General features: G+C 38.4%; 2 protein-coding genes and 1 pseudogene across 3 annotated transcripts; 2 read left to right on the forward strand and 1 right to left on the reverse strand.

Annotated features, from left to right (window-relative positions):
* The first annotated feature begins 19,719 nt into the window (after positions 1-19,719).
* UBXN7 (UBX domain protein 7) lies at positions 19,720-86,739 on the forward strand. 2 transcript variants are annotated; one of them, XM_063100999.1, is made up of 11 exons: positions 19,720-19,832; positions 42,702-42,849; positions 53,276-53,343; positions 62,175-62,240; positions 63,469-63,581; positions 72,966-73,112; positions 74,425-74,515; positions 75,181-75,308; positions 82,829-83,222; positions 83,392-83,471; positions 84,830-86,739. In XM_063100999.1, exons 1-11 carry the CDS (start codon positions 19,760-19,762, stop codon positions 84,989-84,991), a joined length of 1,470 nt encoding a protein of 489 aa, XP_062957069.1. In that variant the 5' UTR covers positions 19,720-19,759; the 3' UTR covers positions 84,992-86,739. The 2 variants fall into 2 exon arrangements, with proteins under 2 accessions (XP_062957069.1, XP_062957070.1); XM_063101000.1 differs by lacking the exon at positions 62,175-62,240.
* Positions 65,689-66,691, reverse strand: LOC134370040 (methylsterol monooxygenase 1-like; annotated as a pseudogene).
* A 12,054-nt stretch (positions 86,740-98,793) lies between the features above and the next one.
* On the forward strand, positions 98,794-111,075 carry TM4SF19 (transmembrane 4 L six family member 19). The gene is made up of 5 exons (XM_063108067.1): positions 98,794-98,876; positions 108,041-108,242; positions 108,637-108,714; positions 110,463-110,632; positions 110,895-111,075. Exons 1-5 carry the CDS (start codon positions 98,794-98,796, stop codon positions 111,073-111,075), a joined length of 714 nt encoding a protein of 237 aa, XP_062964137.1.
* Positions 111,076-113,926: the final 2,851 nt, after the last annotated feature.

Raw genomic sequence — 113,926 nt, forward strand, 5'->3', positions numbered from 1 at the left:
AATCTTTGTTTCCTAGACCAGTTACCTAAAAGGTAAAAATAAAACTCTCAGTATTTTCTATTAGGAGCAGATTAGTGCTCCAAAAAAAAACCTGTTTTAACACAGGAGACCAAACTCTAGCCTGGCATCAGTGTACTTTCGGTATTAATGTTCACTTTTTAGAAAAACTAGTGGGGCTAGCCAGTTAGCTTAGTTGATTAGAGTGCAGTGTTTATAACACCAAGGTCAAGGGTTCGGATCCCTGTACTGGCCAGCCATACACATGCATACACAAAAAACCCAGAAAGAAGAACTTATGAATAATTTCCTTCTAATTTTAGCCAACTTAATGACACAAAAAATTTCTTTCGTGAGATTTATCTTCCACATACCATCTATAGCTTGCACAAACATTCAGTTTTTGTCTTGTACTTTCTTTTTTTAACATTCTACCTTAGGATAAAAGTCTACTTTCCTTTTTCCCTTATCATTTTGATCACACAAAATTCTCCCTCATGCAAAAGAAAAAATTACTCTCTACTTTCAACTTTCTGTACCAAAAATATATCCTCATACTTATAAAATTATTATTTTTTTGCATCTCTCCTACATACTGGTTCCTTTCTGCCTTATTTCTATTTTCTTCCTAAATCTATATTTTGAAATAAGCTTTTAATAACCTCTGAATTAGACAAAATTACTCCTTTTTAACAACAAAAAAATCATGTCATTTTACAAGTTTTCTCACCAAAAACACATCTTTCTTTCCTTGTACGCTTTGCATACAGAATTGTTTCCCTTTTTGCTAGTAATTACATATATTAATTAGAACTTTTAACTCTCAGTAACTTTAATTTTTTGTGAAAACCTAGAAAGCAATTTTGATCTTGATAAACCAGAAATCTGTTCTGACTAAGGTCAGCTAAATTCCTAACGCCCTGGGGTAGGGGGTCTGGAATGAGCTGGCAGCCCCATCACCACATCCTGAAAACGTTTACTGTGAGACCATTTTAACTTAGAAGCTAAACTTTGAGGATTTGCTCCAAGCACCAGGAGTGAACGTGATGCTGAGCAAGATAGCTGTGGCTGCAGCATCCAAGCCAGCAGTGAAGATCAAACAGGAGGGAGAGACATTCTACATCAAAACCTCTACCACTGTGCGCACCACAGTGATTAACATTAACTTCAAGGTCAGGGAAGAATTTGAGGACAGACTGTGGACGGGAAACCCTGTAAGAGCCTGGTGAAATGGGAGAGTAAAAACAAAATGGTCTGCGAACAGAGGCTTCTGAAGGCAGAGGGCCCCAAGACTTCCTGGGCCAGAGAAGTGACCAGGGATGGAGAGCTGATTCTGATCATGACAACAGATGACTTTGTATGTACCAGGGTCTACAGCTGAGAGTGAGAGGCCATGAGTCCAAGAGCTGCCCAAGCCCACACTCACCACATAGCTTCACTGTCCCATGGCCACCACCTGCCTCCCATTCTCTCCTTCTAGGCTAACTTCCTCTACCCTGGTCACTTCTGGGGTTGCTGGGATGCCTCTTGCAAGGTCTTGCTTTCTTGACCCCATTTCCCCTCCCCTACACCAACAAAGAGGGATGGATTGTAAGAGCCCAGATCACGCATTCTGGAATCACTGTCCTCTTCCCCAAATCAGCAGTCCCAGCCCCAAACCAGCCCAGAACAGGGTCTCTCTTTCTGTGAGGGGACCTGAGGGCCTGAGCAGGAAAGACTGGCCCTCTGGCATCCACTTTTTTTCCCCATAGCCTATATCTTTTAGAGTATTTGTTAATTTTATTAAAATGTAAAAGAACAACACAAAACAAAACTTAGAAGCTAGACATGTTGTCATCAAAGGAAACGATCAATTAACTTAGGAATGCTCAAAACATCTTGTGACCATTGCTTATCAATAGGATGTAACCCAAGAATCAATCATTAGCCTACATGATATTTGTACCCAATGGAAAACCTGATGTATTGATTAAGGGTCTGTCACCTCTCTCCCCTTTGTCCTCTCTTTCTCTGTGCTCACGAAAATACTGAAACCTGGCTTGCAAATTGGAGTAAACAGTTCAAGGCCTCTTGAATCTATGTCTTTCTGAGCTTTGGTCACACATATTGGCTCAAATAAACTCTTTGATATTGTTATGGCCAATGTCCGACGGGTAAAAGAAATTTGCTCATGAGAACCGGGTGATAGGAAAAGGAAAAGAGTTTATTTCTGGCAGCCAGGGCTACGCAGGCCAATCGAAGTGCGCAGCCCCGAGTTGAAACCTCTCGCAGCTTTTATTTTTAGCTAGGCGGGAATTTTTCACACCTGACACAATCTAGCCAATGCAAGCAAGCCAGCAGTACATAAGCTAATTTTGTGATTAGCCCTGTAGCCCCTCCCCACCCTGGATTCCCCATAGGGACTTTTCAGGCTAAAATGGCAGAGCTGCCTAAAATGGCGTTGGCCATGCTACTCTGTTTATTCCCCCATTTATTTTAGCAAGTGACTTGTACAGAACCAGAATGCATTTGTTAAGGTCAGTAGGGGTTGGGGCGTCCCTTAACAATATTTTATCAGTGCCTCTGGATCTTTTTCTAGGTCAAAAAACTGTCACATACCAACATTTTATGAATACACATTTTATAATTTTTAGAAACATGTACTTCCCCATAGAAAAATTTTTTCATGTTTACTAACAGATCCAAATATTTATGAGTATAGCTTCTCTATGCCATATAAAAACAAGAGGTTAAAGTATGTAAACTTTCAACTTATGCTTAACAATTAATGTTTTAGTATTTTAACTCATTTAGAAATGACCCAGACACTTATGAGTATCTATCACTTAATTTCACCTTATCATTTTGAGTTACCAAAAAGATTTTTTTAAACTATGAAGAGTTCATTTATACATTTATACATAATTAACTTATTTTTACAACCATTCTTAAATTGTTTATGAAAATTCTATGAGACATTGGACAGAACTGATGGATCTTGGATGTGCCCAGTGCCATCTTGGACGTGAGTGGTGCCATTTTACACACACTGAGCACAAAATGGCCACCAGCCTTTCCCTTAGGAGAAACCTCGTGGTTTCTGAGACATATAAATTCCTCTACTTCTGCATGGGTGCAACCTTCCACCTGATTGCATCAGCCAGCCTTATCTTCCACACCAGCACCAAACCCCTCCCTGATTACGGCACCCTTCCCTACAGCCTAGATAAGCCCTCCTATCCTGACACTGGCTGCCGCTCTCCATTTTGAGTGCAGCCGGGTGGATTCTTTTCCTTTAATAAAGCTTGATCGGTACGCGGCGTTTCTGCTCACTTTCTTTCAAAAACTAGCCATCATCTCAAGTTATTTCCCTGTTAACCATTTTTACAGCATTTGAATGTTAGTGACCACCTAAGAAAGGATCTGAAAGTTAAATACATGGATGTTTTGCTGTTCAGAAGACACAGCTGTTTTCATTAACCCAACAATATTAAACTAATTTTATTTACCTAAGATTTACCCAAGTCATGTGAACTAAAAGGCATTTGAGTTAGGTTCTTTTTTTTTCTTGGTAAAATATTTAATTTAAGCAATTACTTTTTCTTTAAGCCAATTAATTAGAGCTCTTTCTTATATTTTGGTAGAGAAATATCATACGCACCTAACACATTATAGACATATAGGTGTACAGACACACAGAAGCAGCTCTTATAACTTTCATTTAAGATTCTTCATTTGCCAGTTTTCAGATAGATTCTCTCCCCTTTAGACTATCAATCCTTCGATTACCCATTCCATTGCCCCCAGCAATTGCTAACCAGAAAAGTCTAAATTTGCACTTTCAAAGGGATGACTCCCAGCTGAAACAAGGTAGACAATTTACAGAACTAAAGACTATTATTTGCTGAAACAAAGGTATAGATAAAGGTCTAGTTAAGACAAGATGCCCTTGCTGGGCAGCACAAAAAAAGGCAAGATGGCCAGCATCGTTAACAAAGATAAGGTTTGTTATGTTACCAGGCATAAGTCTAGCTGCGAGCCCCTTTTCAAAAAATAAACCACTCAAAAGTCAAATGTTGGTGAAAATGGAAGTCAGCTTTTATTCAGGAACACTGGTGACCTGAGAAGAGATGTTAGGTTAACCCATCTCTCTGGTAAACCCAAGGGAGAATGGCCAAACTAAAGCCATCTCAAAGACTCAGATTTACTGAGGGGGGTTATTTATTTATTTATTTATTTACTTACTTACTTACTTACTTACTTACTTACTTAATGTGAGAAGTGCCCTCACCCATCCAATGTCAAAGGATGGACGGTACCGTGAAGGGACACTTTAATGGTGGTCTTTCAAGATCAGGTGTCTGATAGACAGGCACAACCAAAACAATTACATTGAGCAATTTATTTACTAGTGTGCAAGTCCCTCCCCAAGTTCCTCACTGGCTGAGTACTATGGGGTGTATAATCTTCCCGAACATCATCTAAGTTTCATTATTTCCTTATAAGGTATTTATTTTTCACTTTCTGCTGATGGAAAGGGAAGGACTCAAGACAAGCCTGCAAAAAGGCCCACCAAAAAGTCTTGAGCAGGGACAAGAACCAGGAAATGAAAAGAACAAAGGGCTGGTGACCAGCCACCATCTTGAGAAGTTATTTCTCAAAGGTGATGTACTGTTCCAGTGACTTTCCGGGGACATGCCTTCTCTGGGGTTGTCATACCTATAAGCTGGTTCAGCAGCCTTTGTTAGGCTATTCTTGAAAACGAATCACCTAAGCTATTTTCTTACACTTGACTCAGGGGTTTTTAAAGGGGGGATTGAGGGAATGGAGCATGGGAAATGGAAGGCAGGAAGGAGGGAGACCTGAGCTGAGGGGGCTCTGTACAAAGAGCCAGGTGTAAGGTCTTGCCAAGACTCCTTCTGGTTTCTGCTCCCATCCTTGCTGTTATCTCAGAGTCCTGCTGGAGGGGTGGAATCAGCACAGCTTTATTGATGTCTTCCTGGTTTCTCAGGGTCCCAATAGTACGTGTCTGCAACTTCAGGCTGGCTGGAAAGCAATGTTACATTTATGTAAATAATGTCATCTTGCCCCATAACCAAAGTTTACAATATCAAACAACCACGGGAAAACAGGGAACTCAGAGAAATGCATGTTGAGAAAAAAACTGTGTCTTTTAAAAATGTGCCTACAACCTATGCGGTTTTAAGTCCCAACATGGCTTCAGTTCTGCTCACTCCAACACCAGAAAGCAGAGTATTCAAATCTTTAGAAATTTAGGATCCTATTTTTATGTTGGAATTTGGTTCTCTCAGAGCCAAGATAGCTTTGGCTCCCAGATCTCCTTGACCAAGGTAGCCAATAATTTCCCAGCCTCTGTCTGATGCAGTTCCACACCTGAGGTTTCTCTTACCTAAGCACACACAAAAAAGAACCCACATACCTGTGTTAACAAATTTAACTTTGAAAAGAATTTGGAGATAAAGGAGACTATTTGGCAAACAGTTTGCATATTGGGGAGATGCAGCCTTTGGTACAAAACAAAAGTACATTCTTCCAGAGCAAAGAGAAGGACTGTCGTATATAGCAAAAGTTTCTGCCCAGTTTCCCACTCTGGTCCTCCTATGCAAATGAGGAAATCGAGCTTGCTCAGTCCTAACTGGTTCAGCCTATTATGCAAAAGAGGGATTCTGGCTGGCTGAATTCTGGCCAGTTGATACTTGACAGGTTACAGTTTGTTGATTAAGTTCAGATGATGAAATGGAAGTTCCAAACAGGGTATGTGTGTAACCTCTAGTTAGCAAGGGACTACTCAGCTCCGTTTGGAATTTGGACCCAGTTAGCCACTCAGGACCCATCTCAAAGGATTGGCTCTTTCAAGGTTCATACTGGCAAATTTCGAAAGCCAGACTTCACACCCCCTGCAGTAATAACTGCTTACTGCAACTGCCATCAGTTACCTTTACAACTGAAGTCCTTTTTGCCAGTGATCTGTCAGCCACAAATCCAAAGGTCACATGCTCTGCCACAGCACAAACTCTTCGTACCCCAGAAAGCCAAAGAGATGCAAAAGAAAACTGAATTCGGGGCCAGCCGGTGGCTCACTTGGGAGAGTGGTGCTAATAACACCAAGGCCACAAGTTCAGATCCCTATGTAGGGATGGCTGGTTAGCTCACTTGGGAGAGCCTGGTGCTGACAACACAAAGTCAAGGGTTAAGATCCCCTTACTGGTCATCTTTAAAAAAAAAAAGGTGGGGGGAGTGGGAGAGGAAGGGGGATAGGGTGGGATTGGACAAGGAGCATAAAGAATAATTACAATTTGTAACAATATATATACTAGTAATATTGATTTGATCAACATATCTCAATGTAGAACCCCCAAAATATGTATAATCAATTTTGATTCAATAAAAATTTTTTAAAAAATTTTTAAAAAAGGAAAACTGAGTTCAGACCTGAGAGCGACTTATGACTCTTGAGGCTCCATGACGAAGAAGGTGATTCCATCCACCCCCAAAAAGGGGGTTAGTGGTGCCTTGTCTGCATTCCTCAAGGGGCCTTGGGGTCATCAGCATTCTCTTTCAGGTCCCTTCATGGTCACCAGATCTGTCAAAGGACAAAATTACAGCAAATTTAGTTATAGATATCAATTGACTTCATTGCAATTCTAGAACTGGGGAACATGTCATGCCATAAAATAGAACAAGTGTTCCAATGAGCCGAGAAAAAGGTATTGGCTTTACAGACAGAAAAATGCCTAAAAAGGCAGAAACAAAGAACAAAAAGCAGATTGGTCATTTCAAAGTTACTTTCCTTACAAGGTGGAGGTGACTAGATGGAACAATGGAAAAATAAGTGATTGGTGAACATCAGGTTACTTCTTTTGTGTAAGAATTAAAGCAGAGGGAACTTTATTATCATGTCCACTGAAGACTTCAACTGGCCTGTTTGGGAAACTGGCTGTTATCTGTCTGATTTCTCAGAAGGTCAGACAACAATTTAGTTTGGGTTTGGTGAGGTAGAACTTTAGCAGGGGTGACTCCATTTTTATTTTTAGTCTGGTCTGTTGGGGCCTAGTGCAGGAGCTTAGTCCAAAAAAGTGGCCTCCTATCATTTTTCTTTAACATTGGAAACAATGCCCTTCAATTGGTGAATAGATAAGCAGACTGTGATACACCCTTACAATGGAATCTTATTCAGCAATAAAAAGGAACAAAATACTGACACAAGCAGCAAAATAATGAATTTTAAATTTGTTATGCTAAGTGCAAGAAGCCTGACTCAAAAGGCTACATTCTGATTGATTCAATTTATATAACGTTCAAGAAATAGCAAAAACCATAGAAACTGAAAATCCTAACCCTAAAAACCAAAATACCGATTTTTAAATTTCATATTGGGAGATAGATATTTTTAATGACCAATATACTCACTCACTACTTTACTGGTAGTAAGCAACTTAGAAAGGTTGAGTAGTACTCAGAAGGATTCTAGGTAAAAGCAGAATCAGAACAAAGGGAAGTGGAGAAGTATTTATTTTATCACGCTCATAACGAAGCTTTTTGAATGGAGCGGCTTCTGTTGACTGCCTAATTAACATACATTCATTCCCTCCTTCTTTCTCCTTTTTCTTTTTCTTTTTCTTTTCTTTTTTTTCTTTTTTTTGGCGGCTGGCCTGTATGTTCCTTCTCCATCCTTAAATGCACCAAACTTTGGGGAAATATTCACCTTCCTCCACAAAGCCATATGCTTTACTAGATCAGTTATGTTTATCTCACATCCCTTGGCAGTGACTGGTTTAGGAACAGAATTGTGACTAAATTCAGACTGATAAATCTTGAAGGAAAGTCTCCCAGGAGACTTCAAGGAAATATTTGCATTCTCAGCAGAGTAGATGAAATGGTGCTTCTTCCTTTACATTTTATTGTACCTCAATATGATACTTGGAACTGCTTCAGTTATCTTGCTACCAGGCTAGGACAAAGTTCAACAGATGAGGGAAAGTCAAGAGGATCAGAGAGACGATCTTGAGCCCTGGGATAGGAGGCATAGGCCCTGCCCTAACTTTCCTTGCTATTTAAACCAGCTGAGTCAGTTTTCCCATTATAATAAATAATACCTTAAGCAACTTAATACCTATTCCACAATATAATATACCTTTTTGATTGTAGTAATACTGGGTCAACCTGAAAAATGCTGAAAAATATAAATATTTTTATTCTTTTGGACTTTCTTTTTATAGTTGCTATGTATACCATTGCACGACTTTTTGTCAGCTCATTTATTTTTTAAAATTTAATTAATTAATTATTTTTTGGCAGCTGGACAATATGGGGATCCAAATCCATGACCTTGGGGTTACAAGGCTGTCAGCCTATTTTTGTCTGGGTTCAAATCCCAGTTTCACCCCTTACATTACAGACATTTCTAATTTTAATGATATCAAATTTTTTAGATTTTGCTTTTATGGTTTGTGATTCTATGCCTTCTTTATAACATCTTTCTCTTTCTTTTTTTAAAAAGATGACCGGTAAGGAGATCTTAACCCTTGACTTGGTGTTGTCAGCACCACGTTCTCCCAAGTGAGCTATGGGCCAACCCAGATCTTCCCCCCCTTTCTTGATCTGGAGTTTTGTGATCCACAACTTCAGGACTGTCCAATAACATTGAGTTCTATATAAGCGGTGCCCCCTGGAGCACAAAGATGGCATTCCCCTTAAGTTGAGTGAAGCAGTTCTATTTGAAGTCATTATGACAAGCCCCTGTATTTTCTTCTGAAAGTTGTAAAGCTTTGCTTTTCACATTTAAATTTTTAAGAAACATAATTTATTTTCATACCTGATATGGGATTGGGATTCAATTTTATTTGGTCCCAGGTCATTAACTGATTAGTCCATCCTTTCCTCCACTGATTGGTATTGTCACTTCTGTCACAGTGTCCAAGTATGTTTGTGTCTGTTTTTAAGTTCTCTATTCTGTACTCTGCTTATCTATCCCCACTTATACCACACAGCCTTCATTGCTATACCTTTAAAATAATTCTTGTTATCTGGCAGGGCGAGACTTCCCCCTGTTCTTTTATTTCAAAAGTGTCTTGATTATTCTTGATCCTTTTTTCTTGAATTTTAAAATCACGTTATTAAAATACCTGAGGAACTCTGTGGGATTTTGATTGAAATTACATTGAATTTTTTGATTAATATATAGAAAACTGACCTTGTTACAATATTGAAGCTTCCCATACATGAATATAGATTTCCTTATTTAACGTCTATCAAAAAAAAAAAAAAAGGTTTTGTCATTTTCTTCATATGAGAAATGCCCTCACTCATCCAGTGCCAAAGGATAACATGGAGACACAAAGTACGGCAAAGAGAGACTCTAATGGTGGTCTTGCAAGATCGGGTGTCTGTGGGGCAGGCACACCAGAAACAGTTACATCAAGCAATTTATTACTGAGTGTGCAAGTCCCTCCCCCAGTTTCTCATTGGCTGAGTACTATCAGGTGTACAGTCTTCCCAAACATCATCTGAGTTTCATTATTTCCTTATAACGTATTTATTGCTCATTGCTTGCTGATGGAAAGGGATGGACTGAAGACAAGTCCTTGAAAAAGGCCTGCCAGAAAGTCCTGAGTCGGGAGAAGGACCAGGAAGTAAAAAGAACAAGGTGACCAGCCACCATCTGGGGAAGTCACCCTTGGGAAAGTGTACTTTCAGGGGCTGTCACACCACAAGTTAGTCAAGCAACCCTTGCTCAGCTATTCTTGAAAATGAATCACTCCGGCTATTTCTCCACACTTCATAAGACCGAGTACATTTTGTTAAATCTATGCTTAAAGTTTTAGTTCCTATTGTGGATGGGATATTGTGAGTGGGATATTTTTATTTGCAGCTCATGTTTATGAATTCAGTTTTTAAATATGTATATTGGTCATACAAGGGTGCTTCAAAAAGTTCATGGAAAGATTCATATTATCTTTCAATTCTATTTTTCCATGAACTTTTTGAAGTACCCTCAGTATATCCAGAAATATACCTGAACTCTTGTATTGTTCCTAAAATTTGTCTGCTGGTTCTCTTAGATTTTCTATGTAAATAATCACACAGTCTATAATAATGTTTTTTTCCTTGTTTCAAAATTCTTATATATATATTTTCTTATCTTACTGCTTTGGCTATGGTTCCCCTTCATATTTCTAGTATAATATTGAATAGAAATAATGATAGAGTGCATGCTTATCTTGTTCTTGACTTTAGATGTTTTATTATTAAATATGATGCTGTTTACTCTGTGTTTTGGTAGATATATTTTAATAGGTTAATGAAGTTTGTCTATCTAGTTTGTTGTGTTCTGTTTTTTTTTTTAAATGACTGGTAAGGAGATCTTAGCCCTTGACTTGGTGTTGGCACCACGCTCTCCCAAGTGAGCCACGGGCTGGCCCTTGTTGTGTTCTTTTTTAAATTTTATAAATTAATATTGACTTACATCAATGTTTTTTCCTCTATCTGATCAAATAGATCAAATGCTTTCTCTCATTTAATTTTTGCTATAGTGAATTACATTGAAAAGTTTTTTGCTGGAAAATTATGCTTGCATTTCTGAAATAAAACCAATTAAAAATAAGGATGTACATGTATTTATATGTGTGTGTAACTAATTTCTAAATTTTGGTTCAGTTTAGGATTTTTGCTTCAATAACCTTCAGTGAGAATGAACTCTCATTTACTGTTTTTTTTGGTTTTGATATTAAGTTTATGCTAGCCTCATAGAATGAGCTGTATGTCCCCTTTGGAAGAATTTGTATGAATCTGGGATCATCTGTTTCTTAAACTTGTTTTGATAGAAATCACCAAATCACAGGGCCGGCCCATGGCTCACTTGGGAGAGTGTGGTGCTGAAAACACCAAGTCAAGGGTTAAGATTCCCTTACCGGTCATCTTTAAAAAAAAGAAAGAAAAAGAAATCACCAAATCACTGGGGTCTGGTTGTTTATTTGTATGGCAGATTTAATTTTGTTAATGGTTGTATTAGTCAGGGTTCTCAAGAAAGACAGAAATAATAGGATATGTGTATAGGTATGTGAGAGGGAATTTATTAGGGAAATTGCTCACGTGACTATGAAGGCTAAGAAGTCTCATGATAGGCCATCGGCAGACTCGAAACCCTGATATGCCAGTAGTGTGCCTCAGTCCAAGTCCAAAAGCCTCAGAACCAGAGAAGCCAATGGTGTAATTCTTAGTATGAGGCCAAAGGCATGGGAACTTGGGGGTGCTTCTGGTATAAGTCCTGGAATCCGAATGCTGGGGATTCTAGAGTTCTGATGTCCAAGGATGGGAGAGAAGACTGTACGCCAGTTCTGGCAGATAGGGATATACATTCACCATTTCCTCTGTTTTTCTTTTCCCAGGGACTCCAGCATATTGAATGGTGCCCACTCATACTGAAGTTGGATCTCCCCCACTTCATCCACTTAGGCTCACATGCTAATCTCCTCTGGAAACACCCTCACAGACACACCCAAAATAATGCTTTACCAGGTTTCTAGGTATTCCTTAATTTAGTCAAGTGGATACTTAGTATTAACTATCACAACAGTCATAAGTCTACTTATAGTTGGGTCACTTTTGGTAAATTATTTTTTTCCAGGAAACTGCCATTTATGTATTTTCTAATTAATTCACTTAAAATTGTTTATAATATTCTCTTATTTTTAAATCACTGCTTTATCTACTCTGCCTCTTTTTTTGTAATATTATTGTGTCTTTCTCTTTTGTTTTTACTCTAATTTGTCAAAGGTCTTAAATTTTCTTACTTCAGGGAACCAGCTTTTGGTTTCATGAATCCTCTCTTTTGTATTTTTTCTTCTAGTTTATTGATTTCTGCTCTGTGTCATTCACCCCTCCATATTTCCCTAGGTCCACTCTGTTGTTCCTTTATTAACTTCCTGATGAGATGTTGAGCTACTCCTTTTCTAGTCATCTTCTGTAATATAACCATTTGTCAAGTTACATATTTTCCTTTAGGTCTGTTAAAACTGCATTTCACAAGTTTTGATATGGATTTCCATGACCACTGAGTTTTAAATTTGTGTCTATCAACTTCCTTTTTCCCCTCCAGATGCACTTCCTCCCTTCTCCACCCCACTCTGCCCCACCAGCTGCCTGTATGCATGACATCAATGGGATGTTGTGCCTCGGTCTTCCGGTTAGGTTCTGCCATTGCAGATTCTTGGCAGGAGATGGAGGAGAAGGAGAGTGAGGCCAGAAAATTTATTTCCCTGGTCTTTTCTCTGTGAGATTGCCTCAGGCTGATTATGGCCCTTGACAGAAAGTCATTGCTTCTTGCAAGGTGGCTTACTCTGCAAACAAGATTGGAAACCGTCTCTCTCCCCCTTGGGATTCAGAGTTTGTGACAGTTCTACTGTTGCTAACCTGAGATCCTGAACTGTCCCTTTGTGATTCCCATATACCCCACCCACACTTTCAAAGCTTGTTCCCTTAGGGCTGGCCCGTGGCTCACTCGGGAGAGTGCAGTGCTGATAACATCAAGGCCACGGTTTGGATCCTATATAGGGATGGCTGGTTAGCTCACTGGGTGAGCGTGGTGCTGACAAGCGAAGGGTTGAGATCCCCTTAGCGGTCATCTTTCAAAAAAAAAAAAAAATTGTTCCTTTATAAATCATTTCAGTGACCTTCTCTTTTCTGTTGAGACCCTGAATAATACATTATTTTTTATTTTGTCTTTGGTCCATGATCTGTTAAGAAGTATATTTTAAACTTTCCAAGTATATGAGATTTTTTAAAAGTTATTCTTTTAAAACTAATTTCTAATTTATCTGATCTGTATTTAGAGAATATGTTCTATATAATAATGATTCTTTGACATTTGTTGAGATTTGCTTTGTAGTATTTACACATGTCAACATAAAATGAGTAACAGAGATGGACTCTTCAAAGTAAAGAGTTTATTTGAGAATAGCAGGGGGTTACAAATCAGGGTGCTACGGAAGACCATAGGCACATCCAAGGGGATGGTGGCAAAGGGGAAGCTTTTAAAGACAAAATAGAGGCTGGCCAGTTGGCTCAGTTGGTTAGCGCACCACCTGGTAGCGCTAAGGTCAAGTGTTTGGATCCCAGTCAAGGATACCGGCCAGCCACAATAAGTAAATAAAGACAAAAAAGAGAAGTCCTCCCCAAAAGAGAAAAGTCCATGTAAGCACTCTTGAAACAAAGATCATTGGTTTCAGGGGTTTGTTGCAGGAGTTGGTGTTAGCTCATTGGTGGAGATGGCCCTTGTTAGGCAAATATACTTTTGCAAGCTGCTCATCTGAAATACTGCTGTTTTGAGGAATTCCTTGCATAGTTTCTGTTATAGGCAAACATCTCTGCTCCATTTTTTTAGGGTTTCACATTAGGGACTTCATTTTGACGCTGATAACTATCATACCTGGTCAATTTTTATTATGTTTCATTATGTTTTACTATGTTTATTATGTTTTATGTTTCATGTGTGCTTGAATAGAATGGATATATATATATTTTGTTTTTGTTTTATTTTTAGGGTTAATATATTCTATATCTTTATTGCTTTTGTCTGAGATAGCGGGTTGTATAATTATATATTTGTCAAGTTTCTTCTTTAAACATTCATTTTTTTCTTTACATACATTTGAGACCATGTTATTAGGTGCATACAGGTTTAGAATTATTTTATCTTCCTGGTGATTAATTAATTAATTAATTTATTTATTTATTGGTGGCTGGCTAGTACAGGGATCTGAACCCTTGACCTTGGTGTTATCAGCACCACACTCTCCCAAGTGAGTAACTGGCCAGCCCTGATTTGTTCTTTTTATCATTATATAGTGACCCTCTTTATCCTTAATGATGCGTTTTGCTTTAAAGTTTATCTTGTCTGAAATTAATATAGCTATTCCAGCTTTCATTTCCTTAATATGTACCTCTGTATATCTTTTTACTTCTCCCTTCAACTTTCCTTTATCCTTATGTTTCATGTATTTTCCCTGTCAAAAGCATATAGTTAGATTTATACATGAGGTAATTATCCATTTTTAAAAATTTATTTATTTTATTGAATCGTAATTGGTTATACATATTTTTGGGACTCAATGTTGAAATATATTGATCAAATCAATATTATTAGTATGTATATTGTTACAAATCATACTTATTCTTTATGCCCCTTGTCCAATCTCTTCCCTACCCCCTTCCACCACTGATAAACCTAGATTTCTTCTCTCCCTCTGAAAGAGTAGTTACTCTGTTGATTTGTTACCTAGATGATCTGTCCAATGCAGAAGGTGTGTTCACATCCCCCGATATAATCATAGAGCAGATGCTTCTTCTGTCACTCTGGAATGGGCTTTGTGGAGAGAGACATCCTATTCTTTTCTTTGGTCTCTACTGGTGACTCTCCTTGTGTCACTGCACTCCAGTGTCTGGTGGACCATCTGCATGGTGGTTGTGATGTCTAGCCACTTTTGCAGCAGTCGTGGTTACTGTGGTGACTGTGGTGGGCCACCCACATGGAAGTGATGCTTTTGGCATGCTCCTTGGTACTGATGGTGTACCCAGTTGTGGTGCAGGTTCCGGTCCCTGGCTCCAAGCCATGGGCCCCCGGGCAGGGCCCTGAGGCGCTGGCGGTGTGTCTGGATGTGGGAGTGGGGTCCGATCCCCTGCTCCAAGCCTCAGGTCCCCTTGCAAGCTCAGAGGCGCTGGTGGCGTGCCTGGGCCGGAATTAATTTTTTGTCCTTTGTTTACTTCTAAAACAGGGGAACTTCCTGTGGGAACCAGTACTTGAGCTGTGTTGTTGAGCTAAATTGCTGCTTTGCTGCTGTTTACTTAGGGAAGGCTTTTTCTGCAGCTCAGGGTTTAATGGTTGACCTTCTAGGTACTTCCGGCTCTCCAGAGACCTGGTGCACCTGGGTTGCATAGAAACTCTGATCTGGGCCTGAAACTTTTCATCAAACTGCACCCCATGCAATTCTGCATTCCTGACCAGTCTTCTTTGAGTGGTCTTGTGCTGATTGGGGGTGGATCGGCTGTCCTTGCTGTGTCCCAGTGTACTCATGGTGGGCCTGTCTCCCCCACCACCCGTGCTCCAAACACTTCCCATGGGACAGGCCCTGTACTGGTCCCTTGCAATGACTCACCGGCTTCTGGGTGGCTCCCTTTTTTTAGCTGTTCTGGCTCCTCGCTCCTGCGTGGGTCCACGGGAACCCTATTAGTGGTCTTGCTGTCCTGGGGGCCACCAAGGCCCTCTTCTCCCCTGCTGCCTCCAAGCAACTCCATCCGAAGGGCACAGCTGAGGCTTCTGCTGGCTCTTGCTCCATGAGCTCAGCAGTTCCAGCCGAACACTCCGAGCAGTTTTTTCTTTCTCTCATCGAGGCTTCTCACCCTTCATGAACTCCGCAGGTCTCTCTTCCTCTTCCCCTGAGCTCCAGTAGCCCCAGCTTGGCTGTTGTTACATTTTTATAGTTGTAAATTTGTTGATTTGTGGGAGAGAGTGACGCTGGGGACCGTCTTTTCTGCCATCTTGACTGGAACTCTAATTACCCATCTTTTTTTTTCTTTTTCTTTTTTTTTTTTTTTTGTCATTTTTGTGACTGGCCGCACCGCGCTCAGCCAGTGAGCGCACCGGCCATCTTTATACAGGATCCGAACCCGCAGCGGGAGCACTGCTGCGCTCTCAGCGCCGCACTCTCCCGAGTGCGCCACGGGGTCGGCCCTAATTACCCATTTTTTAAACAAAAGAAATATTGCCATTTTAATCTACAAAGTATAGCACGTTTATCTAGGATTCAACGGATTTAGGTTCCAGGCTCTACCCGGCCATTGTGTGACCTTGAACAACTCTTAAATTCTTTCAGTCTGAGGAGACTCATGATAAAATACAAGTGTTGAATCAGGTTGTCTTGAATATCCCTTATATAGCACATTTACTCCGTCACTCCATTAAATTACAGTAACATGCTAAAAATTGTTTTGAGACAATTTGGGAGTTTTAAAACCAGATCTAAAATGTTTTGCTTTTGGAAGCTGGCTGATACAGAGCTCTCTGAACCCTTGACCTTGGTGTTTCTAGCACCATGCTCTAACCAAGCAAGTTAACTCACCAGCCTCCTAGATCTAAAATTAAAAACAAAATCCTAGTGTAATTTGGTGTAATAATTCAAATAGTAACTGATGTTTAGCTTTGCCCTTTGTCATCTAAAACTTCAATTTTTCATTGTTCAATGTATAGTATTTTTGCAGTTTAATTTCTTTCCTGAGGACAATGCATGATTAAAAAAACAAAAACAAAAACACATTTTCTATAGTTTTAGGGATGCATTTAATTATATTTTCTTGTGATTCTAAAAGACATCTCATAATCTTTAACAACTCAAGAAAAGCTTTTCAAGGTTGTAGTATTAAGTTCCTGCTTCATTTTCTTTTACCTTATTTTTTAATTTCTACAAAATTTCTTCTGGAGTTGTGAATGCCAGTCTTTCCCACTTCTTTGCAAGGGTAATCTAAAATCACAACACTAAATCTAAATTATAACACCTTGGAAATAAACTTGAAGATCTCATTGTTGGTCTGTCCATCTGATGAAGGTACACTAATAACTTTAGTTTTTTGTAGTCGGTGGTGTTACACCATTTTATTTGGGGCCTGATTTTGCATGGTTGGCTACAGTGCAACAGCCTTTAGAATTAAAGCCTTTCATAAGGAAGAGGTCTCACTGGTCCTTGCTCTGCTTTTTCTTTTCTTTTTTTTTTTTGCACCTCTGTGTCAAATGTGAACCAAGCAGCTTCCCAAATCCGTGACTGGTCTCTGGGCTTCCTCAGCTCACCCAGAGAACTGCAGCAACCTGGAAGGTAGTGTCAGAACCAATCTGTCAGTTAACTGACAATACTCTTGATCAAGAGTATGCTTTCTTTTATACCAATCATATCTTCCTAAAACCACAACCCTATAGTTAAATTGATTTGACTTGGTTACTTCTTAATTCTCCCAACAGCACACTTACTCTCAGGACAGGTCAATTCTCCAGATGACTTATCCCATCTTTTTTCTTTTTATTTGTTGTTTTATTTATTTATTTATTTTAAATTTTATTTTGTCGATATACATTGTGGCTGATTATTGCTCCCCATCACCAAAACCTCCCTCCCTTCTCCCTCCCCCTCTCCCCCCCAACAATGTCCTTTCTGTTTGCTTGTCGTATCAACTTCAAGTAATTGTGGTTGTTATATCTTCTCCCCCCCGTTTTCTTTGTGTGTGTGTGTGTGTGTGTGTGTGTGTGTGTGTGTGTGTGTGTGTGTGTGAATTTATATATTAATTTTTAGCTGCCACCAATAAGTGAGAACATGTGGTATTTCTCTTTCTGTGCCTGACTTGTTTCACTTAATAATTAATTCTCTCAAGGTCCATCCATGTTGTTGCAAATGGCAGTATTTCATTCGTTTTTATAGCTGAGTAGTATTCCATTGTGTAGATGTACCACATTTTCCGTATCCACTCATCTGATGATGGACATTTGGGCTGGTTCCAACTCTTGGCTATTGTAAAGAGTGCTGCGATGAACATTGGGGAACAGGTATACCTTCGACTTGATGATTTCCATTCCTCTGGGTATATTCCCAGCAGTGGGATAGCTGGGTCGTATGGTAGATCTATCTGCAATTGTTTGAGGAACCTCCATACCATTTTCCATAGAGGCTGCACCATTTTGCAGTCCCACCAACAATGTATGAGAGTTCCTTTTTCTCCGCAACCTCGCCAGCATTTATCGTTCAGAGTCTTTTGGATTTTAGCCATCCTAACTGGGGTTAGATGGTATCTCAATGTGGTTTTGATTTGCATTTCCCGGATGCTGAGTGATGTTGAGCATTTTTTCATATGTCTATTGGCCATTTGTATATCTTCCTTAGAGAAATGCCTACTTAGCTCTTTTGCCCATTTTTTAATTGGGTTGCTTGTTTTCTGGTAAAGTTGTTTGAGTTCCTTATATATTCTGGATATTAATCCTTTGTCAGATGTATATTTCGCAAATATTTTCTCCTACTCTGTTGGTTGTCTTTTAACTCTGTGAATTGTTTCTTTTGCTGTTCAGAAGCTTTTTAGTTTGATATAATCCCATTTGTTTATTTTTCCTTTGGTTGCCCGTGCTTTTGGGGTCGTATTCATGAAGTCTGTGTCCAGTCCTATTTCCGGAAGTGTTTCTCCTATGTTTTCTTTAAGAAGTTTTATTGTTTCAGGGTGTATATTTAAATCCTTAATCTATTTTGAGTTGATTTTAGTATACAGTGAAGAAACTATCCAGACATTTATATGGAACAATAAAAGACCACGCATAGCCAAAGCAATGCTGAGCAAAAAAAATAAAGCTGGAGGCATAACACTACCTGACTTTAAGCTATACTACAAAGCTATAATAACCAAAACAGTATGGTACTGGCATAAAAACAGACACACTGACCAATGGAATAGAATAGAGAATCCAGAAATCAACCCACACACTTACTGCCATCTGATCTTTGACAAAGGCACCAAGCCTATTCACTGGGGAGGGGACTGCCTCTTCAGCAAATGGTGCTGGGATAACTGGATATCCATATGCAGGAGAATGAAACTAGATCCATACCTTTATTTGTTATTTTTAACCCATCTTTTATTGGGCCATTTCCTATGAAGATGGGAAGTTGGAACATAAACTGAATTAACTTTATTCTCAAGGTGGGGAGATCTTCAGATTTGAGCACACCACACTCTATAATTGTTTTTGAAAATATTTAAAATTATGCAAGTAACATACTAATATTATCTTTGTTTAAAAATAGATAAAAAACAAACTCAAAGTCCCCTTTCACCATCACCCCATCATCCATCATCAGTGTTTTGAGGACACTTTCCCAATGTCCTTTCTACAGTTTCTTTCCTCTACTGTATATACATATACACATTTTACATAAATGACACCACTTTGGGTTTTTTTGTTTTTGTTTTTGGCGGCTGGCCAGTAACAGGGATGGAAACTTAGACCTTGGTGTTATCAACACCACCTTCTAACCAACTGAGCTAATCGGCCGGCCCTCGACCCGTTTTATAGGCGAGGAAACTAAAGAACGAACATGCGTTGACACATTTATTGAAAGAAAAGAAGACTGAGCGATGGTTTATTAAAACCTACTATGTGTCAGACCCTGTGCCCAGTGCTTTCTTGGCATGAAGGGTTCTGATATTTCACTTCTGCTGGACGGATCGCCGCACTAGGTTAGCTAAGCAATTAGTTTAGAGGTTGGGGTACGAGAGTCGCTTCAGTGCGAGGATGTAGGATTTGTATTTTGATGAGAGCTGCAGAAAACCTAAGAGAGTTAGGTGGAGCTGCAAAAAAGAAAAAAATACTGTCATCGGCAGTTGGGTCTGTCAATAAAGTTTGTGTAGTCAAAATGCGAAGAACCTTCTACCTGCCGACACCGAAGTTTCCTAATCGACTACCATGCTGGTCTTGGAGCTTGGAGAGAAAGGCACCTGAGGTTGCAAAAAGGTTGCGGCGAGCAGGCAGCTACCAAGCAGCCAACCAGGAGAGAGGAGAGAGCGCTCCCGACCGGCGGGGAAGTGCGCCTGCGCGGGCTGATGGGCAGGGGGTGCGGGTGGGGGGCGGGGCGTGGGGCGGTCAAAGAGCCTGCGCAAACCGCGCGGCGAGGTGGGGGAGGGCAGTCCGTGTGTTCCTGTGTTGTTGTTCGGCGGCGGCGGCGGCGGCGGCGGCGGTAAGATGGCTGCCCACGGGGGCTCCGCCGCTTCCTCGGCGCTGAAGGGGTTAATTCAGCAGTTCACCGCCATCACCGGTAAGAGACGCGGTTACCGGAAGGTGGAGAATGGGGTCCGGAGCGGGCGGCGGGTCAGCCCCGGGCTTCCCCTTACCTTCACGCACACCTCCCTCGGGCTTTCCCCACAGCTCCCGTCCTCCCTCCTGAGTGAGAGGCGACTACGGCATCGGGGTCTCCGGGTTCAGGCGGGAGACAGCCTTCAGTGGCCCTCGTACCCTCGTTCTCGGTCTCTTCGCGGTATGGAGGGAGACACCCTTCTCCCCCCGCCGCCGGCTGAGACCTGGGAGTGGGCCGAGCCCATCCGCCCCCGCCAGCCCGGGGGCCTGGTGGCAGGGGAGTGGGGGGCCGCACCCGGGCCACCGCCCTCCTCCTCCTTCATCCTCCGCTTTTCTCCTCTTCTCTGTGCAGCTCTGGGGTGCAGTGCATCCCTCAACTCCTATTTTCTTTCTTCTCCGGCCAGGTCATTCTCCCCCCTTCGTAGCCTGCCCTTCCCCTTTTCTGGGACCCTCGGAGCCATCGCCGTGGCCCTGGCGTGTTCAGGTTGGAGGCCTTAACGCGAGGCTGGTGGGTTCGGCAGCACCTTTACACATCCTGGGGGATAGGCCGCCAGAAACGGGGGGTGCTGAGAAGTACCTTAGGGACTGGGGTTTTAAGAGAAGAAGGAAGGGGGACCCCCCAAGCTTAATGGGAAAGGCCTGGAGGAATACTGGGTGGCGTTTCCCATCTCCCCATAATAAAATCATAAAGACCGAGACGATGGCGCCGGGCCTCCTGCTGATAAAATAGGATGGCGGCAGAAACTTCTTTGAGAGAAAATCTGTTTCTGGGTGACAGTATCCCCCCAACCGTAGATCTAGGTTTTTCTTTGCCTTTGGACCTCTGCGAAGGGTACACGCAGATCCTCTTACCGCCTGTTGGAAAGGCCCAGAGCCATTCTATGAATTCAGTCTTGTTTCTCTCTGATGGTGCTGAACTTTTTTTGCATGAGTTATTAGAGGGCGGAGCAAATGATGAAGTTCTCTGTGGAGTGATTTGAGAGAAGAGTACTCCATGTGCTTGAGTGTAATTTTGCCGTTGTAGTTTGTCATTTGGAAGGAGGTCAGAATGTTAGTTTCCTCTCTTAACAGATCTGTATTTTATCTGGTAATTTGTTAGATGCAGGGAATATTTATTTCCACTGTTAATGTTCTTAGAGTTTGACGTGCAAGATCTGGTTAAGTAAAATTTTATGTTGTTTTAACTAATACAGGTTGTATGCAAGTAGCCGTTTTATAATTAAAGCTGTATTATTTTTTGCTGTCTAGTGATAACTAGATGTTTGATGCATTGTTATCTAACTTGTGGGCATGAAACATCACGTCAAGGTTGGTAAAGTAAAATTTATAATAAAATTGGGATGAAGAGTGGAATGATAACTTTTCATAATATTTTAAAACTTTTGATTGGATTGTTATATAAAAGATGTAATGAATTTCCCTATGCCTAATCAAGTCATTCTTATGGAGATTAGAAAATTGTGTATATAAGTTAATATTGCTGTATTACATTTATAAGAAAAATCTTTATGGTGAATCATATAGAGGAGGGAATATCATTATCAATCCTTTCTTTAGATTTCCAAGAGATGATGCTATGGTTTTAATGTTCCCCCAAAGCTCATGGAGCTTGATCCCCGTTGTAGCAGTGGTAAGAGTAAGAGGGTCGGAAATGTGACTATAGTATTTGAAAGGTGGAGCCTTTAAGAGGTGATTGGATAGTGAGGACTAGGCTCTCATGAATGGATTAATTCATTCATGGATTAATGGGTTATGGGTGTGGACTGGTGGCTTTATAAAGGAGAGCACATGAACTCATTCTTGCCATTCTTGCCATGTGATACCCTGGGTTACCACAGGGCTATGTGGAGGTTCTCCACAAAAAATGCCCTCACCGTATGTGCTCCCTGGACCTTGGACTTCCCAGCTTCCAAAACTGTAAGAAATGTCTTTTTCTTTTTTGGGGGGGGGGCTGTGGGTCAGTGTGGAAATCAGAACCCTTGACCTTTGTGTTATAGCCCTTAGTTCTAACCAACTGAGCTAACTGGTCAGCCCTAAATTCTTTTTCTTTATAAATTCCCAGTTTCATGTATTCTGTTATAAGCAGCAGACAATGGACTAACACAGATGGTTTGAGATGCCACTTATTTAGTTTCCATTTCTTGTGCTATCCGTTGTCCTTCAGAAACTCAGATTGTTTTAGCCTCACATTATTTCTTCTATTGCGACATTGTTAGTAGATATACACAAAAACCAAAGTATGGTGAGGTGAATTGACTCACTTAGTTGCTTTAATTCTGTTTTCTGTCTGCTGATCTATACAGCTTGTTTCCTGGTCACAGGCCTCTGTATTGCTGGATCAAGTTGGAATACCTCAGTAGACAAGGATATTTGGAAATCTACAGAAGGAAAAAATACTGTGGACTGTTCTTGATGTGTTATGAATTTCTATTGATTATTTTGGGGATTCTTTTTACAGTATAGTGATTAACCATTAGAAACACATGATTGATCTCTTTTAGCCTTTTTCACATATCTTAAAAAGAAATATTTTGGGTTCTCTCCAAAATTTTTTTTTTTCTTTTATTTTATTTTGGGGCAGCTGGCCAGTACAGGGATCTGAACCCTTGACCTTGGTATTATCAGCACCACACTCTCCCATTTGAGCTAACCGGCCAGCTCTGATTTCTTTATAGGCATCGTCCAACCAACCGAGTTATCCATCCAGATCTTCCACATATGTTTTAAATGATGGTGTTTATGATTAAAAGATATTTTATATTTATTCATTGCTGGATGAATTAGACTGACCATAAGAGCTTATGCTCTGATTTCAACAAGGTTTTATTTATCTGGAAGCTCAACATTTGTAAAAGCAAATGCTCTTCAAAAATGTGAGTCTTAACTTTTCTGTGATATTTAGAAATAGAAGAGAAAGTTAAAAGATTTTTGATAAGTCTTAACTCACTAAATAGAACAAATCTCTCTTTGTGTCTCTCTGTGTATTATGGTGAGTATGAAGTAATGATTGATTTTTAAAAAAATATTAAAAAGATAATATGACAAGATGAAATAATTTTGAAAAGGAAAAAACTAATCCACTCTCACAAGAGCAATATTATTTATTTTACATATTATCTTCCAATTCTTGTTAATATGCTTATTTTAACATTGTGGATCATAGTATATATAATACAGAATTCTGAAACTTTTGCTTAACATTACATCATAAACATTTTTTCCATGACCCAGCCCTTTGATAAGCACGTGGCCATAGGAAGTGATGATGTTCTTAGAAGTAATCACATTGAGAAACTGTCTGCCTTCACCATTGATGCCTTCAGAATCATTTAAAACTATATAAGAAAACCGGTCCTGTTACTTTATAGTCATACCACATTGTACAGTATTACTCAGTTTGATCTCCCTTGATATTTATCATACATGGCTTTGAATTACTGTTGTTTTCAGAAGTCATATCAATTCCAAAAACATGAAGAAAGTATATGCTGCTGGATCTGTTCCAGAAGAGCAATTTTAAAAAAAATGTTTTGAACCATGGCAGTATCCTGTTAACAACAACTTCAGGCTGACATCCAGCCATGCATGTACATAATATGCACTTGTGTAATCAGAAAAATTCATGGGGTGAATGGGAGGGATACATAGACACTATAGAATAGGTAAAAATAAACAGGCAATTGGAAGGTAAGGACAAATATGAAGGAATAGAAAGTGGTGGCTGAGAAGAGTAGAGGATGTTACTAGTATTGAATTTCATAGAACTTTGTGTGTAGTACGCATTCACATATTTTATGAAATTGTAGAACCTGAGTTGTAGAAGAGACCTTAGTTTAATCTTTCTCTAAAATGTTGAATGAATGCATATTTATTATAAAAATTAGAAACTGGTATGTGTAGTATTTGGCTTTATGGACAGTTTCCATTAATATTTTGTATAATACATTTCTGTTGGGTTAGTATTAAAATGTGTTTAAGTTTTCTGTGCTAGGAAAAAGGTGGTTACAAGTGTTCTAGATGTTAAAAGAAAATTCTCTTGGAGTTTTTAAGAACTATTGCAAAAGGTAGTAGTGAAGTTTGAGCAGAAATTTAATAGAAATAATTTTTTTTGAGTTGTGAATGGAATCTTACTAATAAATTCAGTATTTATTGATAAACCACTATGTACCAGGCATGGTTCAGATCCTGGAGATACAACTGTAAGCAAGACATGGTCTCTGTCCTCAAAAAGCTTAGAGGTTAATGGGCATACGCACACATAAATAGGTATTGTAATGGTGTGAAAGAACGGAAAGGAGTGAATAACATAAGGGCACAGAAGAGAGAGGTCAAGAAAGACTTCAGGAGAAATAATTTCTTATCTAAAATATGGAAGAGAGATGTTTCTGGCAGGAGGAACATGTGCAAAGGCTCGGAGAAGAGAAAGATATAGATACAGACAGATGAGTGAGGAGAGACAGTAGATTTAGGGAGCTGATAATTCCAAATGAATAAAGCATAGCTAAGGGAGATACAGTAGATGGAGCTAAAGAGATAAATGGGTACCAGATTGGGAAGGGCGTTTTAAGCCATCTTAAGAAATCTTGGTTTTATTCGGAATGTAATGTGGAGTCAGTGAAGGGTTTTAATTACGGGGAATGACATAATCAGATTTGGGTTTTTTAGAAAGAGCTACTTGGCTTGAGTGCAGAAGAGGTAGGCTCAGAGATCAGAAAACTGTTGCATTAATCCAAAAAAGATATTGGTGTCCTTAAATAAGTTAGTGGCAGGGAAGTAGACTCTGAAAGGTATGGGAAGAAATTGGAGGAGTAAAAATGAAGCTTAGGATTCTGCTTTGGACATCTAGGTATATAACAGTGCTGTTTATGAAAGTAGGGTGTGGGGGCTGGCCAGTTAGCTCAGTTGGTTAGAGCACAGCCTTGTAACACCAAGGTAACGGGTTCAGATCCCCATACCAGGCAGCCACCAAAAAAAGAAAAAAATAAAATAAGATATAGTAGAAGAAGTTTGGGGATAAGATAATTAGTTCAGTTTTGGATAAGTTAAGGTGCTGCCAGTGGGACTTCCAGTTGGAGCTGTTCAACAAGTGACCCAAATATTCACTCAAATATTAGGTTGGCACTATAGGAAATCAGAAGTCTTTTTATTTTTTTGGTAAGAGCTGGAATATATCCTAGAAACCATCTTGACCCATTTCTGATTTATACAGATGAGAAATTGGAGGCCCAGAGAAGTAAACTGACTTACGGTTGTATGTCTAGGTCAGTGTTTCTCAAAACTTATTTGTGGGAAAGGACCCCATCCCCTCTTAAAGAAATTTCTAATCTTCATATACTAGTACTTTTGTAAAACACAGTAAAAATTAAGACATACAAAATACAAGCCCAAATTCTTTTAAAAATTAAGATCTATTTTACACACAGCAAAATTTACCCTTTTATTATGTAATTATATGAATTTTGATAAGTGTGTGATCCAGTAACCACAATCAAGAAGCGGAACAGGGGCTGGCCAGTTAGCTCAGTTGGTTAGGGTGCAGTCTTATAACAACAAGGTCATGAGTTTGGTTCCCCATACTGGCCAGCTGCCAAAAAGAAAAAAAAAAAAAAGATGCAGAACAGTTCCATCACTCTCAAAAAATTCCTCCTGCCCTTTTGTAGTCAACCCCTCCCCCCACCTGTAGCCTAATCTGTTTTTTGTCTATTTTCCTTTTCCAGAATGTCATATAAGTGGATCTACAGTATGTAGCCTTTTTGAATCTGGTTTCTTTCACTTAGCATATTGCATTTGAGATTCATTCATGTTATGGTATTAGTTGTTCCTTCCAATTTATTGGTGTACCATTGTATACTACATTGATACCACAGTTTATCCATCCATCCAATGAAAGACACTTGTATTGTTTCCATTTTTTGGTGATTATAAATAAAGCTGCCAAAAACATTAGTGTACAGGTATGGGAGTATAAATTTTCATTTCTCTTGGGTAAATACCTAGGAATGTATTTATTGGGTCATATGGTAGATGTATAACTTTATAAGAAACAGCTAAACTGTTTTCTAAAGTCCCTATCCCATTTTGCATTCCTGTCAGGAGTGTATGAGAGTTCTAGTTGCTCTGTATTCTTGCCACTACTTGGTATTTTTAGGTTTTTTTAAAAGCCATTTCAGTTAGTGTATACTGGTATCTCATTGTGGTTATTAACTTGCATTTCCCTAGTGACTGATGATATTGGGTATTTTTTCATGTGATATTTGCCATCCATAAATCTTTCAGGTTTCAACTTTTGGGGGGGGTGGGGGGGATGGTGTTGTATGTGTGGAACAGCTGGCCAGTACAGGGATCCAAATCCTTGACCTTGGTGTTATAAATCTCAACTTTCAATTATTAGATTTGACAGACATAAAATTATTCTTCAAATTGCTATTAAGCTTTCTAAATGCTTCCACTGGAATTTCTGTTTTTATCTTGTCATAGACTAGTAAGAGGTAGCTGGTCTGAGAACCACACTTTGGGTAGCACTGGTATAGGTAATGCCAGAACAGGGGCTAGAACTCCGGTGTCTTTACTCCCAGACCTCATACATTTCCACCATATTACTTTTTCCCTCATTATAGTTTTCTTTTTTGATCTAATAAATATTTGCTTCTTTTATCTATCTCCTCACTTAGTAATTTTTTTTTTTTTTTTCCCCAAAGATGACCAGTAAGGGGATCCTAACCCTTGACTTGGTGTTGTCAGCACCATGCTCTCCCCAAGTGAGCTAACCGGCCATCCCTATGTAGAGATCCGAACCCGTGGCCTTGGTGTTTTCAGCACCACACTCTCTCAAGTGAGTCACGGGCCAGCCCTATAATTTCTTTTTTTGATCTAATAAATATTTGCTTCATTTATCTATCCCCTCACTTAATAAATTTAATTTTCTGTGTGTACATTAAAAACAATCTTCTATTCTTAAAAACTTAAAAACTTCAGGATTGGATACTGATGAAGTTACAATTTTAGCTTAATTTCTCCCAGCTGTCACCCACTTTTCATTTTCTTGGTGGATAGTCTAGCTTTATTGCTGGGGGCAGTGTGGAACCAAAAAGTAACCTCTTTGTATCCCTATCATGTCTGTAGAGAGGTTAAAAAAAAAAAGAGTCTCTGTGACTGCTATACTTTGGTTTCCTAACAGTAGTAAAGAGACTAGCCTACTTTCGGCACTGGATGTAGGATAGAGAATAAGGCATAAGGAACTGGAGTATCTCCTGATTCTTCTTCCAGCTGTGGTGGAGACATGGCCTGCATTATAGGTTTTGGGCTATTTCTTTTTTCTTTTTTTCTGGTGGCTGGCTAGTATAGGAATCCAAACCTGTGGCCTTGGTGTTATAAGGTTGTGCCCTAACCAAGTGAGCTAACCGGCCAAGATTTGGGCTATTTCTTATATCAAGTCATTAATGGTGAAAGGGTGTGAGCTAGGAGACAGCAGCAAGGAAATAGCCACTCACATTCTGTGCCACAAGCTGGGTTTAAGTAATGCCCTTTGGTGCCGTTAGCAAGCTTAAAACAGATGGAAGAAAGAAAAGATAAAGAATAAATAAAGAAAAGGCTGCATGTGGTAAGAAACAGTAAAGTGGGACTCCTGCCATAGGTTATAGATTACTGGGTTAGATTAAGCTACCATGCTGCTACCTATAATATTGAGACCTCAAAATAAGCCCATTTTAACAAGTTTGCAGATAGTTAAAATCTACAAACTTATTTGATTAGCCCTCCCCCTTTAAAAAAAAGTTCTTTATTCTAACTATAAGATTTTTTATTTAAAATTTATTATAGCTGTCCCATCAAAAATTATTACCTCTGTGTATATAGTTAAAACATGTAACTTCACTAAACTTGTTTATCACTGTTCCTTTCCCTTATATCATTTAGCTCTCTTTACTTTACTACTTCCCTCTCAATTAACCTTCACTTCCTGACATTACTCTGTTTAGCTCCGTGGGAGTATTATTGGCATCTGGGACAGGACTTTTCCCATCCATTGCAGAAAGTTTAGCACTTGTTTTAGTTTCCTGTGGCTGCTGTAACATATTACTGCAAATTGCCTGATTTAACACATGTTTACTCTCTCATGGTTCTGGAGGCCAGAAGTCTGAAATGAAGGTGTGAGCAGTCTTTTGGGGAACATTTTTCAGCCTACAATAGCACCCTGGCTTATTTCCATGAAATGCCAGTGGTGGTGCTCCCTAGCCCCAGTCATGAAACACCAAAAATGGTCTCTCAAACTACTAAATGGCTTCTAATACTTGCAAACATTAAGGACCACTAAAACCTTTAATTGTCTTTCAGTTATCTTCTCTTTCCAAAATGACACAGTAAGTAATATAACAAGTGGTACACTAAGAATGACTGATTATACAAGAACAGATTGCCAGATGGTTTGGCTTTATGAAAGTAAATGGTATACTTTGCTTTGTGGACTTCTTTCTAACGCTACCTTCGATTTAGCATGTGCTTTCCTTTTAAAAAATCTATGTGTGTAGAGGCACTTTTTTGAAAGCTCTTGCAGGTCACTATCCTGAAAAACTCCAAAGATGAAAGTCATCTTGTCAGATTATCAATGTAGATATAATAGGGCCATCACAGGGGATATGCTCCTCACAGCTTAGATTCTAGCATTAAATGGTTAAGCGAGGATTATAGGTAGGATGGCAAAACGGTCTTTCCTCATCCTCTCTCTAATTCTAGACCCTGAGTGTTGACACCGTTTGCCCTAAAAAGTCACAGTTGTTACTTCCTTTTCATAGTTTTATTCTTTCTGTGTCTTAAAGTTATTCCCTGTAGAATCCCTTTTAATAAACTCTTTTAATCTTTACTTCTATAAATCTGTGAACCTTGGAAATTTTGGAATACTTACCTATACTTGTGTCATATTTTCTACTGCCTCTGCATCAGCTCTTGATGCTTCTCAGTCACACCGGAGTGCTGTGTAGTTGTTACAGATTTCTTTGGAGTAGATCCCTTTCATGTATCCTTTTATTCTTTAATCCATAACATTCACTTTTTTCTAGTGTAATAGTTTTTTGTTTTCTTCATTGTTCTCCTACCTATTTTTTTTAATGAGTGTTCAACATGAATGAAGCACATGTTCATAGCATCAGATGAGTGAGAACAAAACAAACTGAGGTGTCTTACTCTGCCTGTTTACTGTCTGACAAAATGTGGTTCTCCATAAGCTGTGTATAAATATTTATACTTCCTGTTTTATTCATTTGTCATTTATGTGTAGCTTGAGTACTATGTAACTTGGGACAGTCTATGTTAATAGCTAACTGTTTGCCAATTCAGAGCTGTGCCAAGTTCTTCAATGTGAATTTTCTTAGTCCACACAAAGCACTTCATGAAGTTGGTAATATTCTCCATTTTATAACTGAGGAAACTGAAGCCCAGAGAAATTAGTAACTTGTTCAGAGTCATGCAATTAGTGAATGATGGAACTAGGATTCAAACCCAGGTTTATCTGAGTAGTTTCCAGGCTTTTAATGTTTAGCTATTATGCCTTAGCCTGAGTACAAAAGGGAATATGAACAATGTTTTCACCTTATTACCGGGCAGAAGCAAAAATTTTGACACATTTCAGCTGCTTGGTGTATCTGTTAGCAGGCAGTGTCTTTTTTTTTTTTTTAGAGTATTCATTTTATTTATTTATTTTTCTTGATTTTTTATTTTTTTTTAAATTTTATTTTGTCGATATACATTGTGGCTGATTATTGCTCCCCATCACCAAAACCTCCCTCCCTTCTCCCTCCCCCCCTCCCCCCCAACAATGTCCTTTCTGTTTGCTTGTCGTATCAACTTCAAGTAATTGTGGTTGTTATATCTTCTCCCCTGCCCGTTTTCTTTTGTGTGTGTGTGTGTGTGTGTGAATTTATATATTAATTTTTAGCTGCCACCAATAATTGAGAACATGTGGTATTTCTCTTTCTGTGCCTGACTTGTTTCACTTAATAATTAATTCTCTCAAGGTCCATCCATGTTGTTGCAAATGGCAGTATTTCATTCGTTTTTATAGCTGAGTAGTATTCCATTGTGTAGATGTACCACATTTTCCGTATCCACTCATCTGATGATGGACATTTGGGCTGGTTCCAACTCTTGGCTATTGTAAAGAGTGCTGCGATGAACATTGGGGAACAGGTATACCTTCGACTTGATGATTTCCATTCCTCTGGGTATATTCCCAGCAGTGGGATAGCTGGGTCGTATGGTAGATCTATCTGCAATTGTTTGAGGAACCTCCATACCATTTTCCACAGAGGCTGCACCATTTTGCAGTCCCACCAACAATGTATGAGAGTTCCTTTTTCTCCGCAACCTCGCCAGCATTTATCGTTCAGAGTCTTTTGGATTTTAGCCATCCTAACTGGGGTTAGATGGTATCTCAATGTGGTTTTGATTTGCATTTCCCGGATGCTGAGTGATGTTGAGCATTTTTTCATATGTCTGTTGTCCATTTGGATATCTTCCTTAGAGAAATGTCTACTTAGCTCTTTTGCCCATTTTTTAATTGGGTTGCTTGTTTTCTGGTAAAGTTGTTTGAGTTCCTTATATATTCTGGATATTAATCCTTTGTCAGATGTATATTTTGCAAATATTTTCTCCTACTCTGTTGGTTGTCTTTTAACTCTGTGAATTGTTTCTTTTGCTGTGCAGAAGCTTTTTAGTTTGATATAATCCCATTTGTTTATTTTTCCTTTGGTTGCCCATGCTTTTGGGGTCGTATTCATGAAGTCTGTGCCCAGTCCTATTTCCTGAAGTGTTTCTCCTATGTTTTCTTTAAGAAGTTTTATTGTTTCAGGGTGTATATTTAAATCCTTAATCCATTTTGAGTTGATTTTAGTATATGGTGAGAGGTATGGGTCTAGTTTCATTCTCCTGCATATGGATATCCAGTTATCCCAGCACCATTTGCTGAAGAGGCAGTCCATTCCCCAGTTAATAGGCTTGGTGCCTTTGTCAAAGATCAGATGGAAGTAAGTGTGTGGGTTGATTTCTGGATTCTCTATTCTATTCCATTGGTCAGTGTGTCTGTTTTTATGCCAGTACCATACTGTTTTGGTTATTATAGCTTTGTAGTATAGCTTAAAGTCAGGTAGTGTTATGCCTCCAGCTTTATTTTTTTTCCTCAGCCTTGCTTTGGCTATGCGTGGTCTTTTATTGTTCCATATAAATGTCTGGATAGTTTTTTCCATTTCTTAGAAAAATGTCTTTGGAATTTTGATGGGGATTGCATTGAATTTGTATATCACTTTGGGTAGTATGGATATTTTCACTATGTTGATTCTTCCAATCCAAGAGCATGGGAGATCTTTCCATCTTCTTGTATCCTCTCTAATTTCTCTCAGCAGTGGTTTGTAGTTCTCATTATAGAGATTTTTCACCTCCTTGGTTAACTCAGTTCCTAAGTATTTTATTTTTTTGGTGGCTATTGTAAATGGGCAGGCTTTCTTGATTTCTCTTTCTGCATGTTCACTATTGGAGAAAAGAAATGCTACTGATTTTTGTGTGTTGATTTTGTATCCTGCTACTGTGCTGAAGTCATTTATCAATTCCAAGAGTTTTTTTGTAGAGGTTTTAGGCTGTTCGATATATAGGATCATGTCATCTGCAAACAGGGACAGTTTGACTTCATCTTTTCCAATCTGGATGCCCTTTATTTACTTCTCTTCTCTGATTGCTCTGGCTAGTACTTCTAACACTATGTTGAATAGGAGTGGTGAGAGTGGGCATCCTTGTCTAGTTCCTGTTCTTAAAGCAAAAGCTTTCAGCTTTTGCCCATTCAGGATGATATTGGCAGTGGGTTTGGCATATATGGCTTTAATCATCTTAAGATACTTTCCCTCTATACCTAACTTATAGAGAGAGGGTCTTTGTCATGAATGAGTGCTGAACTTTATCAAATGCTTTTTCAGCATCTATAGAGATGATCATATGGTCTTTGTGTTTGAGTTTATTAATATGGTGTATCACATTTATTGATTTGCGTATGTTAAACCAACCTTGCATCCCTGGGATGAATCCCACTTGATCGTGATGAATAATTTTACGTATGTGTTGCTGTATTCTGTTTGCTAGTATTTTAGTGAGGATTTTTGCATCTATATTCATCAAGGATATCGGTCTGTAGTTTTCTTTTTTGGTTATATCTTTACCTGGTTTTGGGATCAGGATGATGTTTGCTTCATAGAATGAGTTTGGGAGATTTGCGTCCGTTTCAATCTTTTGGAATAGTTTGTAAAGAAGCGGTGTCAATTCCTCTTTGAATGTTTGGTAAAATTCTGCTGTGAATCCATCTGGTCCTGGGCTTTTCTTCGTTGGGAGCCTTCTGATAACAGCTTCAATCTCCTTTATTGTTATTGGTCTGTTTAAATTTTCTACGTCTTCATGGTTCCGTTTTGGGAGCTTGTGTGTGTCCAGAAATTTATCCATTTCCTCCAGATTTTCAAATTTGTTGGCGTATAGTTGTTTATAGTAGTCTTGAATGATTCCTTGTATTTGAGATGAATCAGTTGTAATATCGCCTTTTTCACTTCTAATTTTTGTTATTTGAGTCTTCTCTCTTCTTTTTTTTGTTAGCCATGCTAATGGTTTGTCAATTTTATTTATCTTTTCAAAAAACCAACTTTTTGATTCGTTGATCTTTTGAATTGTTTTTTGGTTTTCAATTTCATTCAGTTCTGCTCTGATCTTAATGATTTCTTTCCATCTGCTAACTTTAGGTTTGGATTGTTCTTGTTTTTCTAGTTCTTTAAGGTGAAGTGTTAGGTTGTTCACTTGCCATCTTTCCACTCTTCTGAAGTGAGCGTTTTTTTTTTTTAAAGATGACCGGTAAGGGGATCTTAACCCTTGACTTGGTGTTGTCAGCACCACGCTCAGCCAGTGAGCGAACCGGCCATCCATATATGGGATCCGAACCCGGGGCCTTGGTGTTATCAGCACCGCACTCTCCCGAGTGAGCCACGGGCCGGCCCTGAAGTGAGCGTTTAATGCAATAAATTTTCCCCTCAATACTGCTTTTGCAGTATCCCACAGGTTTTGGTATGATGTATCATTGTTTTCATTAGTTTCAATAAATTTTTTGATTTCCTGCTTGATTTCTTCTTGGACCCATATGTCATTAAGTAGAATGCTGTTTAATTTCCATGTGTTTGTATAGTTTCCAGAGTTTCGTTTGTTATTAATTTCTAGTTTTAATCCATTGTGGTCTGAGAAGATACATGGGATAATTCCAATTTTTTTGAATTTATTGAGACTTGATTTGTGACCTAATATGTGATCTATCCTGGAGAATGATCCATGTGCTGATGAGAAGAATAAATATTCTGAGGTTGTTGGGTGGAATGTTCTGTAGATATCTGCCAATTCCAATTGGTCTAGAGTCTTGTTTAGATCTTGTGTTTCTCTACTGATTCTTTGCCTAGATGATCTGTCTAATATTGACAGTGGGGTTTCAGGTCCCCTGCTATTATGGTATTAGTGTCTATTTCCTTCTTTAGGTCTAATAGAGTTTATTTTATAAATCTGGCTGCTCCAACATTGGGTGCGTACATATTTATGATTGTTATGTCTTCTTGATGGATCAGTCCTTTTATCATTAAGTAGTGTCCCTCATTGTCTCTTTTTATGGTTTTTAGTTTAAAGTCTATTTTGTCAGATATAAGAATAGCTACTCCAGCTTGTTTTTCTTTTCTATTTGCATGGTAAATCTTTTTCCATCCTTTCACTCTTAGTCTGTGTGAATCTTTATGGGTGAGGTGGGTCTCTTGTAGGCAGCATATAGTTGGGTCCTCCTTTTTGATCCAGTCAGCCAGTCTGTGTCTTTTGATTGGGGAATTGAAGCCTTTTACATTAAGAGTTGTTATTGAAAGGTGTTGATTTATTCCTAGCATTTTATTGATTGGTTGTCTTAGGTGTCTTTTGTTCCTTGCTTTCTGATTTACTGTTTGGTTTCTGTGTTTGTTGGTTCCTTAAGTTGTAGATAGTGTTTTTGTTTGCTTGTTTTCTCTTCATGAATGCCATTTTTATTATACTAGCGGGTTTAGATTTTTCTTGGGTTATTATGGCAGTGGTAGTTATTTTTCAGGAACCAAACCCAGTACTCCCTTGAGGATTTCTTGTAAGGGTGGTCGTGTGGTAGTGAACTCCCGCAGTTTTTGTTTGTCTGAGAAATATACTATTTGCCCTTCATTTCGGAAGGATAGCCTTGCAGGGTAGAGTATTCTTGGCTGGCAATCTTTGTCTTTTAGTATTTTGAAAATCTCATCCCATTCCTTTCTAGCTTTTAGGGTTTGTGATGAAAAGTCTGATGTTAGCCTGATTGGGATTCCCTTATAGGTGATTTGACGCTTCTCTCTTGCAGCTTTTAAGATTCTCTCTTTTTTTTTTTTTTTTTTTTTAAAAAGATGACCGGTAAGGGGGTCTTAACCCTTGACTTGGTGTTGTCAGCACCACACTCAGCCAGTGAGCGAACCGGCCATCCCTATATGGGATCCGAACCTGGGGCCTTGGTGTTATCAGCACCGCACTCTCCCGAGTGAGCCACGGGCCGGCCCTTAAGATTCTCTCTTTGTCTCTGAGTTTTGCCAATTTGACTATGACATGTCTTGGAGAAGGCCTTTTTGGGTTGAATACATTTGGAGATCGTTGAGCTTCCTGGATCTGAAGATCTGTGATTTTTCCTATACCTGGGCAGTTTTCTGCCACTATTTTGTTGAATATGTTTTCATTGCAATCTCCGTTTTCCTCCCTTTCTGGAATACCCATGACTCGGATATTTGAGCGCTTAAGGTTGTCTGATATCTCTCTCAGATTTTCTTCAATGTCCTTGATTCTTTTTTCTTTTTTTTTTGTCTGCTTGTGTTATTTCAAACAGCCCATCTTCAAGTTCAGAGGTTCTCTCTTCAACTTCGATGAGCCTGCTGGTTAAACTCTCCATTGTGTTTTTCATTTCGCTGAATAACTTCTTCAGTTCAGCAAGTTCTGCTACATTTTTTTTCAGGACATTGATTTCCTTGTACATTTCTTTTTTCAGATCCTGTATACTTTTCCTCATTTCATCATGATGTCTAGCTGAGTTTTCTTGTATCTCATTCAGTTACCTTAGAATTATCACTCGAAATTCCTTGTCAGTTATTTCAAGGGCTTCTTGTTCTATAGGATCTAGAGTTTGAGATTTATTAACTTTTGGTGGTGTACTTTCTTGATTTTTTGTATTTCTGGTATCTCTTTTTTGGTGTTTATTCATTGTGGCAGGGGGTTTCACAGTCCACTGGTTTGAGACCTATGACTAACTAGGATGTTGCTGTGGTTGCCGATTTCGTATGGCTCCCTCTGTGACTGCTCAGTTGGCCTCTAGTGCCTTGTGTGTGTGGTTGCCTCGGGTCTTGGGCTTCTCCGGGGAGCCACCTTTCTGGTCAGCTTGGACTCTGCTGGGCTGGTGGATCACGTACCACAGGGTGTGTGATCTCTGTTGAGCTTTCACTTCCTGTGCAGGACTTCTCCCTGTTCCGTGTGCTCTGGCCCAGGCTGTTGGATCGTGCATTGGCGACCCCACAGGGTGTGTGGTTTCTGTCAAGTCTCCGCCTCCCTGGCCGCACGTCTCCCCACTCTGCACACTGTGCTGGGCTGGGGCGTGTCTTCTGCACCCCTCGTCTATCAGCTGGGCCTTCAAGACCCTGCTTGGCACCGCCTCGCCCAGGAAGTCTACCAGGTTTCTGCTAGGCACAGACGACCGGTAGCTCTGGGTGCCTTTGTAGCACTGTGTAGATCTTTCTCGGGTCTTGTTCACCTTTGTATCCCCCCGGCATAGACCGAATCTAGCGCCCGCCTGCAGCCAGCTCTCTGGCAGGTTCAAGCGGACCTGGGAACTCTCCTACCACACTATTCCCAACCAGAAATTCGTTAGGCTTTTTTCCAAACTGGTGGCCGCAGAGATGGTATCTGCCTCCCAGTAACAGGAAGTTTACCGGGGGCCGGAGTCCAGGGTGTGATGGAGTGACAGTCGGCCCGCCCGTACTTCGTTGCCCTCCCGACACTGGCCGGGGATGCCCCCCGCCACCAGCCCCGCCAGAGAACCGCGGAGGGAGTGGGAGCGAAGGCCGGCCCGCAGGCTCCAGAAAGCCCCGCGCCGGGCCAAGCAAGTGGGAAGGCTCAGTGACGGCCGAGCCGGGTGGAGCTGCCAGCACCTGGGAAAATGGAGGCAGCCCCGGGGCGGTGAGTGGCCTGGTGATGCAGGCGGGAGCCGGGTGGGCGTCAGCCCCCCACACAGAGCTGGGCCAGGGGTCACTCACAGTGCTGTGCCAGGTCGGGTGCTCACTCTCTGTCTCTGGTTTGTCGCCTTCCCCGTTCTCAGCCGCTGCCGCCTCGGGCTGTTCAGTGGCGGTGTGGCTCGGGCGCTCCCAGGAATCTTCTTTTATGCCGGCCTGAAACCTCGAATCCTGAATAGGGCAGCTGGCCGCCTTCAGCGCAGCCCCGGCCTCGGGATCCTGTCTGCATCCACAGCAGCCCTGGCGCCATGTTCCCTGTTTCAAGACTCGCTTTTGCAGCTAAGAAACAGTTCTTTTCCTGCTCCACACTTTAAAGCTGTTGCCTATAAGTGACGCAGCCTCTCCTGCCGGGGGCAAAGTGGTGGTCACCCCCCACGACCGGCCACCAGCAGCGGTCCTCCCTTAAGAGGTGGCGAGAGGAAGGTCCACAAGTTTCCTGGCTGCCTGCGGCCCAGTGGCCGCCTTTTCCACCTCAGCTACTCCGCGCCAACCGCCGCAGCCACTGCCATCTTGAAACCAGGCAGTGTCTTTTTGGTGTCCTAAACTACCCCCATGTGGCACTTCCTGTAGGCCTTTCTTCTCCCTCAAAAAGCATTTGGGATGCTAAAGCTACTTACATCCCTCCTTTTCTCCTAAATCAGCACCTCTTTTTTTTTTTTTTTTTTTTAAAAAAAAGATGACCGGTAAGGGGATCTTAACCCTTGATTTGGTATTGTCAACAGCACGCTTTCCCAAGTGAGCTAACCAGCCATCCCTATATAGGGATCTGAACCCGTGGCCTTGGTGTTATCAGCACCACACTCTCCCCAAGTGAGCCACGAGCCGGCCCTAAAGTTTGTTTTGTGATGGTGAGAATGTAAGCTTGCACATACTATATAACTTGAGAACTTTTGGTACATACAGCTTGACTGAGAATTTAGGGACAGGTCAGTGAGATGAGAAAAGTGAGAACTGGGCCTGTTCATTGAGTTTTTCAAGTTTGTAAGATAGAAGAGATGCCAGAAGCAAGGATAGAGATTAAGACCCCATGGAAAAGTATGTGTCTGTTCCTGGACCTATTTCAAGGTAAGGAGGGAGGGGGAAAGCCCAGAACTTAACAGCAAAGTAGGTATTTGGTGTGTTGTCCAGAAAAGTGAGGGGACTGATCTGAATGATAGCTTTATCCAAATCATGAAAAGATATGGTTTTGTAAAGTACCACCAAGGGACCTGCCTAGGTCACATAGACCGACTGATGTGACTGGAGGGAATGGTACAGAGATAATGAGAGCAGAGAAATATGAAATAGGAGAGGTAAATAAGGGCCAAATCTTGTATGTAGCTCAAGAGAGATTAAAACTTCTTGTTTTGCTGGGGAGGTGCTGGCTGGTATGGGATAAAGCTTTTCTGATCAGCAGCACAGAACTCTGGAAACAAGGGAGACAATCAAACTTGCATTATTTTGCAGCATAGAAGGTATATCAGAGGGGAGCCTAACCAAGAGCAAAGAAATACAGTAGTTTATGTAAGAGAAGTTGAGGGTTTGAACTAAGATAATAGCCATGGATGTAGAAGAGACTGAATATCGGTAGTTTAATTAGATGAAACTATAGGACTTGTTGGTTGACCAATGGAATGTTCACAGTTGAGGAAGAGAGAGGAATCTAAGAGTTTCTCAAATTTGAGTAATATATGAAGCTCTTCTAAAGAAAATACCTCAACGGTCCTATGTAACTTAAACTACCATATATACCCAGATACAAGGTAGACTCTTCGTGAAAGGCAGTTCTATATTTTTGCAATTCCCAAAAAAGGATGTTTGTTTTCAGATTTTATTGTGGTGAAATACTAAAATTTACTATCTTAACCATTTTTAAGTGTACAACTTAATTGGTGTTAAATACATTCATAATGTTGTACAACCATTACTACCATCCATCTCTGCAACTCTTTTTGTCTTGTAACACAAACTATTCGCCCATTAAACAGTAACTCCCTATTCCTCATTTCCCCTTCCCCCAGCCTGTGGCGGCCACCATTCTATTTTCTGTCTCTATGATTTTGATTACTCTAAGTAACTCAGATAAGTGGAATCATATAGTATCTGTCTTTTTGTATCTGGCTTATTTCACTTAACATAGTGTCCTCAAGGTTTATCTGTGTTGTAGCATACGTCAGAATTTCCTTCCTTTTTAAGGGTGCATGATATTCCATTGTATGTATATACCACATTTTATTTATCCATTCCTCTGCTGATGGACACTTAGGTTGCCTCCATGTTTTAGCTATTGTGAATAATATTGCTATGAAAATGAGTGTGCAAATATCTCTTCAAAACCCTGCTTTCAATTCTTTTGGGTATATCCCCAGAAGATAATTACTGGATCAAATGGTAATTCTATTTTTAATTTTTGGAGGAACTGCCATGCTGTTTTCCACAGCAGTTGTATCATGTTACATTCCCATCAACAGTGCACAAGGGTTCCAGTTTCTCCATATCCTCACCAACACTTATTTTCTGTTTGTTTTTTGTTTTTTATAGTAGCCATCTTAATGGGTATGAGGTGGTACAAAGAAAGGTTTTTTGCTAACAAAATATGTTAATTTCTAGAGATGTAAGTGAAATCAGTTTTTTGGGGGTAATATTGATTTAACATCACACAGTATTTCATATCAGTGCATTTTTCTACATATTTCATGAAATAATTTTATTCAGTTTTTTCATTTGCATCTTAGATATGTGTTTGTCAGCTATCTGAAAAAGCTATAGCTACTGATGTCATCTGATAGTTTCTTGGAGCATGTTATTTTCACTTCCTTACATTGTTCGAGATATAACTCTATTTAAATTGGCATGTGATAGGGCCAGCCTGTGGCTCACTTGGGAGAGTGTGGTGCTGATAACACCAAGGCCATGGGTTCAGATCCCTATATACGGATGGCTGGTTAGCTCACTTGGGAGAGCGTGGTGCTGACAACACCAAGTCAAGGGTTAAGATCCCCTTACCAGTCATCTTTTTAAAATAAAACAAAATTTATAAAAAAAATTTGCATGTGATACTCTTTTGTTTTGTTTTGGTGGCTGACTGATATGGGGATCTGAACCTCTGACCTTGGTATTATACAGCTGCACTTTAACCAGCTGAGCTAACTGGCCAGCCCTGTATATGACACTCTTAATGGAAGTTTTATCTTAAGTCTGTTTATCTTAGATATCTGTTTGCTGTTATTTCCTCAGTGTAGCCATATTGATTTCTAAATTAATGCATAAATATATGCACAGAATACAAAATTTGCAAGATGTAGAATGGTTCCAGTGGTTTTGGGTAAGACCTGGCCCTTCTTTCCCTGGTATATTAGCTAGTGAGCTAAAGTAGAGAAAGCTCTAAGTCAGTTCATCAGACATCAGTCATACGCAAACAAACATGATGCTAGGTGTTTGGGATACCAAGGCAAGAAAACCAATCCCTGTGTTCAGGAAGCTTCTACTCTTTCAGGGGGGCCAGAAAGTAAACCAACATTTACTGCTTAGTAGTATATCTGTGGATTTAATAGAACAGTATCACAGGGATGAGAGTGGTAGGTAGGTTAGAACACAAATTGACAAAGTACCACTTCTGGATTCTCAGCATGCATGAACTTTGTGAAGGGGAGATGAGGAAGATAAGGTCATTCCAAACATGAATTTTGTTTGACTGTAGTAAATTGTATAGGATGTGGAAGAGGAGAAGCAAAGCCAGAGAAATAAGCTAAGGCCTGATCACAAAGGACTTTCTAGATCATAAAGACTTTGGAATTTATACTGTAGGTGTCAGGAGAGAGACATTAAGGAATTTTAAACAGGTGAGTGATTAATCTGACTTGTATTTTGGAACATACCCTCAGCAGTAAGGTAGAAAATGGAATGGTGATCAGTTAGGAGCCCATTGTAGAAATCCAGGTAAAAAGTATTAAGGACTTGATCTAAGCTTTAGAGGTAGTAGTAGAGAAGAGTAAACAAATGAGAGATAATTAGAGTCAGCACTTGCATTTCTCACTGTAAGGCTAAAGTATAGAGATATTATGGATAATCCTACTGTGGAAAAAAAATGCTGAGTAAATCTGTATTTAAAAAAATCTTTTAAAATGCATCATTTGACTGGCAAGAAGCTAAAAATGAAATGAAATTGGTAATGCATTTGTTAACTAGCTTTAAAGCAAGGCTTCACCATGGTGGAATCTGTCCAAACTGGATGGCTTTGAACTTCCTTTTTGATAGCCTCGTAGGATACAGGAAACAAAGTCTGGGGTTTTCCTAAGGAGAGGAGGTCCCTCTTCTTCATGAATCTGAGACTTTTTTTTTTTTTTTTTTTTAATGAAGCTGAGACTTTGATGTTTCACCCTTGGTGGGAGTTGGGGGGTGGTGTATGGGGATGGATATCTTCTCTGAGAGTTTATAACAAGGATTGTTAGAGTCATATTTCCTATGTGGTCTTGAAAAACTTAAAAGTCAGGAATGTATGTATAGTGGTCTCTGGTAGTGCCTGTGGGCCCCTTGCAGAATCTATCAAGTTGAATCCTCTTGGGAGGAAATGTACCTTCAACCCAGGCTTTAAAACTTTCCAACTTAAAATTCCAAGGCACATGAGTCAAAAAAATCACAAATTGCACAAAAACCATAGGACAGTGAGCAAGAGCCAGCAGAAATGAGACAGTGACCCATAGAGACTGCAGAAAGTTTATATTTTGTCTTAGTAATTCCAAGAAGTTTTATTTATGTTTGAAGAAATGAAAGATTGAAATAGGAGTATGAATTAAGGGTCTCCAAAACATGACCAAGCAGATGAGGAAATAAAAACATAACTTCTAGTAATAAAAAATTCACTGAAATTAAAAGTTCAGTGAACAGGTAAAGAAACAGATTGGCACAGCTAAAGAGATTGTGTGAACTGGAAGATAGCATTGAAGATATTACCCAAAATGCAACATAGAGAGATAAAGAGATGAAAAACATGAAAAAAAGGTTGAGACACAAAGGTTAGACTGAAAAGTTTTAACGTGCATCTAATTGACATTCCGGAAGGAAATAAGCGTGAATGGATGGGTGAGATAGTGGTCAAATAGAAATGGCTGAGAATTTCTTAGAATTGATGAAAGATAATCCTCAGGTGGTGGAAGTCCAGTGAATCCCAAGGAGGATAAATAAAATCATCCGCAACAAATCAGAGTGAAACTGCAGACGGTGAAAGACAGAGATCTTAAAAATAACTAGAGAGAAACAACTGATTGTTATAAAAATGTTTTTTAGTCTGGCAACTGATTTCCCAACAGTAATAACAGAAGCCAGAGAACATTGGAATGCTGTCTTTAATGTACTGAGAGAAAATAGCTGTCAGCCTTCAAATGTCATACCCAGTAAACTGTCTTTCAGGAATGACAGCAAATAGACATCTTCAGAAAAAAACTTAGAAGAGCATTTACTGCCAACAGAAGGAGATTCTAAGGGATGGAATTCACATAGAAGAAAAATCATCCTAAATGGAAAGCCATAGATGCTTTTTAGTGGCCACAAAATGTTCCATCACATAGATACTACAGTTTACATTCTGCTATTATCGGACATTTATGTTGTTTCTAATTTTTCTCTTTTCTTTTCTTTTTTGGTGGCTGGCCGGTACAGGGATCAAACCCTGGACCTTGGTGTTATCAGCACCACGCTCTAACCAACTCAGCTAACCAGTTAGCCCTCCAGTTTTTCAGTATTAACTGAAACCGTGTTGGACAAGAATGTGAACATGTTTATGCATGTATTATTTGATGTAGATTTATTCCTTTTGACTAGAAGCCCAAAATTACCGAGTCAAAAAAAAAGAATGAGTATTTTTGTTTTTTGGTAAATGTAAAATTGTTTTCTTCAAGGACTTTACCAATTTACATTTCATCTAACAGACTGTACTGGTCTTTATTTACAAATGAGCAAGTCTGTGATAGGGCCGGTTTTAAATGATGAAAATTGGCATTTCTTACTAGATTTTGACTTATTCATAGACAAAATTGTCCAATCTCACTTTTCTCTCATTGGTATTAAGAATGTTTTCTTTTTAACAGGAATGCTAACTGAAATGCTTTCTTTTTAACAGAAATGCTAACTGAAATGAATTCTTTCTAACAGAAAGCATTTCTAATGTAGAATATAGACTTTCATTTTTCTTTATCTTATTCAATTTATTAACAAATATATACTTGGATCATTTAAGGAAATAGTAAATAAATGCTTTATTTAGTTTTTGTTTTATTATGAAGGAAGACTACTATTTTAATGCTGCTACATTCTTTTCTAGCTCTGTATATTTCATACCAACCAGCCAATAGTGTGAGTAGAAGTAAACAAGTTCAAAATAAGAAAAGGTTATTCATTCTAAAAGGGAAAAGGTACTATTAATTTTTTTTCCTTCTGTGGTCTGCATAGGAACCATTAATTTGCTTGGAAATTCTGTATTCTAATATGAACTAAATGTAAGGGGTCTTTTTTTAACTTTTTTTTTTTCTATCTTTTTGCTATTTCAGGTGCAAGTGAAAGTGTAGGAAAACATATGCTTGAAGCCTGCAACAATAATCTGGAGATGGCAGTCACTATGTTTTTGGATGGTGGAGGAATTGCTGAAGAACCCAGTACCAGTTCAGCAAGTGTCTCTGCTGTCAGACCACACACAGAGTATGAATTTATTATTTATTGTGAGGAGCTACCCCTTGCCTAAATTGAGCAGTTGCATTTTTATCAAAGTTAGGTTAGTTCTGTGGTTTTGAAAAAAATTAAAGGTTGAAAAAGGAAATTTTTGTACTTATGTACTTTAAAATTTTCTAGAGCAGGGTCATATCTATTATTTAAACCCAAAAAGAACACTAGATGCTTGGTGTGGGGTGGGGGATTGGGCTGCTAGTCTAGCATTGGCCTGTGGTGGGGAGGTGGGGAGAATGGGGCTAGTGTGCTCTGTAGCAATCCCCCCGCCAAAAAAAGATGCCTTGTAGAATGGCATTATTATCCCCATTTTACCGATGAAGAAGCAGGTGCATAGCCATTTTCCCAAGTTACACAGCAATTAAGTAGGAAGTATAGAAGTAAAGCCCACCCAAAAAAGCTCAGATTTCCAATTCTAGATTTTCCTACATTATCCCAGGAAAGTTTTGAGTTGCCATGAACATTGTTTGAAAAAAAAATTCTGGTCCTTTGTGCCTTAAGTAGTTACATGTAGTTAATACTTAGAAGCATCTTCAGCATATGGAACTATAATATATAGTGAATATAGTAGTATATGGTAAAGAGATTTGGTGTTTTTTCCCTTTTACATTTGATACCAGTGAGAGTTTGAAATAAATGTTGTTGTCAGAACGTATATGTGGGGGATTGGTTCTAGGACCTCCAGGAATACCAAAATCCACAGATGCTCAAGTCACTTGTATAAAGTGGTATAGTATTTGTATAACCTTCATACATTCTCCCATATACTTTAAAACATCTCTAGATTATTTTCAATACCTAATACAATATAAATGCTATTTTAATAGTTGTTATTACCATATTGTTTAGGGAGTAATGACAAGGAAAAAAGTCTGTACATGTTCAGTACAACATAACCATCCATTTTTCCCCCAACCCATGGGTATGGAGGGCTGACTATAGCTGTTGGGCAAAATTTCAACAGTCAATGGAAAATATTAGACATGAACCTTGCTCAAAGGAAAGACATAGATTTTTCAAACAAAAATAAAAAGATCCTCAAATGAAACTTCAATACTCATAGCTTTTTAAAACTCTTGCTGTTTATAACATGAGATACTAAACAAGAGGAATCCTTTTAAATAATAGTAGGCAAAAGACCAGGATTTTATTTTTGCTGAATTGGAGATAAATTTAAAAATCCAGATCACACATAGGCATAATTGCCTTTTATTGATCTAGTCCCTGATTCTAAGGTAATATTGTTTCCACTTGAAGCATGAACTTTGGAGATGATAATATCTTATAAAGATTTTTTCCTGTTAATGTTGGCCTTGTATTTCAAGGTTGATATTCCATTCTTGTCCAGCATAGCTCAAATTTTTAATGGAAATCAATATGAAAACATTTAGTTTGTAGAAACTTGAATAGCAGATACTCGCAGCTGATTTTAGGAAACATATTTATCCTTCTTGTATAAAATATGTTTTCTTACTTGTGTTTAAAAATAGCTTTGATAAATATTTTTTCTTACCAAATTACGTTACGTTGTATTGCTAATTGATTAACATTTGATAGTGGCTGATTCCTAATCTACGAGGGGACTTCAAAAGGGTCCTGGAAAAATGGAATTAAAAGATAAAAATAAAAAATATAAACTTTATTTCTTAACATAAGCCACATCAAGTTCAGGATTCTTTTGAGGGCTACATAGTTAACTCAGTTGGTTAGAGTACAGTGTTTTAACACCAAGGTCAAGGTTTGGATTCCTGTACCAGCCAGCCACCAAAAAGGGGGGGGGGGAAGATACTTTTGTAAGTGATGACACGAGCCATTTAGTCCATTCCTAAAAAACTGAGGGTCCTGGCAATGTAACCATGTTAATGCAGTCATTTTTACATTCTTAACTGAAGAAAAATGGGTGCATTTTAAAGGTTTTTAAGATTAGGAAACAAAAAGAAGTCAGGAGGAGCCAAATCAGGACTGTAAGGTGTATGCCTAATGATTTCCCATTGAAATGCTCATGAACTTGCCCTTATTTGATGAGGGGAATGAGCAGGAGTGTTGTTGTGGTGGTGAGGGACTCTGGTAAAGCATTCCTGGGCATTTTTCTGCAAAAGCTTTGGCTAACTTTCTCTAAACAGTCTCATAAGAAGCAGATGTCATTGTTCTTTTGGCCCTATAGAAAGTCAGCAAGCAAAATGCCTTGAGCATCACAAAAAACTGTTAACATGACTGGTCCACTTTTGCTTGGACTGGACCACTTCCACCACTTGGTAGCCATTGCTTTGATTGTGCTTTGTCTTCAGAATGGTACAGGTAAAGCCATGTATCATCTCCTGTTACATAATTCTTCAAAGAAATGCTTCGGGATCTTATTCCCACTTGTTGAAAATTTCCATTGAAAATTCTGCTCTTTTCTGTAGCTGATCTGGGCACAACAGTTTGGCACTCATTAAATGGAAAGTTTATTCAACTTTTGTAGTTTTTCAGTCACAATCATGTAAACTGAACCAATTGAGACATCCATAATGCTGGCTATTGTTTCTGCTGCTAGTTGTTGGTCCTGTGCAATTAGGGCACAAACAAGATTAATTTTTTTCTCACAAATTGATGTGGGTAGTCTGCTCCTGAGGGCTTCATCTTCAACATTGTCTTGTCCTTTCTTAAAGGACAATAGCCAATCTAACTGGGATGAAGTGGGATCTCGATGTAGTTTTAATTTGCATTTCCCCGATGACTAGTGATGTTGAGCATTTTTTTCATGTACCTGTTGGCCATTTGTATGTCTTCCTTTGAAAAATGTCTGTTCAGCTCCTTTGCCCATTTTTTAGTTGGGTTATTTGCTTTTTTACTGTATAATTGCTTGAGTTCTATGTATATTCTGGATATTAATCCCTTGTTGGATGCATAGTTAGCAAAAATTTTCTCCCACTCTGTAGGTTGTCATTTCACTCTGTCGATTGTTTCCTTTGCTGTGCAGAAGCTTTTTAGTTTGATATAGTCCCATTTGTTTATATTTTCTTTTGCTGCTTGTGCTTTCAGGCTCGTGCTCATAAAGCCTGTCTCCAGACCTAGTTGCTGAAGTGTTGCACCTATATTTTCCCTTAGTAATTTTACAGTTTCAGGACTTATACTTAGGTCTTTAATCCATTTTGAGTTGATTTTAGTGTATGAGAGATGCATATCTAGTTTCATTCTTCTGCATGTAGATATCCAGTTTTCCCAGCACCACTTGTTGAAGAGGCAGTCTTTTCCCCATTGTAGATTTTTGTTGCCTTTGTCTAATATCAGGTGGTTGTAGGCCTGAGGGGTGATTTCTCGGTTCTCAGTTCTACTCCGCTGGTCTGAATGTCTATTTTTATACCAGTACGATACTGTTTTGGTTACAATAGCTTTGTAGTATAATTTGAAGTCAGGTAGAGTTATGCCTCTGGCTTTATTTTTTTTTTGCTCAGGATTACTTTGTCTATTTGGGGTCTTTTGTTTTTCCATATGAAAGGTAAGATTGTTTTTTCCATTTCTGTGAAGAATGTCATTGGTATTTTGATGGGGACTGCATTGAATCTGTAGATTGCTTTGGGTGTATAGACATTTTCACAATGTTAATTCTTCCAATCCAAGAGCATAGAATATCTTTCCATCTTTTTGTGCCTTTAATTTATTTCGGAAGTGGTTTGTAGTTCTCATTGTAAAGGTCTTTCACATCCTTGTTTAAATTGATCCCTAGGTTTTTTTTTTTTTTTTTTTTGTGACAATTGGAAATGGGCTTACTTTCTTTATTTCTCTTTTTGTTAATTCATTATTTGACTATATAAATGCAACTGATTTGGGGGCATTTATTTTGTATCCTGCAATGTTACTGAAGTTATTAACCAGCTCTAGGAGTTTTTTTGATAGAGTCTTTAGGTTTTTCTACATATAGTATCATGTCATTTGCAAATAGATAAAGTTTGACTTCGTCTTTTCCAATCTGGATTTCTTTTATTTCTTTCTCTTGCCTGATTGCTCTGGCTAGTACCTCAAGTACTATGTTAAGTAGAAGTGGTGAGAGTGGGCATCCTTGACTTGTTCCTGTTCTTAAGGAAAAGGCCCTCAGTTTTTCTCCATTCAGAATGATACTGGCAGTGGGCTTATCATAAATGGCTTTTATTGTGTTGAGATATTTTCCTTCTATACCTCATTTATAGAGAGTATCATGAAGCGATGTTGAATATTGTCAAATGCTTTTTCTGCATCTATTCAGATAATCATATGGTCTTTGTCCTTGAGTTTGTTGATGTGATGTATCACATTTATTGACTTTTGTATGTTGAACCATCCTTGCGTCCCTGGAATGAATCCCACTTGATCATATTGTGTGTGTGTGTGTGTGTGTGTGTGTATTTTTATTTTATTTTATTTTTTTTTCCCCTGACCGGTAAGGGGATCACAACCCTCAGCACGGTATCGTCTGCACCATGCTCAAGCCAGTGAGCGCACCGGCCATCCCTACATAGGATCTGAACCCGTGGCCTTGATGCTACAGTGCCGCACTCTCCCAAGTGAGCCACGGGGCCAGCCGAATTTTTTAAATATGTTGCTGTCTTCTGATTGCTAATATTTTGTAGAGTATTTTAGCATCTAGGTTCACATCAAGAATATTGGCTTGTAATTTTCTTTTTTTGTCGTGTCTTTATCTGGTTTCAGTATCAGAGTTATGTGGACCTCATAGAATGAGTTTGGGAGAATAGCTTCCATCTCAATTTTTTGGAATAGTTTGAGGAAAATTGGTATTAACTCCTCTTTAAAAGTTTGATAGAATTCAGCTGTAAAACCATCCAGACCTGGACTTTTCTTTGTTGGAAGATTGCTAATTACTGCTTCAATCTCCTTGCTTGTTATTGGTCTCTTCAGATTTTCTGTCTCTTCTTTGTTCAGTCTGGGTAGTTTGTATGTGTCTAGAAACTTATCCTTATCTTCCAGGTTTTCATATTTGTTTTCATACAGTTATTAATAATAGTCTCTAATGATTCTTTGTATTTCTGTGGTATTGGTTGTAATGTCTCCCTTCTCATTTCTGATTTTTGTTATCTGAGTCTTCTCTCTTCTTTTTTCTGTTAAACTAGCTAATGGTTTGTCTATTTTATTTATCTTCTCGAAAACCAACTTTTTTTTTTTTTTTTTTTAAAGATGACCGGTAAGGGGATCTTAACCCTTGACTTGGTGTTTTCAGCACCACTCTCACCCAGTGAGCAACCAGCCATCCCTGTATGGGATCAGAACCCATGGCCTTGGTGTTATCAGCACCACACTCCCGAGTGAGCCATGGGCTGTACCCCAACTTTTTGTTTTATTGATCTCTTCTATAGTTTTTTGGGTCTTTATTTCCTTTAGTTCTGCCCTGATCTTAATTATTTCTTTCCGTCTTCTACCTTTAGGTTTAGATTGTTGTTGTTTTTCAAGTTCTTTGGGGCATAGTGTTAGGTCGTTTATTTGAAGTCTTTCTATTCTTTTGATGTAAGCATTTATTGCAATAAATTTGCCTCTTAGTACTGCTTTTGCAGTATCCACAGGTTTTGGTATGATGTATCTTTATTTTCATTAGTTTCTAGAAATTTTTTGATGTCTTGTTTAATTTCTTCTTGGACCCATAGGTCATTCAGGACCCTATTATTTAGTTTCCATGTATTTGTATAGTTTGCGGAGTTTTGCTTATTATTTATTTCCAATTTTAGGTCATTGTGGTCTGAAAAGATGCTTGGAATGATTTCAGTTTTTTAAAATTTGCTGAGACTAGATTTGTGACCTAATATGTGGTCTATCCTGGAGAATCTTCCATGAGCTGATGAGAAGAAAGTATATTCTTTAGTTGTTGGGTGAAATGTTCTGTATGTATCTGCTGGGTCCAGTTGGTCTAAGGTATAGATTAAATCCTTTGTCTCTGTTGACTTGTTGCCTGGAAGATCTGTCCCATACTGAGAGAGGGGTGTTCAGATCACCCACTATTAATATATTAGGTCCTGTTTCTTTCTTTAGGTGTAAGAATGTTTGCTTTATATATCTGGGTGCTCCAGTATTGGGTGCATACATGTTTAGCTGGATAGATCCCTTTATCATTGTATAGTGGCCTTCTTTGTCTCTTTTTATGGTTTTTGGTTTAATGTCTATTTTGTCCAATATAAGAATAGCTACTCTTGCTCATTTTTGGTTTCCGTTTGCATGGTATATCTTTTTCCATCCCTTCACTTTTAATCTGTGTTTGTCTCTGCAGGTGAGGTGAGTCTCTTGAAGACACCATATACTTGAGTCTAGCTTTTTAATCCAATCAGTCTGTGTCTTTTGAATGGGGAGTTTAGTCCATTCACATTTAGGGCAGTTGCTGACAAGTGCTGCTTAATTTCTGTCATTTAGTTGCTTCTTGTTTAGATGGTTTAAATATCTTTTGAGAGCCACCCCATGGCTCACTTGGGAGAGCGTGGTGCTGACAACACCAAGCCAAGGGTTAAGATCCCCTTACCAGTCATCTTTAAAATAAATAAATAAATAAATATTTTTGGATCATTATTTCCCCTTTTATTTCTCTTATTCAAAGTTACTTGGAAATTTAAGGTGAGATGATTTAGCTTCTTTCTCTTTCTTGCTGACATTTTTGTTTTAATGGTGGGTTTTGCTCTTTTCATGTGTATTTGTGATAGTGATCACCATTATTCAGATCCCAGACGAACAACTCCCTTGAGAATTTCTTGCAGAGCTGGTCGTGTGGTGGTGAACTCCCACAACTTTTCTTTGTCTGGGAAATACGTTATTTCATCCTCATATCTGAAGGAGACCCTTGCTGGGTGAAGAATTCTTGGCTGGCTTTTTTTTTTTTTTTTCTTTTTAAAATTTATTTTATTTATTGAATCAAAATTGATTATACCTATTTTGGGGGTTGAACATTGAGATATGTTGATTAAATCAATATTGCTAGCATATATATTATTACAAATCATAATTATTCTTTATGCCACTTGTCCAATCTCTCCCCTTCCCCTGTTCCCTCTCCCTCCCCCCTCTAATTGCCCTAGATTTCCTTCCCTTGGGATGGGTCCTGTGCTGGTCCCTTGTGATGACTCACCAGCCTCTGAGTGGCTCCTCTTCCTCAGTTCTGGCTCCTCGCTTCTGCATGGGTCCATGTGAACCCTATTAGTGATCTTGCTGTCCTGGGGGCCACCAAGGCCCTCTTCTCTCCTGCCACCTCCAAGTAACTCCATCTGAAGGGTGCAGCTGCGGCTTCTGCTGGCTCCTGCTCCATGTGCGCATCAGCTCGAGCCTTAAAGCATCCGTGGCCCGAAATGCTCAGAGCAGCTTTTTCTTTCTCTCATCATAGTTTCTTCTGCCTTCATGAACTCCGTAGGTCTCTCCTCCTCTTCCCCTGAGCTCCAGCGGCCCCAGCTTGGCTGATGTTATATTTTTATAGTTGTAAATTTGGTTGATATGTGGGAGACAGTGACACTGCAGCCCGCCTATTCCGCCATCTTGATTGGATCCCTGGCAATTTTTTTCTTTTAGTATTTTGAATATATCATTCCACTTTCTTCTGGCCTGTAGGGTTTTGGTTGAGAAGTCTGCTGTTAATTTGATGGGGGTTCCCCTATAAGTGACCTGACGCTTTTCTCTTGCTGCTTGTAGAATTCTCTTTGTCTTTGAGCTTTGCAAATTTAGCTGTAATGTGTCTTGGGGAGGATCTTTTTGGATTGAATCTGTTAGGGGACCTTTGAATTTCCTGGATCTGAAGGTCTGAATATCACCCTACACATGGGAAATTTTCTGTTACTATTTCCTTGAATAGGTTTTCAATACCTTTTCCTTTCTCCTCCCCTTCAGGAATACTCATGATTCAGATGTTAGGGCGCTTGAGGTTGTCTGCTGTTTCTCTTAGATTTTCCTCATTATTTTTAATTCTTTTTTCCTTTTTTTGTCTGCCTGAGTTATTTCAAAAAGACCATCTTCAAGCTTTGAAATTCTTTCTTCTGCTTGCTCTACCCTGCTGCTCAAATTCTCAGTTGTGTTTTTTATTTCATTGAGTAAATCTTTCATTTCTAGAACTTCTGCTACACTCTTTTTTAAGGTATTAATCTCTTTGTAGATTTCCTCCTTCATATTCTGGATATTTTTTCTTGTTTCATTGTGTTCTTTAATTGAGTCTTCCTTTATTTCTTCAAGTTTTCTTAAGATCATTGCTCAGAATTCTTTTTCAGAAATTTCAAGGATTCCCTGTTCAATGGAGTCTGACTTTGGAGCATTACTGTGTTCTTTTGGTGGTGTCATTTCTTCTTGTCTATTTGTAGCTCTAGTGTTTTGTTTTTGTTTTATGTTTGGTCATTGGATAAAGGGTTTGCTTCTTCTATTACACTGAGGTTGGCTGTGGAGTGGCCCTGGTTGCTACTGTGATGGTGAGTTGTCTTTGCTTCACAGTAGGTGTGGTGGTGGTTATGTTAAACCACCTTGGGTCCTGTTCCAGAATTTGTGATCATAGAATGAGCCCCCAGCAGTGTGTGGTAATGCTGGGCTCACCTCAGAGGGCCAGACCTCATGGGCTGGCACTCCCCTCCAGGTCCAAAGAGTGGGGATGGGTCACCTCTGGGTTCTGCTGGGCTTACCTCGGTGGGCTGGGATGCCTAATATCTTCTTCTTAGTGCCTCAAACTAGATCCTGTTTAGACATGTTATAACAAGTTAGTATGAGTTTATTTTCGTACAAAATAATTTTGCAACCCATGCATAGTTTTTTCATAATATCCATTTCCCATTAAGTTTTTGAAGACCCATCAGGTTATTTTTTTCTTTATAGTTCATCTATTTCTGTGCCATCCTTCCATTCTTGGCAGCTAATAATCTTGGAACAGATAATCTCAAATATTTAGTAATCAAGTCTTTTTGTATAAGGATTACTACTTAATTCATCCCCCTAATTGATGTATTTCATCAGATTAAAGTTTGTTTATTGAGTAGTTGAATTGGTTTAGATTGAGACAATTATATACATAACCGTAAAATCAGGTTATACCAATAATGGAAAGACTGATTTAGGTAAAAGTTGTCTTTTAAATTCTTTGTTTTCTTAAAATAATTAATGGGTCTATTTCTTTGTTGATGAAAGGATTAACAGCTTCGTCTTACAGATGAATTCTGAGCAGTGACTAGAATTCAGTAGGAAAGAATACTTAACATAGTTTTGAATTATCTTTTATCCTTCAGTCAGTTTGGCTTATTGTGGATTTCTTTGAGTGATGATTCTTTGATTATAGGATGTTAGTGATTGTCGACAAATGGGTATTACTACTTTATTTCTTAAAGTATGTTTTGGAGTTCCACCTCTCAGATATCAAAAACCAGGGCCTTAAACTCAGTTATTACTATTATAAACAGCTGAATGAAAAGCCTTAGGCCTAACATAAATTAATATATATATGGGACTTATAATACTTACAAGCAGGAAGATAATTATTTTGGAAGTTACTGTTATTTACAATGAATTAATTAGCAGAGTTTTTTGTTTGTTTGTTTGTTTGTTTGTTTTTTGACCGGTAAGGGGATCACAACCCTCAGAACGGTGTTGTCTGCACCACGCTCAGCCAGTGAGCACACCGGCCATCCCTGTATAGGATCCGAACCCATGGCCTTGGCGCTGCCAGTGCCGCACTCTCCTGAGTGAGCCACGGGGCCGGCCTAAGCAGAGTTTAATATTTGAATTACAGCTATAAAATAATTAAACTGACTTTTAAAAGCACTCACCATTTTTACACTGTGTCTAAATGAATATATCTTACTGAAAGAGAAGGATTAGTAGCGAACCCAGTGGAGGTAAACTTTGAAGAGGATAGGCTTTTAAAAGATGAGTAATTTTTTTTTCTTCTTGCCAGTATACTAAAAAGGAGAGTAATTACTTTTTCTGTTCTGTATATTAGGAACTATTTAGTAAATAATTCAGAATCATACCTTTGTTAGCCTCCTTCATAATTATCATAAAATTCATTATTTGTTTAAGCTTATTATAATATATTCTTGTGATTTAATTATACATTATTTGATGTAGTAGTATAATGTTGTTTCTATTAAGCCTATATTTTTTCACTCATTTTTGCCTGAAGCATTTAAGTAAGTTTTTTATCATTTTTTTCCTAAGAGAATTTAGAATAGAGTTCTTGAGATGGAAAGAGAAATATTTTTTATTCTTCTGTTTGTTCTTTTTTATAAACCATTTGAACTATCTATGCCAGGTACTTTATTCTAGTTTAGCTCTATATAGAAACCATCTAAAACTCATTTACTATGATTACTGTGGTTCCTAAAAGTCACTAAATCTGGTGTTCATTTTACTTGTTAATTTGAATGTATTCATAATAATTATGGAAAGAAAACAGGTAACTTAAAATATCCACTTTTTTTTTTTAAACTAGAGAAGAAGTCCGTGCTCCAATTCCTCAAAAGCAGGAAATATTAGTGGAACCAGAACCTTTGTTTGGTGGTAAGTTCACTTTTTTTCTTTAAGCTAATTTAACTTTGTTGTTTTTAGGATTTTAAGGAAACTATCAAAAGGTGTGAAGAGTTGCTCAGGATTGTTACCTCTAGTAGAGTCAGGTCTTGTCTTATATTTCTGTGCTCCTCTCAGGAAAGTCACACAATTGGTACAAAAAGAATGAAGCAGATTAAAAAATTGATATTTGTTGAAGAAGGCCAAAAGGAGGAAGGTTAGCAAAAAACAATTGCCTTGTAATGGAAATGAATCTATCATTAGATAAAAGAATCTTATTATTTTTTGTGTTCTGGATACCTGTTTGACTGCCATACCCTTACCATCTTGATATGCCTTACCTTCTCCTGTAAAATTTCTGGATGTGCTATTCTTTTTCTGAACAAAGGAGAAAATAACCCCTAATCCATGCAAAAAAATTGTGATATTGGTCTGGGTACATAGACAAAGATGGTAAAGAATGGGACATTTAATCAGATTTAAAGAAAATTTATGTTTAATAAGCATTTGTAATCTTTATTGTGAGCCAGATATTTTAGCCAATAACATGAGTTTATTAAAAAAATAAAATATTGGGTTGTGATCTGGTTGGGCAGACACAGATGGAGAAATGTATATTGTATGTATTGAGAATAGTAATGCACAAAAATAATTTGTTTTGAAAGTTGAGAATAAGAGACCTGTATAAAGTTTTATAAAATAAACTAGGATAGAGGAGGAGAAATAAGTTGTAAGAAAAGGATGAAAAAATTTCTATAAACCATATCTTTTGATTCAAAGAAACAACTTAGTTGAGAGTTTTTATAAAATAAACCTTTAACTTGGCAGCATTGGAGTTTGTTATAGCAATAAATAAAAGAATATATTGTCTAGATTCAGGAATAAGTAAAGATAAGAGGAAAACTATATGGTCTGAATATTGTAGTGTAATAATAATGAGCTTTCTGGACTGTTCAATTCAGCTAGTCCCTATGCTGTTAATATACCAGATTTAAAAAGCCCTTTTCATAATTTTTTCATATATATGCTATGAATAGATTTTGGAGCTGAGTAGTAATGCCCTTGGAACCTTTATCTTTATTGCGAGCAATAAGGCAGGATATTTGAGTGGGTAGGACTATTGGAAATAAATTCTGTGCTGTCTTGCTGTGAACAGTGGCAAAAGAGTTCCATTTGAAAACCCACTTTCCTCTTTTTTTTTTTTTTTTTTTTAACCTGGATTTATATACAGTAAGGAGTGGGATGAAAATGACTGTAGAGTTAGAAAGTCATTTGTACCTTTTATTATTATTAAGACCTTATTTTATTATTTTATTTTTTATTTTATTATTATTATTATTATTTTATATTAAGACGTTATTATTGAGAAGGGTCTTTGGAGGACTGTTTTCTTCTTAGGGCAGTATTGATTTAAAGCACAGTTCTTAAAGTGTGCTCTTAGGTCCTTGATGCATTTTCGGGGGATCTGCAAGATCAAAACTATTTTTATAATAATACTAAAAAGTTATTTGCCTCTTTTCACTGTGGTGACATTTCGACTGATGGTTCAGAAGCAGTGGTCAGTCAAACTGCTGACATCTTAGTTGAATTAGGGCAGTGGCACCAAACTACCATTAGTCATTGAATTCTTCACAACCACATGCTCACAGTTTTGAAAAAAATTTACTTATTTGTTTGTTTGTTTGTTTTTATTTCCTTATTTTAAAAGATGACTGGTAAGGGTATCTTAACCCTTGACTTGGTGTTATCAGCACCACACTCTCCCAAGTGAGTCATGGGCCGGCCCTACAAAAAAATTTAAAAGGCAGTTTTCTTTAATAATGGTGTTGATAAAGCAATAAAAACTATTTTCATTAAGTCTTGACACTTGAGTATACATTTTAAAAATAATCTGTTTGGAATAGGATGTATGCATAAAGCACACATCTGCATACTGTAAAGTACTATGGTTACCTTAAGGTAAAGCATTTGTGCAGTTATTTGAGTTGCCAGCTGAACTAGCGGTATTTTTCATGGTAGTTTGTTAGAGATCCTTACGTCCCTCCCCTATTCTGACATTAAAGCTCCTTTTAAATCTCTTTTAGCTCTTTGTAGCTTAGCCTCTTTGGCTCTTAATGACCAGCACTCCTATTATGTCAACAGTAGAGTTCAGAGGACTGATGATTGCTTGTGGCAAATGGTTTGGAAGAGTCAGAACACCACATTGAAGAGGCAAGCAGGAGTGATGGTCCTAGGGCTAGAGGTGTCTCTGATCTGTGGGTTTTTTGTGTTCGCATTCTAGACCTTATTTGTAAAATACTTAAATATTGGGTAATAGACACTATACAGGGGTAGCAGAAGACCTTGGTTCTATTTACTTTTCTGTCACTAAACCATTATATTATGTAACTGGAGGATTTTTTTTCTTCCATGTGTATTCATAAGAAATAGTCCTTAAGTCTTATGGTTTAGAGCTTATTCAAGTGTTAAACCAAAGTGTGGTCAGATCTGTTAGGCTAACCTGAATGGATATTTGCAGCATGTGTGTAGCTTCATCTCTACGTGGAGTCATCTGCCAAACCTTGTTTATTCCTAATATCACCACTTGGACTCTGTCTTTTGGAGGGGGCGTTATCAACTTTTATTTCTTTCTTTCTTTATTTTTTTTTAAATTTTATTTTGTCGATATACAATGTGGTTGATTATTGTGGCCCATTTCTGAAACCGACCTCCCTCCTCCCTCTCCCCCCTCCCACCCAACAATGTCCTTTCTGTATGCTTGTCATGTCAACTTCAAGGAATTGTAATTGTTATATCTTCTTCTCCCCCCATTTTTTTTTTTTTTTTTTGTGTGTGTGTGTGTGTGTGAATTTATTTATTTTTATCTCCCACCACTAAGTGAGAACATGTGGTATTTCTCTTTCTGTGCCTGACTTGTTTCACTTAATATAATTCTCTCAAGGTCCATGCATGTTGTTGCAAATGGCAGTATTTCATTCATTTTTATAGCTGAGTAGTATTCCATTGTGTAGATATACCACATTTTCCGTATCCACTCATCTGATGATGGACATTTGGGCTGGTTCCAACTCTTGGCTATTGTAAAGAGTGCTGCGATGAACATTGGGGAACAGGTATACCTTCGACTTGATGATTTCCATTCCTCTGGGTATATTCCCAGCAGTGGGATAGCTGGGTCATATGGCAGATCTATCTGCAATTGTTTGAGGAACCTCCATACCATTTTCCATAGAGGCTGCACCATTTTGCAGTCCCACCAACAATGTATGAGAGTTCTTTTTCTCCGCAACCTCGCCAGCATTTATCGTTCAGAGTCTTTTGGATTTTAGCCATCCTAACTGGGGTGAGATGGTATCTCAGTGTAGTTTTGATTTGCATTTCCCTGATGCTGAGTGATGTTGAGCATTTTTTCATATGTCTGTTGGCCATTTGTATATCTTCCTTAGAGAAATGCCTCTTTAGCTCTTTTGCCCATTTTTTAATTGGGTTGCTTGTTTTTTTCTTGTAAAGTTGTTTGAGTTCCTTGTATATTCTGGATATTAATCCTTTGTCAGATGTATATTTTGCAAATATTTTCTCCCACTCTGTTGGTTGTCTTTTAACTCTGTTAATTGTTTCTTTTACTGTGCAGAAGCTCTTTAGTTTGATATAATCCCATTTGTTTATTTTTCCTTTGGTTGCCCGTGCTTTTGGGGTCAGGGGTCGTATTCATGAAGTCTGTATCCATTCCTACTACGTGAAGTGTTTCTCCTATGTTTTCTTTAAGAAGTTTTATTGTTTCAGGGTGTATATTTAATTCTTTAATCCATTTTGAGTTGACTTTAGTGTATGGTGAAAGGTGTGGGTCTAGTTTCATTCTCCTGCATACTGATATCCAGTTCTCCCAGCACCATTTGCTAAAGAGGCAGTCTCTTCCTCAGTGTATACGCTTGGTACCTTTGTCAAAGATCAGATGGCTGTAGGTGTGTGGGTTAATTTCTGGATTCTCTACTCTATTCCATTGATCAGTGTGTCTGTTTTTATGCCAGTACCATACTGTTTTGGTTATTATAGCTTTGTAGTATAGCTTAAAGTCAGGTAGTGTTATGCCTCCAGCTTTATTTTTTTTCCTCAGCCTTGCTTTGGCTATGCGTGGTCTTTTGTTATTCCATATAAATGTCTGGATAGTTCTTTCCATTTCTGAGAAAAATGTCATTGGAATTTTGATGGGGATTGCATTGAATTTGTATATCACTTTGGGTAGTATGGACATTTTCACTATGTTGATTCTTCCAATCCAAGAGCATGGGATATCTTTCCATCTTCTTGTATCCTCTCTAATTTCTCTCAGCAGTGGTTTGTAGTTCTCATTATAGAGATTTTTCACCTCCTTGGTTAACTCAGTTCCTAAGTATTTTATTTTTTTGGTGGCTATTGTAAATGGGCAGGCTTTCTTGATTTCTCGTTCTGCATGTTCACTATTGGAGAATAGAAATGCTACTGATTTTTGTGTGTTGATTTTGTATCCTGCTACTGTGCTGAAGTCATTTATCAATTCCAAGAGTTTTTTTGTAGAGGTTTTAGGCTGTTCGATATATAGGATCATGTCATCTGCAAACAGGGACAGTTTGACTTCATCTTTTCCAATCTGGATGCCCTTTATTTCCTTCTCTTCTCTGATTGCTCTGGCTAGTACTTCTAACACTATGTTGAATAGGAGTGGTGAGAGTGGGCATCCTTGTCTAGTTCCTGGTCTTAAAGAAAAAGCTTTCAGCTTTTCCCCATTCAGGATGATATTGGCAGTGGGTTTATCATATATGGCTTTAATCATGTTGAGATACTTTCCGTCTATACCTAACTTATAGAGGGTCTTTGTCATGAATGAGTGCTGAATTTTATCAAATGCTTTTTCAGCATCTATAGAGATGATCATATGGTCCTTGTGTTTGATTTTATTAAGATGGTGTATCACATTTATTGATTTGCGTATGTTAAACCAACCTTGCATCCCTGGGATGAATCCCACTTGATTGTGGTGAATAATTTTACGTATGTGTTGCTGTATTCTGTTTGCTAGTATTTTAGTGAGGATTTTTGCATCTATATTCATCAAGGATATCGGTCTGTAGTTTTCTTTTTTGGTTATATCTTTACCTGGTTTTGGGATCAGGATGATGTTTGCTTCATAGAATGAGTTTGGGAGATTTGCGTCTGTTTCAATCTTTTGGAATAGCTTGTAAAGAATCGGTGTCAATTCCTCTTTGAATGTTTGGTAAAATTCTGCTGTGAATCCATCTGGTCCTGGGCTTTTCTTTGTTGGGAGCCTTCTGATAACAGCTTCAATTTCCTTTATTGTTATTAGTCTGTTCAGATTTTCTGTGTCTTCATGGCTCAGTTTTGGGAGCTTTTGTGTGTCCAGAAATTTATCCATTTCCTCCAGATTTTCAAATTTGTTGGCGTATAGTTGTTTATACTAGTCTCAAATGATTCCTTGTATTTCAGATGAATCAGTTGTAATATCACCTCACCTTTTTCATTTCTAATTTTTGTTATTTGAAATTTGAATCTTCTGTCTTCTTTTTTTTGTTAACCATGCTAATGGTTTGTCAATTTTATTTATCTTTTCAAAAAACCAACTTTTTGATTCATTGATCTTTTGTATTGTTTTTTGGGTTTCAGTTTCATTCAGTTTTGCTCGGATCTTAATGATTTCTTTCCGTCTGCTAACTTAGGTTTGGATTGTTCTTGTTTTTCTAGTTCTTTAAGGTGAAGTGTTAGGTTGTTCACTTGTCATCTTTCCATTCTTCTGAGGTGAGCATTTAATGCAATAAATTTCCCCCTTAATACTGCTTTTGCAGTGTCCCACAGGTTTTGGTATGATGTATCTTTATTTTCATTAGTTTCAATAAATTTTTGATTTCCTGCTTGATTTCTTCTTGGACCCATATGTCATTAAGTAGAATGCTAGTTAGTTTCCATGTGTTTGTATAGTTTCCAGAATTTCGTTTGTTATTGATTTCTAATTTTAATCAATTGTGGTCTGAGAAAATACATCGGATAATTCCAATTTATTTGAATTTGTTGAGACTTGATTTGTGACCTAATATGTGATCTATCCTGGAGAATGATCCATGTGCTGATGAGAAGACTGAATATTCTGAGGTTATCGAATGGAATGTTCTGTAGATATCTGCCAATTCCAATTGGTCTAGAGTATTGTTTAGATCTTGTGTTTCTCTGCTGATTCTTTGCTTAGATGATCTGTCCAATATTCAGTGGGGTGTTCAGGTCCCCTGCTATTATGGTATTAGTGTCTATTTCCTTCTTTAGGTCTAATAGAGTTTGTTTTATAAATCTGGCTGCTCCAACATTGGGTGCGTATATATTTATGATTGTTATGTCTTATTGATGGATCAATCCTTTTATCATTACGTAGTGTCCCTCATTGTCTCTTTTTATGGTTTTTAGTTTAAAATCTGTTTTGTCAGATATAAGAATAGCTACTCCAGCTTGTTTTTCTTTTCTTTCTTTTTTTTTTTTAAAGATGATTGGTAAGGGGATCTTAACCCTTGACTTGGTGTTGTCAGCACCAGGCTCACCCTGTGAGCTAACTGGCCATCCGTATATGGGATCCGAACCCGTGGCCTTGGTGTTATCAGCACCACACTCTCCCAAGTGAGGCACGGGCTGGCCCTTGTTTTTCGGTTCTGTTTGCATGGTAAATCTTATTCCATCCTTTCACTCTTAGTCTATGTGAGTCTTTATGGGTGAGGTGGGTCTCTTGAAGGCAGCATACAGTTGGTTCCTCCTTTTTAATCCAGTCAGTCAGTCTGTGTCTTTTGATTGGGGAATTTAAGCCTTTTACATTAAGAGTTGTTATTGAAAAGTGTTGATTTATTCCTAGCATTTTATTGATTTATTGGTTGTCTTAGGTGTCTTTTGTTCCTTGCTTTCTGATTTACTGTTTGTTTTCTGTGTTTGTCGGTTCCTTGGGTTGTAGATAGCCTTTTTGTTAGTTTGTTTTCTCTTCATGACTGCCATTTTTATTATACTAGTGGGTTTTGATTTTTCTTGGGTTTTTATGGCAGTGGTAGTTATTTTTCAGGAACCAAACCCAGTACTCCCTTGAGAATTTCTTGTAAGGGTGTTCGTGTGGTGGTGAACTCCCGCAGGTTTTGTTTGTCTGAGAATTATACTATTTGCCCCTCATTTCGGAAGGATAGCCTTGCAGGGTAGAGTATTCTTGGCTGGCAATCTTTGTCTTTTAGTATTTTGAATATATCATCCCATTCCTTTCTAGCTTTTAGGGTCTGTGATGAAAAGTCTGATGTTAGCCTGATTGGGGCTCCCTTATAGGTGATTTGACGCTTCTCTCTTGCAGCTTTTAAGATTCTCTCTTTGTCTCTGAGTTTTACCAATTTGACTATAACATGTCTTGGAGAAGACCTTTATGGGTTGAATATGTTTAGAGATCATTGAGCTTCCTGGATCTGAAGATCTGTGATTTTTCCTATACCTGGGCAGTTTTCTGCCACTATTTTGTTGAATATGTTTTCAATGCAATCTCCGTTTTCCTCCCCTTCTGGAATACCCATGACTCGGATATTTGAGTGCTTAAGGTTGATATCTCTCTCAGATTTTATTAAATGTCTTTGATTCTTTTTTCTTTCTTTTTGTCTGCTTGTGTTATTTCAAACAGCCCATCTTCAAGTTCAGAGGTTCTCTCTTCAACTTCGACAAGCCTGCTGGTTAAACTCTCTGTTGTGTTTTTTATTTCGCTGAATAACTTCTTCAGTTCAGCAAGTTCTGCTACATTTTTTTTCAGGACATTGATTTCCTTGTACATTTCCTCTTTCAGGTCCTGTATACTTTTCCTCATTTCATCATGATGTTTAGCTGAGTTTTCTTGTATCTCATTCAGTTTCCTTAGAATTATCACTCGAAATTCCTTGTCAGTCATTTCAAGGGCTTCTTGTTGTATAGGATCTAGAGCTTCAAGTTATTATCCTTTGGTGGTGTACTTTCTTGATTTTTCGTATTTCTGGTATCTTTTCTTTGGTGTTTTATTCATTGTGGCAGGGGGTTTCACAGTCTACAGGTTTGACACTATTGACTGACTAAGATGTTGCTGTGGTTGCCAATTTGGTATGGCTGCCTCAGTGACTGCTCAGTTGGCCACTAGTGCCTTGCGTGTGTGGTTGCTTCGGGTCTTGGGCCTTTCTGGGGAGCCACCTCTCTGGTCAGCTTGGACTGTGCCGGGCTGCTGGTTCACAGGGCTGTACCACAGGGTGTGTGGTTTCTGCAGAGCTTCTGCCTCCCCTGCCGGACGTCTCCCCACTCTGTGCGCCCTGTGCTGGGCTGGGAATGGAGGCGGGTGGCAGCGGTGAAGGCTATGTGCCGGATTGTGCGATGGCGGCTCCGCACGGCGTGTGGTCTCCATGGAGTTTCTGCCTCCCCCACTGGACGTCTCCCCGTTCCATATGCACTTGATGTTATGTTTTTATAGTTTAAATCGGTTGATTTGTGGGAGTGAGTGACGCTAGGGATTGTCTATTCCACCATCTTGACCGGAAGTCTGGACTCTGTCTTTTTGCACGTTTGGTCAGATCTCTTAACTAGGTCTTAATTTTCTCATTAGTAAAACAAAATGGTTGGCCTGAAGATGGTTATATTAATTATATATGAATGACTTGAAAGTTAAAAATTTTTTAGTTTTTGAGGGAGGGCACTATTTTGAATTTATTAGTGTTTTAAAACAAGAAATTCTTATAGATAAGGAGATTTTTTGAGCTATGTTTTAAAATAAATGTTTAAATTTTGAATCAATTCTTTTTTTCCCCCTAAAGCTCCTAAGAGACGACGGCCTGCACGTTCAATATTTGATGGTTTTCGAGATTTTCAAACTGAAACTAGTATGTATCTATGGACCAGTTTATTATCTCTCTCCCCTTCTCTCCCTCCCTCCCTCCTTACTGAAAAGAAAAAGATTAATATTGAGTCTAATTACTTCAAGGATTCACCTTATTTAAAAATTGAAATTATGAATTCAGTCTGTTTGTGATTAACTCCCCCAAAGCTGAATTGTTCCAAATTCTGACCTATTTATTTATGGAAGAATAATAAGGGGGATGGAGATAATGTAAGAAATCTTGTAATTTATAAACAGTTTGCTTCAGAATGAGCACCTAAATACTGACTCTAATATAAGAAAAAACTTTTCTGGCTAGCTGCCAAAAACAAATGAACAAACAAAAAACTGTTTTCTCTCATAATCCTGATAACTGTCAATGAAAGGAATAACTAATGAAAATGATTATTGTAGGAGACTGAAAAATAAAAGAAAAAGCCATACCATCCAAAGCAGCCACTATTAACATTTTGGCTACAGTCTAAAATAGGTTTATATGAGGGTGCTTCAAAACATTCATGGAAAAATAGAATTAAAAGATAATTTGAATCTTTCCATGAACGTCTTGAAGTACCCTCATATCTTTTTGTGGAATAAGTTAGAATGATAATCTTAGCCTTATACTTTTAGAGAATATAGTACTGTTTTAGCAGTGGAATCCTAAACGAGAAAATTATGTTTAGGGAATATATGAGAAATTCTTACACCATACTTGATTTTATAGTTGATTTATATTGAACTCACTGAGGCATAGATAGGTCTTGTGACTTTGGAGAGTGTTGAAGGGAGACCTAAGTTGACTTAAATGATCCAGGGAATCTGTACTCTTCCAGTGGAAGGTGACAGCAATCATCATCTCTACTGACAGTCTCTTTAAAGATTGGGAAGGTGGCTAGAAATAACAGATGAATAAAAATCACTTTCAAAACTACATAAATGGAGATGAAAGTTTTCTCCTGTGCTAAAGTTAGTTTTTAGATATGTAAAGGAAATTATTTTGATTAAGTGACTTTTTAATTTTACGTTCTGCTTTTTATCCTTTGTTTTATCCAAGTGTTAAGATTTTGTTAAGATTTCCTCCACACCCCTCTTTGTATTTTTTTTTTCAGTCTTAGATGTTTGCATTGGCATTTGAGGTCAAGCACATTATAAGGTTTTTTCTTTTGAATTATAGGATGTATGGCTATTAAATTTTATGGCTGTTTGAAACTTTTCGTCCTCCTGTGTTGCAGTTCGGCAAGAACAGGAATTAAGAAATGGAGGAGCAATAGATAAGAAACTAACTACTCTTGCAGATCTATTTCGGCCACCCATTGACTTGATGCATAAAGGCAGCTTTGAAACGGTAAGTTGTTGGAGATTCTATGACAACTATAAATCCTTTTGCATTTTTGTTGCCATTTTTTTCTAAGGTCAAAAAAAATATTTTGGTCTGGCCCGTGGCTCACTTGGGAGAGTGTGCTGCTGATAACACCAAGACCATGGGTTCGGATCCCTGTATAGGGATGGCTGGTTAGCTCACTTGGGAGAGTGTCTTGCTGACAACACCAAGTCAAGGGTTAAGATCCCCTTATTTTTTTTTTTTTGCAGTATATAAGGAATTGGCCTCTTAATAAGTATTTCTACATGATATACCTAAAGGTTACATTGAGTTATATTTGTACCAGCAATATGTAAAATGTATTTCGGTTAGCAGTATATGAGATTGCTTGATGAAATCTTTTTATTAGCCTTATGTGGTATCATTTTAGAATCCTTGCCATTTTGATAGCTTTTAAAATAATCTTATTATTTTTAGTTTATATATCTTTGACTGCTACAGAGAATAGCTGTGTGTGTGTTGGTTAGCTGTTTACTGTTTGTAGATATATTTTGCCCATATTTCTTTGGGGATCCTAGTGTGTTTTAAAAGAATATCCCTGTAGTTGCAGAATACAACTATGTATTTTGTCTTGGCTAAACCCACAGAAAACCTTTTCAGACCAGGTTTACTTGATTATCTGCTAACGTGTAAACCTAATGAGGGCAGGAGTAGTGTGTTTCTTTTTATTTTGGTAATCTTTGGTACCCACTCTGGCATTTAATAGGAACACAATATTTGTTAAATGAGTCAATTTTGTTAGGATTTTAGATATTCTTCTGTTGAGGTGTTGACTAGAATGTTAATGCTCTTTTGAATCAGAATAGCATTTCCATAGATGCAAATTACTTAAATTTCAAGTAAGTCTTATCAGTTAATACAAAGTAGGCCAAAGAATAACTGCAAAAGTGATGTATGTCACCTACGTACTTGAAAATGAGTTATGATTATGTTTTTAAAAAATTTGTCCTTTGGGCCAGCCCGTGGCTCACTCGGGAGAGTGCGGTGCTGACAACACCAAGTCAAGGGTTAAGATCCCCTTACCGGTCATCTTTAAAAAAAAAAAAAGAGGGCTGGCCCTGTGGCGCACTCGGGAGAGTGCAGCGCTTGGGAGTGCAGCGGCGCTCCCGTCACGGGTTCGGATCCTATATAGGAATGGCCGGTGCGCTCACTGGCTGAGTGCGGTGCGGGAGACACCACGCCAAGGGTTGCGATCCCCTTACCGGTCACAAAAGAAAAAGAAAAATTTGTCCTTGGACATACTTTTACATGGGCATAAATGAAATATTTAGGATAAAGAATTTAACTGTAAGTTTGCTGTTCAGTTTAAATTTTCTGAATTGTAAAACCTGAAAGTGTTTGGCTGCATGTAACAGAAAACCCAAATGATGGTGATTTGACCAAACAAGGATTTATTTTTTGTGTGTAATATTTTGTCATGTTTATTTTTGAGTGAAGGATGGTTTTTGTCAGTTGAGGTTAGATGTCTCCTCAGTTTTCTTTATCTTTCCCTCCTGGTCTTAACATGGCTGCTGCATATCCTTTCTAGTGTTCTGATGATAAAACAGCCATTGAGAGAGACTAGCAGCAATATGAAAAAGGATCTGAATCTGTTTTGGCTTGTTTTTAATTTTTACAGCTTCTTAGTTGCTCTATGGCTTATTGCAGTAACTCTGAACTTGTTTTAAACTGGTCACTTTGGACTCATAAAAAGCAGTTACTTTTCTGCTTGTTTACTGAGGGAGGCTGAATGTCTTGATATTGTCCTCTGAATTTTAAATTATATCACCTTTTTTCTTTTGTATTTCATGGCCTATTTCCGCGAATCTATTCATCTTTTTCATTGATAATACTAAACCAATTGTAAGTCTTTTTTTTCCTTTGTACTTAAATATATATTTATTTCTACGTATATAGAACTTGTATGTAAAGTAGAAAAAGTTCCTACTAGGAATATAATTAAAGGTTGTTAATGTTCTTTTTATCATTTAGCAGCCGAGACACATGCTCATTTCTGCTCCCCAGAAGCAATGTTAGCTACTAGTTTCAATTCAGGAAAATGTGTGTCTTCAGGATGATTTACATAAAATATTTATTCAGTCTTTCCCCCATACTTCTTCATCTTTTCCTTATAGGCATTAAACTGAGAGACTCTTCCAAAAAAGTTTTATTTTATTTTATTTTATTTTTTTTTTTATGGCTGGCTGGTATGGGGATCTGAACCCGTGACCTTGGTGTTATAAGTCTTCTCTCTAATCAACTAAGCCAACCAGCCAACCTGTTCCAGAAATTCTATCCCACCATGTAAATGTTAAAGCATAGTTTCCGCTGAAGTTCATGTGGTAGAAATCATGATGTCAAGAACCAACACAGAAAGGGATGAAATTTAAAGAGTTGAGAGGAATATCATAACCACATCAATAGGTTCTGTCAAATGAATGGTCACCCATGCCCATGAAGAAGAATTACATGATCACACAAAAGTGTGATTCTGATGAAAAATCCAGTTCCAAGAATTAGGGTTTCCAAAGGATGTACCTATTCATCTTCCCTTCCAAATGGAGCCTGAAACCCTTGATGCATTTTATGAATATATTTATATATTCTTTTGTGGTATAAGAGTCTAGGCAGGAAATAGTACCAAGTATCCTCAATGACTGCACAGCCAAAGCATCTTGCCAAAAGCATATGCCAGCTTGGCATTCGTTCCCAATCATAAGGAATATTGAAATACTCTGTAAAACAGTAGGTTCCACAAATCAAAGGCAGCTGGATACAAAAGTGATAAAAGAGAACTACTTTAAAACATTTCCATTGGTTTTCCCATGTTTCTGGTTTATCCTTTTAAATTTTGTACTTTTTAATGTAAGGTATAAATTGAAATAAAAATCCAGGTAAACAGAACAAGAAATAAAAGGCTTTATGAACTATAACAGATCCTCATGTTGCAGTTTGGATCTTTGTATAATTATTCACAAATAGTTCCAAGCTTTTTAAAATAGTTCTCACAGAGGATTCTCAGGTAAAAGTGAATCTACATACTCCACAGCCATGGCTGCTGAACTAAAGATGCTGGCACTTTCATTTGTTGCCATTTTTCAAATCGCTGCAGACAGCCTTGTAATTCTGGGTGGTTGCAAGATGATTGTGGGCCACCGTCACCCAGGCAGCCAGATGCTGTGTTCCTGGAAGTCTTTAAATGATATAAACACTTCCAGAACAAGTAGGCTATATCATTATGATTAACAATATATCCATTAGTTATATAAAAATTAGGAAGGTAATATGCAAAATTAAGTCATTGAAGTTTAGAGAGGTGAGTGTTAAAAATTAGAGGGATGCTTTCTGGCTGCTCAGGGAGGGCCCATAGGTTTGGCCCCTGTATTAGATGTAAATCTAAGCCAAAGTTTTTCAAGTTGAGAAACTAATGTAACTAGAGGTAGATCATGTTCAAGAGTTCTTTCTGGCTCATGCTAACCAAATGAGAGATTGATTAAGTCACTTGTTCGTTGAATAAATATTTATTGAGGCCTTCTGTTGGAAGGTCTTGTTCTAGGTGATGGGATTGTTATTTGTTGGGATAAAGGTTTGACTGCATGTGAGAGAGACCAGGAAAAAAACAAAGATTAGCTTAACCAAGATAGAAGTCAAGGCTGTTAGGGTGATCTGCTCTATGAAGTTATTAGACGTACAGTTTTTTTCTATCTTGTTCTGTCCTCCCTGTGGTCTTGCTTGAAGTTGTCCACATAATGCAAGATGGCTTATCACCATGTTTGCTTTCTAGCTAGCATGGAGGAGGGAAGGGCTGGGAAGGATACACCTTTTCCCTTTAAAGGCACAACCTAGAAGTTGTACACATCACTTCTGCTCACATCCCATTGACTAGAACTTGGCAACGTGGCCACACCTAGTTGCAAGGGACATTAGGAAGTCCAGATGCTTAGGTAAAACTTGGAGGTTCTGTTACTAAGAGGGACAAAGAGAGAGAATGCGTGTTTAGTACCTGTAAGCAGTTTCTGTCACAGGGATATAGTGGTAAACAAATTCTACAAAGTCCTTGCCATCCCAGAGTTTATATAGTATAGGTTTAATATCCCTTATCTGAAGTGCTTTGAACCAGAAGTGTTTCAGATTTTGGATTTTCTCTGGATTTTGTGGTATTTGTAGATTAACCAATTGAGCATCCCTATTCTGAAAATCTGAAATGCTCCTTAGAGCATCATGTCAGTGCTCAAAAAGTTCAGATTTTAGAGCATTTTGGATTTTCAGGTTAGGGATGCTCATCCTGTAAGAGAAATAAACTATAAACAAATAAAATGCACAAAAAATATATATAACATGCAAGGGTACTTCAAAAAATTCATGAAAAGATTAGCATTTTCTTAATTCTGTTTTTTCCATGAACTTTTTGAAGTACCCTCATGTATTGGTGTATGTATTATATATGTTGTCTTTGATAGTAGTTGTTAGGAGAAAGGATAAAATACAATAAGGGAAAGAGAGAGAGGGCTATTTTTTGTTCATTTGGGGCAATTAAGTTGCATGTGTTCTTAAAGGGAAATTGAAAGCAAGGTTTTCATAGGCTGCACATATGTTTGTAATTGTGAAGAGAGAAGAAAAGGGAAGATTTTTGAAAGGATAAGATTGAAGTCAAAGTCTGAATGAAGTGAGGGAATGTGTACCATGGGAAGGTCCAGGGAAAAGCAAATAGAACAGTAGTGCATAGGTACTGATGTTAGAAAGAGCTGGGCTTATTTCTGGTACAGCCAAGAAAACCAGTTTAGCTGGAGCTGAGCAAGCACTTCAGGATAAATGGTCTAACCTGGGGAAGGGAACATTCTTAGGTTTTCTTTTTTCCTCACTAGCCTGTAAGCTCTGTGAACACAGCGACTTTGTTTTATTTGCTGTTGTGTATCCACAGTGCCTGGAACAGTTTAATTGGCCTTTTAAAAATCTTTTTTAAATGATTGAATGGCATAATCTGGAATATATTGTACAGAAAGAATCAGTCATATTCTGATTTCTGTCATATTCCTTATTTCATAAGAAATGCATATTTTTTTCAGTTGCTTTTCAATTGCATGTACACCTAGTCCTAATTACTAAAAGCACTTTAATTTAAAAAGTACTTAATTATAAATGCAAGTAAAAATATTTAGCTGAAAATTTAAGGAGCCTGTCAATAAACATATAAGATAAAGTTTTTCTAATTAAACTTTATATATAGCTGACATTTAGTTTTATTCAAATTAGACAAAGAAATTATGGAAAAATTAGAAAACTGGTAAGGAGAATGAGTGGAAAAAAACACTCAGACACTTCCACTATACTCTCACAACATATTTGTGGGGATCTGTCCCCATTAGCAAGCAAATAAGCAAGCAAGTAATCAGTTCTCTAGTGGACACCAGCTGGGTGTCCTCCAATTTAGTTCTGATGCTGTCTACCTGGAGATAGCATCAGATCTCACATGTTGAGGGCTCAGTTCCATAAGACTGCACCCCTGTTCAAATGCTATTTGTAAGCCCCAGGTTGTTTTACCTGTGCTTCTGACTGACCAGCTATAAACAGGGTTCCCTTGGGTTCGATTAATTTGCTAGAGTGGCTCACAAAACTCAGGAAAACACGTTTACTGGTTTATTATAAAGGATATTACAAAGGATACAGATGAAGGGATGCATAGGGCGAGGTATGGGGGAGAATATGTGGAGCTTCCCATGCCCTCCCTGGGCGTGTGACAGCTGTCCATGTGTTCAGCTATCCAGAAGCTCTCCAAACCCTGTGCTCTTTGATTTTTATGGAAGCTTCATTGTGATTGAAACATGGACAACTCTGTAGAAATGTGATTTGACAAAAAGGGTATGATTTGACTTGGGAGGCCCAACAGGGCCTGTTTGTTCAGATTCTTCTTGTCATCTGTGCAACACTCCTTCTTCTTGGGAAGGACCCTTTCTGAAATGGATCTTATGACTTACAGTCAGACAAGGTAGGTCAGAGCATTTCTGTTTTGTTTTTGTTTTGGCAGCTGGCCAGTACAGGGATCCAAACCCTTGACCTTAGTGTTCGTATTAGTCAGGGTTCTCCAGAGAGACAGAATCAATAGGATATGTTACAGTTATATGAGAGGGATTTATTAGGGGAATTAGCTCACATGGCTATGAAAAAAAGTCCCATGATAGGCCGTCTGTAAACTGGATGCCGGTAGTGTGGCTCAATCCAAGTCCAAAGGCCTCAGAACCAGGGAAGCTGATGGTGGGTGTCCTTGGTGTAAGTTCTGGAACGCAAAAGCTGAAGAGTCTCGAGCTCTGATGTCTATGGACAGGAGAGGAGAGTGTATCCCAGTTCCAGGGGATGAGAGAGAGAGCTTCACCTCTTTCCTCTGTCTTTTGTTCTCTCCGGACCCCCAGCAGATTGGATGGTTCCCACCCACACTGAGGGTGGGTCTTTCACACCTAGGCCACTCAGACTCTCATACTAATCTCTGCTGGAAACACCCTCATGGACACACCTAAGAAGATTGCTTTACCAGGTTTCTCAGCATTCCTTCATCTAACGAAGTTGACATCTAGAATTAACCTTCTCAGCGTTATAACACCATACTCTAACCAACCAGCACCCACCTTTAAAACAAAAAACAAAAAACCCTTGGTGCCTGAACAGTTCAGAGAATTCCTTTATGGCCAGCTCTAAGACAAAGGCAGGGGCAGATTAGAACAAGGGCTAGGGCTGGCTGGTTAGACACTCAGTTGGCTAGAGCACAGCCTTATAACACCAAGGTCACAGGTTTGGATCTCTGTACCAGCCAGTCACCAAAAAAAACCCAACAAAAAAGAACAAGGGCAATGGGAATTATAAGCCAGGAATTTTGGTTAAAAACCAAAATATATATATATCATAATAACACAGAGAAATAATAGAATTATAATTTCAATTTTCATAAAGTACTATGCATATTTTAATATGTTTTCTTTATTCTATGCACATATATTTACTGAAACATTTTTTCTTTAGTCCTTATTTTTCATGCTTTTCTGTTCTATCTGGGACTGGGAGAGATGTTAATCTCCCACTGTTTTGCCCTTAGGTCTCCTTATAATGGCTTTTGAATATTGGTTCAGAACAACCCAGTAGATTCCGAGAGGAAAGGTTCTTCATTTGTCCCATGGCCCACTTTTACCTCCAGTCCTTGACTCACATAATTGGTATACTTAGATTTTATAAGACTTTCTCTCTTTGTCATTTTTTTATTGTATACATTTAAGATGTACAGCATGATGTTTTGATATACATAGTGAAATGATTGCTACAGTTAAGCAAATTAACCTATTCATCATTTTCCATAGTTACCCCCCTTTTTAATGGTAAGAGCATCTAAAATCTACTCTCAGCATTTAGCAAATTTTCAATATACAGTATAGTATTGTTAACTATAATCCTTATGCTATACATTAGATCTCTAGATTTACTCAAGACTCTTATCTGAAAGTCGTATCTTCTTTGGACCTTTCCTCTAGCAGTAATAAGAATTCTTAACAGTATCTTCAGTGTGGATAGCACCATTACTAAGTTTCTTTTGCTGGTATAAGGTTTCTCCCCAATGTAAGCTTCATGAGGACAGGGATTTTTGTGTTTTGGTAACTGCCATAACTGCAGCATCAATAACTGTACCTGAAATGTGGTAAGTACTCAATAAGTATTTATTGAATGAATGAATCTGTGTTAATGAAAGCGTGAATGTGGGCGAACAAATTTTTAAAAAAAAAACAAAAGCAAATGACTCTTCATAATTTTTAAACTGGAGACTTTTATTCATTTTCAGTTTCATACTTTTTTTTTTCTTGTCAGTGTTGTAGTTGTAAAACATAAATTGACCCTATTAGAGGGATACAATGTGTGTTTGCTTTTTTCTTTAGTCTCAAATTTTTCAGTTAAGGTAGTTTAATTATTTATTTATCACCCATTTATTAACTGTGTCTATAGACAAGGAAGTAAATGCAACAATATTATTTCCTAGGAGCAAGGGATTATTTTATTACTATAAAATAATTTTTAGGGCCGAGCCCGTGGCGCACTTGGGAGAGTGCTGGGAGCGCAGCGACGCTCCCGCCGCAGGTTCGGATCCTATATAGGAATGGCCGGTGCACTCACTGGCTGAGTGCCGGTCACGAAAAAGACAAAAAAAAAAAAAAAAAAAAACCACAATATATATAAAAAAAAAATTTAAAAAAAAAATAATAAAATAAAATAAAATAATTTTTAAAATAAGTCTTTGACCAATTAAATAGAGTTTCCTGATTCAATACAGGGATACATCTTTTTAGAACTTTGGTTTTCACCTGTGGTATCAATAAGTGAATATTAGAAAATAATTTTCTCTGAAAGATTCATATAAAAAAACAGGATAACGGTATTTGTAGGATTGTGTAAATCTTCTTAAAACAGAAGATAGTCTTATATTTTCCAATATCACCAAAATGGTGTACGTTCTTTGATTATTATTACACCAAATGTATTGATTCTTAAGATTTTCCCATGTCAAACTGATTTGGAAAAGAATATTATTCCAGGACAAATTTATTCAAAACTATTGCTTTCATGTTATTGGTCCTATGCAAAGATTTGACGTAGCATTTGCTCATTTGCTTTTCTGCCATTCTTTTTCTATTCAGCAGCATTTCATAGGTCTTTATGGTAATGAGGAACTGAGAGGCAAAAAGTACACACGTGATTGATATTTGTGCTGTAAATTGGGGAGTCATTTGCAGATTATTCTCACATTCTTGGATCCTGTAATCCAATTTTTTGTAATATACTCCTAGGAAGATAAGAGAAAAAGCCCTAAGCAGCTTTTACTAAAATATTTAGGATGATGCTATAAAATAACACATGCCTAATAATTGAGATGAATATGATACTTGGAAATGTTATAGAAAATGGTGTTGGAGAAAATAAAACAACGTAAAGTAATATAAGCATACCAGTTACATCCATTAAAAAGAAGAGGTATATTTGTTGACAGGGAGTAGGAAAATAGAATTATGTGACTTGTTGATCTTAAATTAGTGGAATCCTGTTCAGATAAAGATGCTTAAACATACATTAAAAATTCAGCCGTTTATAACAAGTAACAATGGATAAAAGAGAAAACAGTTCATTTAAATTTGAGAATGCTTGAAAATGGACAGTATAATTGTATATGCATATATGCAAAATAAATATAGATAATGTATAAATAGTGAAAACTCTAGATGGCATACTTGTGAAAAAACTTAGTATTTATATGGAAAGAGGACAGCTTCTGAATTCTGAAACATGAGTTACCAAGTAGAAATTGTTTCCAAGACATGTTTTGTTACCTTACTCTTACAGGCCAAAGAGTGTGGCCAGATGCAGAATAAGTGGCTGATGATAAACATCCAAAATGTACAAGACTTTGCGTGCCAGTGCCTCAACCGTGATGTATGGAGCAATGAAGCTGTGAAGAATATTATCCGGGAACATTTCATTTTCTGGCAGGTGAGGAAGAGAGTCAAATTTTTTGTATTTTACTTTTGTAGTGTGGGATGTTGGGGAGGAGGAATTGGATTATAAACTGGAAAAAAATTAATAACTGAGATATTATGACATAAAAAATTAAAACTACCCATTATAGCTGAAATAGTAAAGGTGAGGGAAAGGGCAGCAATGAAGAACTTCCAAGAGAAGGAGGAAAAAGATCCAAGCCATATAAACTGTATAATATTCATATCCTAAGAGTTTAAATGTCTTGATAGAGTGAATATGCAGCTGTACTGTTCATTAGAAATATACTGTAAACCACATATGTAATGTAAAATTTTCTAGTACCACAATAAAAAAGGTCAAAAGAAACAGGTGAAATTAATTCTAATAATATATTTTGTTTAAATCAGTACATCCATCATGTAACTAATATAAAAATATTGAGATGTTCTAGGTTGCTTTTGGTGTTAAGTCTTCAAGATATGGTGTGTATTTTACATTTGCAGCACATCTCAATTTGGACTAGCCACATTTTCAAGTGCTTCAATAACCACATGTGGCTGGGGCTACTATGTTGGAAAAATATAGTTATAGATCTTAGAGTAATGGAAAAACATTTGGCTGAGACTTGGATTTTAGCTTGAGTTTGATATTCTTTAACTGTATGTCCTTAGACATGTCACTTAGTCTTCCTGGCTCTAGTTTCTTTTTACATAAATCATCGAGCTAAGGTTAGAGGATCCTGTTCCAGTTTATTATTTTATGAAAAGTTACAGAAAATTTAAACTTCTGAATGAACTTAATTTTTTTCCCACTACATGATATGCTATTAATGTTATTAATTTGCCTGTTCATGTTTTACAGGCCTCTAAATTTAATATAGGTTTTTTAAAAGGATAAAACTTCCGTTTATTTTATTCAGCAAAAATCAATTGAGCATCTTTTTGCCTAGCACTGTGCTAGACTCTCGAGTTTATAATCTTCATGTATTGTGATTTATTAAGATATAAATGGTTAAGAGTCAAGAATGACATAGATAGACAAATAGCTTGAACAAGAAGAGCAGTACCTCTTCTAAACTGGGAGAGGAGGAGGCATGCATTGGTATGTTTATGGTAAGTATCCATAAGAGGCTGAGGGTAAGAGCTAAGGGAGTTCACACCAGATGACCTTCATTTTCTCTTTAATATAGGAGTGAGATCCTAACACATATACCAAAGGTATATGTGGAGAGTTAATTGCCATTGGTGTGTAACAAAGTTATATAGAAGAAGAAGGTTGGTCCTTCTTTTAGAGGCTGACTTTTTTTTTATGTCAATAACAACAGGTTTATCACGACAGTGAGGAAGGTCAGAGATACATACAGTTTTATAAGCTAGGGGATTTCCCCTATGTTTCCATCTTGGACCCACGGACAGGTAAGATTTATATCAGTTTACAGCCTTTAACCTATCATTTGTCTTTCAATTACCTAAATGACTGATCTTTAAATATTTGACTGGCTATGATTTCAAAATCATAATAATTTAGGTGAAGGTCTCTTGTTCATTCCCTTTATGATTATTTAAACATCTACTGATGTGTGTATTTAGGGAAGCTTTTTCTGGCAACTTTGGGAGATGGTGGTATTTTATTTTGTGCAGGTCTGGTCTTTCAAGGAGTAACTGATATGTTCTTATTTCTCATCATTTTATAAAGTATCCCTTTAGGTTTTCTGTCATTAAACATTTAAGATTGTTCAGGTACTGGTTGTTATCCTACCAGAGAAGCAGAGTGTGGAGCTGGTTTTATTATTAATTGATTGTGTTTTAAGTAGATATTGCTTTGTCTGAATCTCTTCTTCCTAAATAGCAGTAAATGATACCAGCAGATAAGATAGTTGCCCTGTCGTGATGGGTGGGAATCTGTTAGGTGGGTTGTAATTGATGTGTCCTTTAGTTTATAAAGATACTATGTAAGTTAAGCTAGTGAAGAGTGGAGATATTTGTTCACAGTAAATTTTAATTATGCATATGTTGAAAGAAATACTTAATGAGAATTTTCAGAAAGAGTTTTGATATTATTATATTTATATATCCTTTAGGTCAGAAGCTAGTAGAATGGCACCAGCTTGATGTATCTTCTTTCTTGGACCAAGTGACAGGATTTCTGGGTGAACATGGGCAACTGGATGGACTTTCTAGCAGTCCCCCCAAAAAATGTACCCGTTCAGTAAGTATGACTAGGAAGTGGTAATGGGTAATTAAGTGTAATTGTACATAAGTGTCTTATGTAAAATGTTTGATGTTAAGATGGTAAAGATAATAATGTGAATAGTGGACACTTAACCATTTGTGCATATACCACATCTTAGACACCCTCCTCATATTTTGATAATTACCCACATAAAGTTTCTATTTTCTCAATGAAATCATAAGACTCATATTCCCAGTCTTTATGACCTAAGTACATGGATTTAGAAGTAAAGAATGTGAATAGGTAGGACACGAGGATTGATCTAGCAAGCCTGGTGGTGGAAGCATCCAGTTTCTCAGGGGCAGCACTGGGAGGGCTTTTGGTATCCAAGTCTAAGCAGCAGTAGAAATGCTGTTTTTTTCCTAGAACAACTCTTGTGTTATAGTTGGGCATTAGTACTGGTTATATAGCTTTAGGGCCTGGCTCTCTGGCACTCCTAGAGATTATTACTATACTTAATTTCTATAATATGCTATTATTATTAGGCAGACCTGTTTGATAATTGGAATCAAGATTAGTTGCAAGTAAGAGACCTTCAGAGATATGGCAATCTCACATTGGTTCTAGTGGCTGTTTGGGTTTGATGGCAGTGAAACAGAAATTGTTTTAGTGGATGTGGCTTTGGCAGTCCATATCATGTAGTGATGAACACCTAGAATAAACTGCCTATTTAAGGCAATACCTTAAGGTAGTATAGAATTCTTTTTTAAGGCATAAGAATAAACCCAGAGCATTTCTGTAATTGCCTTAAGAGAGTTTCATATCTTTTGCATTCATAAAGCTGATATTGTAAAAAACCAGAGTCTGAGGTTGTGAGTTGCTGAACAATGACATAAATTGAATTCACACCCTTACCAGGTCTTTTTTAAAAAATAAAGAACTTAGTGAGAAAGAGTGGTACCTTAAAATGAGAACAAATACATGCAGATGGGTTGAGTGACTGGTGCCTCAGACCCTACTTCTGATACCAAGTTCTCTGAATGCTATAATTTTTGTTCAGCTGTGTGCAAGAGAAACACCAACAAATAATGGCTTAAACAAGGAAGAGGCTTATTTTTCTTAGCAAGAAGTCCAGATATGCAGTCTGCGGCTTGAATCATGTGGATGCCATAAAGGAACCAGGTTCCTCCTCTTTTTTTATCCCCTTATATTTTTAATATTGGCCTATATTTTTCGTGGTCACAGTGTAGATGCTGTACTACCAGATATCATATCTACATTCCAAGCATGGGCAAGGAGAAGTGGGGTGGTACCTCTATTATAAAAGTAAACAGTTACAGATAAGGGTTCTGAATATTTTAGCTAGACACATTTTTTTGCACAAGTACAGTTGAGATTCTATTAGTAAGGAAGCAGAGGAAAATGGATATGAAATAGGAAACTAGCAGTGTCTGTTATAGTATTCTTTAAAATCAACTTACGTAGTACATAGTGTCATTATCTACAGACTGTCCAAACCATTACATGTCATAAGGGCACATCTGTTTGCCTTTTTGTGTGTATGATGATTTAAGTCTTATGTTTATTTATTTATTTAAAAAAAATTTTTTTTCTTGATTTCGTACTGACACTTTTAATTCCAATCCACTATGATAGAGTTCATCTTGGCCCTTTTTCTTTTCCATGTTTCTAATTCTCATTTCTAACAGTAAGAGACCTGACTCCTAATATCTTCAGTATGTTTACTTATTTGATCAGTTCTTCCTGCATATAATGAATTTCCCCATGCCTTCTCACTCTTCTTAGTTGGGCTCAGACCTCAAATGACACAGTTGGTGAAACCGGAATGGGACCTGGTGATGTGTTCTGCTTCTTTTATGTTTCTGAGAGAGACTAAAAGTTCTTCTGCCAGAGTTCCGAGTGCTCTGGGGAAATCCTGCTTTTCTGCTGAATTGTAGTGTAAATTTTATGCCAGCTGCTTATCCAAGTTTTACATTAGAAAGAATTGGGGGCCACAGCAGCATCATTCCAGGATTTAAAGATTCAGTCCTCTTTCTTAGGATCCAGGATCTGTTATCCTTTCTTTCTCCTTCCCCTAACTCTATTTTTTAAATTTTGTAGCTTTATCAAAGTATATTTATTTTTATAATAGTATCTTTTGAAGAGCAAATATTAGTTTTGATGAAATCCAGTATGTCCACTTTTCTTTTGTACTTTGTGTTTTTTTGTGTCCTAAGAAATCTGCCTAATCTGAGATTTTAACATATATTTTTTATGGGTTGGCTCTTAAGTCTGTGATCCATTTTGGAGTTTTGTTTGTTTGTTTTGGTGGCTGGCTGGTAAAGGGATCCGATCCTTTGACCTTGGTGTTACGACATAAGATCCATTTTGAATTAATTTTTGTATATAGTGTTATGGTAGGGTTGAATTGGGTTGTTACATTTGTTTTTTGAATATGTTTATTCATTTGTTTCACCACCACTCATTGAAAAGATTTTCCTTCCCCCATTGAATTGCCTTTGCACCTTTGTCAAGAATAAACTGATCATATATGTGTGGGTTTATTTATGGGCTCTATTCCAATGATTAATGTCTTTTACACCAATATTTCACTGTCTTGATTACTGTAGCTTTACAATAAGTCTTGAGATCATATAGTATAAGATCTTCAACTTTGTTCTTTAATTTCTCTCAGCAATGTTTTATATTTTTATATATTGACCTTATAGCCTGCAGCCTTGCTAAACTCACTTTTTAATTCTAGTAGCTTTTATGTAGATTCCTTAGAATTTTCTATATAGATGGTCATGTTGTCAGTAAATAAAGAATGTTTTACTTCTTCCTTTCCAATCTCTATGCCTTTTATTTCTTTTTCTTGCCTTGTTGCACTGGCTTGGACCTCCAGTACAATGTTAAATAGAAGTACTGAGATTAGACATCCTTACCTTGTTTCTCACGTTAAGGCGAAGGCATTCAGTCTTTTGCCACAAAGTTTGGTATTAGCTATGTATTTCTTGTACATATACTTCATCAGGTTGAGGAAGTTTCCTTCTATTCCTAGTTTGCAGAGTTTTCATTGTGAGGGGATTTGCCATACAATTTTTTTTTTTTAACATCTGTTGAGATAATCATATGGTTTTCTTTTTTTAGTGAATTCCATTGGTTGGGTTTTAATGTTAGACCAATTGTGCATTCTGGGACTAAAACTCACTTGGTTGTGATACATTGCTTTTTATATATTGTTGGGTTTGATTTGCTAAAGTTTTGTCAAGAATTTGTGTGTCTGTGTTCATGAGGGATATTGGTTCGTAGGCTTTTTTTGAGGATTTTGTTACTATTTTTCCTTCTTTCCTTCAAATACCTTGTACTGTCTTTGTCTGGTTTTGGTATCAGGTTAATGCTGAATAATGAATTGGGATGTTTTTTCTCCTCTTCTGTTTTCTGCAGAAGTATGTGTAGTAATTGATATTACTTCTCACTTAATGTTTGGTAACTTTCATTGGTGAAGCCACCTGAGCCTAGAGTTTTAAACTACAAATTCAATTTCATTAATAGATATAGGATTACTCTGATAACTATTTCTTTTTGAATGAGCTTTAGTAGGTTGTGTCTTTCTAGGGTTTTGTCCATTTTACCTGAGGGGTCATATATTGACGAAGTTCATTATGTTCCTTTGTTACTCCTTTAATAACTGTGGAGATTGTAGTTGTCCCTTCTCTTAATTCTGTCATTGGTAATTTGTAGCATCTCTCTTTTTTCCTGACAGTCCGCTAAAGACTTTATTGCTCTTCAAGAATAAGCTTTTGGTTTCATTGATTTTTCTCTATTACATTTGTTTTCTAGGTCATTGATTAATTTCTGTTCTTTTTCTTCCCTTCTGTTTAGATTGGGCTTTTTTTTTTTTTTTTTTTTTTTTAAAGGTGGAAGCTTAGGTCATTATTTTGAGATCTTTCTCTTCTAATATAAGTGTTTAATTATGTAATTTCTCTGTAAGTACTGCTTTAGCTCAGTACCACAATTTTTTTCTGTGTACAGGGGAAACTAGTAAATGGAATTTCTTAGCTAGACATGTTTTCTTTTATAAACATAATCAGTTCTGTAAGTAAAGAATCAGAGAATGAGTATTGGATAGGAACCTAGCAGAGTCTGCCATGGCTGTAATCTTTAAAATCAAGCTACGTGCTATACAGTGTCATTTTTATAAATGTACAGTCTACCGAAGCCATTGCATGTCATGTGGGAACATTTACTTGCTTTTTTAGGGTGTAAATTAGCCTTAAGTTTATTTTTATTTTATTTTATTTTTAAGAGATGACCGGTAAGGGGATCTTAACCCTTGACTTGGTGTTGTCAGCACCACACACTCCCAAGTGAGCCACAGGCCAGGTCTTTATTTATTTTTTAAAGCATACTGTGTCCAGGCTTTGTCTTATTTATTTATATATATATTTTTTTATTGAGTCTTAATTGATTATATGTATTTTTGAGATTCAGTGTTGACATATGTTGATCAAATCAATATTACTAGTATGTATATTGTTACAAATTGTACTTATTCTTTGTGCCCCTTGTCCAATCTCTCCCTATCTTCCTTTCAGTCCCCCCTCCCACCACTAATAACCCTAGATTTCTTCTCTCCTTCTGAAAGAGCAATGGTTACTCTGTTGATTTGTTGCCTAGATGATCTGTCCAATGCTGAGAGGTGTGTTCAGGTCTCCCAGAATTATCATAGAGCAGATGTTTCTTCTGTCAGTCTGGAATGGGCTTTGTGGAGAGAGACATTCTCTTCTTTTCTTTGGTCTCTGCTGGTGACGGTCCTTGTGTCGATGCACTCCAGTGGCTAGTGGACCATCTGCATAGTGGTTGTGATGTCTAGCCACTTTCACGGCAGCTGTGGTGGCTGTGGTGGGCCACCCACATGGATGTGATGTTTTTAGCACGCTCCGTGGTGCTGGTGGTGTGCCTCGTTGTGGGCAGCAGGTCCAAACCCTGGCACAATGCCCCAGGCCCCTGGGCAGGTCCCAGAGGTGCTGGTGGTGTGCCTGGTTGTGGGCGGGGGTGGGGGGGGTCTGTCCCCAGCTCCATACTCTGGGTGGTCCCCAAGACACTGGCAGTGTACCTGGATGTGGGAGTGGGGTGCAGGCCCTGAGGCACTGGTGGTGTGCCTGGATGTGGGTGGGGGAGTCTGGTCCTCAGATCCATGCCCCAGGCCCCTGGGTGGGGCCCTGAGGTGCTGGCAGTGTGCCTGGTTGTGGGCAGGGAGAGGGGTAGTGTGGGGGGGATCCGGTCCTCAGCTCCATGCCCCGGGCCCCTGGGCAGTCCCCAAGACACTGGCGGTGTGCCTGGATGTGGGAGTGGGGCTTGGTCCCCGGCTTCAAGCCTCAGGTTCCCAGCCGGGATCTGAGGCGCTGACGGTGCGCCTGAGCCCGAACTAATTTTTTGTTCTTTGCTAACTTCTAAAATGGGGGGACTTCCTTTGGGAACCAGTACTTGAGCTGTGTGGTTGAGCTAAATTGCTGCTTTGCTGCTATTTCCCTAGGGAAGGCTTTTTGTGCAGCTCAGGGTTTAATGGTTGACCTTGTAGATACTTCTGGCTCTCCAGAGACCTGGTGCACCTGGATTGTGTAGAAACTCTGATCTCAGTGTTTTCATCAAACTGCATGCACCCCATGTAATTCAACATTCCCGACCAGTCTCCTCTGAGTATTACTGTGCTGAATGGGGTGTGGATCAGTTGTCCTTGCTTTGTCATACCCACCACCCATGCTCCAAACACTTCCCATGGGATGTGCCGTGCGCTGGTCCTTTGTGATGACTCACTGGCCTCTGAATGGCTTCCCTTTTTCAGCTGTTCTGGCTCTTCACTCCTGCATGGGTGTACGGGAACCCAATTAGTGGTCTTGCTGTCCTGGAGGCCACTAAGGCCCTCTTCTCCCCTGCCGCCTCCAAGCAACTCCATCCAAAGGGCACAGCTGCGGCTTCTGCCAGCTCCTGCTCCATGCACTCAGCAGTTCCAACCTTAAAGCGGCCACGGCCCAGAACACTCCAGTTTTTTCTTTCTCTCATCATGGTTTCTCCTGCCTTCATGAACTCCATAGGTCTCTCCTCCTCTTCCCCTGAGCTCCAGTGGCACCTGGTTGGCTGTTGTTACATTTTTATAGTTGTAAATTGATTGATTTATGGGAGAGAGTGACACTGGGGACCATCTATTCCGCCACCTTGACCAGAACTCTCTTAAGTTTATTTTTCAAATTTCCTTTAAGGTTTTGCTATGTGATTGGCCTTGCTATGTGATTTGGTTTTGTGAAAGCCAAAATGAGGTTCCTTTCAGTTTTTTAGTAGCAACTCATCTTTTTATTGTGGAAAATTTAAGCATATTCAAAAGTTGAAGGAATCTATCAGGCCTCCATGTGTCCACTAATTTCAATAATTATCAACAGATGGCCGTTTTTCTTTCATCTGTACTTTACCATATCTGCATTACTGTGAAGCACATCTCAGAATTCATTTTTTTATCTATTGATACTTGGGCACGTTCTTTAAATGATGAAGACTTTTTACTTTTAAAAAAAAAATCACAATATCATTAGCACACCCTTAAAAATTAACGGTAATTTCTTTTTTTTACCTTTTACTTTTTATTAGCATATTCATTGTTAACAAATCATACTTATTCTTTATGCCCCTGTCTAATCTCTCCCTTCCCCCTCCCATGACCATAGATTTGTTCTCTCCATCTTATAGATTAACTGTTCTTCTAACAGTAATTTCTTAATATCGTGAGATGTCCTCTGTTCAACTTTAGGTTATCTTACAAATTTTTTTCCCCATAGTATGTTTGAGTCAGGATCTAAATAAGTTCCACTGAAATAGCCCATATTTTGTGACTCACTAACTTTAGTTAAATTTGTGACTTTAGAACTTTACCAACGTGAAAACTGTAGAAATTTGCATTTCTTATTATCATAATGAAAATCTTCATTGTAATTAAGCTTGGGAGAATCTAGTTATTATTTTCCCCTATTTGTTGTATGGTATTTTGTTTTGTTTTGAATGTTAGAGATCTGTTAGATTTCTTGAGAAGTTTTTACTTTAAGTTATTTATTGATATCCTTTTGTGTGCCAAAGCAGTGCTAATTTAAGAATATAGTGGTGAGCAAGGTAGCCTTGCTCATCATTCTTTATTGTTTAGTCATTTTAAAGAATAGTGTTTTTGGGTTTATATTTAAAGCTTTTTAGTTCTTGTCTTTTTTTGTGATAAATTGTTTTTTCAACTTTGTTCGTTTTGATGCAAAAAAAGACCTCTATGCTTGAAACATCGGTGTGCTAGGTGCTATGACAGTTTTTTATCTCTAAAATATCCATTCCAATTGGGCTGTGTAAGACAAAGTACTTGCCCCCAAATAGCTTAAGGTTTAGGAGAAAAGAGACATTCAGCAGGAGTTAATAATAGCAAGCTGAGTATTATATTTCTTATGCCCTGTTTAACTTGACTATTTTTTGGTTTAACTGGGTTTTTTTTCTTTCCACCTGTGTTTTATGACTGCATCCCACAGGAGAGCCTTATAGATGCAAGTGAAGATAGCCAGCTAGAAGCTGCCATCAGAGCCTCCTTACAAGAGACACATTTCGATTCAACACAGACAAAACAAGATAGCCGCTCAGATGAAGAATCTGAATCTGAACTTTTTTCTGGCAGTGAGGAGTTCATATCCATTTGTGGCTCTGATGAAGAAGAGGAGGTAGAGAATCTTGCCAAGTCCAGAAAGTCTCCCCACAAAGATTTGGGGCATAGAAAAGAGGAGAACAGAAGGCCACTCACTGAGCCCTCAGCCAGAACTGAACCTGGAACAGCCACAAAGCATCAAGGGTTGCCAGCTGTGGATTCAGAGATAGTGGAGATGTCGCCTGAAAAATCAGATGGAATAGTGGAGGGTATAGATGTAAATGGTGAGTTACATGATAGACTCAGTTTGCTTAAAACTTGAATATTACCTAATGGCTTTATTTACTTGCTTGTTTGAATTAATATTCTGTTTTAAGCTCCTGTATCTTTTTTGTTTGTTTGTTTTGTCCTCCAAAAAGCAATACATATCTTTTTTTAAAACTATTCCTTTAGGACCAAAAGCACAGCTGATGTTGCGGTATCCAGATGGAAAAAGGGAACAGATCACTCTTCCAGAACAAGCTAAACTGCTAGTAAGTATATCTAATTAGAAGCATTTGCTTGAAGCAGAGTAATTAATTAATTGGAATAAGTCTAGCGAGGTTTGCTTGATGATTCTTTGAAATAGGTGGTAGGTATTCAGTTTGATCTCTAACTAGAAACTTAACTGTGGTAAATCTTAATTCTAATTAGTTTGTTTCCTTCCCAAATTCTCTTAGGCAATTCACATAGGATCTGTTACAGTTGAGACTTTTCTATCCTATGGCTGCATGGAATAGAAACCCAACTGAAATTATTACTCCTGCAAAAGAAGTGGGGCTATTTGAAGACAATAGTGGGGCTCTTGGATTTCCTAGTAGCTGGAACTACAAAGTGGTTATTAACCAAGGCTGTTTTTGTCCATGTTTCTCTTGTGGGGCCTTTTAGGTTTTCCTTGTGATTCTCTGCTTCACACCATTCTTTCTGTATATTGGTGGCTTTTATTTACTCCTCATCTTGTGCATGGTCCGTCATGGTGATGCTGAGGACCGTTTCATCTAAAATCCACAGCTGATGGGCCTTCCCTCTGTGTTTTTCAACTGCTAGAAAAGAGAATGAGCCTGACTAGCTTAGCTTAGCCTAAGAATGAATCCCCCTTGGGTCAGGTGTCCATACCTGGCCATTCACAGTGACAGTACATAATTAGGCTGATTCTTGAAGACTATGTGACTGGAATGCAAGTAGGGTCTGGTTGCTGGTGCTGATACCCAGACTGCCTCCCTGGCCTAGTGTTTGGAAGGGAATGGAGATGAGACAATGGAAAGAACAAGTATAGACCATCTTTTTCAGAAGTTTGGTTGTGAAGCTGGAGGGAAGAATGGGCAGTATTCAGTGGGAAAAAGGTGATTGGAGAGGCAGCATGTTTAAGCCTGATGGAAAGCATCTGTAGAGAAAGGGATGCTGAAGAAACCTATAAAAGGGGATATTTTGTAGTGGCATGTTTCTGAAATGGCAAGAAGGGATTCAGTGCATAGATGGCAAGATTGGCTGTAGGTAGAATAAAGGCCATATCTTCCCTATAAAAGGAAGGAAGGAAAACTGATCAAATAAAATGAGGACAATAATTATATAAATAGTGATTGGGTGTGTTTATTGGGATGACAGTAATAACCCTGTATATTTCAGTATCACTTAATGGCCCTAAGTTATTGGATACAGATACATTATCTCCCCATCCAAAGGGTTATATTGGCCCTTCGCCAGGGTAGGCTTCAGTTACCTGAAAGAATAACTTACACTTAATATCTCATCTAACAGGACAAAAAAGAATGTTGTTATTTATTTAATTCATTATCATGCTCTTTCCTTTTATTTTCATCTAACAGCTTTGTCTTTCTCTTGTTTTTCGTAGGCTTTGGTGAAGCATGTTCAGTCTAAAGGATATCCAAATGAACGTTTTGAACTTCTTACCAACTTCCCTCGAAGGAAACTGTCTCATCTGGACTATGACATTACATTACAAGAGGCAGGCCTTTGTCCTCAAGAGACTGTCTTTGTACAGGAAAGAAATTAACACCATAACCTGACCTCTCTCAGCTTACCCCTTTATTCCCTTTTCCTGTGAGATACCATGTCACTAAGTACGCATTTTGGCTCATAGGACCATAGAGCCAAAGTTGGACAAGCAAGTCACCTGCCTCCTCTTACTTTTATTCTCTTTTTCTTTTATAATCAGTCTTTTTCCCTTTCCCCACCTCCCCCCTTTTTCCTTTGCTATTTTCTCCTTTTTCCCCACTTTTTTTCTTTCTTACCTAATCTGGTGACCAAATGGAAGTGTAAGGATAAAACCTAGTATTGGCAGCAGGAAATATGTGTTCCAATAAGTGGTCTCTTGCACGGCACTTTTTTGGGATCAACTGATAATGTTACTCCTCAGACTCCTTGGCAAAGAAATGGCTAGATTCAGAATAAGAACAACCTCCCTTTTCTGTAAGACCACATTTTTAGTAGGCAGAAGAAGTTCTCTGACACTTGTTTTGTTCTGTTCTTCAGGTAGGAAGTATCATATAAAAATATTGAGGCTTTTGTTTACATTGAAAAAGTATCCCTTATAATTACTGTTTATCATATTTAAAATCTTTTCCAAAGGATTGCCATCTTTCCAGCTACAAGAATTGTTTCCATGATATGTGTTATTGGCAGAATGAGTGTCAAATGTAGGGTGAGTAGCGTGGGGTGGCTTTCAGTGTCCTAGCCTGAGACAGCTTCTTCATTATTACTCTATTAACTGTATTGATCCTGCTAGTCCTGGAGTGGACATTTAGTGAGCACATTGTGGTGACTGGGATAGAAAGGTGCTTGCTGTTTTTGCCAGTACAGCATATTAGTTTCTTTGGCCCCTTCATTGTCTGGATACACAGTGATCTATAGGAATGCAGCTGTTCAATAATCATGCAGTAAAATGGCTTGTAATTGTAATCACTGTGGTTATTAATTGTCCTATGTGCTTTAAGGCATACTTATGTATGTCCCAGAGGAAAAAGAAGACATGAAGCTGAGAGTTGCTAACTATGTTCCTTTGGTTAGAAATAATGTTCATTTTTATCGCTGGTTGGAGTAGTCTCTGAAAGGCTCTAGCGACTGAATGAGCTTAATTCTACATGCTGTTTTTGTTCAAAAGGTATCAAAACAGAAAGCTTCTCTAAGGGGAAGACCTTTAAAAACTCAATTCATAAGACAATATTTAGTAAGAGGAATGATGGAGATTACCAGTAATCTTCAGATGTTATAGGCTTTTCCTGCCAACAAAAGCCACATTCAAATTGTAGTTGGTGAAAGCTTTTTTCAGTATTATTTAGAAGAGGCCATCTTGAATCTATATACTACTGTTGTCAGCTTCACTGTATGTTCAGTTCTTATTTTGAGCTTTAAATAAAGTCCTCTGAAGGGGTGGTAGTGATTCTGGTGGCAAAATCAGAACTTCAGCTTGTTATACAACCATAATATAGAATGGATCTATTTTGTCATTTGGGGATTTAGATTGATTCTTCTACTTGAGTAACATAAATTGCTATTGTTCAGAGATCTTTAGGTTCCCACCTACTTTAAGATTGCTTTCTTGGTGACTAGGGGATATAAAGAAAAAAAAAAAAGATGCTATGTGATGCTAGTACACAATTATAGAATATGGATTCTAATGGTTGGATTTTGAAGGACCCTCTCTAAAGAATGAGTTATGTATCTCCTCAAGGAAATCATGGAAAATTCTGTTTATTCTTCAGTGAGTCCTTTTGAATTAATGTTCTTACATTTTTTTCTAAGTCTGTGTAAGTACTTATGTATAAGTATATAATTGTATAAATATTTATAAATATATTTATATAATTACAATTTCATTTATACCTTGAGTCTAAGTTCTCTCTTTAGATTGGTGACTAAGTAATACCACTTTGGTGTTTTTCTTAGGCTTTCTCTCAAGGCTCAACTAGCAGCTTCTGGTTTATTGAGGAAATATGGTTTTCATATTAATTCCTCAATTGTATCTCTGAACTTGGATAACATACTTGCTATCTGAGGAAGAGAGCTGTAAACTATCAAAGGTGCACTGGAGGGTAAAAAAAATTGGTGGTAGACAAGGTCAGAAATCTAAAAATTCAGGGAGGCACAGGGTAAGAAGTAAGGGTATGCTCAGTCAGCTTTGTGTTGTGATGGCACCCATCTCCACTCCCTGCAAAGTCACAGCCAAAGCCTAAATTGTTCAAAAATGTGAGTTGAGAATTTTCCCGATAGGACTCTGTTTTATTCTCTTACCTAGTAGCTTCTCTTTATAAAACATGTCCAGGGAACCCAAGACAACATGTTTATTAATGAAAAGATGTAGTTCTTTTTGATACTGTCAGCACTGGCATATTCATTTGTAACAGACCAAAGTGACTTTTTCAGCTTGGGTTACTGTGAGATGACCAAGTTTACATAAAGTAACTTGAGTAAGAGGAAGGGCATGATAACATTCATGCAACCAGGATGTTTAGAGTACAAGATGTAGACTATTTTATTTTATTTTGAGGCAGGAGTGTAATTATCTTGGGGTTTGAGATAGAGGCCCATGGGGAGGGATTATGGATTGTACATGAGAAGAGTAAATAAGGAGTGTTGCCTTGCTCAAGAACTTAATCCACTTAGAGAGTATGCTTCCTCCAGTTTGCCTTATTCCCCCTGCAAGTTCCTTTGCTCTCTGGGGGAGAGGTTTTATTGAATAGATTAAATGAGGCCAATCATTCCTTGTAGATAATAGAAACAGCTTGAAAGAGAGTTTAAATGGTAGGGAGGAAAAGAACAAGATAGACTTGGAGAGTGACCAGAGAAAAATACAGGGAGATGGAATGAAAACTAGTGGGAAAAAAGTGAAGAGAAGTACTTTTTTGGATTTGCTTTAGGAAAGGACCAGAGAAGAGGGGGAAAAAAAAGTGCCAAATGAGGAATGAACAGAGAACTAATTTTGAGTAACTAGCATGTGCTAGGTACTTTACATGCATTTTCTCCTTTAATCTTCCTAAGAACCCTAGAAAATGAATATTGAAGTTCAGAGAACTTGTTCAGGATGTCATAGCTAGTAAATGGCAAATCAAAATTAGAATCCAGAGTTCCATGCTCTCTTCAGTCCCAGGCTGTTTTCTCCTATAACAGGGGAATCAACTTGCCCAAATGGTTATCTTCTCATTGTTTTGCCTTGTGGATTATCATATAGTTTTGTTTCTTCAAAGCTAGGGGGAGTAGTTGAAATAAAGCCTGTGGGATGATGCCTATATATAAATTCTTATTTATGCCATTATTTTGAGAGGCTTATTTTTAATTGTTTTTTAAAAGTGATGGCACGGAAATATGAAAGGGAAAATAACTGTCGTTTTTTGCCAAGAATAAATGGAAAGGATAAAAAGAATATTACCTTTTAAAACTTGTTCAGAATTATCTTTTCTATGTCCTATCCATACCAGATTATTGAACTTCTATGTGTATGTTTTGAAATCTATAAAATTCTTCCTTAACTCTACAAGTCAGCAAAATTAGGTATTGAGTCCTTAATACTGGAAATATTTTGAAATCTAAGCTCTGATTCCTGCCTGTTTTATTCAGTTAGGGAGACTCAAATTCTGAAAGGTGACAAACACTGTAACTCAAATTTTCTTTTGACTCACCTATATGTTTTAGCTCCACCTGTTGTAACTACTAAACTTAGGGCATGAAATTTATCAGTAGGGCATAACCAATACCCACCAAGTAGGGAAGGATTATTGATCCCCAAGACTAAAGATTCTTACCTAGCAGGGATCTTACTTGGATGCTTAGGAAAAATACCAGATAGAGCCACTAGCAACTGAAAAATATAGTTTTCTAACCAGATACAAGTTAAATGTATATTGTTTATGATATGCAGAAAGGGCACTATAGGTATAAGTCTACTTGAGTAACAGCTCTACTAATTAACTCTTATCTTGGTAAATCTCTGTTTTCCTCTGAGTCTTGGGTTTCTCATTTGAAAATGAATGAATTGGACTAGATTAATAGTTCTCAGCCTTTTCAAGTAAAAGGATTTAACATTTTAAAACTTGGCATTGGTGGGGAATTGTGGGGTTAACTTAATATAATTAATTCTGTAGATAGAGAAAATGTAAATGTGCACATGGAATTACAGACCCCTTTCAGAAACTCTTAAGAACCCACATATTGTAGACCACTGAATTAGATTATCTCTAAAGTCTTTTTCCACTCCGGAATTTTATGCTTTAGTCTCTCCCTTTTATTATACATCATCCCTAGGCTGATTAAAAGTGTACTTGTTAATCAAATCCTTTGCTTTTTTTCTGTGTCCAGGTATCACTTGCCCAGTAACTTGATCTAACCTCACTGTGATGACTGAAATCTCCAAAAAGGAGAGTATAATAATATATAGTACTGATCTTTTAAACAATTTTTGGAAAACAATGCTGTTTGCCTGATCAGTGTTGAGAATGACTAAATTGTAATTAGAGAACCAAATATGTCACTGACAGTGGAGTTAAATTTTAAAGAAAGCATCAGCCGAACAATTGCTGGGAAATTGGTTTGTGTAAGTTGTAGAATTCACTCTTGGCTTTGGCAGAAACAACTTTTTCAAGATTCCATTAGGCTGACTTTTAAAAATATTTTTTATCCCACAGAGTGTATCTTCATTATGTCATTCTCCACCCCCCCCCACCCCCTTTTCTGGCCATCTTTTATTTAACTACTCAATAGTAAATCATGGAGTGCAGGTTGATGAATAAGTGATTTCTCATGTAAAACTAAAACTTAAAAGTAATGAGGGTAGGATGAACCAGCCCTTCGATGAACATGGCAATTTTCCAATAATACAAGCCTTGATGAATAGGCTACTTAAAGACAGCTGTGTACTATGAATATTCAGCTTCATTGGTTTGCCTTGCTTAGCATTTCAGTTATTGTCTTGCCATGAAACTTAGTTTTGCACAGCACACATTTTAGAATAGTGGCAAGAATGTTCTTTAGAACTAAAAATAACCAGAGAATACCATACCAATATATTGATTTCTCCTATTATATAGAGAGTTGGTATTTCAGTGATGGTTATTTTGGTTTTTGACTCACCTATGTGTCAATCCTGCTAGAGAATATTTTTTTTAATAGAGATTATGATGGCCTGGGTAATTGTCCCATGAAATGAATGTATGTGGTTAGATTATTGGATGTGATGATGAGACCCTTATTAGAAAATCTTTAAATCATACTCTCTTTTACTTCTCCATTCTCTATTCTTGATTTTTGTCATCCATTCTGTGAGTATTAGTCCTGATTTTTAATATAATTGGCTGTGTTTAAGAAAGTCCATTTCTAAGTCTTAATATGTAACTGTGTGTCTGTGTGTGTGGGTGGCTGGCTGATATAGGGATCCAAACCCTTGACCTTGGTATTACAAGACTGCACTCTAAACATTTTTCATTTTTTGTAAATTAATATACAAAGGAAGAATTTGGGGCAAACATCCTATTTATAGCTCATTTTCTCTCTACTTAAGAAGAATTCTCATTCCAAATAGAGAATAGCTAGCTCTATGAAACCCCTTCTCTTTTTTTTGACCTACAGATTGCTGAACCTCAACCATTGTCATAAACATGTTGATTTTTGGTATAGACCTTTCTTTGCTGTATGATGTCAGGGTATATAGTTGGGTAATCCAATATACACTACTTCAATAAAACAGTTTGGCATTTCTGTAATGAGGTATTTTTGAAAGGTAACCAGATTTATTTGCAGGATTAAAAATGCAAATACCAATGGCAGTATTTTGCCTAAGAACAATCACATTAATCTATAAATATGGGAAGTTACTTTTTTGTACTTAATTCTCTGCCAACAAACAGCAGGTTTTTGTTGTTTGTGTAATGGTTTTTCTTCTATAGAGATCAAAATGCCCTAAGGTTTTATATCCCCTGTAAGGTCACTTGGGTTTTCAAATGGAGACAGTAGTCAAGCTAACCCAGACTGAATGTAACTAATATTTTATCTCCATCAAAAGAAGCTATTAATCTAACTAGGTTATCATGAGTCATTCATTTATTAGATGTAGTAAATAAAATAGGAAACATTTCACATCATTAGATAAATTCTGACCTGGAATTGAATTCTCCCTTCCTTAAAATCAATATTATTATTATTATTTTTTTTTTTTTACATAGACTCAGTATTGGGAATCTTAATTGATAAGGGAGAGATTCTTGATCTGGAACCATTTCCTGCCATTCTGGTTTTTTCCCTCTATCAAAGTAGCTGGCTTTATAGTGCATGTCACCAGGATCCATTTGAAGTTAATGACATTGGAATGTTGATACACGGTTGGATAGCTTGCATTTTCAACAAAATGATTTTAGAGTATGCTTTTCCCAAAACTTCTGTGTTCTTAATAATGGAAAATATCAGTAAATTGAATGGTGTGATTCAAAATATAAATAGGTTTATGACACTAATCATATGCTTTTAACAAGAACTTTTTGATAACTTATTGCCCTAGAAGTTAAGCCTCATGTGGAGTGACCATTGCCACCAGAAAATCCCCTTTCACCTACTAATTAGAGTGAAAGAAGTATGTGGCCTCCATTTTTCAGTTAACAAGTAGCAAGCTTGCAGTAGGAGCTGTTTATCTTAACCTATTTGAGGACTTGAACCTTGTTACTTTCCTAGGTTTGTCTCTTCAGTTTGGAAAGGCTCTTTAAGACACTTTCTGGGAAACAGTAAAACTGTTAGATAATCCTCTGGTCTTAGATACAGAGAAATGAGTACCAATTGATGTTAACATGTTACTTAAACTTTGAGGGGCTTCCATCTGAGCTTTGGCATGACTCTGTTAGACACAATTTTCTTCACTCCTCTAAGAATCTTTTTTTCAAGAACAGTTTTCCTTTTGATTGTTAACAAATTTTAAGCATCTGGTGTCTTTTTTTTTTTTAATCCTTAAATTTCTTTTTCAAGTAGGTATTGATTGTTCCATGGAAACTCTCAGGAGTGTTTGTTGGCTCTGTGCATGCTTTGTATGAGTTCAGTTTGAACAATGTGTTTTGAGTCATCTGGGTTGTCCAATTCTGGCATGTCTTCACTAGTTGTGTTTTTAAACATTTTTCATGTCATTTTCCAAACCTCACTTCCCATCATATTCAGAGAGGTTAATCAAGGAATGAAATTTGTTTGGGGATGGGGATAAGGGTGGGTCGGGGAGTGAAGTCAACTTGGGGTATTTGCTTTAAAGTGTTTTCTCATGCAGTTCCTAACAGTATTTAGAGATTCCCTGGGATGTTTGTGTACTCAACTTATTCTGGACAAAGTGGGTGGTCTTACTGAGATTTACATTTTTATTGCAGGACAGGCTCTAAATTTAATCTGTAGTATAACTTTGTTACTGAATGCAAGAAGATAACAAAGAGAAAGTGCTCCCTAAAATGCACATTGAGTTCTCAGTTTTCTGGGCGTTTAATCCATGGTGCTAGGAGATACATTTATTTCTGCAGCTCTTCCCAAAAGTGGGAAGAAGGCTTTGGGACCAGTGAGCAAGGGGCAACTGGACCACCCACTAAATTTTTTTGTTGAAGACACATTAGAGACCCTCCTGTATATCCAGTAAGTGATAAAGGTGCTAGGGAAAGCCTTAAATGTGAAGACACATGAAGGCGGCAGAAAATCTAAACTTGTAGGAAAAGAAAGACATGCTATTAGGTAAAGCAGAGCTGTAACTGCTGGCTAAGACTCAATGGCACTTCCACTTGCTCTAAAACCAGGGAAATCTTAGATAACTGGGTGTTGACATATCTATAGATACACATAGTCTATAGGTAAATACTTTCTGAAATGAGGATCTTTCAGTTGGTGATCCTCTGGTTTTGGCAGTACCAAATTGTGAATATTCTTGCTGTGTTGTACCCAGTTGCTTTATATTAATACTGCAACTTGAATTGGGGAGGGTGGGTGGGACGGTTGGGTGGGGGAGGGAGGGGAGTGGGACGATAAGTCTTTTGAAGACATCAGCTCACTGTGCTGAGAGGGGGACCAAACTCAAGGAAACCTCTGATCTATAAATTCAACTGCTGCATTTTTTTATAAATACATGTAAATGTTCTGTTGTAATATTTGATCTTGGAAATAAAAACAAAACCTTTTCAGTATAAGTTTTTTGTGTCATTGTTTTTGCTAGACTCCAGATATTACTTTCATTAATGTAATTTAGATCCCAAAAGCTTGCCCTCATATTCTTGTGTTTAGGGCACTTAATATTTTTTGACAAAGGTTAGTTTGTAGTCCCATTGTCAAGTGTAGTGTTTACTAGCTTTTTCTCTGCTCTTAGCAATATGTTGAACATTTAGGGTAAGTACTCTATAGATGTTGATTGAATTATTATGAAAACATTAGGTTAGCTAGCTTTGTTAGGAAAGTATGATTCTATATTTGACATATTTGGGCAGTTCAAGTGTCTGGTATTTAAAACCAGCAATAATGACTGACTAAGGACTCAGCTTAAACAACTGAAGGAAAAATAATTACTTAATGGGAGAAAAGCCAGGAAATACTATTATATTGTGTTACATGTTAAGCAAAGTAAGCCAGGCACAGGAAGAGAAATACTGCATGTCCCTACTTATATGTGGCAGCTAATAAAAAATAAAAGAAAGAAAGATACAGCAATCACAATAATATGTTACACTTTTAAGAGAAGAAAACAGAACTGAAAATCAATTACATTATTGTATAATGAAGAATATACTAATTATCCTGATTTGATCATCACATATTGTACACAGGTGTTGATATTCAATGCTGTACCCCACAAATATATACAATCAACTATGTTCCAATAATACATTTTTAAAAAACTCACATACTCAACAAAATAAAATCTACAGGAATGGGAAAAAATTTCTAAAAAATATAAGCAGAAATAAATTATCCTAAGAGTATTTTTAAAAAATGTTTAATATGCTAACTATTCTGATTGGATCAATATATAATATATGCACATATTGAAAAAACAAACTACTCCATGTAAATGTACATGAAATTAATTTAAAAAAGAGAAAGCCTTCAGCTAAGTCTGTACATACACAAAATTGCTTTACAACCAACATCATCCATAAAATGTACTTTTAAAAAAATGAAGGAAAAATAGTTATTAAATGGGAGAATAGCCAGGAGATAGGATTCCATTGTATAATAGAAACTGGGATCACTGCTTATCTAGCAGTTCCCCAGTGATCAGTTTATGCTCCTTATCCTCTTGTGGAGCCATTTCTTGTGCCCCTGCTCAAGCCTCACGGGACGTGGTGGTAAGCAACACAGACTCCCTCAAGTTCCTGCCCTCAAGGATCTTTTTAGTTGGAATACAGTCAAACACAAGTGATACAGATTTGATTCAAATACTATGAAAAAAAAAGAAAAAGTCAGTAGAAGGGGCCAGCCCATGGCTCCCTTGGGAGAGTGTGGTGCTGATAACACCAAGGCCACGGGTTCGGATCCCTATATAGGGATGGCCGGTTAGCTCACTTGGGAGAGCGTGGTGCTGACAACACCAAGTCAAGGGTTAAGATCCCCTTACCGGTCATCTTTAAGAAAAAAAAAAAGTAGAGAATTCTGCTTTAAATAGGATGTTGTGAAGTTAAGTTTTAGGCTGAGACCTGAGGATGAAAAGAAAATGGTCCCTGCTAATAGGAGTAGGAAACTTTTCGAGCAGAACAACAAATGCAAAGGCCACAGAGCAGGAAAGTGTTTGGTGTATTTGAAGTGTTGAGAGAAGTCCAATTGTCTGACATGTAGTGAGCAAAGGGAGTGGCATAAAAGAAGTAAGAGCCAGATCATACAAGGTCTTATTAGGCCTTTTTAAGGAAGGAGCTTGGATACTGTTCTGAGTGTAAAGAGAAAACATTATTATGTGGAGAGTGAATTGGAAGAGAGCAAGAATAGGAACTATTGTAATGATCACAGTAAAAAACAGGTTGCCTGGGGCCGGCCCATGGCTCACTCAGGAGAGTGTGATGCTGATAACACCGAGGCCACGGGTTCAGATCCGTATATAGGGATGACTGGTTGGCTCACTGGCTGAGCGTGGTGCTGACAACACCAAGCCAAGGGTTAAGATCCCCTTACCCAGTCATCTTTTTAAAATAAATAAATAAATAAAAACAGTTTGCCTGGGCTAAAGTAATGGCAATGGACTAGAAAGTCATGTATAGTTAGTATCTCTGAAAAACAGGAATATGTTCTGAGACATGTGTTAGGCAATTTTGTTGTCGTGCTAATATCATAGAGTGTACTTACACAAACCTACGTGATATAGCTTACTACACATCTAGGCTATATGGTACAGCCTGTTGCTCCTAGGTTACAAATCTGTACAACATGTTACTGTACTGAATACTGTAGGTAATTATAACGCAGTGGTATCTAAATAGAAAAGGTCCAGTAAAAATATGGTATTATAATCTTATGGGCCTACTTGTATTTGTGTTCTGTTGACCAAAACGTCATCATGTAGCACATGACTGTATATGTTAGAAATGTATTTTGAAGATAGAAATTAAAGCACTTGCTGTTGGATTTGATATGGGGGAATGAAGGAAAAAGAAATTGAGAATGACAAGTTTCTGCAGGTGAGTAGGTAGTAATATTACTGAGGTGAGGAAGATTGGTGGATCAAACAGATTTGGTGAGGGGGAAATCATTTTAGATGTGTTAACTGTGATACTTCCAAGTGCAGATGTAGTACTGGAAGTTGGAGATGTGTCTGAAGCTTGGAGGAGAGATGGACTGGAGTTAGAGATTTGAGAAATCATCAGTATTATAGTTGGGATTTAGTACTATGAGAATGATGGAGGTCACCTGGGAAGAGTTAAAGAAGAGGGCCCTATCCCCTACAGGGCAGCTGCCAAAAAAAAAAGAGGGCCCTAGAGCCCGGCTCTGGGGATCACCACCATGAACAGACCTAGTCAAGGAGGTGAAGCCAGTGAGAGAGAAGAAACACTGCGGGGGGTGGGGGTAGGGGGTGTCAAGGGAGCTAAAGGTGAGAATGTTCAAGAAAGATCGAATGGCCAGCTATGTCTAATGTCTAGGAATCAAGTAAGAAGGACAGTGAGGTGTTGATTAGATATACGAAGTCATTGAAGACCAAGAACAGTTTCAGTGCAATGTCAGAAATGGAAGCCTAATTTTAGTGGATTTAAGTTTGCAATATTTTTATAACTAATGAGGAGGGAAAAAAAAAAAAAAAAGAAGGCCAAACTTCCTCTTCAGTGGACTGGTATAAATCGCAGCTCTTTCAACATCTCTTACCTTCCTTTTTTTCCTTCCTCCAGTTAAGGGAATGTGCTCTCTTGTTTTGTCAGCTGTCAGTTGAGGTTGGAGCCCACCCACAGGGAGGCTGATTAGTCTGTCACTCTTATCTGAGGAAGACTGGAAAACAGCTGGCCTGATTGTCTAGCTATATCATCTTTTCCCCGTTGCTTCCACCAGTGAATTCCATTTTCTCAACTTCCTCTATTCCTTGCTCAAATCCCGTCTCCAGACCCCACAATATCCCCCAGAATGGGACATCTTTTTATCCTGTTCTCCCAAGCCTTTCAACCTTAGGAAGCCTTTTGTGTTTTTTGTGGGGTTTTTTTTCTGCCAGCTGGCCAGTATGGGGATCCGAATACTTGACCTTGGTATTATCAACACCATGCTCTAACCAACTGAGCTAACTGGCCAGCCCAGGAGGCCTTTTATGCATTACTTTTATGACATTATTTCCTACCTCAGTCCCCATTCATAATGTGTGCCCTTAGACTCCCATTTGTTCCCCCCAGACATACCACCAAGTAATAACTAGTGGATATCTCTCCAATAGAGCCAATTTCTGATTATTAACATATCTGTAAAAAGGTAATAATTTAGTTCTTTCATGGCAATGACCGTGAAGTCTTACCACAGGGAAGTGAAGACATTGACCTAATGCTGGCCTTACTTAGTAGACCTGTTTATTGCAAGTATATAATTTCTTAAAGAAGTGTCTTGTTCTTAAGATTAATCATTGAATTAATCATCACAAATTTACCCTAAGGAGCAAAGACCTGTAGCTGCCATCACCAGCCCCACACTAAGTTTGGCACTTTAAGGGGTTAAAGCCAAATGCCAGCATTTTCTTTTGTTTCACAAGCACCATTTTAATGATATCCATATGAGAGTGTCAGCTGTCAGATAAGCCATTCCTACACAGAGAGAAGCTCATATGCAGTCTAAAAGAATTAAACTGTAATAGCCAGTTATAATGATCCCATCTCAGATATGTACATCAAGGGTTTTCTCAGTAATTTTTGTTTGTTTTTATCATCAGATCATGATGTGCAGAAACTATTGTGTTACTTTAACCGGTGCATGAATCAATTCATTACTCAAGTTATTCTTGAACTCCTACCATGTTTCAACCTCCAGGCTAAGATTAAGATATACAGAGCAGGATAAGGTACAGCCCCTGCCCTCAAGGATTTCAGTAGTGTGGGGTAAGAAGGATATAAACAACATAGATAAATCAAAATATAGTGAGAAGTGGGCAAAGATTTCTTAAACAGAACACAAAAGCATCAACCATAAAAGATTGATAAATGGAACTTAATTAAAATCAATAACTTCTCTTCATCAAAAGACATCATTAAAACAGTGAAAAGTCAAACCACAGACTGGGAGAAAACATTCACAATACATAAATCTTACATAGGTCTCATATCTGGAATTAAAATTAACTCTTACAAGCCAGTAAGAAAAAGATAACAAATAAAAAATGGGCAAAAGACATGAATAGGAATTTCTCAAAAGAGGATCTCCAAATAGCCAATAAATATGTGAAAAGGGGCTTACTCATCAAGATAATGCAAATTAAAACCACAAGGAGATTCCACTAAACACCCACAAGAATGCCTAAAATTAAAAATGTTTGTGAGAATGTGGAGAAACAGGAACTCTCATAAACTGTTTTTGGGAGACTGTTTTCAGAAACTGTTTGACAATATCTACCAAAATTAAATATTCACTTACTCAACAATCCTACTCCTAAGTATATTCCCTAGAAAAATTAGTGCATAGTTCCTTCAAAAGACATGTATAAGAATATTTATTATTTATAATAGGCAAAAGTTGAAAATAAATGTACATCAAGAGTAGAATAAGTTGTTGTATTGTCATACAGTGGAACAATACTCAGCAATAAAAAAAAAGAATGAATTATATCATGGATGAATCTTGCAGATAGAATATTGAGTGAAGAAAGCCAGACACAAAAGAGATACTGTATGATTCCATTTATATAAAATTCAGCCAAAAACTGATTGATGATGATAAAAGCCAAAATGGAAGTTAACATGGGGGACAAGAGATAATGATGAGAGGGAGCACGACAGAGCATTCAGAGATGTCCTATATCTTGATCTGTGTTGTGGTTCACCTGGGCATATGTATAATACTTCACCAAATTTTATAATTAAGATTTGTGCATTTTACTGTATCTATATAATACCTAAATAAAAAAAAAAAAAAATAGGAGCACAGAGAAAGAAGTGCCTAACTGAGTGAAGAAATCAGGGAAGGCTTTCCTGGGGATGTTTGAACTGAACTTCAAATAGGATCTTGTCAAAAGAAGACCATAGATCTCCCATGCAGAAAGCACCTCAAAATGCTCAGCAGTTTTAGGGCTGGCCCGTGGCTCACTTGGGAGAGCGTGGTGCTGACAACACCAAGTCAGGGGTTAAGATCCCCTTACCGGTCATCTTTAAAAAAAAAAAAATGCTCAGCAGTTTGGTGTGTCTGTGGTACAAGATGATGGCGGCCTGGAGCCTGAACACGAAAGCTAGAAGGCTAGTAGTACAGGGACCATACAACACACCCAGTCAGCTAAGAGCAAAGTGAGGGTGATAAAGAAAAAATGGTGGCTGCTCTGCTTGGCCCTGTTCTTCCAAAGAGCCCAGATCCTGTGAAGAGTAAAACAGATGAGGCTCGGAGCTGCTGGTGTGTGAGAAGTGTTGCTGCTCGGGGAAGGATGGAGGGTGAGGTGTTTCTCATGGGTACATCCAATGACTCATTAAGACGTTTAACTCCTGAGGCCAGGCCTCCTATTTCCTTCCTTAGAATCACATGAAAGTGAGCAGAGAGTGTATCATCAGCAGAGCGCTCTCTGGGGAGAGGAAGCTCCTTCAAAAGAGGACCGTGGGCAGTGATGGGGCTGCACACACACACTCACATGCCTGGGTGACCTCTATATAGACACAGATCCTCCCTGACCCTCCTGGAAAGAGTCCTGAGAAAAGAACCTTTGGGTCTGGCCCTGCAGGGGTCCTGGCTGGGACTGCAGGAGCACAGGCCACTCTGAAGAGAGAGCCCTTCTCCAGGATCTTTCCCTCGCCCATTCTGACTCGTGTCGCCAGATGCAGGTAAGGAGAGATGAAAGGGTCCAGTGAGGTGATGGCCCGGGAGCAGTACAGCCTAGCCCTTAAAAGCACAAACTTCCAACTCAGACGAGCCTGGGCTCTGTCACTTAGCCCTGTGTGACTTTGGCAATTCACTTAACTTCTCCTGGCCTCAGATTCTCTGTCCACTTCAGGCTTTTGCATATGACTAGAATACTTTTCTCTAATGCCTTGTTGTCAATGAAGTTTTAGCATGGACAGCACTTCCACCAGGAGGCTTTCCCTTGCTTCTGCAGGCTAGGATTAAGTGTTCCTCTGTGTGCTTCCATTATACCTTAAGTCGGACACCTCTGCTTGGCACTTATCACTGCAAACGCTTTTTGCCTTGTCAGTGTTCCCACTAGACTTTTAGTTCCTCAAGAAAAGGGACTGTATCTTTTTCACTGTTGTATCCCTCACCCCTAGCATAGTGCTTGACAGATAGTGGTCACTTAGTAAATATCTAACTGATGAAGAAAAGAAAGAAAAGTCTGGCTAAGTGCTGAGTGAAGCATATAGGCACACAGAGAATTTGCAGTCTCTTCCTCCAAAACATTTAGCCCATCACCTCGAGTGTTGCCCAGACATCTGGCCGGTGATTCGTTTACTCAGCCAGAATCTCAGGTTAGGACCCAGGCCTCCCCTACAACCTGGTTTTAAGGTTTGTACCTTCTTCCTTTTTTGGCAGCTGGCTGGTAAGGAGATCCAGACCTGACACCTTGGTGTTATAAAGCTGCACTCTAACCAGCTGGGATAACCAGCCAACCTTAAGGTTTTACCTTCTGATCCAGATATCAAATTAGCCAACCTCTTTGCTAATTTCCTGGCTCATGGTTTTGGAAGTATTTCTCAACATATTGTGATTTCTAGGGAAACAAAGTGAGGGAGAGGAAGTGAAATTCAAATTAAGGCCCAGCCCTCTTAGATCAGCATAGCAAGTGCTGTTAGTGTAAGACTAGTGGGACAGCCAGGGCTCTCTGCATTCTGGTCACCCACAAGGCCACACTCAAGTTCTTGGGTTTCCCTCTGCATGTCCACTATTTTTAGTTTCCCTTCTAAGACTTTCCTGATAGGAAAATTTTCCACAGAAGAGATTGTCAGGGGGATTGACTGTGGTGATCTGTGTCTAGACAGGCCTTACTCGTATCATAAGGTGGTATGATTTGAAGGCACAGAAAGCATTCCTGAACAAAAGCATCTCCTGACGCCATGGTCTAGAGCTCACCCTTGAAAGACCAACCACACACCGGTCTTTACTTGGGGCGCTGACAAAATGTCAGTCATCTGGGAGGGGAGTGGGTTAAAGTCATTACTTACTAATATACTCAATGGTTAATTTGCTACAACACAGAGAAACACACATTGAGAGCCCTGCACTCAATGAGGGGATAGTCTGGGGAGTGTCGTATTTAGTGACTGTGAGAGAAATGCTTAGAGGGCAAATACCCCACGGAGAGGGTATGCAGTAAATGGCACTCATCACAACCAAGTAGGAGAACTGCAGCGGAAGTTCCCTGTTGGGGGCAGTGGCAGGTGATGGGCAGGGGCTCTGACATGAGGCGAAGCAGAGATCACCAAGAACTGTGGAGTCTGGGGTGAGGGAGAGGGGCAAGCATACCCCCAAACTAAATGGCTGGCTCAGCGCAGTGTCTGGCACCAGTCTCTTTACCATAAGCCGCAGTCTGAACAAATGGAAAACACTAGGCTAACCAAGTTCTTTAAAAAGAAATTTGAGTTCATAAGTTTTAGAACTGTTTTTCAAAAGGTGTGATAAAAACAAAATTTAGGATAATTGTTCCTAGGAAGGAGTCCAGGAAGATGGTAGGACTGGAGAGGGTATACCCGGGGCTTCAATGATATTATTGATAATGACCTATTTTTTTAATTGGTTGTAATTAACATGGATGTTGTTTAATTATCCTGTACAAGCACAAATATATTTTATACATAATGGTTAATTCTTTATGCGCTTACATATTTCATTATATATGTGTGATAAATATGAGCATGTGTGTATATATAGATATATATACACATGATCATATATGATAAACTTGTATGTACAAGAGTACTTCAAAAAGTTCATGGAAAGATTCGTATTATCATTTTTTTTTTTTTTTTTTTGCACTAGCCAGTAAGGGGATCTGAACCCTTGATGTTGGTATTATAACACCTCACTCCAACTGAGCTAACCAGCCAGCCCTGTATTATATTTTAATTCTATTTTTCCAGGAAAATTTTGAAGTACCCTGTATCATATATATGTGATATATATGATATATCACAGAGAGAGAGAGAGAGAGAGAGAGAGAAAGCCTCTGATCTATATCATACATATACAAATTGTATGATTATGTGCAAAGCAATGTGTTATAGAGGAGTGTCAAGAGACTTAAGGGATGACTGGTCCATGTGCAGTGGTGTTTACAACTAACTGCTCACAACCAGTTACAGATTTCTTTGTTCCTTCACACCCACTGCTTCGCTTAACTAGCCTTAAAAAAAAAAAAAAAAGAGGGCTGGCTGGTTATCTCAGCTGGTTAGAGTGCAGCTTTATAACACCAAGGTCATGGGTTTGGATCCCTTGCCAGTCACCCATCAAAAAAAAAAAAAAAAAATTAAAAGAGTCTAAGGGGAAAAGATAGACATGTAACTAAACTGCAAAGTGGAAACAGGCTACTTCCTGGGAATGTTATGGCCTGGATTTTTTTTCAGATCCACATTGACATGAGTCTACCCAAATGTTACTAGTCCTATTTTATTCATATTTTTTAAAAAACAAGAACTTCACAAATCATCAAAAATATAAAGGAGAGAAAGGAGTATAAGGAGTATAAGAGACATTTCATACTTTATCTAGAAATGGCATTTTAATTTTTAATCAACTTTATTAATATATAATTAAAATTCAATAAGAATCACAAATTTTAAGTGTTAAGTTTGATGATTCAGTACATACAGTTATGTATTCACCACCAGAATCTGATATAGGACATTTCCATCACCTCAAAAAGTTTCCTTACACCCCTGTATTAATCCTCTCTCCCATTCCTGGCCCGTGGAAACCACCAATCTGCTTTTGTTCCTGGTTTTACCTTTTCTAGAATTTCACATAAATGGAATACAGTGAGTTGTCTTTTGTTTCTGGCTTCTTTCACTTAGCATAATGCTTTTGTGGTTCATTCATGTTGTTATATGTGTCAGTAGTTTAGTTATTTTTATTGCCTAGTAGTAGAACTCAATAGTATGGATACAGCACAATTTTTCTATTTACCTATGGATGAACATTTGTGTTGTTTCTAATTAAAAAAATTTTTTTTATCATAGTAAAATATGTAACATAAAATTTGTCACTTTAACCATTGTAAAGTGTACAATTCAGTGGCATTAATTACATTTGCAATGTTGCACAATCATCACCATTATCTATTTCCAAAACTTTCATCACCTCAAACAGAAACTCTAATCATTAAGCAATGATCCCCTTTAGCTCAGTTTGTTAAAACGCGGTGTCATAACACCAAGGTCAAAGGTTCAGATCCCCATACTGGCCAGCCTCCAAAATAAATAAATAAATAAAAACAACACCCCACTCCCAGTCCCTGGTAACCTCTAATCTACTTAATGTCTCTATGAATTTACCTATTCTGAATATTTCATATAAATGGAATCACACAATATTTGTCCTTTAGTGTCTCACTTATTTCATTTAGCATAATGAAAATATCATAATATATTAATATTATAGTAATATAATAATGTTTTCAAGTTTCATACATGTAGCAGAACTTTTTTTATGGCTGAATGATATTTCATTGTATGTATATACTAGATTTTATTTATCCATTCATCCGTTGATGAACACTTGGGTTGTTTTCATATTTCTAATTTTTAGTTATTATGAATAAAGCTGCTATGGACATTAAAGTACTAGTGTTTGTATGGACATGTGTTTTTATTTCTCTTGGATAAACACATAGAAGTAAAATTACCGGAGCATTTAGTAAGTGAAGGTTTAACTTTATAAGATACTGGAATACTACTTAGCTATAAAAATGAATGAAATACTGCCATTTGCAACAACATGGATGGACCTTGAGAGAATTATATTAAGTGAAACGAGTCAGGCACAGAAAGAGAAATACCACATGTTCTCACTTATTGGTGGGAGCTAAAAATTAATATATAAATTCACACACACACACACACACACAAAACCGGGGGGGTGGGGAGAAGACATAACAACTACAATTCCTTGAAGTTGATACGACAAGCAAACAGAAAGGACATTGTCGGGTGGAAGGGGGGAGAGGGAGGAGGGAGGGAGATTTCGGTAATGGGCCACAATAATCAACCACATTGTATATCGACAAAATAAAATTAAAAAAAAAAAACTTTATAAGACACTGCCAAGCCACTTTCCAAAATGGCTGCACTATTTAAATTCTTACCAGTAATGTATGAAAGTTCTAGTTATTCCACATTCTCGCAAACACGTAGTACAGTTCAACTTTTTAATTGTAACAATTCCAGTGAGTGTGTAGTAGTATCTTATTTAGGTTTTAGTTTGTATTTTCCTATGTTAATGGTGTTGGACATCTTTTCATGTTCTTAGCATCATCCGTATACAAGGGATCCTCAAAAAAGTGCATGGAAACATGTATTATGAAAGAACTATGCATGGATCGCAAAATTATTTTGCACCAAAATAAGCTCATACTAACTTTTTATAACATGTCTGAACAGGATCTAGTTCGAGGCACTAAGAAGAAAAAGACATCAATTTGGAGCTTCTTGTTTATTTTTTGGTGGCTGGCCAGTTCGGGGGATCTTAACGCTTGACTTGGTGTTATCAGCACCACACTCTAAGATAACCAGCCAGACTCCCAACGCACGAGTTAGAAAAGAGTCTCTACCAGAGCAATATGAATTCTGCTAAAATTGAAGCAAGAACAAATATCAAATTGATGGTGAAGATTGGGTGGAAGAAAGGCAAAGTCACTGATACTTTACAAAAAGTTTATGGGGACACTGCCCCAAAGAAACCAGCAGTTTACAACTGTAACGATCATTTTAAGAAAGGATGAAATGTTGTTGAAGATGAAGCCCACAGCAGCAGATGACCATTCCACATCAATTTGTGTGAAAAAAATTAATCTTGTTTGTGCCCTAATTAAAGAGGACCGACGATTAGCAGCAGAAACAATAGCCAGCATTATGGATGTCTCAATTGGTTCAGTTTACACAATTGTGACTGAAAAACTACAGTTGAGCAAACTTTCCACTCGATGAGTGCCAAACTGTTGTGCCCAGATCACTTACAGACAAGAGCAGAGCTTTCAATGGAAATTTTCAACAAGTGGGAAGAAGACTCTGAAGTATTTCTTTGAAGAATTGGAAAAGAAGACATGGCTTTGCCAGTATGATTCTGAAGACAAAGCACAAACAAAGCAATGGCTCCCAAGAGGTGGAAGTGGTTCAGTCCAAGCAAAAGTGGACCAGTCAAGAGCAAAGGTCATGGCAACAGCATTTTTTTTTTTTTTTTTTTTTTTTTTTTTTTTTGATGCTCAAGGCATTTTTCTCATTGACTTTCTGGAGGGCTAAAGAACGATGACACCTGCTTCTTATGAGACTATTTAGAGAAAGTTAGCCAAAGCTTTGGCAGAAACCCTCCTGGAAAAGCTTCCCCAGAGAGTGCTTTTCTGCCATGACAACACTTCCGCTCATCTCTCTATTAAACAAGGGCGATTTTGCAAGACTTTCCATGGGAAATCATTAGGGATCCACCTTACAGTCTTTACTTGCCTCCTTTTGAACTCTGTTTCCTAATCTTGAAATATCTTTAAAGGGCACCCATTTTCCTTCAGTTAATAATGTCAAAAAGACTTCATGGACATGATTACATTCCAAAGACCCTTAATTCTTTAGGGATGGACTAAATGGGTGGTATCATTGCTTACAAAAGTGTCTTTAACTTGATGAAGCTAATGCTGAGAAATAAAGTTTAAATTTATTTATTTATTTATTTATTTATTTTTTAAAAGATGACCGGTAAGGGGATCTTAACCCTTGACTTGGTGTTGTCAGCACCACGCTCAGCCAGTGAGCAAACCAGCCATCCGTATATGGGATCCGAACCCGTGGCCTTGGTGTTATCAGCACCGCACTCACCTGAGTGAGCCACGGCCCGGCCCCTTTATTTTAATCTTTTAATTACACTTTTCCACAAACTTTTTGAAGTCCCCTCTTAATTCTTTGTGAGATGAAATGAAGCATCTGTTCAAACCTTTTTCCCAGTTTTTAATCCAACTGCTTGTCTTATTAAACTGTTTGAAGTGTTTTTTTACGTATTTTAGATACAAATCCTTTGTCAGATGTGTATTATTCACATTAACTTACATATCACAAAATATGTCTTGTGAATATTTTCTCACAATCTGTGGTTTTCCTTTTCATTTTCCTAATGGTGTTTTTTGAAGAGCACATTTTAAATTTTGAAATAGTCTTATCATTTTTTATGGTTTGTACTTTTTGTAGTTTATCTGAGAAACATTTGTCAAACCCAAGGTCCTGATGATTTTCTCTTTTTTCTTTTACAAATTTAATTAGGATCTATGGTCCATTTCAAGTTGATTTTTTAATATGGCATGAAGTAATAGTCAAGGTAAATTTTTTTTTGTTTGCATGTGTATTGTTCCATTTGTTGAAGAGACTATCTTTTTCCTATTGAATTGTTATGTTTTTCAAAAATCATTTATCATTATGTGTGTAGGTCTACTTCTAAGCTGTTCCAGTAGTCACTGTCTTAATTACTGTAGCTTTAAAATAAGTCTTGAAATTACATGGCAAAAATCCTCCAACTTTGTTCTTCTTTTTCAAAATTGTTTTGGCTAATAGAGGTCTTTGCATTTCTACATATATATTTAGATTCAGCTTGTCAATTTCTACAAAAAATCCCTGATAGGATTTTGACTGAGATTGCTGCAGTGGATTGAATGGCCCCCCAAAGTCATTGAAGCTTAATCCCCCTGTAACTATTGAGGCTGGAAAATCCTATTATGGTAATTGAAAGGTGGGGCTTTGAACAGATGATTGGATTGTGAGGACTGTGCCTAGTGAATGGATTGATCTTAGTGAATAGTGGTCATGGGAGTGCTTCTGATGGCTTTAAAAGGAGCCAGCTGAGAAGGTTAGCTCTCTGCTCTGCCATTTGTGCCATGTGAGACCCCTGGGTCACTGACACCACCACTACCAAGGCCTTGACCAGATGTGTTCCCTGGACCTTGGACTTCCCAGTCTCCAAAACTGTAAGCAAGAAATTTCATTTTCAGTGGGCTGGCCAGTTAGCTCAGTTGGTTAGAGCACAGCCTTATAACACTGAGGTCACAGGTTCAGATCCTGATATTAGCCAGCCACCAAAAAACAAAAACACAAAAATTTTGTTTTCTTACAAAGTACTCAGTTTCAGATATTTTGTTATAAGCAATAGAAACAGACTAATACAATTGTTTTGAATCTATACATCAGTTTAGGGAGAATTGATATGTTAATGATATTCAGTCTTCTTTTTTTTTTTTTAAAAGATGACCGGTAAGGGGATCTTAACCCTTGACTTGGTGTTGTCAGCACCATGCTCACCCAGTGAGCAAGAGTCCATCCCTATATGGGATCCGAACCCGTGGCCTTGGTGTTATCAGCACTGCACTCTCCCGAGTGAGCCACGGGCCGGCCCCATGATATTCAATCTTCTGATCCATGAACATTTATTAGGTTTTCCTTAATTTTTCTCAGCAATGCTTTGTAATTTTTAGTACAGGTCTTGCACATGTTTTGTTAAATTCATCCATAAATATATTTTCTATGCTATCATAAATAGTATCCTTTTATTCCACTTTGTGTGTGTATGTGTGTGTGTGTGTGGCTGGCTGGTCAAGGATCCAAACCTTTGATCTTGGTGTTTATCAGTACCATACTCTAATCGAGTGAGCTAACTTGCCAGCCCTTATTTCAATTTTCAACTTGTCACTGCTTGTATACAGGAATACAATAGAATTTTTGTATATTGATCTTTAATTCTGTGACTTTGCTAAACTCACCTATTAGTTCTAATAAATTTTTGATAGATTCCTTAGAATTTTCTATATAGATGATCATGTTATCTGTAAATGACAATTTTACTTCTTTCTTTCCTATCTGTATGGATTTTGCTTCTTTTTATTTTCTTATTGCACTATACAATGTTGAATAGAAGTGGTGAGAATGGACAACAAAATAACATCTTTAAAAATGCGTTTTTTCTTTGCCAAATAGAAATAGTCACCGGCTATAATAGAGGCACAAGCAAAATATGATGGGCTATGGAGTGTGTGTGTGTGTGTGTGTGTGTGTGTGTGTGTGTGTGTTTGAGTGGGGGTTGGCAGAAAAAGGAGCAATTAAAACCTTCACTGGGGAAGATTTATAAGGGGCAGAGTTTTTAAGCAAGTTCCTCGGCTCTTCTTGATCTGACCCTGGGTGGTGATAGCTTCTGCATTCTGTTTCCCCCACCCCACCACATGCAACTAGGGCTCCCCTACCCCATGCTCCCAGCAGCAGAGCTGCCCTGACTCTCTTTCCATTACTTCCAGGAAGTTGTCCTCTGCCTGCATGATGGCATGCCCACGGACCTGCTCCTGCATCCTGGGGCTGAGCTTGGGGACTGCAGCCCTGTTTGCTGCTGGGGCCAACACAGCACTGCTCATTCCTAATTGGGATGTGACCTACCTGTTGAGGGGCCTCATTGGAAGGCATGCCATGCTGGGCTCTGGGCTCTGGGGAGGAGGCCTCATGGTAAGTGTCTGGGTTTCCCTGGGTGTGAACTCCTCGAGTATCCCCAGGGGTGAAATTGGGGGGTGACAGAAGAGGAGTGTTTTGATTCCTTACAAAAACAGCTTATTCTAACAAGCTGGCGCTGGGTCCATAGAAGCTCCAAGGGTTAGGAAGACTTGTCAAAGGTTGCTGGATTTTAGTTTGGGACCAGGTAGGTTGGGTGTGACCATTAGCATCCAGAAAGTCAAATCAGGCTAGTCATCCAAACTTGGGTCTCAATAGTCAAAGCCAATAGGACAATCGAGCTCATGTGAGGTGCCCAACCACTCTATTTCAATAGCCATGAGCAGCAGCTAGAAACAGCTAAAAGCATTAATTACCCAATCTCTTCTTGACATTCTTCTCTCCTTTCCAGGTAGCCACTGCAGCTGCCCTCATCTCCTTGATGGGCTGGAGATATGGCTGCTTCAGTAAGAGTGGGCCCTGTCAAAGTGTAAGCACCACATTCGATGCTTCTAACACCTAGGCTGTCTCCTCATTCTATTCTAGAGGCAGAGTTGTCAAGAGGCAATTTCAGTCTTGGGGCTTGAAGTTAGATCCTGATTGTGCCCCTTAATAACTCTAAGATCTTGGGCAAGTTGCTGTCCTGCCTCAGGTCCTGTAAATCAGGAGTTGATGCAAGTCAAGGGAGTAAGTCCTTAGTGAACCATAAATTTCTATACAAATGTGAGGAAGAGTTATTTATTTTTTTTAGCCCATTGAACAATATGGACATGAGTTATATGCATTGTAATCATGTGTTATTGATAGAAAATTTCTGGCTATTCTAATTAATATTTTCTTAGAACCGGAAGGTTTTCCAGAGATCATATAATCACTAGATTCTAATCTAACCCCTCCATTTTGCAGACAATGGAACTGAACCCAGAATATATTTAAGGCAGCATCTATATAAATTTGAAAAATCTCAGTACATACGTGTGTGTGTGCATGATACATTGCTTATTCAGTCTCATACATGAATTTGTGGCCTCCTTACAGTAACTCTATAGCCTCTTTTGATATGTGCATCCCGTACATTGGAAACCCCACTGACTCAGAAGTTATATGTTTAAGAATTTAGTATAAACACCCACGCATTTCTTAGTCACACCCGGTTTTCCCCTAGGTGAGTGGTTCTTAAACTTGAGCATGTGTCAGAATTTTCTGCAGACTTTGCTAAAACGTAGATTGCTGGGCCCCATCCCCAAAGTGTCTGATTCAGGAGGTCTGGGCTGGAGCAGAAAATCTGCATTTCTAACAAGTATCCAGGTGATGTGATGCTGCTGGGCCAGGGACTGCATTTTAAGAACTACTGACCTAAGCTCCCATATTCATCTTGAATCTTTTAACTTAGAGTCAAAACTTACTATGCACCATTCTCTGATCCCTCCCAAGCTCCAAACCAGCTTGACATCAGTGGGAAAATATGACTCTATGACTTTGTAGGAAAAACATTATGTAGTTTTTTCAAAATTTTAAATACACATTCTTTGGGAGGGAGAAAAAAATCCAGGACTCTAAGAAAAAAGCCAATATGAAAGCAGACTAGAAATCTGTGAAGGAAGGAAACCCATTGTTATCTTTTGGGAGGGAAGGGAGCAGAGCACAGGCTAATAACCAAAGGAACTCTTGATTAGAAAAATACAGTGACAGAACTGGAATCATTTTAGAATCTGACTGCAATCTCTTTCACTCCCCACTCCCTCTTTGTTTTCCTTCCTTCCTTCCTTCCCTCCCTCCTTCTTTCCTTTTATGATTGATTTGAGAAAGAGCTTCAGGGACGGAGCTTGAAACTTTTAAAAATACAGCTTTTCCTTAGAAGAGTCAGAGGTAGGCATGCGATACCCAATCTGCCCCTCTCACCCAGAAGCTGAGACTGCAGTCTGTGTCCAAAAATTTTTGATGCAAACCTGCTGAGAAGCTCTGAAGAGCCTGCTGAATCAGAGAGAGCCAGGTCCAAGTGCCCTGTTTCTCCTCCTCTGTCCTTTCTCTCCCACCTCTTCCTGGCTCTACCCAGGGACCTTTCATCAGCCACTCACCTGGGGTATGCTTTAAAGGCAGTGCCATGGATGGAATTATCCCTCTGTGACAGGATGGGAGAAAGCCTGAGCACCAAAGAAGTTAGACTTCTCCAGATCACCCCACAAGCCATGTAGCTGTGCCCCATCTCAGCCTGCTGTTTCTTCCCTCCCACTGCAGGTGCTTACTGCTCTGTTGTCAGGTGGCCTGGCTTTGCTGGGAGCCTTGATTTGCTTTATCACTTCTGGTGTAGCACTGAAAGATGGTCCTTTTTGCATGTTTGATGACTCGTCCTTCAATCAGATGCAAGCTTGGAAATATGGTTACCCATTCAAAGACCTGCATAACAGGTAAATGGATTTACAGTCTTTGCAGAGAGAGAAAGAGAGAGACAGAAAGACGTGCAGATGGACTACAAACTCCTTTTGGCCACACATTGTAGCATCTCAAACCTCTGATGCTCAGAAAATTGCAAATGCGGTGGTAACAGTCACTCTTATAAGTCCAGTCCTGTGGCCTGAGTCAGGGGTAGCCCCAGATTTCTATTGAGTTTGCTTGTCTGAATATCTTTACTTATACCCCAACCTGTGGTGTCCTTATTTTTTGGGATAGGAATTATTTGTATGACCGTTCACTCTGGAACTCCACCTGCCTGGAGCCCTCTAATGCTGTCGTTTGGCACGTGTCCTTCTTCTCCATTCTTCTGTGCATCAGCGTCCTCCAGCTTCTCCTGGTGGTCATTCATTTCATTAACAGTTTCCTGGGCCTTTTCTGCAGCCTCTGTGAGAAGTGATAGGTAATGCCCTTTCATGCCTAGGTGTTTTTACCATAAGCCACCTTGAATACTTTCTGCAAGTAGGGGGTATGAATTATAATCAAACTTCCCTTTTTGGTATCACTGATGTAATAACAATTCATTGCATGTAGGTTGAATGATATAATGGATTTTAAATCACATCGTAACTAACTTCTTCTTCTTCTTTTTTTTTTTTTAGTGGCTGTCCAGTGTGGGGACCCAAACCCTTGACCTTGGTGTTATCAACACCATGCTCTAATGGAGTGAGCTAACTGGAAAGCCCCATGTAAATTTCAAGATAATACATTAATAGAAGGAATAATTAAATCATTATTGTTGTCTAGGAACTTATAGTTCATAAAATGTTCTCCAGCTGTGACCTTATTTCAGCCTCTTGACAACCCCATAAAATTGGCCACATGTTACAGATAGAGAAGTTGAGGCTCCTAGAGGATAATGGACTTGCTTCCCAAATGCACACAGCTAAGTTTAGGTACTCCTCACCTGATCCCCTGTCTTCTAAATTCAAGTTCAACAGTTGTTATGGACAGAACTGTGTTTCTCCAAAATCCATAGGTTGAAGCCTAACCCCCAATGTGACCGTATTTGGAGACGGGGCCTTTAAAGGGAGTAATTAACGTTAAATGAGGTCATAAGAACGGTACCTGAATCCAAAAGGACTGGTATCCCTATAACAGAAAGAGATACAAGATCTCTCTCTTTGCACGAGCACAAACAAAAAGGCCATGTGAAGACACAGCAAGAAGCAGCCATCTGAAAGCCAAGAAAAGAGGCCTCAGTAGAAACCAACCTGCTGGCACCTTGATCTTGGACTTCTAGTATCCAGAACTGGGAGAAAATAAACTTCTGTGGTTTAAGCCACCCAGTCTGTGGTATCCTGTTATGGAAGCCCCAGCACACTAAGACACCAGTCACTTTTCATTGGTGTTCAGTCTGTGCCTGGCACTGCCATACATGCTGCAGATCCAACTGTGACCAAGACTTGGTCTTTTCCCTTGGACCCCACCTTGCCCTCGAATAGCTCATGGTCAGGTTAGGGAAACAAGCACATCTACCTATAATTTGGATGTCATATGGTAAGGGCTATGTCAGAGTTCTCCACAGGCTGCAATGAGAGCTCGGAGAAGGAACAACATACTTCCAGGGGGAGGCTCTGTGAGAGAGCCAGGAAGGCTTCAGTTGTGCCTGAGCTGATTCTTTAAGGAGTTAGCCCAGAAAAGAGGAGAGGAAGAGTTTCCCAGCAGAGGAAACAGAAGGCTGAAAGGAATGGAGGGGAGACACAGGCTGCTGTGAGTGGAGATCTGTGACGCCACAGCTGCTCTAATGTGGAACCTGGAAAGAAGAGCACCTCCCGCTCTCCCACTTTAGGATCTTTGGTCAGAGTGGAATGAGAGAGATGCTGGTGGGACAGTCTGATGGGCAGCAAGAGTATAACGCAGGCAGAGCAGGCTGGGAAGAATCAGGAAGATGGGTTCCGGCGAGAGAAGAGGTAGTGGGCAGGTCCAAATGAGTTAGAGAGCCCCAGGCTCTGGGGCCACAGAGTGGACAAAACCAGTAAGGAAATGTGGGGATCCCTGTGTGACTGTGTCCCCTCCTCAGTTCTGTGGATTTCAGCTCCTTTCCGGCACTGTCCCAGGTCAATGGGGAGCTGCTGAAACATCAGAGGCCTCCAGAACACAGTGGTTTCTCGGCTCCCAGTGCTCAGGAGCATGGTTCTATCAAACTAGGAGAGCTTGTGGGAGTCAGTTCCTCTCAAAAGAAAACAAACAAACAAACAAACAAACAAAAAAGGGTGAGGCCATCTCACCCTTTCCTTTCTAGAGCTGCTGGTCCAATGGGTCTGCCCAGGGCGGAGAAGGTGGACAGAGCTGTCAGGGACAGAAGGAGGCATAGCCTCTTGAGCAGGCAGGGAGTCCCAAAGTCCAGACACCACATCGTGATCCCACATACTGTGTCCAAAGAAGCATTCCCTATGTCTGTCTCACATTGCCCTGTTGGCTGATTTAGTTTCAGGGTCATGGCTATGATGTGCCTGATCCATAGAAGCTTCTCCTGCAGGGGAAAGGTACTGACACCTCCACACAATTAATGGAGAATTTAAAGATAATTTACATGTAGTTTTGGACACATTAGGCATGTGTACACAGATGAATGCACTCTCACACACAAGTCCACAATCCCCATCCTGGCTCAGCCCTACTTCGATGGCTCAGCAGGACCCCAAGAGGAGAGAGGTCAGTCCTTGGCACCAAGACAATTCATAGTGAATAGTTGACTCTTTCTTTTCTCCATCCTTTGGGGAATCTCAGACTTATGTTATTGTAGAACCTGATAGAGTTTAAAAGTGAAATGTCTCCAACCTCTGCGTCAACTAGGCTGATCATTCTCTCCTTCAGGTTCTGTACAAGTAGGGTAGATCCTCCCACAGTACTCAAGGTCAAAAGTGGAAGTTTGGAGATGAAGTCTGACATATCCTTCTCCAGCTCTGAAGTGCAATCCCACCAGGTGAGGGTGCAATGTCCCTGACTTCTGGAGATGCTTTTATCTGCTAGAACAGCTCACTTACTTTCTCTCTTCACAATTCAATTTAGGGCTCTGGAAGTGGGGGAAAGGGAGAAGGACCCTGAGAGGATATGAGGAGGAGAGGGGAGGGTGGAGAAAAGGGGAAGGGAGGAAGTCTGCATTCATTCTACCGTGGGTCCCATGGCTGTTAGCTGCCCTCTGGGATTCCAGAGGTCATCTGCATCCTTTTCCTTCTATCTACATCCCAGGACCACATCACACTCAGAATAGACTTTCATCCTGATTTTTTTCTCCCCAAACAAAC

This window comes from Cynocephalus volans, chromosome 1 (genome assembly GCF_027409185.1).
Source record: "Cynocephalus volans isolate mCynVol1 chromosome 1, mCynVol1.pri, whole genome shotgun sequence".
NCBI lineage: Eukaryota > Metazoa > Chordata > Mammalia > Dermoptera > Cynocephalidae > Cynocephalus > Cynocephalus volans.

Coding starts and splice junctions, on each gene's coding strand:
- UBXN7 (XM_063100999.1), top strand. CDS start 19,760: ATGGCTGCCCACGGGGGCTCCGCCGCTTCCTCGGCGCTGAAGGGGTTA. Junction 62,241..63,468: donor AGATTTTCAAACTGAAACTA/GTATGTATCTAT, acceptor CCTGTGTTGCAG/TTCGGCAAGAACAGGAATTA. Junction 83,472..84,829: donor CAGAACAAGCTAAACTGCTA/GTAAGTATATCT, acceptor TGTTTTTCGTAG/GCTTTGGTGAAGCATGTTCA.
- TM4SF19 (XM_063108067.1), top strand. CDS start 98,794: ATGGCGGCCTGGAGCCTGAACACGAAAGCTAGAAGGCTAGTAGTACAG. Junction 98,877..108,040: donor CCCAGTCAGCTAAGAGCAAA/GTGAGGGTGATA, acceptor CATTACTTCCAG/GAAGTTGTCCTCTGCCTGCA. Junction 110,633..110,894: donor TTCAAAGACCTGCATAACAG/GTAAATGGATTT, acceptor TTTTTGGGATAG/GAATTATTTGTATGACCGTT.